The sequence below is a fragment of the Chrysemys picta genome, chromosome 3 (assembly GCF_011386835.1).
Source record: "Chrysemys picta bellii isolate R12L10 chromosome 3, ASM1138683v2, whole genome shotgun sequence".
Classification (NCBI taxonomy): domain Eukaryota; kingdom Metazoa; phylum Chordata; order Testudines; family Emydidae; genus Chrysemys; species Chrysemys picta.
Window position 1 is genome coordinate 162,249,206 of NC_088793.1, and position 120,513 is coordinate 162,369,718.

Consider the following 120,513-nt stretch of genomic DNA (forward strand, 5'->3'; position numbering starts at 1 on the left):
ACAAACAAACAAACAAACAAACAAAAACAGCCCACCACACCAACCCACAAACAAAATAAACCCACTTTTATGGCTTCTGTGAACAGACAAATTAGGACAGATTAGAGCACATGCAGGCCCTCCTGCCCAGGGCTCCTGTGCAGAAGGCAGCTATATCTTGGCTGTTTGCCCTTTTAGGGAGTTGGAGAAAAGAAGGGGGATCGCTTCTGAACACCCCAAAAGCATGTGTCTGGACAGGCTGGGAGCAGCTACCCCTGGAGTACAGCACTGGTGGAGGTGTGGTAATGGTTCTAGCCACTCTGGTTGTAGGTAGTATTCTAATGAAACCCCCAATCTAGCTAGCAAGCAAGCACACACACAAAAACAACTTACCCTCACTTGGGGTTTTGATCTCAAAAATTTCAATAAGCTCTAGAATTGACCTGAGCCTTCAAGCAAAATTTGAACTGAGCTTCAGTTGAGATTTGAAAATAAACATTTCTTTTACATCTAAACTAGTTAGAGTCCTTTTCATTTGCCTTTGCAATTCCTGGTTCCAGACTGGTCTGGAAACAGAGGCACCAAAATACTACAAGAAAGTTTGTTCTCATAGTATTTCCAGCACCGTTAGAAGGAGACAGACACTACAGACTGTATTAACCAAACCCTGGGTGAGCAATAGTCCTGGCTATCTGAAGATTGGTTACATTCACTGGGGATTACACTGGATCCTCTTCAGTGCAGCCAAGGTTTGCCAAAGTGCAGCCACAGCTGGCTGGACTGTAAGGAAGCCAGCTAGCAAGGTATCTGCTTCACTGTGCTCCAGGGTCTTCATACTCACAGTGGACCATCACCACCATGGCAAGCTGGAATAGAGGAGCACACCAGTGTCATTTAAGTTCATCTCCTGCAATGAATGACACAAGGAGCTCGGGTTATCTGCATTTTAACTTGTCTGAATTTTAGCAAGGTTTCAAATGTCCTGCACCAAGACCTTTGGATAATCAGAGTTGCATGGTGCCAGAAACACTACAAGAAATACCTTGTAAGGATGAGATCTCCAGGCCAGTTGTTAGAGCCAAAAGACTTGGATAGCAGACCTACAGTGGTCACCATCATAAAGTCACCATTTATCAACAGTTGGAACACAGTGGTATCTTATATGCAAACACTGATTCCCTGTACTTGGAATAGAAAACAGCTATGGTAACTGTATGGTACCTGTTGACTTTTGAAGGGTGACTACTGCAACATTAGTAAGTGACATTGCAACAGGGTGACCCCAGAGTCAGTCAAACCTGCATCATTCCTTCATGGAAGGATAAATGGGTCAAGATGGGATGGGGGAGGAGTCAATTACCTGAGCCCTGTGACTACCTGCTGAGGATTATAAAGGAGTTCTGTTAGCTCAGTCAAGGGGGAGCCTTGAATCGGGAGAGACCTGCAGGGTGGGACTCATGGGGCAGAACAAGGATAATGGTGAGCTGAGGCAGTCTGCCAGGATTGGAGCACAACCCCAAAAAACAGGGCTGTGGAGACCCTGCCCCAATGGAAGAAGGAATTTGAGCCCAGGGACCAGGCTAGGAAGAGACCAGGTCTCATCAGAGAGACTGGAGTGAGACCATCAGAGCTCCCCTACACAGAAGAAACTGGGGTAGCTGAGAGAGAAATGGAACCCAAAGCTCTGAAACAAGGATTAATTGGAAGCACTGAGGAAAGAAGGGTTTGATCCTGGAAAGGCCTGATGAACTGTATTTGTTTTGTGAGAACTTAATAAATTAGATCACAAGAGAGGAAATGTTATTTCAAAACTCCCATGAAGTATGAACAGATTTGGGAATGGAGTAGAAGTGTCTACAGTTCCATTCCATGGGGTGGCATGTTCTGGGACCCTACCCTGCAACAGGCATTGAACAAACACAGTTTGAACAAAATTATTTCGATAATAAGAAATTTCTAGTATTTCCACTAGCAAATAAAACAACTAACTAAAATTTCAGGGCAGTTCACAGGATTTGTCTGTCTTGCAGTCCACTTGCCTCAAACAAGAACTAATTTTTACAACCCACCACATATCCAAGTGCAGAATATCCTCTCACTGAATCACCTCAGTTGTGACTTTCACACTTGCTGTCTCCTTGACTGAAAACTTAATCCTTATGCCCTTGGGAAGTGTCTCATTTTATATCAGTACTTCTTGTGCTTGCAATTCCCTACCTTGGACTGTTTTTCACATTTCAGTCTATCATCTTTCTAGCCCTCTTTAGTGCCTGATATTTTATACCTCCTCCTCCAGTCACTTTTTTTAGTTCTGGTTTCATGAACATTTGAACTTATGAACATAAACAAATTTAAACACTTGTGTCTCTAGTCTATATGGTCCTTTTCCTTTTTTTTTTTTTTAATTTAGTTCAATTTCAACCAAAATTTGATGTAAAATTTTAGAAACTTAGTTTTCCATCTCGTTTTCCATCTCATTTCAGACCTGAGTGCTGATCCTTATTAATGAGGTGCCTTTTTATAGCGCAAATATTTTTTCAGTGCATCATTCAAAACAAAGTCAAGAATAACTTCCAGGGCTGGCCTGGTTGCGAAGGAACAGGACAGTATGTCAGTCATGTTAGGGATCCAAGCTCTGGATCAGAGGAGCTTCTTTACTCACCCCGGGCACAATCCTATAAGGCAGTTGTCTCAACCAGGGATATGTGAACTGTGGGTATGCAGAGGTCTTCCAGGGGGCACATCAGCTCATCTAGATATTTGCCTAGTTTTACAACAGGCTACATAAAAAGCACTAGTGAAGTCAGTACAAACTAAAATTTCATACGGACGATGACATGTTTATACTGCTCTATATACGATATAAGTACAATATTAAATTCCAATTGATTTATTTTATAATTACACAGTAAAAATGAGAAAGTTAGCAATAAGAAGAACAGGAGTACTTGTGGCACCTTAGAGACTAACAAATTTATTAGAGCATAAGCTTTCGTGGACTACAGCCCACTGACACTTTTGTATTTTTATGTCTGATTTTGTAAGAAAGTTTTTACGTGAGGTGAAACTTGGGGTCTGCAAGACAAATCAGATTCCTGAAAGAGGTACAGTAGTCTGGAAAGGTTGAGAGCCACTGCTATAAGGGACTAAACAGGAGCTGGGGGCACTCAGCAGCACATCTTAAGTTCAGGATCCAGGTTATTACAGGTCTATGAGTACTACAAAGGCAGCATACTCAGCCCCAATGATCTCTTACTGGTCTCAGTTCAGGTCACAGTAGACCAGTGTCCACATCAGAAAACTTTGCAACTATGGCAGTACAGCAGCTAAGCAATGAACAGGCCTTGAAGTGAACAATTCTCTGATCCCTGAGGTGTGGGCTCAGCTTTCAGCACATTGGTAGGTCAGTGTAAGGTAGTTTGCTGTGTGTGTTTGAAAGAAAAAAAGCGAGACAGCTGTAGAGCCAGTACCTTTTGGCAGCTCTAAGTTCACACACAAAATATTTTTCAAAATGCTATAAAGAGAAATACTTTTCATTGGTTTAAACATCTCACTTTTCTTTTTAACAGCCTCTTAGGGGATTTGTGAAAATGTTTACATGAAATATTGGGCGACAATTACTAGGTGGAGTAACCATCAAGTAGGAACAGGCAGCGGCTATTACAATGTCTCTCTGCAGCCCTAACTCATGTTGAATAATACTTACTCTCATGAGAGTTAGTCTCTTTGAAGCCAATGTGAATCCAAAGTACACTGAATATACTGAGGGCTGAGATGATGTGTCGTGTATAAGCATTGTGGAATCCGCACCCAGCACGTGCATTCAAGCGTACCTTCAATTTGAAGCCCAAAACAAATATAATTGGTTCACTTTAAACATCTTTTGTGAGCATCTAGTTTGCAGGCTTTGTTTGTCCGTCCTTTCTCAATGCACCAAAATTTTAAACATTTTCATAGCTTTCAGGGGTGCTAATTAAAGCATTTAGCAGCTTTCCAGTTTGGGCAGTGGGAATCTGATGTAAAAGAAAATTAGAGCATTCACACACACACATGCATGCTTGTTCATTGTAGCTATAAAATATAGCTGCAGGGACTGGCAAGAGTACCAGCCTCTTACTCTTCGATACAAGTTATTCAGCAAAAAAAATTAGACAATGAATTCTAGTTTGGAAGGGGTTTTAATTAGGTTCATTTGTTTTCTCCTTCCAATACCACATTTGGCTACCTTTTTCCTGGTTTGTGATGCTGGTCATTCAAAGGAGTTTCTGAAATGGATTAAAAGCTGATTTGAAACAAAATCTTTTTTTCAGTCTCCCTGGGTCACAGTCCACACACATGGTCTCCCCCCACCCCCCTATCAGCACCTGTTGTGTGGTGAGCCAGGGTCTCTCTGTTACAGAATGAATCCATTTAAATATCAGTGACAAGGCTGTGGCCAGAAAGGAGATGGCATGTGGGGGTATTTTATTTTCCAGCGTGGGCTGATGTTCCAGTCTGGGATTCTAAAGAATACATAGTGGCTTATTATTTTTACTCCAGAGAAAGGAGCTTTTTGATCACGGGAAGCTGAGTCACCCCTTGTTAGTTTTATTAGGTTTGCTGGAAGTGAATGTTGATGCTTGATCTTTTGCTGACCTCTTATTTTGATTTTCTATCAAGCCCCATCCCAATGTATTTCCTTTAATCACGGCTCTTTGATATGCAGGGGAACTGAATACTTCTTCATTTGGCTTTACATGATGTCATAGGCAAAAAGCAATACAAATCCCACGAGGTTCCCCTCCATTTGAAATGGTTCACTGAGAGGATGAGACTCAGCCCTAGAGCTGTTTCCAGGTTCTGAGTTATTTTCAGTTTTTTTTCCCACAGCCATCATAAGAAAAATAGACCATGGGTCAGGTAATGTAAGCAGCAGACGACAAAACTGTTGCCAAAAAAATGTAACCACCCAATAGGCTCGAAAGGAAAAAATTCATTAAAGTGACACATGTTAATAGTATTGAATTCAAAACACTTGTTTTGACATCCAGATGTTGGAAAGCACCATATCCTGATTAACAAAAATATTCTCTGGTCTTTCAGTTCTTCCTTCCTTATTTTGATTACACGTCAAGTTTTGGAGAAATTCTTTCCCACTACTGTCCACTGATCACATCCCCAAAGTATTTCAAAATTTTAACTTGGTTCCTATAAGGAAAAAATGGAAAGCATAAACCACAAATATTTATGTTAATGTCACTGTTTATTATTGGAAGCTTAGTTCAGTCTGCTACAGTGCTCCAGCAGCATACCAGCAGATATGCAATCCAACTCCTCAAGGCATTCAACAACACACACACACACACACACACACACACACACACACACACACACACACACACACACAACTGTTATAACATGGAAATAAAGTGACAGTGTGCCAAACATTAAAAACTTCAAAAACAATTTGTTTAAATGGAGAGTTTTGAAAAAGAATATCAATATTACAGACTGAAAGCAAGTCAGAAATGCATCCAGTTCAGCCTTGTAGATCAACCATTCATTGGGAATAAATGTTAAAAAATGAAACCTGCAAGTTCTTAACAGTGAAGCCTCAAAATGCCCCTATATACTAGAAACATATTCTTCTTATTCCTCTTTTACAACTGGGTAATTATTTGTAAGATGGGGGATAATAGCACTGATTTCCCTTGTAAAGCACTTTGAGATCTGCAGATGAAAGGTGCTACATGAGAACTAGCTATTAAAACAACAACGGTAATAAGTAAATATAGCCATTATATGCCTTACCCAAGGTCACACAGGGAATGTGGCAGTGTCAAGAATAGAACTCAAATCTCTTGCGTCCAGTTTTGTTCCTTAACCACTTCCCTATTTAATGGATGGTTACAGTATACATATCCTGTATCGCCAAAGCTGCTCAGTTTGCCAGCATCTGAATGTTTATTGCCTACTTCGGTGTCTTATTTTGTTCAATGGGAAACAGATCTAAGCAACCATATTACAAATATTGGGCAAGATTATGCCCTGACCTAACTTGACTGTGCAGTGTGAGAGGAGGAAGCAATGACTTTCCCCTGCCCTGCAAACCAATATAAAGGCAGAGAGAATCACGGTCTCTTTGCTTGAAGGAGCACAGGGGCAGCTCTTCAGAGGGGAGACAGCAGGAGCTGAGAGTAGGCAGGGCTCTGGCTCTACCCCATCCTGGGCTCCATGCAGCAGAGGAGAACACTACTTAAAAGGAAGTAGTAAATTCCTCCCCAATCTTTCTCCCAGCAGGCACTGTGCCTCTGAAGGGTGCCTCAGTGGCAGAATGCCTGCTGGTCCTCTTCCTGGGATGGAATGGATCTGCTATGCCCCCAACACAGAGCAGTGTATAAAATGCCTAGCCTAGCCTCGTCCATCTGGAAAAGGGAACCGTTTTCCTGCATGGGAAGGAAGACAGAGTTCGTCTACTAGGATGGAGTTTCAAAACATAACACAAATAAAATATAACATTATTCCAGAACTTCTAGATTCTCATTCTAAAGACTGGTTATAAAAATTCTTCCTGATCGGAACAAAATGTTAGCATTTCCCTCTGCTCTGGTTACAGCTCACATCCCTTTTAAGACCTCTTACACTGCCATGAACTCTTTGTATAAGAAAGCTTATGTTTGAACTGGAATTGGCACAACTACTCACCCATTGGATATTCCTTTTCTGCAGTAATCTGATCTCTTTCAGTGCTTCACAAATCACACTATCCACTGAGGACAGAAGCCTGTGTTTTCTTATTCTCCAAAGAGAATAAAAAATCGTCAATAACCCCGACAGCTTCCTGTAGTGCAGCTCTCACAGCTTATTCCAGATGAGCTGAGCAGTAAATTTGCCATAAAAATGTTATGATGTATGTATCGCCCACAGTATTCAGAGATTAGTTAGTGAGTTCTATACCTTCATCTGCAATTAGCTCACAGTCAGCTGGCCTACACCACTTTGAGACATGATAATGGTAAAGGTAAATTGAAGAAAAGACAGACCAATAGCAGCAAAGCCCATGAAAATTTCTGCGTGAATGGCTATTTTGTAGTATCTTTCCAAGGTAATCTTTAGGATCACATGACCTTGCACCTTTCTCCACCTAACTGAGCATAAGTCATGACTTATAATGGCACCTTATTACAAGGTTTCAGCCAGTTACACATTGAAAATGAATTTAGCTGGTGAGCTGGCAGAAAGGTGGGGTGGGGTGTCATCTAGTCATTATTACAAGAGGCTGGAAGCCTCAGTTCTATTCCTAGCTTGCTACTTTGTGACCTTAAGTACTCAATTAACCCCTCTACATCACCCCTGCTTCCTTATCTTGGAAAATAGACACTAGTCCTCTGCCCACGCCACCCCAATTACATTAATGGATGAAAAGTACTATTGAAATATACCGTTATTATTGACCAGTGGGCCGTTCCGTAACTGTTGTAAATAGTCCTAGCTCCATTGATTTGGGCAGTTGACACCAGCTGAAGTTCTTCTCACTGAGTAGCTGCTGCTGGGTTTTTTGTTTTGTTTTGTTTTGGGTTTTTTTTAAGTCTATTATGTCATTGCTAGTTTTTAGAACTAGGGACAAGAGAACTCTCAAGAGTTCTGGAATTTCTCAAAAAATGGATGTTTCTCAACCCTCCCTCTCCTTCCCCTTCTGAAAAGGTTTTAGAAATGTGGAATGTTGTGGGAAATTACTCAAAATGTCATAAAAATGTACATGGGAAAAAAACCTTCTCTAACTTACAGTTTCCTTGGCTAGAGTGATGTCCCAGGGTTGAATCCAGCCTTTCTCTAGCTTTCTCTTTCCAGGACCACGTCTCTCATTCATTCTTTGCTTCCAGGATCCTATCTCTCACCCACACACAGCACATAAATATACAGACACATTCAGTACACACACACACACCCTTTCGGTGCAGCAGGATGACCCCAAAGCCTCTCTTTTCCTTCTCTGTTTTAAAAGGCCCATGCTGTTCTTAATATCAGCATCTCCATTCTCCTATCTTTGTTCTCCAAACAAGTATTGATAGATCAACACACAGTTTATTTGCTGGATCTGTTGTTCTTTTCCCTGGCATCCCTATCCTATGAACAGCAAGAAGGACACTGCCTGAAAGGAACTGCTGTTACAGTTGTGTGGCATTTTACAAAGCTGCTTTGCAGTGAGTTCTCCCCACCTCCCACACTATTAGAGCTGATCACCATTTTTTAAAGAGAAACCTTTTCTTTGAAAAAATGGCCATTTTTGTCCAAAACTTGCCCTTTTTTTTTTGAAGGAAAACAAAACAAAACAAAACCTTGCCTTTTTCAAAGTATGTCATTTTTCATAAATTTGTTGGCAACTTTATTTATCAAAATGTTTATTGAAAACATCATCATCACCACTACTTCTCTTTTTTGTTTGTTTGTTTGATTACCAAAATCATTTTTCAGCAAAATATTTACTGGAAACCCACTTTTTCCACAAGTGAAAAATGTTGATAATCACTTTGCAAGTGGTCTTGATCGTGTTTTCCATAAACATTTCTACTAAATAAAATTGTGAATATATTGAAAGAAAAATAAAATAGGGATCGTTTAAAAATCCCTTTGAAAGGGAAACAACTGCCACATTTCAAACTCTAGCCACTATCTAGTCAAGGAGCCTCAAATGTACAGCACTAGATTTAGCTGTATCAGAGAGCAACTCTCTCTCCACTTTTCCCATCTCTCCCTTCCATTATCCCCTTTGACACTGAATTATTATTTTCTCTTGCCTTCTCCAGACAAGAGGACTCATTAAAAATTAAAAGGCAAACTGGAATGATTATTTCTAGTACACGCAAGTGTTCCACCCCTGATCCTGCTCTTATTAAAGTGAGTGGCATAACTCACCTTGAGTTCAATGTACAGGCCTTTCAAGAGTATGTACACAAGCATCAGTTCAGCAGAGCATTTAAGCATTTACTCAGCTTTAAGGATGTAAGTAGTCTCACTGAAGCTGATAGACTACTTGCATGCTTAAAGTTAGGCATGTGCATAAGTGCTTTGGTGGGCTGAGCCATAAATCAGGATACCTTAGATAGTTACCTTAAAAGAAAACACTGCATCCACCTAAAATAACTTTCCAAACTTTAGAAATATTTGTTTCAGTTGCTCCCAAGCCAAATGGTGCACCCCTCACTGGGTGAAAGTCACCCTGCGTATAAGAACTATGCACCACTGAAGACCCTGCTGAGCCCTAGTTTTGACAGTTTATGTGGGACTTAAGTAATGCACCAGTCCCATGCTGGCCTTTTGCACAGGAATGAATTTCACCCAGGGAGAGCTTCCGCTTTGCCAATACAGTGTTTCAAAGCGCAAATTCCACTCTGATGTTGTCTGAGTCCCAGGAAACAGAGCTCAATATCTGAGAAAGGCAACAGGCACTCGATGAATGATAAGATAGGGTACGTTCTATTGTTTATATTGATTAGCATTTCGGAAGATCGAAACACTGTGTCAATGAGCACAATCATTGCTAGACCCCCTCACAATGACTTTGAAAATCTCCAGCCTTCGTGAGAACAGAAAGGCAGCCCTAACCGCTCAGAACTAGAATAGTTTTTTCCAGGTTGACAGCCAGCACTGACCTATCCTGTTTTCCAGGATAGTTGTTCTTTAGATGAACGACAGTTCCCCAGTGACACTGGGGAGGATACGAGCAGCAGCAGCACGGAGAGCGGACTGTAGTATGTCTAGTCTCATCATCCATATCATGGCTCTGATGTATTTATAAAGGTATAACACTACAGCTTAAGAGCAAGACCAAAACACTACCAATCACACTGCTCGGCTGGAGCAAGCTGTCGCCAGACAAGCGGGAGCCAGTGAGAGCTTGGCTGAACACGGTGTGGGGAGAAAGCCCGGTTCTCAACACATGGGATCTGGCTAGAGTTCAGACAATTGGGTATAGCGTGCAGGCTTTGAGGGTCAAGGGTCACTTCCTCTGCTGCCTCCAATATTCTTTGCAATGTTTTTAAATGGATAAATCCATCATAAAGGGACATGTGAATGGGGAAAATCCATCCATCACCACATAGTGTACAGTCAACAGCTTCTACAAAGGGTTTATTTTTCACATGAAATGTGACAAAGCGACCAGAAAGAGACTGTATTCAGCGCTCATCAATATTGGCGGGTTTTTTTTGTTTTTCCCCCCTCCTCCTCTAAACCTATGTGAAAATGCCCCAATTGAAGTAAATGTTCAGTGGGACAGGGGTAGACTCCTAGATGGAGACTCACAGGAGGTATATTTTACACTCTGGGACTGGATTGTCAATATAAGGACCTGCCCCTAGGAGGAACTGAGTGCCCTCCATTCACACTAGACAAAAGTGTTCTCTAACTTACACTGGAGTAAACCAAGGGTAACTACATTGGGCAAGACCATTGGCAATGGCTGAGGAACATTTGGCATAGCTGAGGCATGAAGGTGCCCTTTGCACTCCCCAATCCCAGGGCCTCTCTGCATTAGCCTCATTCCTGGGCACAGGTTACAACAGTTGGCAATCAGTGCGGTGTGGGGGAAGCCCTTACTGTGGCAGCTTGGTATCCAACACTCTTCCTGTAAAAGGGAGATCCAGTCAGGGCCAGATTCACCTGGTTTAGGGCCACTGTGGCCTGGTGCCAAGGCACAAAGCAACTGGAGTGTAGTCCAGGAGCAGATGCATTGATTTCAGGGGAGTTAGTCCAGATTTACCTGTGTAATTGAGAGCAGAAGTTGGCCCATGGACTTCAGAAGGTGTGGTAGGCACTTGGGCCCTGGCGGTAAACAGCACCTTACAAGGTCAGACCCCAAAAGCCCTGTGTCTACCCTGTAACAGAATGAGACTGGGATTTTGAAATGAGCCTAAGGCATCCAAATCCTATCACCTTCCAATGGTTGCTGGAAGCCCTTAGGCACCTTTGAAATCCCAGCCTAGAAGAACATGTGCAGACATTGTGGGGCAGTTCAACAAGTTGTCCACAGAGTATGGAAATGAAATAAATGCTCAGACTGTTGCTTGGAGCCATGCTACCATTGCTAGGTTACACTGTTTCCTATGTGCTGTGGTGGTCACCTGTTGTGCAAACACCACTTCTCAGAAGTCCCTTTTTGGTAGCTCATGTGACTAAAATGCTTTTTAAAAAATCTTGTTGAGGTGAGGGTGCACCTATGAGATTTTTTTCTCCTTAGCTTTGCTACAGCTCAGTCTACACGACCAAGGGTTTGCTGGTTTACTATGACCCTGCCTGGGGTGTGATGACAGTTCATCAAAGCCAAGATATTCCCACAAAAATTTCAGGTTTGACAAATCTTTTCTGTCAAAACTCTCTTTCATTGGAAGATTCCCAACCAGCTCTAGTCAATAGGATATTTTCCTATGGGTCAAATTCCTGAAGCCCTAGAAAGGGCTGATGAATGTCCTGTATGCAGTTGTTCTAGCATGCATGCGGAGCAGCAGGATTTGGGAAGATCACACAGGGAGTGTGCAGCCCATCCATGTCACAAAGCACTGTTCTTTAAGGACTTCCTGCATCTCAGACTGCAGCAGGGAGGTTTGGGAGGCAATGGCTACGTGGAGCCACTGGACATTTCCCCTGTGGAAGGGGAAAAGAATGTATGCAGCAACCAAAGGGGTCACTACAGTTCTAAATGGGTAGCAGTGGCTGTGGGGTTGCTCCATGGCCTGGAGGAGGATTCCATTCCCTCCTTCCCCGGAGACCCATAGCCAGTTTCTCTGGACTTGACACTGGAGACGGCATTTGAGAATAGTTTGGTGGAGCTAAGCTGCTCATTGTTGACTGTTATTAGCAGCACAGCGGTAGCACACAGAGGCCCCAGTCAGGGATCGGGGCTCTACTGTGCTAGGTGCTGTATATACATGTAATAAACAAACAAACAATCCCTGTCCCAAAGACTTGGCAATCTAAGGATAGATTGGAAAGCATATTTACATTGACATGCTTTCAAGTTTGTGTAAACAGATGGCTGCCCAGGTGCCCAGGAAGGTGTGATGCTTGCGCAAAGCTCCAAACCTTTTGTCCATGGAAGGACTGATCACATCCAATAATCTAATCTCAGTTGAAATGCATGCAGGATCTTGTTAAGCCGAACATGATCGGACATTGTAGTGTGGGACAAGACACAAAAATATACTCAGAAATACTCCTGTACCCTGTACACAAGGGTGGCAACTCTCAAATGCTGGGCAAATCTAAAAAGATAGGTAAAACATATCTGATTATACAGCATATTTTGGAAAAAGCAACTAACAGAATTGCTAAAATAGTCTGAGTGCCAATATTTAAACTATACCCAGATTATTTTGCTTTCAACATTAATGACATCAGAGAAGCCAGCAACACCAATTATCATTCATACCATAGCCTAACCAATCAGTGAACACACTTGCCCTGCATGAAAAACAATGTTCTGTATGCAATAAAATGATCTCTAAAGTAAATGTAGGCAAAAATTACATTAGTCTATTTGCATGTTCGAGATACTTGCTCCACATGACACAACCTGCACTGTTAAGTTGGTTATTAGTACTCTGGCACTTGAATTTTACAGAGGTTAGCAGGCAATCCCATGAATAATTAAGCAAAGACCTATTCTTCCACTCAGCTTTAAATGGTGACTATATTCCAAAGCTGAAAGTGTGGAAATGCATTTAGATACGATTTGCAGAAAGAATTACAAGAAATCTCACTGCACACATAAGGAATATGTTGACAAGGAAGAATAGCTAACCATTAGTCTGAGTAAACTATTACATAACAGCTAAGCTATAATAAAACCCCGATTCCAAATCAAATAAGTCTCCCAGACTGCTTAAAAATGAGTCACCAACACCTTTATAAACATACAAAATACTTGACAAGGAAGTCTCTGATAATTTTTTAGTAATTATGTCTGTGAATTGTTCTCTGTTGACATCACTATTAGAAATAGTTTCCCATAAGTTTGTATTGCCTGTTAACATCTGCTCATTAATCACTAAATCTTTGAATATTTCCTTCATTACAAATTTATTAGAGAGTTTACATGATTTTGAAACTGGCTGTTCAGAGATTTTTAATTAGCACAAATAATGGTACAGGACAATAGTTAGTTTTTTCATGTTCTTTAGAGGGGGATGGGGTTTTTTGAGTAGATTCGACATGGTTTGAATAGCTTCATATCAGAACATGATTTCACAAAACAAAGACAACACAAACTTCTGTTTGTCTCAGATATATGTAGGGAACAAAAAGCTATTGGATTTTTACTTTTTTTTGTTGAAAGACATTTTAAAGCCATGTGTATAATTTATCTATGTCTTGGATGAGATTTTCAAAGTTTTGCCCTAGTGTATGATTCAGAAGGAAATCCAGAGCCAAACTTGAATGTCGAACAGTGGTTTCTTAATATGGTCTGGCCAAACTGATGCAACTGATAAAGAAGTAAAATGAGCCAGACGATGAGTGCAATAAAGAGAATAATCAGGACCTGAGAAAATCTCATCATGGGAGATGTGGATTTGAGGAACGTGTGGCCTGTTACAGCACAATGCCTGGGAAGCAGGAAGGTCCTGTGTTCAAATGAAGACAAGTATCACCTCAGGCAAGTCACTTGACTTTTTTGTGCCTCAATCAGTCCAGCTGTAAGACTGGATTCCATTGAAAACCAGATATTGCCTCTGAATTGAGCTATGCTGAATAAATAAGTCACAAGAAAAACGGTGTATTTGAAAAATGTTTTAGCCAGGGATTACCAAAGGCTGCTACTAGCGACAGACAGAGCGTTAGAGGCTGTGGTGGTTGTAGATATTTCAGCCACCGATGAAATATGTAAATTATTTTGCTTCCTATGTAAATATTAGGAGGGAAATAAAGAATGAATTGCATGGTAATTTGAAGTACAAAAAAAAAAGCTATGTTGAAAAGATGCAAAGTAACATGATGCAAGGTAGAAATAAAATACGCTTTTAAATTAAGAAATTATTACAGTAATACTAGTGAGTTGCATTGACTAAGAGCTCTTACGATACATAAGTAAATGAAATACCATACAGTCTGTCCACAATATGCAGGACTAGAGTGACTCATTAACACTATAAAGAAATTTTTTCAACAAACGCCCACTGAAGGCTCACACTGCACTGACCTGTCTGTGAAGAGGCAGATGCCAGCCTGTTCAGAAAGATCAAAAGGAATCACTGGAAAGAATCTGTGAGGAGCCATATGCAAAACAATACTAACCGTGCCAAGAGCTAGGACCACACCCTGGTGTGCCTTAGTGCAATTAGAGTACATTTAAATCTCTGTAAAAAAGACAGCTTGTGTTATATGCTGATATTCCACTTGGCTTTGCATTTCATTGTCCACTTTCAGAGTTCACCCTAAAAGCTATGGGATGACAGCCGCCATTTTATGAATTTTTCTGCAGAGAAATGCAATAGGAGGATTATTGCTTTCCTGCAGGTAGGACTTTGGGTCTTTACACTGCAATTTATGTTCTTTCTGTACAAACTACTCAATCTCCCTGTGTTCTAAACTCCACTGGTGGCATCATGGCGGAGTCACGGCCATCCTCCTTACCACAGTTCAGTTTGGCACTGAAATAGACACTCAAATGATGCAGCAGCTACAAGTCAGTAACAAACTCTTATAGAAAGATTTCAACCCATGACTTTATAGGCAAATTATTTAGATGAACAAATTGTACCATGCAGAGCTAGAGAGAATACCAAATATGTAACCATCCGGTTTTTAAAATAATGAGTGAAATCCTGGCCTTATAAAATCCAAGGGCAAAACTACCATTGGCTTCAATAGGGCTAGAATTTTACCCAATATGTTGTGTTGGCTACATAGTGCTCGGCTATAATGCACCCTAATGGTGGGGTGGGGGGAAGAAGGGAACAAGGACCTCCCTCCCTTTCCCCAACAAACTCCTTGGATAGACATGCTAGACCTGCCAGGAACACAGCACCAGGTTGGGGTAGGGGGGGAGGGAAGGGGAAGGGTCACCTGACTAGGTGATCCTTCTGGGGAGCAATTTTGCAGGAAGGGAGGGGAGTAGATGGTACTGGCTGGCTGCAAGGTAGAGGGGGCATGGTGTGCCCTTTAAATAGCTGTAGACGTTTATGCCCACCCTCTCCAGAGCAAGAGGGAATCTCCTGGAGAACTGAGCCTCAGAAGAGTGGCTGTGAGGCACAGGAACTGCCTGGGGCAGCGATGCTTATGCACCACCTTTTGCTGAGGGCTGTGCCTCAGGGCTCAATCTTGCCCTGTGATAGAACTCAGATATAACACTTACAGAAGGGACAAACTGCAGGGGGAAGAAAAAGCACTGAATGCTCCTGCTCCCCCTGAACTCAATGGGAGTTTTGTCACAAAGCAAATGGGAACAGAACTGGGCTCTTACAAATGTACTTTTCAAGCACCGGCATTTACTCAAGACCAGATTCTGCCTCCCTAGCTCATGCTGAATAATACCTTACTCTCAGAGTAGCACTTCTGACTAGCCTTTATTGTCAGTCAGCCACTGTTTAATGTGAATCTGGCTTATGCAGTTTTCACCTTTCTTCGCCCCCACCCCCACTTCACCTCTCCATACTTTCAAAGTAGTTTTGGCGCGGTAAGCAAAATAGCTGTGGCTCCATCCAGGATCGGTTGCTACACCTTGGCTTAGGACTGACTACTCTTTGCACCTCAGTTACACAAGCAGGTTTGGTTTGAAAGCCTTCTGTCAAAATGAAGAGGGAGGTTTGCCCTTTTTATTTCCTGCAAAATGCTAGGAATGTTTGAAAGCTACAGTAACCAACGAAACAGAATAGGAAATGAGAGAGACGTTTATCCTCTTAGAAACAGCTTTATTCCCCTCAGATTTCCAAAGGAGCATAGACATATTGTGTCTGTTTTGGCACCAAAAGATATTAAAACAACTTCTTCAAACATCAGTATTTTTTCTGCCTTTTATAAGGGTTGCACACACTGGACATCAGAGCAAGAACACAGAGTTCAGCTTTAAAGACATTTTACTGCAGCTATCAGCAGGAAGCTAACATGTTTAAAGTTCTCTCCGAATATACGGATTAATCAGGAAGAATATAAAGCCACATCACCCTCCAAAAACCTATTTTCTCTGAGTAAAAAAGTCCACACCTCATAATAGCCTGTCTTCTAATAGCCACCGTCAAAGCTGTTGAAAATTACTGAGTAGCTCTAAGATGAGCATAAAGGCCACTTGTGCTCCCTTTTGTCAGGGATAGTTACTTTTCAGCTTTGGAAAACAGAACTTTAGTTATGACAGTGGTTTAGCAGATTAATAAAACCAGTCACTAGAAGTCTGATTCAAAGCCTACTGAGGTCAGTGGGAGTCATACCACTGACTTCAATGGGCTTTGGATAGGGCCTAGCTCAGGGGTAGTCATTAGGCAGACCAGGGGTCAAAGCCAGACCACCAGATGCTTTTGAACAGATTGCAAAATCTAGGAGCTGTATCTGGGGATTAGCTCTCAACCAGTCTGATGCCCCCTCCTTCAGTTGTTTGCCCTGTCTCTCTCCCTTTGGGCTTGATTGCTCCCACTCCAAGGCTTAGTCCTCCAGCCAGGTCCCTATAGTTTCCCCCTTCTAGAGAATCAAAGTCCCACTGGATGAACTCTTTCAGGCAGCCTTCTGATCCACTTCCCAGACTGTGCTGTTTCCCCAGTGGAAGATAGGGGAACCCAGGCCCACCTTCTACTGCAGGTTCCAGCCCAGGGACCCTATACCTCAGCAACTAGTCTACCCTACCACTGTTCTCCTACATTCTTTCCTATCCTCCTTTCTCCATCTTCTGGCCCAGCCCTGGAACCTCCTCTATTCCCTGTAGGTACTTTACTCTTTCTCAGCTTCTTGTTATTCCTAGGTAGCATCCCAGAATTTACTTCCCCTCTCCCCACCACTTCTTTGCCCCGCCCCTCTAGGAAGTGACTGTAGAGTTCCTCCCTGTAGCCCTTTCTTCTCAACACTTTATGGTTTTATACCAGCTCAGCCTGCCCCTGCCCAGCTGGGCTTCATCATCAATTAGAGCTCATCAGCCCTCATTCTCCTCCAGGTGTAGCCTGTCATGGGGTTAATTGGCCCTTTCTACCTACTCAGGCTTTGTGTAGGGGTGGACACCTCATCACAGGGATGGATAACCTTGTGAGCAGCAGTAACAACTGTAATTACAATTTAGGCCCTGTAGCGAGACAGTGGGATACCCCACAGCCCCGCTGAGGGCCGAACCTCCCCTACTACAAACGTGGGCGGAGCCATCGGGTCCGGCGCCCGCCCCTCCGACGTCACGGCCCCGACCCAGAAGTATAAAAGCCCGCCTGCAGAGCTCAGTGGAACCTGGGCTGGCGGAGAGAGCAGACGTCCCTGGCCAAGCTCCCGCTTGGGAAACAGCCGCAGGCCGCGAGCAGCCCGCTCACTCACCGGGCCGGTCGAGCCTACCTCTCGCCAGGTACCCTGAGGAGGACTGGTCAAGCCTGCTCCGTGCCAGCTACCCCGAGAAGGAGCCGAGCCTGCCCTGTGCCAGGTACCCCGAGGAGGACTGGCCAAGCCTGCCCCGTGCCAGCTACCCCGAGAAGGAGCCGAGCCTGCCCTTCGCTACCTACCCAGAGGAGTCAATGCTGGTGGAGAGCACCGACGACACTAAGATGGCCCAGGTACTGTACCAGGGGGAGTGTGGAAGTAGCCCGGGGGCAGCCGACCCCAGTCTGGCTGCTGCACTGCCAGAGCCGATGTCAGTGTGTTGTGGCCAGAATCCCCACTGACAGCAGCGAACGTCCGTCGCTCCTAGGGCCCCGGGCTGGGATGCAGTGGAGTGGGAGGGCCTGCGTCCCCCCTGCCACCCACTCCTTGGGTGGCAGACTCCCCCTTTTGCCCCTGACCTAGGGCCTGGGCTGCCACAAACTGACCCAGCCCCTGCTTAAAGGCCTGGGTGCCTGCTTGACTATTGGTTTGCTGCCCCACCCTGATCTAGGGCCTGGGCTGCCACAACTGACCCAGACCCTGCTTAAAGGCCTGGGTACCTGATTGACAATTGGCTTGCTGCCCGGCCCTGACTTAGAGCCTGGGCTGCTACAAACCCTGCCCAAGGGCCTGGGTTTCTGATTGCCTATTTAATTGCTGCCCCACCGTGACCTAGGGCCTGGCCGGCTATAGACTTTGCCTCAGCCCTTGCTTAAGGGCCTGGGTTCCGACCTCTTGGCTCCGTCCCTGCTTACGGGCCTGGACTCGGACGGACGGCGACTGTAGCGAGGCGGTGGAATACCCCACAGCCCCGCTGAGGGCCCCGAACCTCGGCCAACTCTACCACACGTGGTACCAGAAGTGGGGACCTCTTGCCCAGAATGTGGGCACAAGCCCTAGACCCCTGTGAGAAGGGGTCCGGGGGGGGAGCGGTCCCCCACAGGAGACATGGATTTAACTAAGCTTTTCATGCTCCTGACGGAGAGCCAGGAGCGACAGCAGGCGGCCCAGCTTCAGCAGCAGGCTGCCCAGCTCCAACAGCACCAGCAGCTTGTCCAGCAGCGGGAGCCCAGCAGCAACAGTTGATACAGGACCTGATGGTGCAAAACCGGGAGTTCCAGCAACAGTGTTTACAGCAGTTGGCAACCACTCTGCCCCAGCCCGCAGGGCCCCAGCCAGGAGACCCGGACGGGGCTCCCCGTTTCACCCTGCCTGTAAGACTGACTAAGATGGGACCACAGGATGACCCTGAGGCCTTCCTAGTAACCTTCGAAAGAGTCACACACGTTGCCGGGTGGGCGCCAGACCAGTGGGCTACCCTCCTGGCACCATACCTGATGGGGACGGCGCAAACGGTCTACCGGGGGTTGTCCACGGGGGATGCACGAGACTATGTCCAGGTAAAGGCGGCCATTTTAGACGCCTTAGACATCAGCCCCCAAACCTTCCGGCAGCGGTTCCGGGCCCTGTCCTACACCCCAGGCACCTGACCCCGGCTGGTAGCCCAGGAGCTGAGAGACCTGTGTCAGCAATGGCTACAACCTGACAGGCGGAACCCCGAGGAGCTCACCGAGCAAATCCTGCTGGAACAGTTCGTCCACATCCTCCCGTCCCGGGGGAGGGCTTGGGTCCTCCGCCACTGGCCTCCCACTGTAGCGGCTGCCGTCGCCCTCATGGAGGACTTCCTGGCGGCGGAAACCCCGGTCCGGCTGGGTATGCGGGGCCACCCTCCAGGGCTCGATTGCCCTAACCCCGAGAGACGGGCGAGCCCCCAAGTGAAACCACGGAATCCCCCGCAGAGTCAGGAGCCCCGGTATAGACGTCCTGAGGGTCCCTCTCAGCCTGCCCCAATGGGGCCCGAGATTGGGACTGGCCGTGGCCCGCGAAGTCCCCCTAGGAACCAGGGGGAGGCTCAGCCCGACCCAGGTGACCCGAAATCGGACCCTGTTTCTCTGTGGAAAGCATGGGCATCTCCAACGCGACTGCACTGACATGGACTGCAGCTTTGGGCACGTTTGCGCCGGAGAGAACCGTGCCCGACCACCGCAGGCTGCCAAGGTCACCATGCCCGTCGTTGTCGGAGACTGCCAGACGCGGTCCCTGGTTGACTCTGGCTGTGGACAAACCCTAGTCCACCAAAGCCTGGGCTTCCCTGAAGACCCCCAGCTGGGGAACATCCTATTGCAGTGCATCCATGGGGACGTTCGACCGTACGCCAGTGCCCGAGTCCCACTGACCGTCGACGGAGTCATGCGGACCATGGTGGTTGGCCTGGCCCCGCGACTCGCCTACCCCGTGATCTTGGGGCGAGACTGGCTAGAGTTCCCGTGCATCCTGGGCTCCCATGTGCAGGAGAGCCCCGATATCACCCCAGCCTTGGAGGGGGACTGCCGCGAGGATCCCGCCGAGGAGGCTGAAGAAGCGGGACATCGGAGCCAGGGGGGCGTGCCTAAAGACCTCCCACTAACATCGACCGATGACCCTCAGATCGGTATGGACTTCTGCCGAGACCAGAGGGAGGATCCCACCCTGGGGCGGGCGTATGAACAGTTGGCAGCCGTAGACGATGCTCTGATTGATCCCGCCCGGGCCAAGGTATGGCCCCGGTTCGAGCTACGATGCAACCGCCTCTATCGGGTGGACCGAGATGCCCGTACTGGGGAGGTCCAGAGACAACTGATGGTGCCTCGCTGTCACCGACGAGCGGTGATGAAGCTCGCCCACGACGTCCCCGCGGCCGGGCACCTGGGTCAAGAAAAGAGCCTCGCCTGGATTCTGTCCTGGTTTTTCTGGTCTGGGGTGCACCAAGAGGTGCGAAATTATTGTAGCTCCTGTCCGGAGTGCCAGCTCGCTGCTCCCCCGCAGACGGCCCCGGCCCCACTAGTCCTCATGCCCATTATGGAGACCCCGTTCGAGCGGGTGGCCATGGACTTGGTGGGACCCCTCCCGAAGAGCTGGGCCGGGTTTCTTTACGTCCTGGTCATAGTGGACTACGTGACCTGCTTCCCCGAAGCTGTCCCGCTCCGGAGCATCACCGCAAGGACCATTGCCGAAGAACTCCTCAAGGTCTTTGCCCGCGTGGGCTTGCCCCAGGAGATCCTCACCGACCAGGGTACCAACTTTACCTCTCGGTTACAGCGGCAGGTCTGCAGACTCCTTGGGATTAAGCAGCTGCGCACCTCGGTATACCACCCGCAAACCGACGGCCTGGTCGAGCGGTTCAACCGCACCCTGAAAGACATGTTGCGCAAGTTTTCCCCTGAGGACCTGCGCCGATGGGACCAGTTGATCCCACCATTACTCTTGGCTGTCCACGAAGTACCCCAGGCCTCCACCAAATTCTCTCCCTTCGAGCTGTTGTATGGCTGTCGTCCAAGGGGACTGCTGGATCTCATGAAAGAGACCTGGGAACAAGCCCTGTCACCCACTCAGGGCCTGCTCCAGTATGTCCTCCAGCTGCAGGGATGCCTAGCACAAGCTGGAACTCTCGCTCGAGAGAATCTGAAGGCCACGCAGGAAGCTCAGGCCCAAACATATAACTGAGAGGCCCGACTCCGTGAGTTCCAACTTGGCGACCGGGTTCTACTTCTCTTACCCTCCAGTGAATCCAAACTACTGGCTCGGTGGCAGGGGCCATATGAGGTGATCCGGAAGATCGGGCCGGTCACCTACGAGATCAACCAGCCAGATCGCCGGAAAAAAGTCCAGCGGTACCATGTCAACCTCCTGAAACCCTGGCAGGAACGGGAAGGCCTCTTAATCAATCCCTGTCCCCCAGAGCCTGAGTTAGGGCCCCGGGTTACACCGACTGAAAACGTCACCACGCCTCAGCTTGGAGAGTCCTTAACTGTCGGACAACGGAAACAGACCGGGTACCTCCTGCAGGTGTTCCGTGGGACGTTCACCGCCCAGCCGGGCTACACGACCCTTGTGTATCATACTATTCAGACGGAGCCGGGGATGGTGATCCGAGAGTCAACTAGGCCCCTACCCTATCGTATGTGGCAGGTCGTCGAGGAGGAAGTCCAAGCGATGCTAGAGCTGGGGGTCATTGAACCATCCCAAAGCGAGTGGCGCAGCCCAGTAGTCCTGGTTCCGAAACCAGATGGCACACAGCGCTTTTGCATCGATTTCCATCGTGTGAATTCCATCTCGAAGTTTGACGCCTACCCAATGCCTCGGGTAGATGAGCTGCTGGACCGTTTAGACAAGGCCTGCTTCTTCACGACCCTTGACCTAAGCAAAGCGTACTGGCAGATTCCCCTCGACCCCACGTCACAGAAGAAAACTGCTTTCGCCATCGCCACGGGCCTCTACCAATTCACCTGGATGCCCTTCAGTCTCCATGGTGCCCCCGTGACGTTCCAGAGGCTCATGGACCGCCTCCTTCTTCCTCACCACGAGTACGCGGCCACATACCTGGATGATGTTGTCATCTATAGCGACCGGTGGGAGAACCACTTAGAGCGGATAGCGGCTGTCCTGAGGTCCTTACGAGCCGCAGGGTTAACCGCCAACCCAAAGAAATGTCGTATCGGGTGGCAGGAGACCACCTACCTGGGCTACACGATTGGAGGGGGACAAGTGAAACCCCTTGTGGGAAAGGTTCAAGCCCTAGCGGCATGCCCACCACCCACTACGAAGCGCCACGTACGCCAATTTCTGGGACTTGTGGGCTATTACCTGAGGTTCATCCCCGATTTTGCCTCCATTGCAGCCCCCTTAACAGAGCTCCTTGTCAAAACCAGTCCCAGACGAGTGGAATGGATCCCGGAGTGCGACAGCGCCTTCCGGACTCTCAAAGACTGTCTCTGCCGCGAATCCGTCCTGTACAGCCCCGACTTTGACCGAGGGTTTGTCCTACAGACCGACGTCTTGGAGGTAGGACTAGGGGCAGTCCTGTCTCAGGAGGTGGATGGGGAGGAGCACCCAGTTATATATCTCAGCTGGAAATTATTCCCGCGAGAGAGACACTATGCTGTAATAGAGAAGGAGGCCCTAGCAGTAAAATGGGCCTGTGACGCCCTTCATTATTACATCCTAGGGGCCCCCTTCATTCTAGTTACTGACCACACCATGCTTCGGTGGTTGGCCCGGATGAAGAACAATAATATGAGGTTAACGCGGTGGTACCTGGCGTTACAACCCTATGCTTATACCATCCACCATAGGGCTGGTAAGGACCACGCGAACGCGGACTTCTTGTCCCACCTGGGAAAGTTGGACGGGTCTGGCCCCGAGGGATGGGAGCCAGCCTTGGGGGGGGGGGGAGTGGGGGTTGGAGGCAGCGGGATACCCCACAGCCCCGCTGAGGGCCGAACCTCCCCTACTACCAATGTGGGCGGAGCCACCAGGTCCGGCGCCCGCCCCTCCGAGGTCACAGCCCCAACCCGGAAGTATAAAAGCCCGCCTGCAGAGCTCAGTGGAGCCCAGGCCGGCGGAGAGAGCGGACGTCCCTGGCCGAGCTCCCGCTTGGGAAACAGCCGCAGGCCGCAAGCAGCCTGCTGACTCACAGGGCCGGTCAAGCCTACCTCTCGCCAGCTACCCTGAGGAGGAGGACTGGCCAAGCCTGCCCCCGTGCCATGTACCCCGAGGAGGACTGGCCAAGCCTGCCCCATGCCATGTACCCCGAGGAGGACTGGCCAAGCCTGCCCCGTGCCAGCTACCCCGAGGAGGAGCCGAGCCTGCCCTTCGCTACCTACCCAGAGGAGTCAATGCTGGTGGAGAGCACCGACGACACTAAGACGGCCCAGGCACCATACGAGGGGGAGTGTGGAAGTAGCCCAGGGGCAGCCGACCCCAGTCTGGCTGCTACACTGCCAGAGCCGATGTCAGTGTGTTGCGGCCAGGATCCCCACTGACAACAGTGAACGTCCGTTGCTGCTAGGGCCCCGGGCTGGGATGCAGTGGAGTGGGAGGGCCTGCGTCCCCCCTGCCACCCACTCCTTGGGTGGCAGACTCCCCCTTTTACCCCTGACCTAGGGCCTGGGCTGCCACAAACTGACCCAGCCCCTGCTTAAAGGCCTGGGTGCCTGCTTGACTATTGGTTTGCTGCCCTGCCCTGACCTAGGGCCTGGGCTGCCACAAACTGACCCAGCTCCTGCCCAAGGGCCTGGGTTTCTGATTGCCTATTTAATTGCTGCCCCGCCCTGACCTACGGCCTGGCCTGCTATAGACTTTGCCTCAGCCCTTGCTTAAGGGCCTGGGTTCCAACCTCTTGGCTCAGCCCCTACTTACAGGCCTGAGCCCTAACTGTGTGTCTCTTGTCCCAGACTGCTACCAGACTCGGACGGACGGCGGACTGTAGCGAGGCGGTGGAATACCCCACAGCCGCGCTGAGGGCCTAACCTCGGCCAACTCTACTACACGCCCAAAACCTGTGTAAAATTAAGCCCAAGTTTTTGCAGCATCAGAGTTTTAGATTACAAATTCCTTGGGATAGGAACATGTATTTATAATTATCTGTAAAGCATCATGCACATGGTGCTAGAGAAATATAATAAAGATATTGTGTTAATGCTCTCAGCCAGGGGTTCTCAAACTTCATTGCACCCCAACCCCCTTTTGACAAAAAAAATTATTTCACCGTCAGGAGGGGAGACCGAAGCTTGAGCCCGCCCAAGCCCCGCTGCCCTGGGTGGGAGGGGCCAAAGCCAGAGCCCCATCGCTCTGGGCAGGGGGGCTAAAACAGAAGCTCACGGGCTTCAGCCCCAGGCAAGGGGCCTGCCACCTGAGCCCTGCCGCCCAGGGCGGAAGCCCTCAGGCTTTGGTTTGGGCAGTGGGGCTCGGGCTTCAGCCCTGGGCCCCAGAAAGTCTAAGCCAGCCCTGGCAACCCCATTCAAAGAGGATCATGATCCACTTTGGAGTCCTGACCCACAGTTTGAGAACTGCTGCTCTCAGCAAAAGTTAAAGACCCAAAAGAGAGTGGCAGTGGTCTGCCAACCTCAGGGTGAATCCCTCTCCTAGGGCATGGGGGGTTTCACTTAGTGAACAAAGATGCAATTTACCCCACCCTCTGGCACTTTTTCTGAATTTAGCCCAATGTGGAGAATCTAGAACCAGTTCTCAAGGTGAACAAAGCGCAATACTATCATCTGAAGTTGGGGGTTTAATGCAGATGCACTTCTTTATATGTCAAAAGGTGGGCAACCATTTTCTGTACCTTTTGAAATGTGGAGAGATGGGATGAGGGTTGCTGTACAGAAGTGTGATGCAATACAAACTGGGACCAGATCCATAGCCCACTGAAGCTGATGGAAAGACTCCCAATGAGTTTTGGATCTGGTCCTTGATGACTTGTAACTGAGCTCCCTGGAGAAGAAAGAACCCATCTTCAGCAGCCGAAAATGTAAAATAGCCTTGAGGTATGTGCTGGCCTAAACAATGCTGAGACTTTGTTATTATTATTATTTATTATTGAAAGGACCATTTTCACAGCAGCTAAGGCCAGCTACAAATGATGACTCACTTGCACCACTGATCTACACAAATAGCATGTGCTAAGATTACCATCTGGTATAACAATCTACATCACAAGGCTCCACATTTCCTGTTACCCAGGGTAAGTAAATTTCAAGCGTGAGGGAAAGTTTTAGCAAGTACCTTTGCAGAGAGAATAATGTGTCTTACACAGAGGGGGGAAAAGAAAGGGAAATTATGAGGTAAATGTTATTCCCCTCCTTCTGCCCCCTCACCGCATAAGAAGAAAAACATATTAAGTTTGCAGTTCTCATTTCTATCGTATTTAAAAAGTCAAATCTATGTAATGAATACCTGCCTGGAGGGATTCCAACAGGATGTGGACAGGCTTTCTGGACACTGTTTGAAATGGATGGTGAACATTTCATTCTCCCTTTTTTTAACGGTGGGATCATATCATATACAACAATGATATAAGGTGCTTTAGACCCTGAAAAAATGTGATTATGTCCTACTCTCTTTCACAAGGCTAGACTATGCCTCTACGGCACAGCCTGCCCCAAGGGGCTGAGGAGCCCCCCTGTAGCTGAGCCATCCTTTAAATGGGTGCAGCGTCTGCTCCTTGCAGCACCCCAACACCTTACACATCCTCAGTCTGTCTCTATGTGTACATGTTGGATGGCACCTCTAGATGTGGGTGATAGACAGAGTTATAAGTACATAGGTGTAGCTATAGATGATACAGATAGGGCCAGCTGGTGTAATTCAGCATACCTCCATTCACTTTAATAGCTCTGCACTGATTAATGGTAGCAGAGGACCTGGGCCTATCTAGATCTGCATCACCAATATTACACACATCTAAGTAAACCGGTGCAGCTATAGATATAAAAGGCATTGTTTATAATTAGAGCCAACATGCAGTGCACTTTTGGGGTCACCCTGAATTCTGGCAAAGCGTCTCAAAGTCCCACAAAACTGTCCTTTTGTTTCCTTCTGTGATGCATTCCCCACCACCTCCAGAGAGCAGGGTCCTTTTGGGGAACAGAATCCAGGGCCAATAGTGGTTGGAAAGCTTTGACTAGGCAGTTTTATGAGCTGCCTAGAAGTTACACCATTAAACTTCTCCTCACTCTCAGCAAGGAACACTTCTGCATGTTAGGCCCAGCACTTGCCACCTCTAGCAGGTGCACCCATGGTATCTGGCCAGTTGTCTGGCCAGCTTCTTTCAGCTAAAAGACAGGAACCAGCTCCTCACCTAATCAAACCAGTGTTTTCTACTGGAACAGTGCTTTGACATTTGGCAGGAGCTGGAGAGAAGACCTGGATTTGTGAAGAGAAGCAGAGAAAGTCTCCCAGACAAAAGAGGTAAATAATAAAAATAAAAAAGAACAAGTTACTGAATGCCAGACAAGGGACGCGTTGGTCTCAGGAAGTCAATGACATATTCCACTGTGTTGCAACAAGGGAGATAATATAGCTCAATATAGACAAGCCTCTGCAAAGACCATAGAGGCTTCTTCCTCCATTCACATCTTACCCAGAATCTGATGTTAAAAGAGAACTGTTGTTTGTTGGTCTAAGGGCTGCCATGGCTGCTTTGAAGTCTGGTGTGCCTGATGGAAACATCAGAATGAGGCCAGCAACTGTGAGAAAGCAGCATTTCATCACAATCAGAGGTCTCTCACCTTAATGCATTCTTCCGCACAGTCCTTGGTATCTGAAACTGCCCTTCATCCTAGAGTGCCAGTTGCCTAGATGCTCCTCCTTCAAATTCCTCCTCCTCCAAACTCATTTCTTCATGCAGTCCCAAACCATTAGCCCGCCTCAGCGAAAATGCTGGCACCCAACCATGTTGTGAAGAGAGAAAATGAATGTATATAGGCAGATCCGCAATTGGTGTAAATTGTCATAGCTCCATTGAAGTTTCAATACTCCAAGGCGATTTCATTCCTGAAGTCAGTGGACAGTTTGCACTAGTTGAGGATCTACCAAGTCCCAAGTTAGAACCTTGCTCTTGGTTTCCTCATGCAGTTTATTCTGTCCATCTATTTTGAAGTGAAAACTTCTTAAGGCGAGGTGCCTATCCTCCTCTGTGCTTTGTACAGTGCAAAGTACTTTGTCAATGCTTAGCAAATAATAAATAACTAATAGCCTCGGTGTGCCTCATGGGCTGATATTTAGAAGGTCATGGAGTTGAAATCCTGTCTAACCTACTTGCTGGCCACTTTAATCAACTCTATTGTAGATGTGCATCTAACAATGTTAGCATCAGTCTGAAAATGTTATATATACATACACAGAGACAAACACAGCTGCTCTGTAACACTGGGGAGAGATTTCTCTCACTACCCAATACCTCGCTACTCTCACTTCCAGGCTACTCAGGCCAGATGCTACGTGCAAGATGTGGGCCTTAAAGATAATAGTAAATCAGTGAGTGAATGTGGAAAAAGAATAGGCTAGTTCACTGGTGGGCAACCTGCAGCCCGCGGACCGCACACAGCCCATCAGGGTAATCCGCTGGCAGGCCGCAAGACAGTTTGTTTACATTGACTGTCTGCAGGCATGGCCGCCTACAGCTCCCAGTGGCTGCAGTTCACCGTTCCTGGCCAATGGGAGCCTGCAGATGGTCAATGTAAACAAACTGTCTCGCGGCCCGTCAGCGGATTACCTTGACGGGCACCAGGTTGCCCACCACTGGGCTAGATTGTAGAGGGACATACTATTTCCACCCTCTGAGTTAAGACAATCTTTAAGAAGATTTAAATGGGCTCTGGAGGCAGCAAGATATGCAGAACGTTACACTGTTTTCCTGTGATATTTATCAGCTACTAAATTTATGCTGAAATACAAGAACAAGATTATTGACCCAGAAGTTAATATGGGCTGAGGCTAAGCTAAGGTCATTCTTATTTCTTGTGCTGGCTCAGTAAGGCCTAAATCAGCATTCATTGTGGGGATGATGCAAATCAAGAGTTACTCCACTGACATTACTGGAGTTACACTGGTGTAACTGATGGAGAATCAGGCCCAAATCATAGTCCACAAAACATTTTGACATATTTTGTCCATTTTGAAAGTTCTTTACTTTTTGAGCTTTCGCTTTAAGTCACTGATACCCAAACTTTTATTTTTCAACTTTAAAGGATTAGGCATTGAATGCAACAGCTTCCAAGAAGTTCAATTATGTTTACCTATAGGGATGCTACCAATGTTAGGCCCAGATTTTGACCTTCTTTTGTCTTATATCTTTGTAACAGCCACATAATTCATTGGTATGACATAAAAAAACCCACATACAGTTTCACTGATGATTTTTTCCTAAACTCTCTTCAGAACACAAGAACCACCTGAACGCCAGGAGCCCAGCACGTCTTATCAGCCCTACAATAACAACACACTGTGCCCGAGCTCAACGCTCATGAGTCACTCTACAACAAACCCGCCATTGTGCAGAGCCTGAGAACCCATGAGCAACCCGATGACAAACCACCAGTGACAGAATGAAAAAAACACCACTGAGTTAAACAAAATTCCATTTCAAGCTTCTAAGCAAATATTTTATATTTAAAAACTAGGGGGTGGGGGGAGGGAATGCTCTGAAATTCTGTACATAAGTTCTGAAATATAATATTTCCCTGGCACATTTTTATTGTTTCTCAGCAAAATAAATAAATAAAATAAAATTTACAACCGCCCCCAACTGTCTCGCAATCTTCCAGGCTCTGGCAAGACAAAGTATGACCGGAATCACAGCACTGCTCCCACATTGTATATATCACCAGTACATCAAGCACTTCTTTATCTTATATGTCCATGTAATATTTCAGTCAAGAGCCTTTGGGATGGAGGGGCCAATTGATTGTGTTGTTTATTTTTGCTAAGCTATCTTTCTGACTTGATTCATCCAGGGTTAGGGCCATGAAATTATTACTTTAGGGCCTGATCCTGTACCATTGGAGTCAACAGGAGTCTTACCACCCACATTAGTAGGAGCATACCCAGGGACCTGTCTGTTACAGCTGTCCCCCTGCTGCATTCCTTTTCCCCCTCTCCTTTCTGTTTGTCCTGTGTGGCCGCCCCTCCCGGCCATTGTGCTAACTAAAATCACAGCCCTATTCCTAGGAATGGCTTGTACAGACTAACTGGAGCCATTGCTCTGCCTAGGGAGGGGGCTTCTTGCTTCTTTGTTTGGTTCCTTTGTTCAGACCCGGGCTCGGTGTGGGGGGCGCTGCCCAAAATTGCAAGACCTGAAGTGGCCAACTAATTAAGCATATGAGTCATACCTGTGGCCCAGAACATGCCCAGGCATGCCTATGCTTCCCTGCAGCCTTTCCGTGCCTTCTCTCCTCCCCTGTATCAAGAGGAGCCAATCAAAAGTACTGGTGGGAAACTGCCTGAGTTTGCCTTTAAAGCCGGACATTTTCTGATCAGCCCTCGGAGAAGGTCCTTGCTTTGCCACCTGGTCTGATCAGCTAGGGGTCTTTGGGGGGCCCTCTCCCCGCTCTCGTTTGTTTTTGAGCATACCCTCGTGTCATAACTATAAAGGGAAGGGTAACAGCTGTCCTGTGTACAGTACTATAAAATCCCTCCTGGCCAGAGACTCCAAAATCCTTTTCCCTATAAAGGGTTAAGAAGCTCAGGTAACCTGGCTGGCATCTGACCTAAAGGACCAATAAGGGGACAAGATACTTTCAAATCTTGGGGGGGGGAAGGTTTTTGTTTGTGTTCTTTGTTTGTGAGTGTGTTCGTTCTCGGGACTGAGAGGGACCAGACATCAATCCAAGTTCTCCACATCTTTCTAAACAAGTCTCTCCTATTTCAAACTTGTAAGTAAATAGCCAGGCAAGGCGTGTTAGTTTTCCTTTGTTTTCTCAACTTGTAAATGTACCTTTTACTAGAGTGTTTATCTTTGTTTGCTGTACTTTGAACCTAAGACTAGAGGGGAGTCCTCTGAGCTCTTTAAGTTTGATTACCCTGTAAGGTTAATTTCCATACTGATTTTACAGAGATGATTTTTACCTTTTTCTTTAATTAAAAACCTTCTTTTTAAGAACCTGATTGATTTTTCCTTGTTTAAGATCCAAGGGGTTTGGATCTTGATTCACCAGGAGTTGGTGGGAGGAAGGAGGGGAATGGTTAATTTCTCCTTGTTTTAGATCCAAGGGGATTGGATCTGTGTTCACCAGGAGTTGGTGGGAGGAAGGAGGGGGGATGGTTAATTTCTCCTTGTTTTAAGATCCAAGGGGTTTGGATCTTGATTCACCAGGAGTTGGTGGGAGGAAGGAGGGGAATGGTTAATTTCTCCTTGTTTTAGATCCAAGGGGATTGGATCTGTGTTCACCAGGAGTTGGTGGGAGGAAGGAGGGGGGATGGTTAATTTCTCCTTGTTTTAAGATCCAAGGGGTTTGGATCTGTATTCACCAGGGAATTGGTGAAGGTCTCTCAAGGCTATCCAGGGAAGGAAATTAGCCTTGGGATGGTGGCAGCGGACCAGAGCTAAGCTGGTAGTTAAGCTTAGAAGTTTTCATGCAGGCCCCTACATTTGTACCCTAAAGTTCAAAGTGGGGATACAGCCTTGACACCTCGTTTTTAAACTCCCCTCCCATGAACAACAAATTTGTGCCTGGAGATCTCCTGATTATTGTAAGCGAATCGAGTCCTCTCTCCATCCTCCGATGCTACTGCCGTTCCTGTCTCTGTGCTTGCTGCTGTCCTGGGGATTGGTAAGAACTCCCTCTTGCAAACTCCCCCTGTCCTAGCTGCTGGCCTTGTTACCCCAGCAGACAGACCCAAGCTAACTCCTTGGTCTGTATCTGTAATCTGTTTCTTGCTCAGCAGCGCCTTTGCTGCTGGAAATAAGTCTGTGCCGCTGCTAGGCTGTGCCTTCCTGGACTGTATCCTGGGCTGCCGGCTTGCAGCCACCCCACTGCTACAGTCACCACTAGTTAACCCCCCGGGGCTGTACCCTGGGCACACACCATTCTGCCCTCCGGAACTGCTCCCCCTCCCGATCAAAGAACGGCATAGTGTAAGGTGCACCTATTAGAATCAGGTTCTTAGTCTAGATAAGTTGTAATTTCATTTTGCAGAGCTGTGGTTAAGTTAGGTTTAAAGAATTGTTTGTATTGTGGCTCTGTAAATTAGGTTTAAAAAAATTGTTGCATTGTGTTCTGTTACTTGCTAATTTGTGTAGTCTTGGTTAAGTTAGATCATAGATAAGATTTTACTGTGTTCTGTATAATTGTGGTTAAGTCTGTCTTCCTGCTGCCCTAACCCCACCCCCAGAGCTTGCCCGTGTCTCCCCCCGAGCTCCCCAGTCACTCATTGCAGTCTCTCTGCTGTTTAAACTTGCAGCCTGTCTGCTCTCTGTGTCCCCCTGAGTTTAAATCTCCCTCCGCAGCGCCTCTGCCTTTGGTCTCTGCTCCACTACGTGCTCCTCTTCCCCCATCCCCCAACCTCACTCCTCTACCACTGCCTTTCTCTCTCTCTCTTTTTATCCCTTCCCCCATGTGTTCACCCCACTCCTACTGCTGCCAAACCTCAACTGTATTACTGAAGTCTAGCATAAAACCCCATTGGTTACCCTTTTTCTCTCTAACACACCTCACATTTTATATTTACACCACTGTGACATATTTTTACCTAGAGTTGTTGGTTATTTAACACATTTTACCCATAACTGTTAGTTGGTTATATGCTGCTGTGACACACCCTTTACATAGGAACTGTTAGCTACCTGTTACATTTATACTTCAGTGTTAAATGGTTACCAACTGTATTGGACCCCACTGTATTGTACCCCACTATTGAAACCCCCTATCCTATTTACTAAAAGAAACCCCTCCCCAATTGTCTACCTTAACAAACCCCGTACCCCTCACTATTGAATTTTCCCTGTTTTTGCATTTTCTTAATAAAGTTTATTTTGCACCCCACCAGTGCAGTAGTTGTCCCCCAAGATCCCCTACCTGCTGGCAGAGTCAGGACCAAGATTTTCAAAGGTGACCAGTGATTTCGGGTGCCTCAGTTTGGGGCATTAAGTTTCTGCGAAGTTTTTGAAAGGCACCTGATTTTCAAAAAATGTCAACCATTCTCTTTCTGAAAAATCAAGCTTTTTGAAAGTGTTTCAAGTTGGGTGCCCCAGAATCGTGAGTCAGTTTTGGAAATCTTAGCTTTAGGTCTTCAGGTATTGCTAGACACTCTGAAAGGTATGCTGGGAACCTCTAGATATTGAGTTAGTATAAAGCAGCATCACCAACTGAGCTTTAGCCTTTAAAATGCTTGTATAGACTGAATGAATGTGCTACTGCTATCGATGTCATTTTGAATGAGAAAGAGCAGGAAATTTTTTGCATACAAATATACATTCCTAGATGGGAAAAATGTTAAAGCTCTCAAGTTGGCTTGTGAATAATCAGAATTATCCACAAATGCACTCGACTAGAAAACAAACTAAGAAACAGAGTCCAACAATTCTGCCAGTTATCTTATTCCTTTATGGTCACCAGTCCTATCTGTGATTCCAGACCCCTCCGTTTTCTGAGGTTTTTTGCAAAAACACATCAGTCTCAATATGAAATCTTTGATTCCCACAAAGAATGACATTTCAGAATGATGCTCCATGCTAGTAATTTTTTCCCTGGCCTTCCACATATGGCAATATTTATCTTCAAAGTTTTCCTCTTTGGCTCGTAGGCTGGTTTGTAAACCAGATGATCTTGTGTGGCCTAATTGTAAGATGATTTGTTGTGTGATTCAGTAGCATTGTTTATTTGTACAGTGGTTTGATGGAATTTGTAAACTGCATAATATTGTTTTACTGTGTTTTCTGTTATGAAAGAGTCACATTTTGCTCTAGTATTTGCAGAGGCAATAATAATTAGATGTAGTTCTCAAGATACTTTGATCTCTGCTCTCTTGCTGTATAAGCTAGTGAGATTAAAGCAGAAAAGTTGTCTTTTAAGCGGGGCACTGACACTGAGTTTGAAGACGGAGTGACAATAATACACCAGGTTTTAAATTACAAAAATATTTATTATCAGACAAATAAGATGTAAAGCTGAATGGTGGAAATTTGATGGGTGTTCAGCATCCCTAACAGTCTCCATGTTTTACTATGTTTTGGAATAGCATTTTAGCTCTCCTTTCCACAAATATCTTTTGTATTATGACTTCAGAGATGTGTTATTTGCCATTCAGGACAATGGTAGCTTTGTTCTATTTGACCATTGCATATTGTTTAGTTATGACTATATAGAGGCTGCCAGGCCTATAAAATGTTCTAAGGGCTTTCTGACCTTCCCATTTAGTTTCCGTCGTTAAAGACGCCTTCAGGAGCCTATTTGGTGTTCTATGGGCAGATTTCTGAAGGGGTGTCATGAATGTAAATCCAGAAATTTTTTTGAAAAACTTGGATTCCAAAGCCCTGCTCAGGAAATTGGTAATGGGCCTTTCACTTCTAGGCCACTGATTTGAATCCAATCCACTCCACCTAAAGTCATTGTATCTCATGGCTATTAGTTGGTCTATGTGAAGAAGTGATGGTCTCAGTCCAATTCCTTGTGGACAAACATCCAAATCAAACACAAAATTCCCATTGTTACAACTGGTAAGCTTGTGGACAATCTCAGCATAGCGGCCATCGATTGACTAGACATAAGGATTGGTTACCCTCTTAGCCTCTGGAAGTGTTTCTCCGTGAAGAGGGTTCAACCGCATTGACAAAGTGTTGCATATGGGAGGTGGCTACGCTGCTGACCACATGGATAAAAGAGTGACATCTGTTTCAAAGACTGTTGGCTTTTTTCCTTTCACCCTCACTACATTTTTCACATGTAAAAAGTAAAGCACAGCTAGCCATTGGACCCCACCAGCAGTATGTGGGACCCAGGGAATTCTCCACTGAAGATTATTGTTGAGCACAGAGCACAGTGTCCCCTTTGAAATGTTATCCTTGTTGTGTATTCCTTTGCTGTGAAGTGTTTGTGGGGGAGAGAAGGGAAGTGATAAAGGGCCAGATTAATTCGTACAGATGGGGAATTGCCACTGTGTGTGATACATGAACCTCCAGTGTCTGATGAGTGTATTATAACATAATTGGGTACAAGCAGTAGAATCACTGTCTCCCAGATTCATTCACTAATGATTCCAGCAGGAAATACAGATGTGCTAGTGATTCATACAGAAAGGCTGCTAAAGAGGTTGGCTGACCTTTCGTTTTTATTTAGACATTAGCTGTTTTTCATCTCAGTGTACAAGCAGGTACTGTGAGAGATTATCTCTGGCAGAGTTTCAAAGGAATATATCAAGACGAAGGGACAGGAGTGCATTGTAACAGAGGAGAGTAACCCAAATTCATACTGCAGTTTTACCCGGACTATGCAATTAAACTATTTCTCCACAATTCACGGCCAGGTTATCCTAGCAGAAACAGGTCTTGTCATCCTTTACCGCCTTGACAAAAATATGTCTTGTTCTAGATTTCTCTACAAAGATGCTTTTTCTTAAAACATGGCATTTTTTCCCTTGGCAATCGTTATAATGAAACTCATTTCATTAATAACAATCTGGCCCCTGATTTGGGATTCAAGAGAGCTTGGTTCTATTCCTAGCTCTGCCACTCACCTACTGTGTGGAAGCGACTTTTCTCTGTCTCAGTTACCCCATCTGTAAAAGGGGGACAGTAATGACCTTCGTGAAGCCCTTTGAGAGCTAGAGTTAAAAAAAAGGCTCCATAAGAGCTACGTATTGTTATTAGGAGTGGTCAGAGAGATGGGCCCAAGCCACAAAGGTTGGGTCCAGATTTAGATCCAAACTTTCCTAAAATTCAAGATGTGTTTGATTCTGAGGTTTCGATCTGGTGCAGGAGTGTTGTAAAACACTGGGCCTTATTTCCTGGCCTCACTCACATGACATGGCTCAGAGTTAAAGCGCTTGCTCCTGTCACAGGCAGAAGCCGATGTTCACTGTTAATTTTTATTTTTTTTAAATCACATGCAGATAAAACATTAACACATCCCAATCCCCACAGACGAATACAGCCAGTGAATAAAACATGCCAATGGAGATGTCTAGGATGCAGGTCAGGGTAGATGTCCTGGATGCGCCTGATGGATGAGAGGATTATGCTTCCTGATGTGACTCAGCTAGCAGCAATTATTATCTCTGCGCCCCCAGAGCTTTCTGATCACACGGCAGCGTCTTGGAGCTAGGCACACAAATGAAATGCGCTAAGGAAATCTATGTCACTCTACTCCTGCAAAGCTTAACGACTAAAAAAGTAAAAGCTGATCATCTACACGCGAGAGCTGAGCCTGAGCCAGACCATTTCCCTAGAGTTCGGGGGTGCTCCCACCTGGAGTCTGAGTTTGCCCATCAAGGAGTTATGGATCAACTGCTAAATTCACTTCCCCAAAGTTTGAATCTGGGGTGCAGGCTGGTTGGGGGAGTCCCCACCCCACGTGGCAGCTGCAGTGCGGTAAAGAGGCTGGCCCTATCCCCTGAGCCCTGTTTGGTTTGTGGGGAAGATAGAAGGGAGGAGCTGGCTTCTGTGCATCCCAGAGCCCCAATCAGTTGCCAGCCCATCTGCTGTTGGGTGATGAGGATGCCACTGCGGAGGAGGAGCTCAGCCCTGCAAAAGAGAGCACAGGCCACTGGCCACCTGATCAGCTCTGGGCCTGATGCTGCCGAGAAGGGGCCTGCAGGGCAGGGCTGGGCGGAGACTGCACAGTATGGCTTGCAGGCAGTGGGATACGCGGCTGCTGTGACAGTCTGAGCTCATGGCAGAGTTAAGCCCAGAGAACAGCCTACAACAGGCCCACCCCAGTAGGTCTGGCTGCCTATAAACAAATGGAGCCCAAAGGTCAGGGTAATTAGGAGAAAGTACTATAATCTGGCCTGACACTGAAGGCGCCCGAGGGTGACCATATTTCCCAAAGGGGAACTAACTCAAGCCCTCCTCCTCCCCCCCCCCGCCCCACGCAGGGTTGGCCTAAGCCACTCACCCAAGCCCACGACCACAACCTCCCACGTGAGGCTGGCGTCACTATTCACCCGAGCCCTGCCTCCCGCGCTGCACGGGGCTGGCATCACTGCTCCCCCTCCACCACACATTCCACCACACCCGACTTTTTGACAAAAATGGACATTTGTCCCATTTGCTCTTCCCAACTGATCAAGTTGGCAAGAGCAAATGGGACAAGTGCCCACGGCCAAAAACATCGGGACGGCCAAGACAGGGCTTAAAAAAGGGACCGTCCCAGCCAAAACGGGACGTATGGTCACCCTAAGCCCAGACAGGATGAGCACAGTTAGCTGGCAGCTAGCACAGCTGCAGGGGTAATGCAGTGCAGCCAGCGGGGATGGGGTGACTGCAGGCAAGGGAAGCCTGTGTGTGAAGCTGGAGCCAAAGACAATGGCATCACAACTAGTTCAGCCAATCAGGCTGAGCTATCCAGCTTCCAGGAGAAAGCTCTGACCAGTATGTGGATTAAAAGGATAGGCCCCTGAAGATGGTGTGGAGACCAGGACCTGGCCACTGCATACTTGTGCCAAATGCAAGTGTAACCCACTCATGAGTGTGTGTTACAAATCCCCCTCTGTGCCCAGTCTGCAGAGGATATGAGACTGCTACAGCACCACTTAGAGAGCCCTGGCTGACCTGCTCAAGCTGTAGTAACTCATGCTTTTAGGTCTGAAGGTCCACAGGCTAATTCCCAGTGTGTTTGCTAAGCTGACAGCACCATATAACCATCATCTGCTACCCAAAAGAGAAGGAGGTCCTCCTAATCTGGGACTAAGAGACTGAGGCTGGAAGAGCAATTTAGTTGCTGGCGAAGCTTCTTTGTTACCTGTCTGGGATTTTGTGCACAGTATAATTGCTGTGGTTAATTAACCACATGTGAGTCTTGTTAATTGTTCCTTTTAATTGCCCTAGGATTCTGTCCATGCACTAAGTGGCTGATAAAGATGCTGGACTATATCTATGATTGCAGATATTGCTAGGTAAATTCCGACCTGCTAAAAGATTTCTCTATGCCAAGACAAAGGAGTAGGAATTTAGGAACAGTAGGAACCAGTTTCAAGTTTGATAAATACTATAACGAAGACCAAAGTAAAAACAAATACAATTTACTTGTGTCTCTGTTCAGCTTACAGTGCTTTATGTTCACACAATCCATCCTCTATCCACATACTCCTTGCACACATTCAGTGCTCCTGATTTATGTGCACCTGTCTCCTCATACGTGAATTGGCTTTAGTTCAGACCAGACATCTGCAATGATTAATCTCCTACATTGCACATATAGTAGTTTGGGTTTGCTAAAAAATGCTCATTTATTATATTTTGAAAACTTATTTAACTTTTCTCACCAAACCGATGGAAGCAACATATTTTATTACATCTCTGAACACAGATGCAGCTCCCAAATCTTCTTAAATTGATCCAGACCACCTCTAAGATAGCAGGTTACACACTGCAATGGAATGCATAACTTGACCGTGAACTGCTGCATATTTTGTACTTCATATTTACATTTTTCCAAATGGGGGTTGGGGGAGCCATTTTCTTCCAGATAAAGACACTTTCTGCTTTTGCTGGATGAGATAAATCTGTATATCCTTGGACTCTCTGCTGAGATTGCCAACAAGTTTACACTAGGAATTGGACTGAGGCCACCAATTCATTCACACAGGTTCCATCAGCTGGCAACGTCAGATCAGTACCATACTGCTGGAATTTCAGTCACTAGGTGACAGAGACTTCCCTGAGGGTCATCTTGATTTGTAGAGCTACAGTCCTGTAACTACTATTTTAGCAAATGGCAATTCAGATGATTAGATCCCTAGGTGAGATGTGGAGCTGGAGTGCTGGCAGTTATGCAAGCATAAGAGCTCATGGCACCATGGCCAAAGAGTCTAGAGGCTAAATTCACTCTAGTCACTCACTTTTGAGTACATAGGCCTTGGGTGAGCATGAGCCCTCTGCACAGGGGCAAATTTCACCCTGCTAGTGTAAGTGGGTTCAACTAAAGTAAATGGAGCTGCCTTTGCATACTCCAGCAGTGAATTTGGCCATAAAAACTCTCATTATAGATCAGCCTCAGAACCAAATCCCCCAAACTTTGGTAAAACTGTGGACCCAAATTTGAACATTATAGCTTGGCTCTAGGTCCCTGACCTCAGAATCTGAAAAAATGTGGACTTTTTTTGGCCTGCACCCACCACTAATTAGCTGCATGAAAATGATGTATAAGAACAATCTTCTGAATCCCACAGTGTGTTTCAAAGCATAAAAAGCACTTTAAGTCCTATTTGCCACTTGCATCTAGTTCCCTTTCTTATGAGTAAACAATCCATGCAACTCACACCTAAAAAGTTTTATTGGGCTCAGCCTATAGCATGTGCAAACATTACAGAAACCCAATGATCACTGACCCCTTCCCGACTCCTGCCAACATTTTGGTTTGGATTAAAACAACAAAAAAGGCAATGTTAGTTTCTTGGACCACCACAATATGTTTTAAGAAGGCTTTATGCCTATGGGGCTCAGTATTAGATTCCAACAGGTTACTTCATTAAACGAGCATATCAAATTTGATTGGGAGTTCTCATCAGCTCTCTGTTCCGTTTAATTTTATTTTTAAACAGATGAAGAAATTACTGTTACACCCATGCCTACTGACAAGCCAACTACATTACTTCACATCTACTTTATAACCACATATAATTACATAACCTCTTGGTTTATTTTCTCCCAGAACTCATGGCTCCTCATAGAATCTATTCCGTCTGATCTAAGAGGCAGATTTTGGCCTAAAAACTGGTTTTCAAGACAGTTACAGAGTTTGGGGTTTTATTCCTATATTGAATATTCTATATTTATTAACCACATTTTGATTCAAGCACTGTAGCACGAGTGTCTCTGTTCAAGTCTGGGTAAGCTGTATTAGTAAAGGGAAAAGACAAACCCAACACACAGAAATATTCTGCACAAATAGTCTACCTTTAATTATGCATAGCTGTTTGATTACATCTCTTTATGAAGAGGCAGTTCTCATTTTTCAGCCCCACATCATAAAAGCTTTTCTCGGGACATTCTGTTCTCTCTACTTTGTTTCTTTCTAATTATACGCACCATAATTATTTTTCTAACTAAAAATCCCCATCAACCCCCCATGAAACATTCTTCACTTGTAGAAATAGAGAAACCAGGACTTCAAAGTGTTTTGACAAACAGGTGCTCTGTAAGAATGTGTATGGATCACTTTTGGTAAGAATGTGATTGGAAAGTCCTATCATTGGCAATTTTACATCAAAAGCAGCATCTTTCAGCAGAACTTCATTTAAATGGAAATTAAAGGCCTAATAATTTTACGTTACTGCAGTTTTATGCCAGTGTAACACCACTGAAATTAATGAAGATCAACCAGTGTAAAACTAGACTAACCCTGGTGAACTGAGTCCTAAGATTATTTTAATGTTCATCCCAAACCTAATTGTTTAAGAAGATATTTACAGTCCTCGGGGTCTATTTGTTATTATTAGCAAAATATGCTAAATAACCAGGTACAAACAGATGGGTTTTTTCTTCAGCACCCAAGGTGTGCATAGTATTTCTTGGATAGTCCCTTAACTTCCACTGAAATCAACAGGAATTGCACTTGCTTTGCACTTCTTGCCATCAGCTTCTATGTTTGAAAACACTTTTTAATATACAGTATTCATAAATTCATCTTAAAACATTGTGGTCTAGTCCTGTGACTATCCCTCACTTGAGTTACGTTTACTCATGTGACTAAGGCTACTGATGATCCAGGGAGTAAAAGTTGTGGTATTGGGCCCTTTGATTCTTAATTGCTCAGGTGATGTGATTGTAAATTGCAGAATGGGGTGGGAAAGACTCTTCTCATAACAAACAGTAGAATCAAATTACTTGTCAAGAGAAATAGAACCATGTAACTATTTCTCTGCTATGAACAAACCACTATAAACACAGTGGTTTGCAAGTAGAGTATAACACACACACTTAACCAACACATGACAGAACTAAGGGGAGGCAGAATTGTGACCTCTTATGAGACTGTGTGGGAAACAGCACAAGACAAGAGCTCACAATGACTACCCCGGTATGTAGCTCATCAATCTGAATACTGTACAATTTCAATGAGTTCTATCTAGAGGTCTGAGCTGGCCAAGAGCCTTTGTCATGTGGATCAAGAACTGGACTCAGATCACCCACTCATTTCACCTAGCACAACTGAACAGACAGAAGTAGAAATTATTTTGTCACTGCCAGGTTGACCTGGTCTGGATTCAAACCCGTGACCTAGCAGGGAAATCCCCCCACACAATTGGTAAGAGACTGATGGCAGTCCCTGTAGAGAGGTTCTAGGCTGATTGTGTGTGGCGCAGATCAGGGTCTGGCCTCAGCGATGAGGAGGTGTAACAGAGGTTTGCAATCCCACTGCCTATGTTGTAACTATGAATACAGAAGACTTTACTCTCCAGGACTGTCAATCCAGAACACCTTTTGCTGGCACTACATTTACCTGGAACAATTTGCTGTCAATCAATATGCCTGTATTTATACTGCAATGAAAGGAAAAAAGCACTGCATGGATTATGTAATCTTTGCACTAAAACAGAGCAAAGAAGCGATCCATCCATACAGAGAACAGTTTTTGTTAGATTCAGGCCACAGAATACAATTTGAAGAGCAAGTATGCAAAAATTACTTCCCACATTAGGCTGAGACATATAGTACTGAACTGAGGGATTTCTTATGTCAGAAGAAGACTGCCATATGAATGCGACATAAGCATATAATTGAAATAATTTATTTACCACTAGAGCACCACAAAAACAGACATACACTGTGTTAAAATACAAGGTAATCGGTCATCAAAATACAACACAGCTGTTTTTATGTTCCTTTTTTTTTTTAAACCGTGCCGTCCATACAACTGTATTGCTGCTAAACACACAAAAAATGCTATCCTAACCCAACCAGCTGAGTGCTAAGATTTGTCCCTCAGCCCCACCCCTTCCCTTTGAGGCTGATCCTGTGAGGTACTGAGTATCTCTTGCCCAGTGCTGAGTATCCTTAATTCCCACTGTCTTCATTGCAAGCTGAGGAAATCAGCACCTCACTGAGGGGTGCCATAGTATGCCCCTCTGTGCCTCTTTATTTCCATTTACACCTCATTCTGAGGCTTTGCGCTGAACTTAAATAGCGCCAGGACCTCCCTCGCGCTGCCCCTCTCCACAGGGGTGAGTTTCACCCCAAAGGAGCTCTGGCTGCACTTTGTTGGATCAGGCCCAATGTCCTTTTTATTCACTAACAGGAAATATATGTCTAAAAATAAACCAAAAAATGAAAGATTTAGGAGCTGTAAAATAGAACATTTCAAATACTGTCAGTGCATTTCTGAGGAAAAAATAGAAAACAAAACTTCATCCAATTTGGGGAAAATGACCTAACGCAATTATAAGGCGTTATACACAGATTTTTTAAAAACATCCCCACCTCCCAGGCCCAAACTTCTGGCTGCGTCCAGCACATAGGGAGTGTAGTTGACACTACTGGCATCTCAGATCCTGCTATTAAAATCATCAAGCTTCAATACCAGGTTTTTGCCACATTTAAATTGATAATGGCAAGTTGGGGTTTTTTTTAATTTGCCCAACCCTTGTCTCCTCCTCCCCACATATAGAATTCTGATATTGAAGCTAATAAAACAGATTAAGGCTAAATGCTGCAAACGCCAGCAATCACAGTGCTCAAAGAGTTTCGTTTATTTCCATTGGTCTCTTCAGGATAGTAAACATGGCTCCTGCAAGTGTTTGGAGGATTGGACCCTTCATTTGTTAATTTCAATTTGCTAAATAATAATACTAGAAGAACCACATACACATACAAACCCTCATATACCTCCTCTGCACTGAGACAATGGGCAGGGTCAGATTATTCATTATTCGTTATGGGCAGGGCTACATTATGATCTCAGCAATGAGCATGGGCTCCCAATGAAGTTAATGGGAACTGTCTGTGCAAATCAAAGGGGTAGAATCCAGACCTTGAGCTTGATTCTCCACTATGTTACTTCAGTTTTACAGCAATGTTGCTCCACTAAAGTCAAGGGAGTTACACTATCCTAAATTCAAGTTAACACAGTGGAGGATTAGGCCACTAATGTTTTGCTTTAAAGCTTCAGGGGTGAAATCCTGGCCCCATTTCAGTCAATGGCAAAACTCCCATCAATTTAAATGGAGCCAGGATCTCACCCTAGGTCCTGTTCCTGTATTGTATTTGAGGGAATGTGCCCTTTACATCCAATTGTCATGTTTCCTTGCACAATCTTCAAGCTTTGCCATTCAGAACAATTTATAATGTGAAATCAATTGAACTGTTCCTTTTCATGGTTTTACACATCTTTGTCTAGCTTAGGGATCTGTTGCTATTCATTTATTTTTAAACACCGGGTACGACGTAGATCTCGTTTTACTCCCTCTGGAATACGATGAAGATTGTTAGGGCCCAAAGGAGTTTCCTAGATTTATGTTCCTTTTTTTTTTTTTTAGAAAGCGGGAAAAGAAAAGGTGTTATCTGAAGGAAAAAAAAAAAAGATTAAACAAAGACACAGAGCCCGATCCTCCAAATCCTTCCACATGCCAATACTCTCACTAGGCCTCATTTGATGCCACAGAAGTCAATGGCAAAACTTCTGCTGACCTTTGTGGGAGAAGGATCACTCCCATAGACTAACTGCAGGTGAAAAATCACTGCTGTGCAAAAGGCCAACGCAAGGCCTCTAAACTGATTCAGTCCCACTCAAGCCTTGTTTTTAGGGCTTCAGTGACGCACGTGCTTTGTCCTGGCTCTCTGCACAGTAGAGAATTTCCCTGTGTGTAAGGGTTTGTAGGGCGGGGCCCTAGCCTCGTAGCTCTTAGGCTGTGAAATCTTTTCTTAAAATCTTGCTCCTTTATCCATCTGTTTGACTGTCTTTAGCCGAGAAAAACAAAACAAAACAAAACTGGGTTTAAAACTCTCAGTCGCATTGCGATTCACTGCTACAAATGTAGATGAACTAGGATGTGGGGGAGGGGAAGAGGATACTATTTTAATCCATCCTTTTTGTAAAACAAAAAACAAATGGAGTCAGGTAGCTTATGTCATAATGATGAACAATATACAAAGCACATGTATAGCATTATTATAAAACATGTATTTGTAGTGCAAGTCAAAATATAGGGACTCTACTCATACTGGCCAGCTAGAGGGAAACACATGACTGAGTGATCAAAAAGAGCCCCAAATTCAAATTCAAACTCGTGAGAGTTGACAGTATTACAGAATACAAAAATATGGTGAAAATTTACACATTACACATAAAGTACTTAATTTTTTTAATAGTTTACAATAGAGATCTACAGATATGTTTCCAATTAAGCTGGCTTTTACTACCCACCTATTGTAATACTATAGGTATGGTTACATATACCAAAAGAACAAAACATCCCATAGCATAGCTATACAGCAACATATTAAGGTCTGAAGATTAGACCAGTACATGTTAAATATTTCACTGGTTTACTAAACTGACATTTTAATCATTTACAGTAAAAAAAAATCTTATAGACTTGTCTTTGAGACTGAAACAGAGTGTCCTTTATTAGTAAGTTTTTCAGTATTTAAAACAAGGGTTTGAGACCTTACAAGAAGCCTCCCTAGGCCGCTGGCATATAAAATAAGGCATTTTTAAGGCAGATTTTCTCAATAGTGTATTAACTGACTTCTGTTTTAATTGAACTAAACTAACCATTATTTTCAGGATCTTTTGAGCTTGAGTTCCCCTAAGCATTAAACATATTTCTGGCAGTTTATTTGGTCTCCACTTTGTCCACATTTGTTTCTTTTTTTCCAATGGTGAAGAAATGTTCATGTGATAGTTTTTACATACAAATAAATAATGCACTGTTAACACTAAAACTAAAAAAAATGGGTAGGATGTCTATCGCATAACAATACAGAGAGATCAAGTAAGGCATGGGACAGATACAGCAACTCCACTTAATGGGATTTTCCTGTTTTTTCCTTTCACATAGTAACACTAACACATTCTTCCAGTGTTTATTTTTTAAAAGGTGTGGTTCTTTTTGTTTTTGTTGTTGTTGTTTTTGGTTTTTGTTTGCTTCTTGTCTATCTCACTAACTGAGTAGGTGAAATGTAGGATAAAGGCCTTCAATGTTTTGTTTCAGATGCCAGTTTTAAAAAAACAAAACAAACAAACTTTCAAACAGTTCGGACTAGTACCGCTTTTCTTCTTCTTCTTTTTAGTTTTTTTTTTATTTTATTTTTTTAACACTGATGAACTTAGGTTTTCTTTTTTCTTTCTTAATCTCTTTTTCTTTCTTCCTTGGTTATTTTTATGCATTTGTTTATTGCTGTTTCAGGGACATCTTTTAGCTGCATTTGCAAGATTTTACGACCATGTTGGAAAGTTGTTCAATTTTGGGTGTTTTGCCAATGTAGTACAGGATGGTGAGGGGTTCTAAATCCTGGGACACGCAGCATGGAGAGGCAGACGCTTCTGGATTTATGGTGTTATACAAACTGAGTACCTAGAAGAAGAAAGAAAAAAACTGTGATGAAAACATTTATCATTGTGTCCACAAATCAATGCCTATTTCCGTCTCTGGCATCACTTGCTCCTATAGGGTTTGAGCTAAAGTCCAGTGAAGTCAGTGGAAAGGCTCTCATTGACTTCTATACTCTTTGGATCAGGCCTGTAGCCCTGGTCACACTTTACACTTTAACAATACATCTCATCCCATTTGTCTCCCTTGCCAAATACAACTTTGTGCCTTCTACCTCACTCACCCTGTGCCCATCATCAATAGATGCCAACATACACCAAGATATCCTTTCCTGCTTCAACAGACTTCTAAAAACCTGGTCCATACCACTTTCCATTTAGAAATATCATTCCAAACTCTGTTCGGTTTTGTATTGTGTTGTGCCAGCTTGTAAACCGTCAGGGGTACGGCCACTGGCACAGATAATTCACTGTACAACACTGTGTGTGACTGCAGGCTTCACAAATTATAACGAATAACACATTTGGTGCTGATGCTCAGCATTCTTTTGCTTTGGGGATCTCTTATACCCTTGAGGTGCTGTCCCCTTTATTTAGATTGTTAGCTTCTTGGGACACAGGCCTTGTCCTCTTACTTGGCTGCAAAACACCTTGAAATAAAATGATATAAGTAAATAAAAATGTGTGTGCAAAACTTCCATTAATGGTAAATAAGCATAGTCAGAGTTGAATGGAAAGGTTTTTTATCTGCCAAGAACTGAGTTAAGTTCACTTTCTACAATGCTTTAAAGTGTCAGTGATATACAGTAATCAATTGCTGGAGGAGAAGGCACAACACTAAACTCAGGTCTTGGCAGGTGAGTAAAAGAGGAAATTATTTTTAAACTCTTATTTTCACATACATCGATCTGATTTGTGCACAGATATGGGGGTTTGAGGGAACAATGGACTTAGGGGTATTTCTCTAGGGACATCCATGGAGACTACCTTGGAAATTCAGCCCTTTAAATCTACATGTAGTCGATGTACATTCTGTATGCAGGGCCGGCTCCAGGCACCAGCCCACCAAGCATGTGCTTGGGGTGGCGCCTGGAGGAGGGCGGCGCGGCGGGGCGCTCCAGCCCGAGAGCGGGGCCGCGACTGGGCTCGCCGCCCTCCCCGCGGCGCTCCGGCCGCCGGGGAGAGCGGGGCCCCAGCCGGGCTCACCGCCCTCCCCCCGGCACTCCGGCCGGTCAGGGAGAGCAGAGAGCCGCGGCGGGCTCGCCGCCCTCCCCCCGGTGCTCTGGTCGCCAGGGGCTCTCCGCCCTCCCCCCGGCACTCTGGCCGCCGGGGAGAGCTGAGAGTCCCGGCCGGGCTCTCCGCCCTGCTCCTGGCGCTCTGGCCGTCGGGGATTGCGGGCCCGCGGCCAGGCTCGGCGCCCTCCCCTGCCGCGCGGGGGTGGGGGGAAGGGGAGGGCGGCAAAAAAGCCAGAGCCGGCCCTGTCTGTATGTTACATTCTGTTAATGTGGTGGACACTGAAAGAGCCATATTTATGCTTTCAGCTTTTAGTTGACTGTTAACTGATGTTGTTTTTGCAAGTGCATCAAAGGGAGAAGCGAACCCTTCACTGAGTTAGGCATTGCTTTGTTTTTCTCCCATGCTGCTACGTCCATTATTGTTGCTATGGATTAATTGTGACTTTGATAGCAAAACTCTTGCCTGGAACCAACTACGGCCAAGTTAGCAGCTTTCATGCCACATTAGATTCACATGCAGAATGGTTTTCTCAAAGGGAAGTATGTAGGTTACCCACTGATGATACACAGGTATTTCCAAGGATGCCATTAATGTCTTAGTTAAACACTAAGTGACCTTTTCCCAGAGTTTCAGCACAGCGTTCGCAGCTGAGACAGAAGTCCTGTTCAGTGCAGCAACACTAACTACTTTATTAAACAACCTCTAACTTGTTGGGTAACTGTCCAAACCACATATTTGTGACCATGACAGTTATTCTTCCTTCTTCCTTAAAAAACAAGTGCTGCTCCAAACTTTGCATACTACTTCTGTGTATCAGAGGGAATTTATACTCTCTTGCATCTGAGCCTGTTGACACCGCTGAGCTACACTGATGCAGCCAGCCAGCCACCCACACATATGCAGTGCATATATACTGAATTGTTTATATTCAAGATCAACACAGGCCTGGACTATAAGATTTTCTCATACTAGAGAAAGCAAGATTACTGTTCAATGTGCTGTAATCCAATTGCTCGCTAATGCTAATCTGATATTTTAAAGAAGGCTTGAGGAATGGGAGCCATCATTCTTGGTTTGAATCCAGCTGCAGATTCCATGGCACAATCAGGAGACAAGTTTAACTTTTCACATTTACTGAATCTTAAAAGTAGAATGAAAAACAGGGAATAAATCACATCTATTCAGTTTTCATGAAATGTGTGAAAGGTGGCAGATCAACAGTGGAAACCAAATCCCTCCATTTATCCAAACAATAGGTAAGGTCCAGGCAGTGGCAGCGAAAGCTTCCCCACGCAGATACCAGGCTTTTGCAACTTTGTAGGTGGAAGAAAGAGAATCCTTAGCGGAAGCTCCATTTTCTTGGGTAGCCTAGCAAAACTAGAACACGTTAACCTCCAGAGGCAGCGAGGCAAGGCCCAGTTTGTCAAATGGGCCAGTGGTGAAGATAAGGCACTCTCTCCTTGATGTTTATGACATACGTGATGCATCCATATGTCACAGCGATGGGCTCACTATTAAGATGAAATTCACTCCCATGCAGAGGGCCAGCACAAGGTCACATAAATCCCACTTAATCTCTAAATGGAGGCCTTCACTGGTCCGCTCTACAAGGCTGAATTTCACCCTAAGAAAGTCATTAAAATAATACATGTTTTGCACTGTTAAAGTTTTTGGCATTTGGTGGCAATGATAATACAATTCCACCCAAGGTTTTAACATAGATATTCTAATACAAGTCACATGAATCGAAGTTCTCAAAAGGCAGGACTTACTCTGCTGTGCTGAGTATCTGAGCTCCATAAATATGGACAGGCTCCTGCACAAAAATTAGCATGATACCCTTTAGGTTCATGAATCCATTTCCAGCCAAGATCCCTCTTGAAGTCAATATAAAGTTGACGCAGGCAGCAATTATCCTGCACATTTCTGGAAATAAAAATACAGACAAATGCATTGGTCAGAACCACAATGTGTGTGTGTGTGTGCGGGGGACAGGGGGAAGGTAGAGTGGGAGGGAGAATCCATTTAATTGCTTCCTTCATAATGCTTTACAGGTGAGCTCAACCCTGAAACTGTAAGATTCCATACAGTGCCCAAGCAATGATTTCAATTCCAAGTACAAAGGACCAAATCCTGGTCTCACTGAAATTAGACCCATAGATGCCTCACTACTGATGGTAAACTACGATTTGACAGGTTATCCCATGTACAGGGGAAGCACTAATCAGTCACTAGTCTACCAGTGTTGAATCAGAGGCATATATTTGAGAAACTAATCTATAGTTGTCTCCTGTGTGGAAACAACAGTGCCTGGGAGACTTAAGATTTTGTGGCTCTGCAATGGGGAAATGTGCAGGGCAACTGACCAACCCCTATAGAATTATGTGACTCAGCTGTAATTCTTTAAACCATGAGCTACTGGCAGAATCTACACTCATGGGATTCAAGAAGAAAAAGAAACAATTTCTTGGAAACCAATAGTAGCTCAGAGTATACTGAAATCCAATGCTTAGCCACAATTATTTTTGCTTGTATATACAACTGTTTTCCAGACTTAACATTAGGAAGGTCATACAGGTACAGACTCTGCCAAGGTGAACTTCCTCTGAGGAGGTTAGCATCCTCACATGAACTATTTCCTGTGATTACATGACTGGTGTGACTGGGGACTAGTACTGGTGGATCTTGATTTCCTGTTTTCTAAAGGTCATGAGTGCTCTCAACTCTCATTAACTTCAATGGGAATTGAGGGTACTCATCTCCTATTAGGTTCAGATTCCACATGGACATGTCAGTTTTACTAGAGACTGACCTATCCTGTCTGAGAACACGGGGCAGAGTTTTGTGTTAACACCTAGTAAAAAGAAATTTATCAAATCATGTTAGAAACAACCCAAGTTACACTTTTAGGCATCTAGGAGTAAATATAAGTAAGTTGACTTTATACGTATATTTACCTAAAACAATAGGCAGCATCTAAAGCACGCTTCTTCCGCCGACTGGGCTGTTGCGACTCAAGTCTGTAGGAGGGTAATAACATTAGCAGAAGATGTGGGGTCTTCCCACTGTATTTTTTCCTATTGGACCTGAAAGCTTTCTCATCACTGGAGGAGCCATCAATACCTTCAAAAAATACATTTTGGTGATAAACATTGTGTTGCTTTTTCTTCACAAATTATATAAACCATCTCTTTAAAAAAATCTCTTTCTTAGAAAACTGGTGGTGAGGACATCTGGTGGTGTGTCATGGGGGCAGGGAATCACAACCTGAGATCTCTGCATTAAGGTATATATAGCGTCATGTACCCTCATGTTTGACATATTGGCCTTCCCCCAATTTTAGTCTATATAAATGGCTTTTTGAAAGCAATTAATGGATCTATCAAAATCAGTGATGGAAAAGACTTATTGGATCACCTACCCATGTGGGAAAATCCACTTTGTCTAAGCTAGTTTTAAATGACCTGCATGATGATGCTTTTGTCACTTTATGTGGGAGTCCAATCCAATGGAATCTCTCTCTTTTCAGATTCATAGCTTTTAAGGTCAGAAGGCACCATTAGGTCATCTCTTGACATTTCACCTACACTTTTCTTTGCTTAATTTCATTCCATTATTCCTATTTTACCCCACTGTGCCATCTGAGCAATTCCTCTTCGTTCTTCATTTTTACACCTTTCAAATGCTTGTACACTCTTCTCCTATCTTCCATAGTCTTCCATATTACTAACCAATACATATTATTTTGTTCTGCTAATCTTCCTTCATAAATCAATCCTTCCAGCCCCATAATCTGGTACATATCTGGCAATGGGGACTTTAAAATAATTTTACTGGAACTAGAGATCACTGATACTGGGATTAATTAATTTTTTTTGGAAGCCATTGACAATGGTCTTAGGTCACTACTAGTCTTATTCAGTAGGACAAAGGACTTCAATAGATACACCAGAACTTTGGCGAATACAACGTTGTAGATCATTTATACAACTTTGGCACATACTGTATAGTTTTTCCCCACATGATCTATGCTACAGTTAGAGTTAATGCATATTGAAACATTACATCAGAGATATAACCACGTGAAAAAACCTAGGAGCAAGAGGAGCTGTTAGAATCCCGCGAAGATTCGGGAGTCCATTTGCAGGTACTCACAAACAGCAAGGCCTGATATGGTTTTACGTCAGTGGCAAAATAATTATCCTTCCAAAAATGGTATCTTGTGATCAGCCAAACAGTGTTTGGCACCAGGACATTCTTCACATTATGTGAATGGCTCTTCTGTCCTCCAAATTCAAGATGACATTACTCATTTGTTTGGGGAAATGGAAACAAACACCTGACTACTGCCTTGCCTATACTAGAGAAATTTACCATGCTCAGAACTGCTTAGTCCCTCTTGCACACTTGTAAAACACACCATGTTCACAGACAAAAGTGCTGTAAACAGTTTTCATGTGCTCTAAACACTGTCTGGATTAGACCTGCCTACACCAGGGCTAATCAATGGTTTAGTCTGCACTATTGTAGCCTGCACCATTTTAGTGCTAGTGTGGACAGCAATAAAATAGTTCAGACTGAAATAGTTCAGTCAATACTGTCAGCTCAGTTATGTCCCATAGTGCACTGGTGATTTCAAGATCTCCCAAAATCCACTCTTTTGGGATCTGTGCGATAGATTGTGAGATAGATATCAATAGGGCATTGAAGGTAAAATGGTTTGGAACAGGCTAGCATGGATGCACTGAACCATTTGTGCTTATGGCAGTGCAATCTCCTTGATTCAGTTGTGGAACAGTTACATTTTATAGTGTTTACATGGCTTTACCCATGTGTCCTCAGTCATCCCATTCCCCCCAACAAAGAGTCAAAGCTCTCTAGTTCATCATCCTCAGGCTCCCAAATCAGTTGTATTTTATATTTTACAGAGACCATGAAAAGTTCCTTATTTCTATCTTTTAATCCACAAACATGACTGCCCTTTGTACACCCTCCCTCCCCTCCCCTGGTTTTTGTTGTTGTTTTGTTACCTGCAAATCTTGCTTCTAGCTCTTCACTTTTATTTGGGATGATAAAATTATTTGAAGGCACGAAGGTGCAGCATGGACAATGTAAACTTATCTTAAATCCAAAGTTCCTCTCTGCAAAACATGAAAGTGAGAGGGATCATTTTTACATCTGGAGTGACCCTGAAATAATTCAGGTAATGGAGGAAGAGTTGGGGTGGGAAGGCAAGAGAGAAGAGAATTTCTCATCACCTTTGTGATGGAGCCATTCGTGTACAGCTTCAGTGACATCAAAAGACAGCCATTCTCCTTCAGCTCTTGTTTTAACTACCTTGCTATCAATGTAGCGCTGTCCTGGCGAAGGTAGTTCTTTGGATTTAACAACCTGAAAGAAACAGTGAACATGTCAAGACTCTGTAGATTACAGTTTTGAAGACTTATCAAAATGGACACTCTATAAGAGCTTAACATAACACAGTGGTATACTAATAAATAACATAACAGCAATCTACACATACACAGGGTAGACAGACATTCAGGCATTTTGACACAAAAATGTATGCTAAGTATTGGTGCAGGAGAAGGCTCTATCAATGGGAGACTTGCTGTTGACTTCAGAGAACACAAGAGCAGGGACTAAGTCATCTGCACATTGTGGTAAAAGTGACATGAAAGATACTGGCAAATGAGGTCTTTTCATCTCGATTTCTATTATTCTGTTCCAGAACCAGTAGTGCATATGGTCCACCACCAGTTACTCTATAGTTCTGTTTAGTCATAGGGACATGGGAGTTGCCAAGCTGCAGTTCATATCTATCCCTAATGCAATATATCTTACCTCTAATATACTTGATGCTTCAAAAAAGGGTGAGGAATCCCCATATTTGCACCTAGACTTACAAAGTATTTTCCTGGGTAGACTTGGGGAAACCACTTAAGTAATTAGCTTATATCCAGAAACAAAAGCACTTCCACATAGTTCTCCAAGGGAAATCTAGAGAAATGACAGCAACAAAATGCTGCCCTGCACTACAATACTGCAGAAGTGGTGGAGCAATGGGAATAAACTCCAACATTCAAGTTAGCGAGGACAGTCCACCATTGGCCATAATACATCTGTTGGGTAAATTAACACATGCACACCTCAGGCTAAAAGAAAGCCTGTTGGTGCTTTGTACATTGATGATACTGTTATATTCTTACTGTGACGGGTTGGATCACAGAAACCCCCCTGGGAGCTGCCAACTGATGTGCCAAGATTACCCCTGCTCCTATTTTCCCTGCCAGCTCAGGACTCCAGCACCCTGTCTTGCTGAGCCAGACACTCCCGTCTGCTCCAACACAGACCCAGGGTCTGAATTACTTGCCCCAAAGCTGCAGGTTAATCTGAAAACAGCTCACAGAAGTGTGCTTGTCTTTAGCACTCTGATGCCCAACTCCCAATGGGGTCTAAACCCAAATAAATCCGTTTTACCCTATATAAAGCTTATACAGGGTAAACTCATAAATTGTTCGCCCTCTATAACACTGATAGGGAGATATGCACAGTTGTTTGCTCCCCCAGGTATTAATACATACTCTGAGTTAATTAATAAGGAAAAAAGTGATTTTATTAAATACAGAAAGTAGGATTTAAGTGGTTCCAAGTAGTAACAGACAGAACAAAGTAAGTCACCAAGCAAAATAAAATAAAATGTGCAAATCTATGTCTAATCAAACTGAATACAGATAATCTCACCCTCATAAATGCTTCAATAAGTTTTTTCTCAGACTGGAAACCTTCCAGGCCTGGGCACAATTCTTTCCCCTGGTACAGCTCTTGTTCCAGCTCAGGTGATAGCTAGGGGATTCTTCATGATGGCTTCTCTCCCCCTCTGTTCTCTTCCACCCCTTTATATATCTCTTGCATAAGGCGGGAACCCTTTGTCCCTCTGGGTTTCCACCCCCCCTCACTGGAAAAGCACCAGGTTAAAGATGGAGTCCAGGTCAGGTGACATGATCACATGTCACTGCAAGACTTCATTACCCATTTGCCAGCACACACATATACAGGAAGACTCACAGGTAAAGACAGCCATCTGCAGACAATGGGAAACATCAAGATTCCAAACCACCATTAATGGCCCACACTTTGCATAATTACAATAGGCCCTCAGAGTTATATTTTATATTTCTAGTTTCAGATACAAGAGTGGTACATTTATACAAATAGGATGATCACACTCAGTAGATTATAAGGTTTGTAATGATACCTTACAAGAGACCTTTTGCATGAAGCATATTCCAGTTGCATTATATTCACTTATTATCATTTTTTATAAAACTATTCCAGTTACATTATATTCACTTATTATCATATTTTTATAAAACCATATAGACTGCACAATGTCACAACATATGTTGGGTAAATTAACACATGCACACCTCAGGCTAAAAGAAAGCCTGTTGATGCTTTGTACATTGATAATACTGTTATATTCTTCAAGAGCAGTTCATCTGTACATAAAAATTACCTTGTTAGAGCTACTAATGTACTGACTCAGGGTTACTGGCCACAGGAATGCTCATTGTATTACAGACAACTGCAAGAAGATGTAGCTTATGCAGCTGTTTGTAGAGGATGCAGCAATATAAAGCAGTGTAAATCCTAGTTGAATATCACCTTTTATTGGTACTGTTTAGGATGCTTTTTTTAATCCAAACTTTCATTCCAGCTTAGTTTGTATTTTATGCCAACAGGTTTACCACAACCTGGTACTGAGCACACACCTCATTAGAAACCCCCTTTGTCCACCTATATACGATGTTGCAGCACATTTCCAGATTCTCAAGTGCAACAAATTCTTCCCCTTATTTCCAAACAACTGAGCAATCACCGCATTGCATACAATCACAGATTCCCTCTATATCTAGGAAGGAAAACTTGGGCTTATGGCTGTCTGTCAACCGGCATTACTACACTGACGATTTTTTTTATTCAGGGAGCTGGAATGTCATGCCATGTTAAGTACATTTTAATCAAGAACTAATGATAACATCAGTTTGCACCCATTGGTATGCCAGCTCCATGACTTCATGGATTTTTTTGCCACAGTCTGAGTCCATCTCTAAAATGAATGAGTGACAGACATACTCATTTTTCCATCCTGTGTTCTCAACCCCAAGTCAGCACTTTGTTGGTACATAATCAGCAAATGAGATGGTAAAATTCACCTGAAAAATTCATGGACAACAGGCACGAAAATAGGCCATGTGATTGAAGTAGGTTCTTCATCGTGAAACAATGGGAATTTGTCTACTCTCTAAGGGTCTGATACTGCCCCAGATACAGTATTTCTCCACTGACTTCATTGGAGCCTCTGTATGGATCAGAGAATTGTATTTGGATCTCTCCTCTCAGAGAGCAGCCCTTGCACTGAACTTGTCTCTTGACAAGAACAACAGTATGATAACTTCTTACTCCAAGGAAGGAGCATTTCTTCCTGCCCCAGACTTCTATTGAAGGACTGGGAGAGAAGGGATACACAAGATGCTATTGGTCCAATCCTACAAGCTGCTGAGCCCCTCTTTCAATGGGCACTGAGGGCATTTGGCACCTCTCAGAACTGGGGCCTATTTTTTCACAATGCATTCTTCAAACTAAGCATTCACAAAACTCTACAGCAAGAGAATGAAGGCAGCAAAGAGGTTCCCATTCCTCAGCTGTGCTCGAGGGCTGAGTGAATCAGTATTTACAGCTGTGAAAATCCAGTGGTGGCACAGATATAACTTTGGGTTCCCTTGGAATTTTACTGGGTCACTTCCAGTGTTCCTAAGAAGAAAACACAGCTGTCACGCTGCATGGATTGATGGATGCTTCTCAGAAGAGAGCTGAAGAGGACCCAGCACTTCTCCTCATCTCCGCCCTTCTGTGCAGTCACACCTCACAGCAGGTTTGACTCTTCATATCATCATATGTCTCTAAAGTACGAAACATGCAAAAAGCCATTTGCTAATGCAAGTAGATTTGATATGGTTGCCCTGAGACAAGTTAAGGATCTTCCGGTGGGCCCTCAGAGAGTAGAGGGGACTGGCCAAGGGAGAGAACCAGTCCCCAAAGAGCATGTTTTCCTACCCCTTTCCTTCCCTCTCCCCCATGACAACCTGCTGGCAAGAGGAACACTGTGAAAGGCATGTGTCAGAGACTATCAGTATTCACCAGGCATAAGAGACAGAGCGTATTTCACTCACCCTGCTTACACGGTGGTGCACTGAAAGCCAATCTTGCTCTCAGAACTGAAAGTGTTATGAGAAAAGTGTAGAAACACTAGAATGGGAATAATTCAGTGTGAAAGTTACATGACTATTATTACATTATTTGATCAGGAGACTTATCTCCTCATTCCATTCACAGCATCTGCAGGAAGAACAGAAAGCTATGGCACCTCAGGCCAGGTTATTAATTCGCAAGCTAAGCAGTGCTCAGCTAACCTATGTTATCAGTATCACTGGTTAATCAGTCAGGCTTGAGCAGTACTTGGATGGGAGCAGGGCCGGCGCAACCCATTAGGTGACCTAGGCAGTCACCTAGGGCGCTACAATTTGGGGGGCGGCGACCGCGGCGGTATATCGGGGGCAGGACCTTCCGCCGCCTCTGTGGGGGGCGGCATTTCGGGGCGGGGCCTTCTGCCGCCTAGGGCGGCAGAAAAGCTGGCGGCGCTCCTGGATGGGAGGCCTCCAAGCACTATAGGTGCTGCATTGAGTGATATTGGTGAATCAGCAGGAGTGTTCCTCTCTTCCCTCTAGGTTGAATCAGCACCCCCATATGGTGTTAGGAAGATACATAAAATCAGTGCCCTGACTGCTGGTGATCAAGAAAGACCCCATGACGTTTTCTTCCCCGAGAGGTAAGGGCATACTAGCCCCACTGTGCAGGCCAAATACCAGTATGGATCGTTACAATCTACTGATCAAAATTCCTCCTGCACTTTCAATTAGATAAAGTATTCTTCACTTCCTTTCCTACACTGCAGCACAGTATTGTTGTGCACTCTGACACAGCCACCCAGTAGGAGACAAAGTGACTCCTCTTTCTAGATAGTGCTTTGGAATCCTTACAGGAAAAAGGTGTTCTATAACTGAATAGAGATGATAACACTCCACATCCTCTCTCCTATCTTCCCCTGTTGTCCTTCTCTCATACTTTTTGCTGTGCACTTTATTTCTGGTCATACTCCGTACTGGCAACAACCTCTCCACTTCCCGTGCACTAGGACCTGCCATCTCTGTCACATACTCTTTAAAGCCCATTCCTTTTGGGAAGCTTTTCTTTCTATGCTGCTCTCCCCTCTGACAACGTCTCAGCACCTTCTCTGACCTGAAACATTGTCTTGTGACTTGCATTTGCATGAGTTAGATGATGAGTCTTTGGGGCAGGGACCCTGCTTGTTTAAATTATCTGCAAAGCACCATGTAGTTCCACATACTAGTGGAAAATAGAAGAAAATAAGTGGAGTGAGAAAGGGAAGACATAAATGACTCCAGGGGTGCAGAGAGGGGCATTGAGGTAAAATCCCCACTTCACAAAGCAATCACTTCAGATGTCCCTCTGGCATCTCCTCGAATCCCTCCCTTTGAACAGCTACAAAGAGTCTGATTTTCATTTGGATCCCAACCTTTTTTTGTGCATTATCACCTGCATGTGAAGGTGACAGATTCAATCATGTGCAGGCTTAGGAGACAGAATTTACATGTACAAAACCCCATCAGCCACATGTACCAGTGATACATTTGATCACATGCACACATGGGTAGGTGATAATGCTCAAAAGGATCCATGCACAGGTCTGTGCATACACAGCTTTATCGGTGTATGAGTGAAGGTCACCTTTGAAAATCAGGCCCAAGCTATGCAAAAGGAGAGTGAAAGTTCTGTGAAATACCTGCAGCTTATAAAGATATGTGTGTGAATGATCTTGTGTGTGTGTATAAAGTGCTTTTTTGGTCTAGCTTTCATGTGGGCTCGCACAATCGTAATTTTAAAAAGGGTTACTGCACAGTAGCATGGTATGCAAGTGCAAGTGGTCACATGATGGAAAGATTACCCAGGTAAGAGGACTGTATCCAGTAAAGTTCTGAACAATTACACACAGTATCACTTTTATTTGGTAGTATTGCTTTGACGTCTGAGAGCAATTTCTTGTTTTTTCCCTGCTCTGCTTTTGTGTACGGTACCCCTCTGTAAAGGCAATGGCTGGGAGAAATGTCTTTGTTAATCTCTTCAAGATCCCCATTACTGTTGTATCTGAGCGCCTTATAATCTTTAATGTATTTATCCTTAAGGGATGGGATTATTCTAGACCAGAGTTTCCCAAACTTGGGCCATGCCTTCAAGGGCTCGTTTTCGATAGCACTGCTAAAAAAAAAATATTCTGGACCAAGTTTCTTTTTACAAACTCATGAACTGAAGGCACCTTAACAAAACTCACAGGTGGTTTCTTGCCCCGTTGCCTATGCTTTACATCGGGTATGATCATGTACTATCAGAACCCTGTGAAAGAAACACACATATACTGTAGTTCATTTGGAGAGGCTGATGAAGCAGCGTAGACAGAAACATGCATAAGACCTCATCTACCTACACATGTTTAATGAACCCTAACTCATGCTGATGAGCACTCGCAGGACTAGTCGCAGGGATTTCAAAGGGGCTACTCACAGGAATAAATCCTCATGGATGAAGTAAGGGTTCCACAGTCTAGTCCTTTGCAGATTACATTAGGGCATCTTTGCAGAATACACCCAAGGCACTGTAAACAAACGGGGCATTCACATTTTTGCTGCTTATTGCCTACAAGACCCCAAAGTATTATATCTTATGCTGAAATTTTCTCCTGGTGGTAGCATAAGGACCAAAAAAAACCACCTCTCTCTGCCATTCCCCATTCTGTTCTCGTTCCCACCAAACATGTTGCTCTTTACTAATCCTTTAAAGGGACTCACTATAAAGTTTGAACAGTTATGAAGTAACCTTGAAACTCAAAGGGGTGCATTCACTGCTCAGCAAGGAGGGATATATGTATGCATCTCCCCATCCATTGTGAAGACAGTAGACTTTTCTGAGACTCTGGAATTACGAAGCGTAGGGTCACTATATTCAATGGTGAAGGAGGTTCAGATTCCATCACAGATAGAAGTTAGAGGAAACTACAAATGCATTTCTAGTATAGGCTGTATTCTCAATTTCTGTTGCCACTCGTTCCGCTTTATTTTTAATAGACACTACAGTGCATTAGCTTTTAAAAAGACTTTTTTAAAAAAAAACTAGAACAAGACAATTAGCTGAAATCATTAAAATCTTGGAAGATAAACCTGCTTAGTGTGTGTATGAGTACTCACTCCCAAGAAAGTACTGCATTTTTCAGTAAATAACTAGGCAAAACATATCAGCTGCCAATGTAAAAACTGAAGACAAGGATTGTTATTCTGTGTTTTGTAAAGCACTGGGTACATTTACACTGCTATTTATATGATGATAAACAATAATGGAGAGTTTCTGAAACTAGTAGAAACTCAGCTCTTTTTTCAAGATAGACCAGATCTTAAGGTGGTGTAAAGCAGTGTGGCTCTGTTTCACTTCAATGGCGTTATGCTGATTTCCACCAGCTGAGGATCTGAATGTGCAAATACAGAAATGCTCTGTTTTAACCTTTTCATTGGCCTTTTCACATAACAAGCGGCGAAAATAGGGGATGAATGAATGACTTCTAAAACAATAACCATCTAAAACAGCATATTCCCTTCCCCACACACAGAAAAAGGTAAGAATCCCACAGAGAGACAGACAGAATGTCTCTTCAAATAATTAGAAACTCTCTTCAAATAACTAGAACTCCAAAACCAACTTTCTTAGAGTAAATATAGTTAAGCTGCAAATTAGACCCTGATCCTGCAAACACTCACTCACCTGAATAACTGTTCATACATAGATAGTCCTATTAAATTCAGTTGGACTATTCAACTGCACAGTTATCCAGAGGCATAAGGGCTTCCAGGATCAGGACTATAGTGTAATCCAGGTACGGTGGGTTGGCCAACAGCTGCTGGTATTCAGCCACTACATTAAAAAAATGAAAGAACAGAAAAACTATAAACACGTGTGCCAGGAACCTTGTAATTTATTACTAGGTAATTTTGGCTAATAAATCCATCACCTCCTTAAAAAACAAACAAAATCCCAACTGCAGTTCAGCAATGACTATATACAAATGCAGGCTGATACTGCACTTTTTTACATCAATTAAAGCCTAGAAAACTCTGCTCACCCATCAAAGGCCAAGCTTTAACAATAATGGGGGTATTTGATATCTGAGGCTGAGTATTAGTGTCACTATAAGGCAATTTACCCTTCCTTTAAAAAAATTGCTGAATAATTTTCAAAACACAAAAATCAAATGGCAACCTTAAAATAACTATCTTGTCTGCTACGTTACCACCTTAAATAGGGTTGCAATTATAATCAATTAAGGTGGGTCTTAGCTCTTTTTTTTGAAATAGCAATGAGGGTATTCTCTTGTAAAAAGCTGTCAATAATCTGTTTTCCCCTCTCCTGATGTCCTCCTTCCAGATGCTGTTGGCTCACTTATAACTTCCTTCCTTCTGTCCTCTCCTCTGCTGTTTCGGACCTCTCAGACTGTTTTCTATTACAGCATCTCGGCAGACTCACTAATTCTTCCCTTACTCATCAATCAGTGTCCTTTACTTCATGGTCCTTTATCAATAATGCAAATAACCTTCTTTCAACTTTTTATCCCTTGTACTGAACTGCCCTAAACAATGACCAATTATGTACTGATATTGGTCAAGGGAAGAGCACGAGAGATAAGATCACTATGCACAACACCATGGCTGTAAATGGTCACTCAGGATAACAGCTTTTACAGTTCACATTGTGACCTCAGGTAAGATGCCAAGAGTCACCAGATGCTATCTCATCCTGTACAATATACGTGAAAAGGTTTCCAAGTTCTGGCATATGCAGCTTTTGGTTCCTCTGAAGTGTGTGCCACTTGCTCTAGTGAGTAAGAGACTCATTCCCTGTCAGATCCCAGATTTCACTGATATTCTCAGACAGTCCTCTGACTTCACCCCACCCTTTCTAAGGAGTAAGGGTGAGAAATCAACTTTCACGTTCGTCCTCAATTTCTCCTCACTCTACTGCCGAATTCAGGAACTGGGATCAAAATCTTGCACTCTAGCAAGAAACAAACCTATATGTTTGTTGTAAACCACTTTCATCTCTTAATTGCTCTTCTTCTCTTCTTTAATGATTCTGTGTGAAAGTTCATGTGGTAAATTAGCTGTGAAAAGCTTTTGCAGCATATTTCACAAGATACCGACTATCTGATAAAACTGATCTAAATGTATTTGCTTGTTTAGTGGTTCTCACCATCAGCGCAAGAGATCAACCATTTATTTGCTATAAGATTTGCTGCATCAATTTTCAAGATTTTTCTGGAATAGGTTTTGCAAAACATTCAGAATCAGAGTCTGCTCTGATCCATACAACCCTATGCAATATTATAGACCTACGAGGGTCTATGACCCTGATCCAAAACCTCACTTGAAGTCAATGAGGATCTTTCCACTGACTTAGTGGGCTTTGGATAGGCTCTAACTGAGGGCAGAATCTGGTCCTTAGAAACTAACACACGAGGTGCAGAGTTCTTGCCAAAATACAAAAGTACAAAGTACTTGCCAAAATGTTTTGAAAATCTATAGCGCTGTGATACATTTGCTTGAAACTTGCCAGACACGTTCTTCATGCAAGCTTCCAAATAAAGAGAACATATTGCACACAGACCCAAATCCACTTTATATCTAGGTGCAATGCAGCTGCGCTGAGCACAATAACTGCCTAGCACAGTGGTTCCCAAACTTGTTCCGCCGCTTGTACAAGGAAAGCCCCTGGCGGGCCGGGCCGGTTTGTTTACCTGCTGCATCCGCAGGTTTGGCCGATCGCGGCTCCCAGGGGCCACAGTTCACTGCTCCAGGCCAATGGGAGCTGCTGGAAGCAAAGTGGGCCGAGGGACGTACTGGCCGCCGCTTCCAGCAGCTCCCATTGGCCTGGAGCAGTGAACCACGGCCACTGGGAGCCGTGATTGGACGGACCTGCGGACGCGGCAGGTAAACAAACCAGCCCGGCCCACCAGGGGCTTTCCCTACACAAGCGGCGGAACAAGTTTGGGAACCACTGACCTAGCAGCATTGGCCTGCTAGTTGCTTTGAAGGTATGGAGGAGGGATGGGGGAGTGGTTAAAGCAGATCAAAAAGGAAGCTGACCAGCAGTTCAGGTGGTCATCGTAGACAGGTCTCTAAATGTGATGATACAGCACTGCATCATCTTGTGGTGATGGGATGAGCCATGCAGAAGGCATCCCTATCCTCCAAGGAAGGGCCTAGCCAGCCAAATGAAGGTTATGCCTGGGTGGGTACAATGTGTGGCGCTGGGGAGACATCCCTGGTTTTCCTCAGCCTCTTTTCTACAAATGCATGTTTTACACTTCACCAGGAGGGAAGACTCTGCATTGTGTAAGCAACAAACCGGAAAGGATGACCAGGAATCCTTCTCCCGGAAGATTTTGAAATACTCAATGCAATTTCCTGCAGTTTAGAAGATTTTAAGATAGCTCAGAAGCAAGATCAAAATGAATCAAAACAAAAAAAATCCTGTACATTTATCTAGCCATTTAACAGTAACTTGCCAGAGGCAAGTTATGTTTTATTAAAGTACCAACAACTAGGAGCCAAAGAGAGAATGGGGTTTCCACTCTCCTATCCCTACCCTCAGAGTCCTGTGCGATCATGAGCTCATCTCCCATCTAAAATTAGGTCTCTCCTGCTCCTCCTACAGTCATGTCCCCTGACATCTACAGCTCACATTCATGTGCATTTTATTGCAATACTTTAGCACCATACTTACTATCCATTTTAAAATGTTTTGACTTACTACATCTCCCAAGATCCTGTCCGGCTCCATAAGTCATTCCTCTTTGTTCCTTTCCATCTCTCAGTTTGCCTTGTTTTCCTTAAACTCCAGTTTTCCCTTATGATTAACTTCCCTCCCATCCAAATCTTTACTCTGTCCCACGCCAATTTTCTTTCAACCTTTTCTCTCCACTGTCCTCCACACTCAAATCTTTTCTACTCACTTATCTGCCCCCTTTACTGATTACTGCTTCCCTGTGCATACACAATGGAGTGCTAGCAGTAGTGTGGAACCTAAGGGGCAACAGAGCCATGTTGTTGCCCTGGAATCTTCTATTCCAAGATGGGAGGGGAAGCTCATTAACGGACCATCTCCTCTTCAATCCTTTTTATTTTATGAAGGGGAGGGAGGAGTCTTATATTCATGGGGTCATCTCTTCTTCTCTGTCAAGCACTGATGCTGCTCCATCTACAGGTAGGAAGACTAGAACTCCACCAAACTCTTCCTACTAGGCACCTGCTCTTTTCACTGCAACTTCTTCAGATTTCCCTGCCAAGGGAGTTCTTATTTCATGGGAGAAGGGGATCTGTGTTCCTGCACAACAGCGAAAGAAGGGGGTACCTTTCTCTCTTCTCTTAGCAGGGAAGGGGTCCCTGTGCTCTGCTTCATTCTTCCCTTATTTTTGCTCATGCCTGGGTCCCTTTTTACAAATTATTCTAGCTCCCAAGACGGAGCTGTGTGGCAGAAGCCCTTTCTCTTTAGAGTGGCAAAGGAGTCCTGTATGAATAATAATCAGAGCGAAGTATCAGCTCCTTTTGCCAAGGAACCCCCATGCTCTTGTCAGTGCTCAAAAGGCACTGTAATACCATGGTGGTCATTCTTCTGACCCAGGATTTATTAAACTCTCTTTCTAACTCGTCATCTCTCTTCTTTCATCAGCCAAAAGGATGACTTTCAACAGCTCAAGGTTCTTTATCGCTCCTGAAATTCTGCTCAAAATGGAGGCTAAAGCTTTTCCCTCCATAACACTCCCAACTCCTGCTTGTTTGGGGGTAGGAACCCAGCCCAACCCTCTATCCTACAGGGTATCAACTACTAGGCCCTAAGATGTACCCAAATACTATACTGCACCTCTGCATTCAGTTGCTCTGACACTCTTTTGCTGTAATAAGGTATACTTGCCACTAACTGTAAATAATCTCTGTCAATGGTCTATATTTCTATGTGCAGTGATGTATAGCTGTGAATATGTATTCACCTGTGTGAATTTCTAATAGGATATGGATTGGTTCCCAGACCCTGTCTCCAACAGTTGCTGCATTCCAGCCAGGAGATAGCTGCACTTCAGTAGGTGAGGTGAGTTTCCAAAAGCACAATATATAGTTATATATAAAGTTTTTAAAAAATGAGACTCTTTCTAATCAACTGATATGCATTATCAACTGATATGCCAGAGGTACTCTATATAAGGTCTGGTGTGTGCTAGACTTCGCAGGACAAGTAGTAGTTGGACAAAAGGGAATTATAGTACAAATAGAAAACGGTTAGGCAGAAATATACCCCACATACCCAGACATACACTTCATACTGACCCGCCACACCTCACCAATTCATTTTTTCCTTTTGCAAGGAAGAAAACTGTTATGCCCACATATCCTACAAAGTTTATAGTTTCACAGCATACAGTGCATTTGCCATAGTGAAGGCTAAATTTCAGATTGCAGGAGTATAATTTCTGGAAAATATCATATAAATTGTGATAACTATCAAAATAAGCTGCTTTATATGTAGTCCATCGCAAAACCAGCCAAGTGAAGTCAAATGTCTCAGGTGAGGTTTATAATACAGATAGATTGTCCTGGTTCAGATTCCCAAATCCAATTTCTCTGACCAGTATTTCCCATAGCATGAAAAAAGCATTATTTAGCAAGCCCATTGAATCAATTGGAATTCTCGTTCAAAAGAGAAATGAGGCCTCCCCGTTCTGTTCTCAATTACAGTAAGGTTAATCTGGGGTTGCTCCACTGAAGTCAATGTAATTACTTCAAATTTACACGAGTGTAACTTGGCCCAAGCTTTTAGTATCTCATTCTAACTGTACTCCCTAACTGAAAACAAGACAAAAGGCTGTCTGAATTGTAAGTGTGGTATTTGGAACACTGGCTGTGGCTTACATTTAAATCTGACTTATAATGGGGTGATATATTCCATGGCATCGTCATTCTACACCTCAAAAGGGGGCCCTTAACATTTTTGAGGTAACTTTGTCTGAAGTGTACTCTACTGTTCAGCTCTTAGGGGCTTATCCAATGCCACTGAAGTCTTGGATTGGGCCCTGAGACACAAAGGCTAAAATTCTGCTCCCAGTTTCTTCAAATTCTTCATTGTAATCTGATGTCCCCCTTGGGCTCTACCCTGGTGCTGCCTGCTTATTTCAGCTTGACTATTTCTTCCTCTAATGTTTCATGTGGTGCATTCCTCTCTTCTACCAGCCTATCAGGTACCCATATATATAGCAGCCTCAGATAGCAGCCACAGTAAGACCAGCGTTTCAACTGCATGCTTCACGATGCTTTATGATGTGTTACCAAAACATGGCGCCGGTTCCACGGGAAGTCATTTTAACATGTTATTGTTTGACAGTCTGTACCTAATAAAGCTACCTTAAAAACAATACTCTCAGAACTAGAGTGGATAGGAATCTGCCCTGCTGCGCTTTTCACTTCTCCAGCTTTGCTAAGGTGCCTATTTATTTTTGGAATGCTTATTCATAAAAGTCGGCCCTTTTCAGAAGAGTGCAGAGGCTTTATTCATAAATACAGAAGCACCTTAATAAAAGAAAGATGTGCTGAAGTCTTCAAAGCACTGATGAACAAAGATATTCCCATAACATCCGAGCTTTATCTGATCAACTTCTAATAAAGCCAGCATTTGGCATAAATCTTGAAAAACATAGCAAGGGCCACTGGAGGATGCTAGGACTTGTTTATTTAATCTTATTCCTCCTCCAAAAGTACTTTAGCCTCCTAATAGTCTCTAAAGTCTTCATGTACATTCAAAAGTGCATCACGTGAATGCTCTTGAGCCGATAGCTAGGGGGGAGCAGGAAAGATCATTCTCTGGTGTTTGTCGCTGTGCTGTTTTATTTCTTTCCAGCTTCCCACTCTCCAGAGTGCTGATGTTCAGCAGCCACCGTGAACTGATTAAAGGGAGGATTCTGGGAGGATAAGGGACAGAAATTATAGCTCTTTTGACAAGTTTAAATCTCTGTGGGTCCGTCCACCTGTTACAGTCTTGGAAAGATAGTAACATCTGTGTAATACAGAAGAAATTTGGTTCCTGCGCCTGAGAGCCTTCCTTTGATGATAAGGATGAAATAGTTAGCACCTATACAGCACTTCATATCTGCATAGGGCTTTTCACTGATCCTGAGAATGCCACCGTGAGGTAAGTAAGTGTTATTATACCTCTTTGACAGATGGGGAAACAAAGGCACACGGGGTCTTGTTCAGATCTGAGTTATGCTACTCAGGCATTGATTTCAGTGGAAATCCACCAAATTTACACTGATGTAAAAGACACCAGAATCTGGTACAAAGGACACCAAGTGACTTGCTCATGGTCACACAGCAAGTCAGTGGAAGAGCCAGAACGAGAACAAATCAGCTGGTACCTACAGTAGCCCCACAATGTGCAGAAGGGGGAATATCATTGACAGATAGCGAAGTGGCTTGAGCATTGGCCTGCTAAACCCAGGGTTGTGAGTTCAATCCTTGAGGAGGCCATTTAGGGATCTGGGGCAAAAATCTGTCTGGGGATTGGCCCTGCTTTGAGCAGGGGGTTGGACTAGATGACCTCCTGAGGTCCCTTCCAACCCTGATATTCTATGACAGAATAGAGCCAGATTAAGGCATAGGTACTATAAGTGCATGTCTGAGACCAGCTTGTGGAGTCATGTCATTACCTCAGAAATAAGCTTTCATTTTAAGTTTTTAGCCATCGTGGCTGTAAAGAAAATCTTGAATATATGCCCCTGATGTAACATGCAGTCATGTCTGCCTGAGTCCACAGGGAAACAGAAACAATAGCTCTGAGAAGTGTAAATTCCTTGTGCATCTCAATGGGGTGTTAACTCTGAGATCTATTATGTGACAGGCAGGGCCGGCGAGAGCGGGTTCGAGCCCCGGTGAAAAAAAATGTTCGGGCCCCCCAGCAAGGGCGGACCAGCTAAATAGGGCCAACGAGGCGGGGGGAGAAGCCAGGCCTGGAATTTTTTCAGGCCCCCCAGCAAGGGCAGACCAGCTAAACGGGGCCGACGAGGGGGGGGGGAAGCTGGGCCCCGGGCCTCCTTCTGGACTGCCAGGCCCCAGTAATTTGTACCAGCTTCCCCCACATCTCGTTGGCTCTGGTGACAGGAGGAGAGGAGTGTCGAAGGCCTGGGCCAACCTCTCAAACAGCTACACTGTGACTACTGGGGTAGATATAAGGAGGCCTCCTTGCTGCCAACCCTGCCTCTCTGGGAGTGGGGAGAGGGGACCCTTCTGCCACCCCTAAGGGGAGGAAGGCCCTTGTTACTGCTCCTGGAGTAAGAATGGGGCTGCATGCCACTACCCCACCTCTCTGGGAAAGAAGACATTGGCACCATCGCACCAAATGGGGGGCTGGAGACCTGGGTGATTTGTGTTCTGGTGCATCTAGGCCTTTGATTGTCTTAATAGAGTCTTGAAGTAAGTGCCTTTATTGGGCCTTAGCAAAAAGCAGTGCACCCATTTTCTGATGAGGCCTCAAAGGAATGGGTGAGTACTGTCAATAAAAGATCTTAGAGAAGCAAAGATGCTGCCTTCTATCTTTTTCAGCTTGAAGGGATGGTTCTGTAAGGTGAGGGACCCAGGTACCTGGAGAACTAGAAGGAGAATGCAAGGAATGTTTATCATTGTGATAGCCGTCACAGGCTAATTTCCTAGTTTTTCTCTTTCCCACCTTTATATTTTTGACTGCAATTGTTCCCAAGATAAGACTATGACACTAACTCCAAATACTAGGACCCAGTCCTTCCATGCATGCTCCATTCACTTCTATCTAACCAGGTTAGGAAGAACACCAACTGGTCCCAGCCCCGGGTGCACACACTCAAATCATAGCCTCTCTGACTATGAGGTGAAATCTGCTACAGGGCAAAAGTTAACCAGGTCTCTTTGTTTCCATGGAGCGCTCACCCCTCATATCATCCTTGCACATACCATATTGGGGAACACCTCCTTCCCCTTGAAGTGGCTCCTGCCCCTCCCAACCCCCTGAATTCAGCTCCAAAGAGGTAGGTAGAGGACTCACATGCACACTCATTCCTTGAAACTGGTGGATGTGGAAGTCCTTTTAAAACTAATGAATAGGATCTCATTAATGAAATGCAACTCTGACACATAATGCAAATACCCACCCCTGAACTCAGAGGGAGTGGGAAGCTAACAATCAAATTATATATTCCCTATGTGGGCTGCAAAACCACATTGTCCATTCCAGGCTCACTAGTACTAGCAAGCCTAGCACAAGCAGTCCCTCCACATCTCCCACAGAGAAGCAGGAAGTTAGGGTTGTATTTATGCATGGAAGGGGAATATGGAATGTGCAGGCCAACCCTACTAGCAGCCCTGCTGCTCTTGTGTGAGACTCGCTGTCCGTGCATGGGATTGTGTACTAGAAGCAGTGACGGGAGCTGGCTGTGAACGTCTCTGCAGATAGTAACTTTCTTTTATTATTCCTCTCTCCTTCCTGCCTTTACCAACCCAGTGGACTTAAGAACCTGCCTCAACACTCCTTGCTTTACCTCCCATATGCAGGTTCTCCTCTCCACTTCTGAAGCTGCTAGCTCTAGTTTCAATCTCATCCTAGCCCCATGCTTCTATTCAAGCTCTCCTCCATTCCCAAGACATCAGGTCTTTTTTAATCCCCTCTCTCCCACCCACCCTCCTTGATTTTCCCTTCCTCCCCAGCTCCAACTCTTCATGTTGAACAACAATTCATCTTTGAGCCGACTGAGGCACTTCAAAGAACTGGTCTTCTGAAGACCCCACCAAGTTCCCCTTCTTTTGCTGCCTCCTATTCGGCCTGCAGGTCTTGGGGTGGTCAGAAAGAGAATTTAGCAGTACTTAGAGATGGTGGTGCTCATGTAGGCAGAACCACTAGTGAAGGTACTTTATAGCACAGATTCACCATTACAGAGCTAGCTGAATGATTGAAGTCAACCCTTTTACTGAGAGCTGTATATAAGGATTTAAGATTGATAACGAGGCCTCAGTGAAAAGGAAAATAAAAACCACGAGAGGAGGGAACTAGCCATAAGAATGTCCCAGAGTTTCAGGAGCCTTTAAGAAATGAATCAGAGTGTCTCACTTCAGTACCCAGTGAACAGGTGGCCACACAAACCCATCACTCCAATAGGTGTGCTGCAGAGGAAATGTTGCAAACAAATTCAGTTTATCACACTGGGGACCTAAAACCGTATTATAGTCCCAGGCTTGGTGTCTTTAATCAGTAAGTAAGAGCAAAATAATAAGCACAACCCATTCTTCTTATACAAGAATACACCCAGCTAGCTGGCTTTAGCCTTCTGTTTCTTTGGGGAAGTCTGATTTGATTTCACTCTAGTCTAGATTCATTACTGATATAAAACCTTCCTTCATTACCCCCTGCCCAACACAAAAAAGTAGGCAGCTCTCACCAATAACTGTATATATAAGGTCAAGGTACCTGCCTTTTCCCAGGTGTCTATACTTTACCTAGGGCACAAGCTTGCTCAAGCGCATACCCTCAATAATGAGCTCCAGCTGGCCCTCATTACCAGTCAGGTACTCAGTTAAGAAAAGGCACTTTTTTTTTTTTAACCCTCATGTCCCTCACTGCCCAAATGAAGAAATTCAATGGGTTTAACTCAGGCTGCCCCAAATACACACCTTTCAGGATGCTGATTAGCTACCACAGAAGCATTGTGACCATAACTCCTGTTGATGGGAGCCAGGTGCCTAAATACCATTGAGGAGCTTAGAGGAAGTCTCTCAGTAGGGAGACCAAGTCAGTACACAGACTGAACTACCCTCAGGTAGGGAGACACACATTGGTGTGCTAGCATAGTGAGCTTGCAATGTCACTCCCCTATGATCTGCCTATCTTGTTTATAAATAGAGGGTTTCAGTCACCTTCATCAAAGACTCACTTTAATTATTTCTTTTAATGAATGTTACAGAAACTTCCAAATCATATCATATATATTTGAACTCATCTCCCACTCCATCATGGGTATCAAATAAAGCCAGGTTCCACTCCACAACCAGCTGCAGATCTGAACTCTAGCACTCCTGCTGCTGATTTCTAAGAGGATTCTGAGATCCTTTGTTTTGCAAGCTGGGCACCTGCAACAGAATTCCACATATCCCTGGCCTAAATGATGACTGCAGTGCATACTTCTCATGGCAGCTTCTCAGGGATGATAGCAGCAGAGCTCCAATTTCAAGAAAGCAGCACAAACTCTTAAAGCAAATGGTAATACCCTTATTCCACTGAGCTGTACTTTACTCCACAAGTAGTCTCACTGAAGTCAATGATACTGCCCAGAGTCTCCCCTGTGGACTTTACTGGGATTTAACAGGTGTGATCCAGGGCAGAATGCCTAGCAGAGAGGCAATGCTACACAAGTATCATGTGGTTCCTGTAATACCCATATGATAACCAACATACTTCTTTGGTGAGAACTGGTAGCTGAGCTCATAAGTCACCATATGTTATTAGCTGAAATGCCTAGTGAACTTTCAGAGTAACCAACAAAAATACATTTTATTAAAATATAAACAAGTCTCACCAGGACGGCCCTAAGGAAGAGAGGCAAGAGCATGTAACTCTTCGTCTCTCTGTTTCTGCTTCCTCCTTTCCCTTTGATCTATGTGGCTATCATACAGAAACAGTACCACAAATAAAGCCTCAAATTGTAATCTTACTTTGAAATGCTATAATGATAATTTTTGGTAAAGAAGAGTAAACAGGCTCTGATCCAGTTCAGCTGGGGATTAGGCCTGAGAACATCGGTCCCATTTCTCATATGTAAACTAGTGATTAGATCAAGAGATGGAGAGTTAGGATCCTGGATTCTGTTCCTTGCTCTTGCCACTGACTCAGTGTGTTATTTGGGGCAGGTCATGTAGGGTCAAGTTTCATAAGCACCCTCCAATGTTGCATGCCCAAATTTAGACATCTGAGGTCTAATTTTCAACGGTGCTGAGCACATTACAGCTCCCACTGACTTCAACTGAAGTTGCTGGCCACCCAAAATTAGAGGGTGCTTTTGAAAATTGGCTCTTAACCTCTTTCTGCCTCATTTTGTTCCATCTGTTTAATTGGGGATAATAATATTTTTTTACTTCAGAAAGGTGCTGTAAGACCTAATTAGTGAATTAATATTTGTAGAGCACTTTGAGATTTTGCAATGAAAGGAGATGTAGAAGTGCAAAGTATTATTATTATTATTATTATTATTATTAATTTACTAGCTTGAACTGTGAAGACACTTGAAATTAGTTTTTCAATTTAAGATTTTGAGCACATGAAGCCTGATTCTCTCCTCGCTTACATAAGTGTAATCTAGGAGTCACTCCACTGAAATCAATGGGGTCATTTGAGGGTAAACCAAAGTAAGACAGCAGAGAATCAGGCACAGGGAACGTTATCATAAGGACTTAGTACAATAATCCGCAGTAATAGTCAGAGCTTTACCTGATACAGTTCTATTCGTTGTTCAGATACCCGTGCCCTTGAATTCTGCATACGAAAAACTCTAAACTCTGCCTTCACCAAGTTGGAAGCATTTTTCTCCATCGCTGAGACGTCAAATCTTACGATTCTGTAGTAAAGGCTGTAATAGTTTGGTGGGATGGCATCTGCAAGAAGTTAGTGTAATCTTTTAAAATGATAAAATACATTGTTCTTTCAAAGACCGCAACATACGATAGCCTCAAGAAACAGTAAGGGAAATGTGTGCAGCATGATTCAGTTTCCAACGGCCAATTTAATATCATTAACAATTTAACCAGAAAAATAAACACATGTGTTTGACTAGAGGAATAGCAGATTAATAGAGATTAACAAACCATTTCAAACTCTATTTCAGGGCATGCATTTAACCCTGTTCTTTGAAAGTAACAGTGGAAAATCCTGGATGCTTATAAATTGGAGCATGTTCATGACAGTTGATATCTGGCGAATGACTTCAGACTTGCATAGGCTTAATTGTATTTTCCAAGAAAACAGAATTTAATGGCAAGCATTTTGCCCCATATAGGTTTCATTTTTTCAAAGCCTACAGTAAAAATATTCAGCCCTGTACAATGTGTTTTCTGTTTTAAATATTTTGATTGTATTAAACTGCAAAAAATAATTAGAAGGGAAAGGGAATAGACCAGCATGTACAAAAAGAGAACTACATATCCAGTGACCAACTATCAATGATAACTGATCATATATATTAAAATGAACTCTTGCTGTGCACTGAAGATGATCAGGCAAAAGCACAGGCACAATTTTAATATTTAGAAAAGCTGAATCAAAATCTTAAAAGACAGCATTACAAAAATCATCAGTTTAAATTCCAAAAGGCTTCCTCTCCTAAACCTTATCTGATGTTAACATGGCAAGCACTTACACCCAATTCCATGTAACTTAATGGGTTCAGTGATCATTGTAAGCTGTTCTACCTAATTTTGTCCATGAGCACAAGCAGCAAACCATGCATAATGCTACTCCTGGGGGAATACTGCACATGCGCAGAATTTATGTCCCCTGCAGATTTCTTTGCTTCCCTGCAGAAAAATGACAGGGAAGCCACAAGAGCAGTGAGCTACCCTCCCCAGCAGTATGTTTCGGGTGCCCAGAGCAGCCGCCAAAGAGGTAAATCACTGTGGGGCAAAGGACGGGACTAGGGAAGACCCGGCTAGTGGCTTTTATCCTGCACCAGGCTCAGCTGCTAGTCCCGGTTGGGCTGGGGAGGACGGGACTTCCTCTTCCCCTGCACAGCATCGGGAGCCAAGTCAGACCCACCCCCAGATTTCTCCCCCAGCTGCAGGAAGCTCTGCAAACTCCTCCTCCCCTCCTGTGCTTCCTGCACCAATTGCTCCTCAGGTGCAGGGGGAGGGATCCCTGTACAGGGAGCTGCCCACACACCCAGACCCCCCTGCTGAGTTCAGTCCCCCGTACACCCACACCCCTCCCCCTGCTGATCCCAAACTACCTTCACCAGGACTCCCCTGGACTTAGAACCCCCCAACAAAACCCTGTGCATCTAGATCCCCCGCATTCGGATCCCCTACTGAGCTGCCCGCACCCAGATTGCCCCACACAGAACCCTCTCAACCCACACTTGGATCCCCCATACTAAGCCCCTCCACACTTGGATCCTGACTTGCAAAGCCTGCCTGCCCACACCTGGCCTGGAGGGGCAGAGCCCTGGGGTGTTTCCGGGGCAGGCCCAGTCCTTGCGCTATGTCAGGGTTGGGTGTAGCCCCACTGCTAAGTCCATGTCTCAGGGGGGAGCTGCACAGAGGTGTGATCTCCCACCTCTGTGCAGCTAGTGGCCTGTGCTCCCCAATGCCATGCTGGAGCCTCCACATATATTTGATTAATAAAATTTGCAGAATTTTAAAATATTGTGTGCAGAATTTTTATTTTTTTGGTGCAGAATTTTTATTTTTTTGGTGCAAGAGTAATAGTGTTGCTGAAAACGCTCTACATATGTGACATTCTTCACACTGCTGTTTGGCAAGAGGTCCTCCAATTGCAGAGTGGGTACAGTGAGCCAAATTCAGAGATGAGTCTAAGTGAAGCTAGGGGCCTGATACAATTCCCACTAAAGCTAAGGGGAAGTCTGACTTTTCTTTTACATTTTTTTAAATTGAAAACTGTATAGAAGAGCAACAAAGATGAAAAACACATAATTGGGGGGGGAGCATTACAAATTGACAAAGTGGGCCAAATCTTCTATCCATGTAACTCTGCGGGCTTCATCAGGGTTATGCCAGCAGAAAATTTGGGCCACCATCTTTAAAACACAACATTCTCCCCACCCTTCACACATCTCAATACTTGTCATGCTGTGGAAGCAGTTGGCACCCAGCACATTATAGGATTGGGCCTATATTGTTAAAAACCCAAGTGTGACTCTTGAGCTTTCTTAAACATCCTGGAGGAGACTCTTGCTCAATCCCTTTTCCTGTAGTATACTGACTCTAGGGCATTAATACATTCTCCTACTGATGGAATAGAGTTCTTTCTTCTGAGGCATTATACAATTCCTAGCTATAGAAAAGACAACTCCAATAAGTTTGAGTCTATTTCTAAACCACTAGAGGATGATTGGGACAGATCATTAATAATGGAAACCCACAGACAAAGAACATGTTGCATGTCTACAATGTATTTAAGGTATTTTTCCTCTGCTATCTGAACTTTTGAACAACCCAGCAGTTCTAGATCATTTTCAAAAAGGCACCAGCCTCACTTTTACATTTAGTACACCTGTCACTGTTCATTGCATCTGTTTTATACATTCTGTCTGGATTTGAATACAGTAAAGAACAAATACAAGGCAAGTACCAATGCAGTAAAGAGAAGGGCCCCATCAGCAAAAAATGAAATCATATATTTCTACTGTCCTTATGCCCTTTACAAGGGCATCTCCTCTAGACATATGGCCCAAAATCTCATTAAAACCTGGAAAATGGATAATCTTGAAAAGTAATTCTTAATAAGAGGAAAATTTCAGAAGATAAAGATCTGATCTAGACCATAGTTTGGCTTCACTATACATAGTAGATAACCAATTCTCAGAATACGTACCAAAGCCCACATAAAAGAGGATTTCCAAAATAAAGTTCCACTCAACATGGTCAAATGCTTTCCTCACACCTAGTGCAGTTAGCACATTGACTTACCAGTCTTTCTTACTGGTCCCATCAATTAAAAAATCTTCTCAAATTAGCAAACATCATAAAACAACCCATCATAAAACAACCCCCAACTGATCACTATGTTGGGCAACATCCTTGCCACCCAGCTGGCTAAAATGTTTGCTATAATCTTAAATTCAGAATTTGGTCTATAAAGCCTTGGTAACAGGAAGTCCTTATCTTGAGTAATACAATGGCTGTGGGCCTCTCTCAAAGTTCTAGGGAATTGCCTTCTTCCCTTTACATACCAAACAAAATTTAGTCTCAATACTTTTGAGAAATTCGATCAGAAAGGTGTCTGAACCAGGGGGTATATCCCCATTTAGAGCAGAAATAACCTTCTTGATTTCTTTTTCTGTTATAGGGAACTCCAAGATTACTACCTGTGCCTGGTTCAAATCTTGTCCTACTAGGAAAAGAAATTTTTCAATAGAACCCTCAGATTTCACATCATGGGAGGAATATAATTTTGGCTAATAATGCATAAATATATGATTGATGTCTTTAGGATTAATTGTAAATTGTCCTTCCTTGTCAATTATTTAAGGTATCAGCCTACGATTTTATTCTCTGTGGATAAACCAGGTTAGGAAAGGGCTACTCCTCCCGTACACACAGGCAAATGCACACGCATGCACAAACACACACATCCTGTTCATATGCTTTTATTTGAGGTACATAAGATCCCATTCATCCCTCTGTGTCAGAATTAAATTAAGTTCTACTGTATGTCCACATATTTCTTCCTCTATTTCTACTGAATAAGATCTAGCAAGGGTCTCCTCTAGGTTGCTCAATGTTGTTTATAGAAATTATACTTCCTTGTCCCTTTTCTGTTTTTTGTTTTAGATACAGCCTATTATTAATCCATGAATGCATTTTTGAAGGATCTGCCAATAATTTCGTTGATGCACCTCTCCAATATATTTTTTCCGATCAAACAAAATCAATATTTTTATCTATTTATTTTACCATTTTTTCGTTGCCAAATAAAATAGAATTCAATCTCCATTACACAAAAGGTGTGGGGATATCAAAGATTTGAAAATAACTGAGGACGGGTTACTTAATTTACAAAATCTTTACAAATAACTGCAAAATTGGGGCTTCAGAAATCTATCCATCCTATTGTATCAACATTAAGTCTGTGTATTGTAGCCATCTTTAAGACAGTAGAAAGACTCCCACTGACTTTTTAAAAAGTTGGATTTGGCCCCAAGTGACTCTAAAATGCTGTAATTTGTATCTTCTTCTGACTCCTCCCTAGCATACAAATTGTATCAAATTAGGCACAGTTGGACTCCCTTCAACTCCCCTTTGACTCTGGCCCAAGAATTTCAATGCATTTACACCAGGGATGAGTCCGTCCCATTTAGTTTCCAAGCACAGTTTCATTGTTAGAGAGCAGAAGCCTTAAACATTCTTTGAAAGAGCATCACGAATGAGTGGAACTAATTCAATATGTTTCCTGTTGTTAGGAAATGTAAACAACTTTTCTTTTCTCATTGGTAGAAACCATAAGGACTGACTTCACACATCCACCCACACTGGAAAGGCTGAGAGCTTCAATCTAATCCTTCCATCAAGGGCTGGTAATAAATGCTTGAAAGATTTATTTTTATTCCCTTTTGTGTTTATTAAACTTTGGAGGGTTTTCTTTGCTTTTTATTTTCCCCTCCTTCTCCTCTTCTTTCTGGTGTTCTGCCCGTTCTTCATTATGACAGTTACAAAACATGGGGTCCCTTTTTTCCCCCTCTCTGTCTCTCCTTTTTATTCGTCCTAACTGAATTATATGAATGGCCATGTACTAGCCTTTGAAGAAGCATATGCAAATATTTATAAGAGTAGCTTGATTGTTATTAAATGCAGTTGTTATGCTTTTTCTGCTCTGGCAGAGGTCCCTAGCCCTCTGACTATTAGAACCATTTCGACTGTTTAGATTGCAACTCACTGATAGCAATAGCCTACTTTTTTTTTTAATAGGCAGCAGTCACTTTTGCATAACATGACATTGTTTCTTCCCACCTCCTGTTTAGATTTCATTCCTGGCCCTACATATGGATTCTTGTCCAGAGCAGCCCTCCTTTAACAACGGCATGTGACAACTGAAGCTGTATGTACTGGGAGGTGGAGGGAAAGGCAACTTGTAAGCTATCACTGAATATCTTTCCAGCAGGATCCTATCCTTGCTGTCAGGCACCCTCTTCCAGTGAAAACCTCTCCAAGGAATGAGACAGTTGTCTAACACATCTGGATTCCAAAAGCTCACGGCTAATTATTCTGCTCACCCCTTGTGACTCCAACGTGACTGCAAAATTCTGTGGGAAGCAGTCTCCAGAATGCAATCAGATGCCTATATACAGATGAGCCAAATCATGCCTATGGGCTTCATTCATGTTTTCAGGGGTCCATCATTCAAATATTCAGAGGCCCAAATGGACAGCTCAGATGTACACCCCCATGGTAAGCTTTTCCCTCTGTGATAAAGGCTTCTGAAGACATCCATCTGCTATTCCAATGCCTTGGACCTAGATGGATCATACTGTGGCTGCAGTGTGGAGCTTGATGCAGATATCTATTCAACTTCTGCAGTGATGCCACAAAGTCAGAAAGTCAGCTCTGCACTGGCTTCCTGTCTGGATCCGCTTTAACATCCCAGTTTTTAATCTTCAAAGTTGTCAATGGGTTATTACCTGACTCCTTGAGCAACCACTTCTCTATCCACAGTCCCCTGCTAACACTACTATCCAACAGGGACACTGTGGCTGATGGAGCTAAGGGTGACATTCTTGGGAGTGTACAGCAGGGAGTTTTCAGCTGAGGGCTCCCGGCAATGGCATTCCCTTCCACCACAGATCAGGATACATTTGTGTCTTGCCTCTTTCAGAGCATAATGCAAGACACATCTGTTTGTAGCTTCTGTTATTGAGGGAGGCTCAGATTTGTAAAGGCATTAAGTATTGCTGCACTCCACGCTGCAATCCATCACTTATTTAGGAATCTGAGTCTCATTTTCAAAAGGGATTTAGGCACCCAGGAGCCTAAATTCCATTGATTTTTCAATGGGATTTTGGTTTCTAAGTGCCTAAATCCCTTTTGAAAATGAGATAAGGCTCCTAACAAAGTCAGAAGTTGCAACACTCAGTGCAGCAATGCCTAAATATCTTTAAAAATCTGTTCTGGAGGGCCAAAGCAAAATGGTAGGTAACTTGATCTATTCCAAAGAATAATCCGTAGTAATAAATCCTAATCACAGTGGGCAGAGGGGAGGGAAGAGAAGTGGAGTACAAGGTTCACAATCTCATATCCCTGGTACTTCTTTGAATTTGTGTGTTTGGTATCTACATATCATGACAATGGACATAATATATCTGGATATACAGAGAGAGAGAGAGAGAAAGAAAGGAAGAGATATTTCCTTAACATAAAGGCAGTAAGAAAGAGAATAGGTTTGGGACCCAATTGCTGACTACTCTTCTGAAGCCGTGGGAAAACTGAGGATTGATGACAACTGAAATTAAATCAGTTGCTGTACCACTGATACTGGCTGCTAGAACAGTCAACCCAGCAGAATGGTAAAGGGCCAATATGCCACCATTAAGAACATGGATTGTCAAGTCCAAATCCTTGCTATGAAAAAACCCAAACCCAAAACCTTAGCCCTAGACAGGACTCCTACTCTAGTTACCCAAAATGCTGACTTTTCCCCCAATCAGTTATATTTCCACAAATCAATACTGATGAGGTGCCTTTATTTAATTAACTTCTTTCCATATTAGCTCATGAACTTTTAAGAGTCATTATGGTCAATGCATACCCAGAAGGGAATCTATCTGTGTAATTTTCTCTTTATATTTTCATGAACTGCCTATCAGGACTCAATGTACATCACAAGCCCTGTTCTGCTGATAACTAATAGATTATGATCTATGCTGAAATGGTACAAGTATTACAACAGGAGGAGGTGACTTCTAGCCACGCTGTGCCTGTGAAGCTCCATGTAGCCACGCAGTGCATAGCCAACTACAGCCATACAGTTCTAGGGGGTCATGGATTTACAAGATGGTAATTATCCAACTTTGTGCTTAATGTTCCACTGTTGAACTGCTGTTCCTCTGTAAAAATCTACAATACAATAAGAAAATTAATATGTTTATCTGCTTGGAAAGTTGGCCACAGTTAGAAAAAGATGTAATCTTCTAACAGAGATGACGCATAACTCTTGATAGTAGGAGGGCACAATTTAAAGGTTCGACTGCCCTCCTTCCCCCACTCCCCCAAACAGCTCAGGTCACACACCCGGGCAGGCCTCCCCCTTGCCCTCAGTCTCCCCTCCCGGAAAGCAGCAGCCCTTCCCTGCAGCACCCAGCTGTTGCTCCTGCCTCTCCCCGCAGGGTGCAGCTTGCAGCGCAGCTCGCCTGGCCTCCGCGGTCACTTGCCTGGGTTGGCTCCGCCAGCTGCCGTGCAGGGCTGGGGCCCAGCAGCACCACGTGACTGAGCAAGGCAGGCTCTGAGTCAACAGGAAATCCAAGTGCGGGAGTGGGGCAGCCCTGGCCATGCCCCAAGCCCCTGGAGGCTGGGTGGTTTCCTTCCAGCCATGGCTTCCAAGGTGCCCCCCCACCCCCTGGAGGGGGCTCCTGTGCATCAGCCACCCTATGGCCCTGGTTAAATCACCCACAGGTCCCGGTGCGAGACCCAAACAAATACTGGGACAGTTGCCCAGCGGTGACCCTGCAGCAGGCCTGGCAGAAATCTAGGGGGGGGTCACATGACTCTGTGTCCCTGCCCCGCCACGTGTTGCCTCTGACTGTGCATGTTTTCTTGGTCTCCCTTCAACTCCCATTCCCATGAAGCTACTAATCTTTGCAGTCTCAACTTAAAACATAATTCCATCTGGAAAACAAACAAACAAGGCAGTAAATGGCTATACACCCACTCCACCTACGCAGCCCTCTCACCTGCTGCTCTGCAGGCCCTGCAAGTTCTTTACCCAAATCTGAGCTAGCAGAGCATGACTCAACAGCTTACTGCTGCTATTCTGTGCAATGCCACCCCATACCACCAATACAGGCTACAAACCGGTTACCCTACTGAACATAGTCAGTTCTGGCTCTTCCTTCTCCCTCTCTCATTGACTCTGTGCCACCGGGTGGAGAAGGGCTGCTGTGCAAGACAGCAAGAGTGAATGCATGTCCATCTTCTGTGCTACATGCTAGCCACGCTGCCAAAACACATCCAGTCCCTGCAGCTGAGGAGGCCAGGAGAAAGGATAACAGCTACTTCACTCCCCCAAAATGTGGGGGAGGATGGTGAAACTTAACAAAGTTACAGGGACATGTGGGTGCACTGCTGGTTTATCTGAAAAGATGTGTCTGGTGATGGCCAAAGTAGCCATAGTCGACATTATCATTATCATCCCTTTATCGGGCACATACAGCCACTGCTTTCTGATAGACTGTAGCTGCAAGGAAACTGAGTTAATTCAGGCTTGGAACCCACCCTGGTGCAAAGAGACCCAGGGTCCACTTGCAAACTGGGAAACTAGTGCTAACGTATTTTTGACAGACACCTATTCCGGTGCTTTAAGCCAAGACAAGAAAGACCAGATTTTCTGGATGCTCAGCACCCATACTTCGGGATAGGTTTTCGAAGTTGCTCAGCTCCCACAGAGATACCTAAATAAGGGTCAGATTTTCCAAAGACCATAGCAACCAGTCGTTGCTACTGTGACACTTGTGGCCTGATTTTCAAAAGCACTCAGCAGATGCTATGCTCTTTTGAAAATCTGGCATGTATTCTGGTGCTGAAATGGGAACCGAGTGCTCCTGAATACCTGGCTCCAATTGTGGGTGGTGAGACCTACTGAAAATCTGACCTAAATCTTCGCCAATCCCTGGCTCCCTTCTCCAAAAGGCATAAAGCAAAAAACTTTCTCCCAGTCCCTGCTAGTTGCCTAGGATAATGGTGTCAAACGTGTGATAAACAGACCAACTACAAAAACACGCAAACAATTGTTGAACACAAGTGTCTGCGTGATTGCGTGATCAAAAAGCCACACAGTGGGCTATAAAGTAACACACTGGGCATGGCCTAAATGAAAAGGCAAAAATGTTATGAAAAAACATCTGTGTATCCTCTCTTTACCTCTCTCTTTTTCTTGATATTGCCTATTATTTGCCATTAACAAACCCAACATTAATATGTCACTGGATGCTGTACAGCATCATGGGCACCCATTCCTTCTTCCTTTCCTGCAGATGAATGAACTATGAAAAAAACAAGACCAAACGCTAAGTGCTGTCAAAGTAGAGACAGCAAGAGCTAAATAGTTTGGAGAAAGAGATACTACGCATGCCTGCTTCATTCCAGCCCACACACACTGCCACCCGCTGCAGGAGAATTTTACCAAAATAGAAAGCGATAGTGAAAGAGTCTGGATGGCTGGTGGGTGAGGTGAGAGGAAAAGGCTTTTATAGAGAAGGGTGACCATATTTAATGTCAGTGGATAACAAAAGCTGGTTTTTTTCAACAGCTACTATTCCCTTTCAAAAGAAGGCCTGCTGTAAAACAATTACCTGTATGTCAGTGTGCTCTTACTAACCCATTCTTCCTGCATTGCACAACACATACCAATGACATTATGTGGGATCTAAGAGGCTCCCATAAAGAGAAACAGGCCACAGAACAAATTACAACACACTTATTTTTGGAGACAGAGAGACCTTGTTGAATTTAGCCTAAACGAAGTATTGCAGGGTCACCCATTTGCAAAACAGAATGGGGGATCCGATTGCGACTCAGGGCTAGGAGGAAAGTGAAAGTAAAACCTTAAAATACATACACACCATCACAAAGTCTTTCCACGCACAAAACCCATTGATTGGAAAGGGAGTTGTATGTGTGCATCTAACATCTGCTTAGATTGAAAAGGAAATGACTATGGAAATCTAGTGGTAGAGACAGGAGAACGAAGACTAGATACTGTGCAGTTAGACTTACATGTTTAAATATATGTTAGAGTAAATTATCATATGGACTGTGAGGACCTTTTGTTATTAGTACTTCGTAGTCAGGCACTGCTATTCAGTCAAACACAAGACATGATCCTGGCCCTTTAAAATTCCTCCTGTCTTGAGAGTGCATTCCACTGAATAAATCTGAGTTCCTGTAAAAATGACACTTCTCCCCCCACAAGAGAAGTGGAATTGTAAAGGGCCAGGACTGTATAGAAGTGCAGTTCCACTATAGAAGAAACATTACTAGTATTGGGGGAAATATTTTAGTGTGGTAGGACTAAGCACAAAGCCCTGAATCAAAATCCTGATCCAAATATCTCTGAACTACAGAGGTGTTTGAAAGCTATATTCAAATGGTTGAAACCTCTGACTAGAGAAAGAAGGTCTGTAGCCTTCCCTAGAAAAACTTTCTTTCTCTTTTTTCCAATGTGCACTCAGAGCTCATCTTTCTTCACGGCTGTGCTATACTATTAGATTTGCTGCGTGAGTGCTGTGTAACATTACATCTCTAGGATTATAAAATGATAAATGAAGTTATATATTCCTGCCCAGAGCACGGAGAATCCAGATGGGACAAAGCAATCACTGCTGATGGCACAGTGACAGACCAAAGAAAGACTTAGTGTGACCAGTGTTGAATGCTTCACTTTCTTAGAAATGAATATGGAACCCTTCCCAGATTATGAATCTGCCCCTCTAAATTACACTTCTCAGGATGAAGCAGAACAAGCAGCACTGGAGTGGGAAAGACTAGTAATTATTCCCCCTCTCTTTCTCTCTCTGGAAGATCAGAAAGTCACCCCTTTGCAAAAAAAAAAAAAAAAAAAAATCAGGCCAGCCAGCAACCTGCATGTAAACACCTGCAAGTTTTTCACAGATGTGTTCTGCTTTACTATATGCATTCTGCTGCTGCCTCTAGGATTGCTCGGAAATGAATCAATTGAAAAGAAATTCCACGGCACACATTCACTCGTCTCGTTCCTTCCCTCTGCTTTATTTATATCTTTTGGTGCTGCTGTGTTGCTTTTCCTCTCCTGTGCTGAAACACAGGGACTGAGCACTGATGATAACACTTGGTGCACATCAAGAGAGCTATTTTCAGGTCATATTTTGGGCTGTTCAACAATTATCTTGGTCTACTTAAAAGGGGAACCAAGTTCCCCAAGAGTACTTTGGTGGTACCAGTTGGCTTTCCATCCTGGACCATCTTTAAGACATACACAAACTAAAATGATTAAAAGCTATGAAACTGAACCTCATTCACACTAAGGCCCCTTTACATCACTCTGCTAGTGTAAAGGGGCCTTTAAAAGAATGTAAATGTGAATCAGGCCCTTTAACTATTTTTTTAAATTAGTAATTGACACACACGGCTTAAGGCTTAATGGTGGCTGCACATCAGAATGTTCTACAATTATGACACAAAGGCAAAAAGACCAATATAATTCTATGGCTAAATGTACAGTGAAGCTTTGCTTGCTCTACCCTAGAATCTCATATCATTACTGCAGTCACATGGTCTCATGATTTTCTACTCCTGGTGAGATTTGGCAGAACCGAGCCAGAAAACCAACACTGCTATCTTTAGCATGCTGGCTCGACCCTTTCCACCAGCGCAAGTCTTTCCACCAGGGCCGGCAGCCTCGCTTTAACGCTCTGGGGTAAAATTCTGGCCCTACTGAAGTCAATCCCATTGACTTCAATAGGGCCAGGATTTCACCCTGCATGCACAGCAGTCTAGTGTAACAATGGAAGAGGGTTTTTTCGGCACAAGATGACAGTCTTCACGCTCTCTGCCTCATGTTTTCTCCTGATTAAGGTTGCCAACAAACGGTCCTTCAGCTTTCGCCAGCTATTTTCTGAACGTCTGAGGAAGGAGAACCCTTCCAAATCGCCATCGGTATCCTTTGAATGAAATCCCAGGTTATCATGTATCACCACTGAAATCAAATATGTAAATAGATGTGTGTTGTGTTTGGAAAATTCTCAGGTATGCACTTTGCTATTCTGCTTATACTGGAATGTAAGAAAAATACCCAAAGTGTCTTTCATCTCTTTCCATGGAGTGCCGCTCCTTTTTCAGCTAGGATTTATAAGCAAGAATCACAGGCGCTAGCTTCCATCTCCATTTAAGAAACTGATCAGGGAACACAAGCTGACCCTCTTAACTGGTAAAGTTGAGGCCCTCTGAATTTGTTGTATTGGGTAAGCTGAGCATGCTGATGCCTAAAACGTATCAGATTCAACTCCTTCAATGTTTGCAAGATTGACCACAGGCTACTTCATAACAAAGGCCTTTTCTTCCTTTCTTTCCCCCACCTCTTTTCTTGGTTGCAGACTACTTAAATGAAGTTTTCAGAAGGGATCTGTAACAAGAGACATCCCCATTGGCAGAGTGAACATGCAGATACAATGAAAAGCCTGGCTACATTACTTATAACTATACTGCTTTATACGCAGACTTCTTGAGGGTGGTAGTAAAAATAAAATAATAATTATAATAAAAAAAACCCAAGAATGTTTTTTTATGAAAGACAGTGTTTTTCATTCTCTTATCAACAGGAGATTAAGTATTGGGCTGGGTTTGCGTGTGCGTTTATTATTATTAAATCTGTCCTCTTTTTGGCACCTGCCTCATAAATTTCATTTATACTGACAGCAGAATTAAACCTGGCTTTGGGATGTTATCTCAGTGCCAATTTACTAATGAGCCATATTTTTTAAAAAAAATATTGTCCAGACATAGTTTTACTGAATCCATCAGACTTATTGCAAACGTTACTTCTGTTACAAATCTATTCTTCTCTTCAGCATATGAGACTCTTGGCATAGCTACGTCGCTGCACCTGCTGTGCATATCCCTCTTTTCACGGCTCTAAGATTTCTCAAGGTATTGGAACCGAGGCGTAAGGTCAGAGAGAGGCACATGGGAATTGTGGAATCTTAACAACTTCAAGGGGAACCTGCCGCAGATGGACAGGATGCACCTGCACTTGGAGACAGGGGTCTGATGCCAATATGGCTGCTCAGGCCAGCTCTGAGGCAGCAAGAATGCAGTTTTCAATACACTGCGCCAAGTGAAAAAAAATGTCATCATTGTTTGTTAATAAACTAAACATACTATACATATAAGTTAGAAAAAGAAAGTAACCTTATTTCAGCTATGTTTAAAGCCCTGAGTGGGCATACTGGACAGCTGGTGATATTTCTCAGTGACTCCAATGGACTCCTTAGTATTTGACACTTTCAGAAATGGCCTGAATATTTTTAGGGTCTATGGAGCCACTTTTCTAACCTCTTTCCCTACCCCTTACCAAATATAAATAACTCCTCTCCGCTGTGATCACAGCACCATTCTCAGGACCAGGCTGAGGAGTTTAGGGTGGGTTAAAATGGTGGTTCTGTGGGGAATCCCAAACTCAACAGGTTCATTTTATGTAAAAAGGTTCTGGAGCAAAATGTTATGCTCTCTTCCACTGCAGAAGTGGAGGCTAGGGTTGTAATATTTAGAAATGTTTAATTTCAAGGGGACATTCTCCAAATGAGACTGGAGTCTGGGGGTCTGGGCCTCAGTCCCTGTGAGGACGAGCGTGTGCAATCTGGAGAGTTCTAGCACACGCATAACAGTGCTCTACAAACATCAATTCACTATTTAATCCCAGACACTGGGACTGGGTGACAGGGGATGGATCACTTGATGATTACCTGTTCTGTTCATTCCCTCTGAGGCACCTGGCATTGGCCACTGTCAGAAGACAGGAGACTGGGCTAGATGGACCTTTGGTTTGACCCAGTATGGCCGTTCTTATCACCCTAGGGTTGCCAAATCTCCAGGATTGTTCTGAAGTCTCCAGGAATTAAAGATTAATCTTTAATTAAAGATTATGTCATGTGATGAAACCTCCAGGAATACGTCCAACCAAAACTGGCAACACTACATATGTTAAGTAGGTATGGAGATATGTATTATTGCCTCCATCTTACATATGGATACACAGAAACAAAGAGTGGCTAAGTGATTTGACTAGCCCCCAGAAAGAATTCACTGTCTGTCAGATTAGAATGTAGGAAGCCTCAGGTCTTAGTTCCAGGCTAAGTCCATTTAATAATAAATATAGCCTTCCATGCTGGGTACTCAGGGAGCCAGCCAGCAGGCTCAGAGGAGGCCTGTTGCTGCCTTGTCAGCAGCAGCAGCCCATGAGGCACTAGCCCCCTCAGACACAAATTGGTTTGCAGTCCCCTTGATTTGGAGGATTCATGGCTGTGTGTTTTTTGGGGTACCAGAGGCCAGTCCTGGGTGACTGTAAAACAGATTGTGATTAGCCCATTATCTTTGGAGTAAAGCACAGGCACAAACTTTCAACACCAAAAACTGGTTTAGTACACTTTCAAGACTATCCCCTGCACATATTTAGTCTTCTTTTAATGTAAACTAAACTGGCCTTGATATTTCTATGTCCCTAAAATCAGACCGGGCCCAAAACACCGGTTCTGTAAACCTTACAACTTCCACAATACACACAGCCATCACAAATTCTCTTAGCAGCTGAGTTAAGCTTTTCAATGCTAAATTACCAGGACAATGTTTTACTTCTCTGAACACACATCTACATTTTAATCGTCTGTGGGAAAAGACTTGTAACTGCAAGTGTTGTTGTACAACCCAGTACAATGGTTGGAACCCCCAAGGTTACCTCCCGGTTATACACTGACACCATGACTCAGTGCTAACAGACTATTCATACAATACATAAACATGCCACTGCTGAAGCAAGCTGTGCTGGAGGGGGGAGGGGGGAGAAACGGGGAGGGGGGGGATTGGAAACATTCTGAATTACTTAAAGAACTACTAAGTAAGATTTCCCTAAATCCAATTTTCTACAACAGTGTCACAACAACCACAAAGCCGTCATACATGACAAACTTAGTGGTGTTGAAATCAAGGAAATGGCAGTGAAAATACATTCTCAGGCTATTTCACAATTCAATTTGAGCTGTTCAGACTGTTGTGTTTATGTGTCTCTACCTTACAGCGGGGGAATCCAACTGTAATCATTTTGCTCTTGTTTCACAGCATTGTTGTTTTCATGTAAAACATTTTCTTTTCCTTTATTAATCTGCAGAGAGTTTCAACCAATTGGAAAAGAATATGTGTGGGAAAAATGATAAAATCAGTTTGAATCTTCTATAGTGCAGTGGTATAAAAGGTCTTTGGCTCTGATTAAGGAAAGCACTTAAGCCTGTGCTTAACTTTAAACTTATGTCCCACTCAAGTCAGTTTAAGAGCTTTCCTGAACGGGCATCGATTTAAGCATGTGCTTAAGAACTCTCCTGAGTTACAGTCTGTAACCGTAAGAGCAAATGGTGTGAATTTTGTGTTGGATGGATAGCCCTAATGATTGAATCCCTCTATTTATCTATGATGGTGGCAATGTGAGTTCCCCCTAGTGCCCTGCCAATGTACTTGACTCCTGTCTCGAAAAGACCATCTCTAAGAGTATAGTTCAATCTTCATGACCATTCCATTCTTGCCCTCCCATCTGAGGCTCCCAATCAGGGCTGACAATTAGTGTCAACCGTGGATGGGGAATCTGTGAAGCAGACATTTACATACTGGAGTGAGATTCACCTGGACTGGATGTCAGTCTAGACAGAGCCATCCAGTCCCACAAAAGCATCTAACTTTGAAATATGAAGTTTGGCTTTTAAAACTCAACAAGCAAGTGTTGTTTTAATTGTCAAGAGAACTAGCTTATATGGACAATTCTCTCCATAGAGATCCCATTAAAAGTGGGCACTGCACCCATTAGTGATTTAGTGTTGAATTGCTGCCATCTGAATGAATCATGATCCTTCGGTGTTGTCCCTTCCAAACTATCCCTCCATCTCTCAGTCTACTTGTATGGCTCCACCACGAGAGATGCTGAGTACCTCTCAAAGATGACTCTCCACAGTTGGTGGTGGCTCCATCACTCTTGCTGCCGCATCTCAGTTGGAACTCTCCCATAATTTTCTTCCTTCAAGCCACTGAGTCATTTCCCATCTTTAATTATTCCCTTAAAACTTTCCTTTCTCTTTAAGCTCATAAATTATTCTTTCAGTGAAGCATTTTGCAATGCCCTCCATGAAAGACAACATTGTTTTTTTTTAAAAGGCCTAATTGTACTGTCATGTTCTGTACAGTACAATTCTGTACATGTAAGAAGGAGAACAGATGCATATATTGATAATTAAGGTAAGATTGTCAAGTTTCAGCATCTTTTGGAATTGAAAGGCAGTCAAATTAAATGCATAATTGTAAGACATGTGAAGTTAAGTAGGCTTCTGCAATTGAAAGTTGCCGATGAAAGCAGTTCCCAGTGCTGTGGTTTTAATTACTACATAAAATGAATGGAAAATAGGATTAAGGATTTTGCACAATTGTAACACATTGTATTAGGAATTGGAGCATTTTTTTTCAATCTGGAGAGGCATGAAAAAAAACAATAGAATGAAGTTCAATTGGATCCAGCTTCTTTTTAATATTTCACTTTACTAGACAACATTTGAAATCATTCTTCACTGGCATGTAGAGGGGATTATTGGGACACAAATTATGTAGGTGATTTTGCAAATCAATCTTGTTTCTTCTCAGATTCTGGATTTTATTATTTGCTCAGCAGAAAAATGTTTATGGGACTCTGTCCCTGCAACCATTTAGCTTTATCTCATTGACTAGCTCTGTTTATAAACAAGAAGTTTTCCAGCATTGATTGAGAAATTGACCGAAATCCCCTCTGACTGAGTGGAGTCTCGTGGCTAGACAAATTCTGGCTTGGCACAAAAGTAAAGCTATGTGGGGATGAAAGTCTTAAAACTGCTATTGTGTCATCGTAATAACCAGTCCACATGTGCAAATGCAATAAAACTCAAAGCTTGCTAAGAGGTTAGCCACCTCCAACAAAGCCTAGAGAGCTTTACATCCACAGCTAGAGTGGTTCTTTCAATTTTTCCCTTCCCTTTCTTGCACAGTGATTTTAGCCTGAATAAACTGCCCAGTGAGTGACTCTGTTCTTTACAATGTCTTCACCTAAGTCAATTACCCAATAAGAATTTAGCAAGCTGTACCAATTCATTCAAGCTTTTCCTTCTCAAGCTCAAATTCTCCCTAGCTCCCCCTCCTCCACAGGCCTGCTCTTCATCTCCAGCTGAACTGAAATCTGGTAAATATTACACTTACAAGGTAACTGGTTTGGAATGTAAAGCATCTCAAGCACAGCAGAGTCTCTCCTTGGCACCTAAATGTATATGCTTTGTTGCCTAGTGCCAAACTGCATTCAACTGGCTTTATGCAATTCAAATAAAGGTATTAAAATCTTGGGATATATAAACAGTCAGACTGTTTACCAATCAAAGTGACAGTTAAAAGAAATGCCTTCCTAAGGGAAACAGACAAGTGCTACTTGTCTTTTTAGTTAGAAATCTTAAAGAGTGCCGGGTCTTGAATAAACCTTTCAACTTTGGATAGAGGAACAAAATGTTTACATTTTTTGGTATGATCTTCATAAATATAGAACAATGGAAGGAAGATCAGGGCCGATTTGTTATGCTCTTCACCTCCCATAGAATCTTTCCCCACATCATCACACATAGCCATGGTCATCAGCAAGTGCAGGAGTTCCTGGCATTTTACAACAAAGCTCAGGGGGCAGTATTTTAAACCAAGTAAAAGCTTTTCCTGCATGCAGGATTTTAAAATCATTTGACCACCATTCTGCTAGTATAGAATTAGTCATAGATGTTTGCAAAGTGTGGTACTTAATGACTTAGGAGAGCCAGGTTGGAGACATTTGCTTACAGTATCTCCCAGTAGCTGAAAATGCCTATTTGGATGCATTAAACAGGCCTCTGCCTGCTGCCTAGGAGACAATGTTGATGCTAAAGGGTAAAAATATAATCACAGTGCAGTAGGCAGATTCAAATGTCTTCTCTTTATAAGCAAGCATTACTGAGTGGCAAAAATAAATATCATGGCAACTACCTTCTGTATCACAAAGTATGCTGTCAAATGTGCTGTCAAAAAGCACATTTCTTATCTGCTAATTTAGGGGCAAGTCTTGAGAGGTACTAAGCAAATGCAGCTCCCATGGGCTTCAGCTGGAATTGCAGGTGCTTCAAAAGTGTTCAGAACAGCTCTGAAATTTGGCCTTTCAATTCTTAGCATTTTCACTTTCTAGTCCTCATGCTTGGGTTAAGATTCCTTACATCCAACACACAGAAATAGAAAACAGATAGGATTTCCAGCTCATAGCACACCCCGGAATGCTTTAGTTGGACGTATTCCGCATGCTCCTAAAATACTGAGAGGTTGAAGAAATATTTTAGATGGGGTGAGGAGAAATCTAGAATTGGACAGAACTCAAACAACAGGTAAGAAATATACCATCCTTTCTTAATCTGCCATATCAGTCAACAGTCTCAGGACTTTCTTACTGGTACGGTACACTAACCTAACTATAAGAGGATTATCCTTTTATTATGACTTATAGAACCTCCTCACTAAATACTCCTGAGGGAATTCTACGCCAAAAAAATTAAAATTTTGCGCCAAAAAAAAAAAATTATGCACACAATGTTTTAAAATTCTGCAAAACTCTGCAAATTTTATTTGTCAATAAATAAATGTAGCTCCAGCATGGTAGTGGGGAGCACAGGCCACTGGCTGCATTGAAGTGGGAGATCACCCTGAAGCCCCCATCTCCCCTGGTACAGGGACTTGGCAGTGAGGCTGCACTCGACCCAGACACAGGGCAAGGGTCGGGCCTGCCCCAGAAATACCCCGAGGCTTTGCCCTTCTGCGCCAGGCGCACCAGTGCGTGGGCAGGCTCAGCCCAGCAGGATCCAAGTGCGGAGGGGCTTAGGGTGGGGGTTCCAGGTGTGGAGTGAGAGATCTCTGTGTGGGCCAGTCTGGGTGCGGACAGCTGAGTGGGAGAGGTGGATTAACAGGGGCTCATTGGGGGGTTCCAGGTGCAGGGGCAATGGGACTCTGCAGAGGATCCAGGTGAAGATGGTTGGGGCTCAGCAGGAGGGCTGGGTGTGGTGAGATGGGGCTTGGCAGGGTTTCTGGTGTGGGAGGCTTAGTGGGGGGTCCTGGTGCTGGGGGAATGGGACTTGATGGGATGAGGTAGCAGGTGCAACTGGTTGAGGATCAGTGGGGTGTGGTCTTGGTGTGGGGGGCTCGTTAGTGGGGTCCAGGTGTAGGGGGTAGGACTTGTCAGGGTGAGGATTTAATGGGCCTGCTTAATGGGAGAGCCCCAGCTGCTGCTGAAGGGATGCCGCATGCCAGGCTCCCGCTTCCCCCTGCAATTCCCCTATCCCCTTTTCTTTCCCATCTCATCCCCCTCCCCCACTGCCCCATGTTCCAACCCCTCTCCCCTCACTCCCACATTCCCCCCCCCTGCCCTATTCCACCCTCTTCCTTCCTTCCCCACTGCCTCTTCCCCCAAACAGAAGGGGAACTCAACTGGCACTAGGACCCAGGAGGTGGTGTCCAGCGGCAGAGTCAGCAGAGCAGAGACAGCCTTCTTCAGCTGGGCAGCTCTGTGTTTGCAGAAATGGGGGCGGGGATGGGAGAGTGGCATGTAACCCCATGTGCCTCACCTCTATTGGGGGGGGGAAATCCCCCCCAAAACTGCACCTATGGTCTATCCCCTCCCCCACTAAATGGTTCACCTGGAGAAAACTGGAACACTGTATCCTGCTGGTAGCATTTGCTTGTGGAACAGAAGGAGACTCAAATAAGGGACTTACACTATTACCCGAGTTTAGAAGTCTCTGGTATTTCCACTCGAAAGGTAATGATGACAGAAATGGAATGTATCCCCACTGCTACACTCACTGAAGAAACTATCTTCATATAAGATTTTACACATCCAGCTATAGCGGGAATGGATTATATGGTAGCCACAAAAAATTCTAATCATATTAAAACTTTAGAGCTTTCTCAACATACCTTAAACCTAACCTTACCTCAAAAAAAGTATTATGAACGCACCTCTTCTTATCATCTGCTCACTTGGGACGGAAAAAGGGAAGGAGGTGTGTTTCTTTGTCAAGATTGAAGGAAGAAGAGACCACCCTGTAGAGGTGCATGTGTGAGAAGCAGACTTACTGTATGTATTGTTCTGTCTAATGGAATACGAAACAGGAATCTTTGCACCATTAGGCTTGAATGTCCAAAGAGGTCACGTGTAGCACGAGGTTCTCAAAGCAATTACAGATGGGCTGCCACGTATCCAAGAAGTCTGAGACAGAATCATGCTGTAGCCTGCTGTGACCATCAGTATGAAACAGTGCAAAAGGATTCCTGGGTACTCCTTGTACTATAGGGAAGAATTTTTTAAAACAGCTGAAGGGAGTATTGTACTATGTATTTCTAGCCTACACAACTAGAGTAGTCTGGCTATCTGGTAGGTTTTTCCATGGTATCTATCCTGAGCAGGCTTCTGTCAAAAGATGGATAAGCAAGTCTGCTTCCAGACCATCACTGCAAAACCCACCAGGATTTTGACAAAGGTATAAAACAAACACAAGGCCAGTCAGCCTGTACTAAGAGCTTCAATTCAGGGAAATATGGGAACACCTTTAGTTGATTGCTCTGCTTCATTCTACCCTCACCTGCAGCAGTAGATCCACAATAGTGTTGCCCAGGTATAAGTGAGCACAGAATTCAGCACTTAATATACAAAATAGAAACAAATGAAATCACTTGGAATCAAAAAAGGGAAAACTCCTACATTTATTTAATAGTTCCATGACTAAGGGCAGGATCTAACAATTGTTCCTCAGGCACTACTGTTTCAGATTTCTTGGTATTCCAAACTATCCTTGGAAATGCTGTAATCATTGGTATAAATAAAAGATTCATGGTTATTTTTTGGTTTCTACTAAAACAACATATCTTTTACATATTTTGAGCTAAGCCATTCCTCAGATTCAGAAGTAGATCTGGAAATGGCTGACTGTGTCCAGAAATCTAAGAAATGGATCGCTGACATGGTCAAAAGTTTTAATGTATTCTCGGATTGCAATGAACATGAGATTTATATTGAAACATAAGATCATTTGGTTGGCAACCGTCTAGCTGCTACCAGGAAGGTCTTTTGTGTACAACAGAGAGCTTCCCCAATACAATTTAAAATGGGAAGAAGTTAGTAAAAAAGGGCATATTGCCAAAATACTTGGATTATAAGTTTTCAAATTACACTACCGTTGTTATTTCTATTACAAAACTTGGCTAGTCACTATTTTTTATTTAAAAAAATAGATCATTTTTCTGAAAGATTTCAGCCTAGCATAATCTACTGTGCCCTAGACAGTCTTCTGAACCTTAAAACCGACTTATTTCTAATACTGGTTATTGTAGATCTAGACAGATGCCTTGCCTGGAGCAAAATCATAAACAGACTGAAAAGGGATTAATATTTGATACAGTTAAATGATATTTTAACTCTTCAGTGGCTGGAATGGAAGAAGTGCAAAACCTAACAAAATGACTGAGCAGCACAGATTACTATAGCACTACAGACCACGGGATGTGTCTCCAGAAGTCTTTGCAGCAAACACAAGGTAGTAGAGTGCCAGTGTGGAGGCAGGGCATAACAGCAGCGTAGCTGTTATTCTGCAGTATGGCTGCTCTCCCTGGTGATAAGGAAGTAACTCAAGGGTAATCACATGAGTTAACTCGGGAGTGAAGACATAAGTCTTGTGTGTATTGCATCTGATGTTTTCAAAATCGATTGAGCTTCCTATTTTACAAGGCAAGCTTTGGTTTTCCTGGATGCGACTGCAACAGCTAAATGGAGCTAGTTGGATCTAACTGAAGGATATGACACATGTCTTTGATTGAGACATACTCATTTTCCACCAGTCACAGAGATGGCAGCTACCTGCGTCATGTTCATCAGCAAAGTATTGGTTTCAAAGAGCACATTCTGCTAAATTGTCAAGGGGTTGGTTTCTTTTTTTCTTGGTGAGTTTCAGATTTTCTTTTAAGTCAGCTCTTCCCCATACCAAAAGAGGTGTCAAAAACTTTGAAAGCATGACAGAAAACCTGCACTTCAGAATGACCCTACAATGTTGAAAGCTATGGAGCTGTATCAGTAGCAATGGGTATGACTGCAAGCTACAAACTGCCTTAGTGGGTACTCAGAATTCCACAGATACTGAAATGATGTCCAAGCTCACCAACAGATCAAAGTAAAAGGCCCTGTTTCTGCAAGTTTTGATTGATGCTTTTAGTCCATTAATTGTCCCTGAAGTTTCACCCGTTTTGTTTTTGTTACTTAGTCTGTTCTTTTCCTAACAATAACACCAAAATAAATGATCCTTGAAGCAATACTTGTGTCATTTTTGTAGGAGCTCCCTTCCCGGTCTCCTGGACAAACATAAATGGTTGAGGTGAAGTGGGGAAACAGGAGACAGACAGACAGAAAGAATCCAAAACTAACCCAGACTGTGAACTGAGTTATATTCTACAGATTGCTTCATATAATAGGATGATTCAGAAAACACAGATGTACAGCACTCTGAGAAACAATACCTTTAAAGATCAAAACAGACTAGCAAAGCATCTGCTCTTGCTAAGAACAGACTATGGAGCTGATTACTTATGAACACATTAGTATAAAGCAACAGAGCAACCAAGAGGGCCTTTCAGAACAAGTTGTCGGCTTTGTGTCGTAGATACATTATAGATATATTTTATTGATTACAGTTGTTATCAGTAGGATAGTGCAGGTATTTAACTGATTAAAGCTAAAGAAGCATAACTGCAAGTAATCTTCCTGATTTAATTTAGTCATATGATTCTGTTTCAAGTTACACAGGATACTGAGGGCTATTAAGTACAGTATATAGTGTTTAAATTGGCAAGGGATTTACAGAAAATAGGGAACACCCTTCTGCAAACTAGGATGTGAAACATGGAACGGACCCAGAAATTAGAAAACCAAGTAGCTAAGCTCCATTTGGGCAAACCGTCCTGAATTTGTAAACTCTGAAATGGAGTTACATGGAATGTTTTTATTGCGAAGCATCATGCATATTTAGATGTGTTTCAGGGGTGCCCATACTTTGCCCAAGGGGAGGTTGCTCTGGTAAGCTGCAAACTCCCTACGTTGAGGGTGGTTGCAGAATTGTACCGCAGAATTCCAACACGTGCATTTGGTTGCGGAATGCACTTTACCCAGCTTGATACATATGACAGGAATCACGTAACACTGTAGAATGACACTTACATACAGGCCATTGAGACACCTCATCTAATGCCACTGGGATTCTTGAAATACAACACATGAAGAAGATTTTTTTCAGTATGCATAAACATTTCAAGAGGTTCTCCCATGTGCCCCTGCATATAAAAAGCTTTATGGAAACCTAGAGAAAGTAAAAACGGAGTAATTAACAATGAAGTTTAAACTGAAAGTTAATATGTCTGGGGAGAAATAACCCAAAATACCGGTGTTCTGCTGGAGGGAGAGACCTGGGAAGTAGTGAGAGAGAGAGTTGACGTAGCAGATTAGAGATGAATTCCCAATCTGACATGGCAGCCGAAAAAAATATGTGCTTTTGGACTGCGTGCCCAGAGGCATCCCATCACAGAGCAGGGAGGCTGTTTCTATGGGCAAGTCTACACTCAAGTGCTACATTGGCACAGCAGCACTGATGCAGCTGCGCCATGGTAGCGCGTCTGGCGAAGATGCACTATGCCAATGGCAGAGCGCTCTCCCATCGGCATGATTATTCCACCTCCACGAGAGGCTGAAGCTATGTCGGCGGGAGAGCGTCTCCCGCTGACACAGCTCCGGTGTGGACAATGCTTAGGTTGCTGTAACTTGTGTCGCTCGGGGCTTTTTCACACCCCTGAGCAACATAAGTTACATCGACTTAAGCGGTAGTGTAGACCAGCCCTACGTGAATCAAGTGTGGCCACATCAAGAATATTGCATTCAGTTCCGGGCATCTCTTACAAGAAAGATACCGGCTAATTGGAGAGACTTCAGAGAAAAGCAACAAAATGATTAGAGGGCAGGAGGATCTGACTCATGAGGAAAAATGACAAGAGCTAAATACTGGGTCACAATAACTGTTGACAAACCTCTGAAGCATCTAAACACCAAGAAAAGAGCTTATTTAGGACAGTATTAACATTACCCTGGAACATATCTTGTTTAGGGTGACCAGATGTCCCGATTTTATAGGGACAGTCCTGATTTTTGGGTCTTTTTCTTATATTGGCTCCTATTACCCCCCCCCCCCCCCGTCCTGATTTTTCACACTTGCTGTCTGGTCACCCTAATCTTGTTTGTTAGAATAATTTCTGGCACTGTCATGTGAATGCTAACAAGGTGCCAAAAACATTATCAGGTGTTTTTAAGCACTCAGATACAATGGTGGTAAGTACAGAATAGACAGATCAGTTAGGCAGAAGGAAGAGAAGCTAAAAGCACTGGGTTAAGGTTGGGTTAGGTTGAATATCAGGTGCATCTGAAGAAGTGAGGTTTTTACCCACGAAAGCTTATGCCCAAATAAATCTGTTAGTCTTTAAGATGCCACCAGACTCCTTGTTGTTTTTTTAGGAAAACCTAATATCTCCAGACAGTGAGATATTAGGAACAATTTTCAAAAGCACTTAAGTGACATAGAAGCCTAAGTCCCATTAACTTTCGATGAGCGCCTAAGTCACTTTTGAAAGTGGGACTTAAGTTCCTAAGTCACCAAGCTGATTTTGAAAATTTTAATCATAGTCCCTCAGGAAAAGTTAGCCTATCGGTTCAGACAGTTACCACCAGACTGGACTGAACTGAACACACATGAGCATTGGCAGGGAGATGGCCTACCTGTCCTATTAGATCTTTTCCATACCTAACTTCTCTGATCTATATGTTCTGTTACATATATATTTTGAACTCTGCTCTGCTTTAAAAAACAAGAGGGATATTCAGTACCTTCTAGAAGCAAAGTGATGAACAACTTGCACCTACATCACTCAACTCTCCTGCCCCCACAAAAGTTTAACATTTGTAGTTTCCCTGCCCCATCTTGGTCCTGATTAAGGATCTATTATGAACAGCAGGAAACAGAAGACAATCTGCAAATAATATCTTATAGCAGTCTCTCAGTTTGAGAAGTCAAACCAGATACAGAAGAAAGTGTACGACGGAACTTAGGAAAGTTGGTTCTTGTATTGATGTGTCTAGGATTATAAAAGGTGCTAAATTCTTTCCTAATAAGGCAATTTGCTGTTTATAAGCATTCCAAGAAAACTATACAAACCAGTCCAAAAAAACTTTAAATGGGCTCTTTTCATGATTTATCTATAAACATTGGTTGCCACCTACGTCTCAGACATTTCAAGTAAATCAATGCAAATTTTGTCAGAAGTGGCCAAATCATCTCCTGCTTGCATGTTACTCAATGCTAAAAGAATTATTGACAGGCATTCCTGATTTGCCAGGAGGAACTATATATCCTTTGTAAAGAAAGATATGATCTTAATAATAGAAACAGAAAAAGGAAACAAAACCGCCATTAAGGTGAAAAAGTGAAGGCAAACTATAGCAGGGCCCAAATCTGGCAGTAGTAACATGCTCAGAGAAGAGACGCAAAAGAACGCACATGCCCCTTCCTGTGGGTGATGCAATGTTAATATTTCACTTACGGGATCATGATTAGTTCAAGGCCGGTTCTGATATTCTGTTAGAGACTACTGAGTTAACAGCTGGCACTTTAAACAGCTGCTGAATTCAGCATGATCTCCTTGAAACAGTATCAAAGCAACACTGTTGCTGATTCCATAAGAGTAAATTGGGCCCTTGGATTCAAAGGAAAGTTACACACACTTATCTGAAGGATGAATTTGGCCCAAAGTTAGAGGTTAACACTTCCTTTATAAATCCCTGTCCTCCAGGTATTAGGACTATGTCACAAACATTTGGCTTCAGAATTAAATATGATGCCCCATGCCAATTTACACCAGCTAAGGATCTGCATGCAATTCATTTAAAAAACAAAATATAAATTTATAGTTAATATCAATTAACATGAACAGATCAGATACACAACAGATGCTTAGGAAAATGCCAGTTCTATATATGCTCCCTTGCCTAAACCATTCCAAATATATAGAACCATTCTCCCCTATCATCCACCTGAAGAGTCTGGGAGGCTAGATAATGCCTAGGTTCAGCAGTGACAGGTGCATTAGATGGAGACAAAGAGATGGAGGCTGAGATGAAGGGAAGCACAGAAGAGGTGAAGGAGGGAGGTTCATTAGCGAAGCAATATACTCATGGCACCACATGTAGAGCACTAGTGAGATGGTGTTTTGAAAATCATAATAAAATAATCATAATAATGATGGTGGTGCTTCCAGATCCGCACCCCATTGGGTGAGGCACTGTACAAACATAACTGAAATAGTCCCTATCCAAAGAACAAATCTGAGAAGATGGCATTTTCCGCTAAACCCTACTGATAGTATGGCAACCCTTGCCAGCACTGCACAGCACTGATTGAATAAGGTCAGGAAGATGATACGTTTGTGCCACAGCTCAGAGAGCCGAGAAGATGAATGAAAATTAATTACTTTAGAAACTCTTTTGCTCATTTTGAGGTCAGAGGCAGAAAAAAAAAGGAATTCTTTGAGTTTATGTTTTATCTTATTTACCAACCCTATCATTCCGAAATTGCTTCCGTTTTTTGAGAGAACATTTATTAGATCCTTAGCCCTTAACAAAGAGGAAACAATTATAAAATCACAAGGCTGGCAGTCAGAGCAGAGTTATACTGCTCCCACTGTCTCATAATTTCCCATGTGCATTTGTAAAGTGCTTTGAGATCCTTGGATGAAAGATACTAAAGAACTGCTAAGTGTTGTACTACAGACAGCCATTTAAAACAAAACAAAAGTGATGGTCAAGCTGTTCACGTTCGAAAATCAGATGCTATACATGCTTAGCAACATCTTCTTCCAAGTCACTGTTTGCTACATATTTCTATTAGGGGGAATCCGGATACCTGTCTTCCTCTTTCATGCAGACACAGATGGGCCAAGAGGTGTCAGAACCAATGGAGTTCACCTGTATGTAGGGACAGCAGGCCGAGAGCCCATGTACTGCAGCTGTTCTTTGAAAGAGAGGAGAGCAGGCACAGCCAGGGAATCTGCAGCTATGAATTACACCAACCAGACCTTCCTGTCTTGGAGCATATGCAGCCACTGTGGATGAGCCTGAAGCTATAGTTGTTAGACACACCTAACTCCCATTACAGTCACGGTGAATGACAGGGTTATACCAATGTGCTATTTAATAGTCACATAAGTAGGTAATAAATGAAAGATGGCAATATTTCTTTGAAGCATCCACAGTTTACTGGATAAATAACCCATTTAAAATAAAATTTGCTAGTACAGTACTAGAGCTAGCTCTCTAATCAACAATAACAGCTCCTCAGGTTAAAAACGATATGCTTTGGTAACAAAATATGCTCACTCTCTCTCTCTCTCTCACTCTCACTCCCAGGTAAATATATTTACCTGGGAAATGATATATAGTTTTGTTATTTGGATGAATAATGTGATATCTTTATATATAACTTCTATTAATACAGAGAAATAAAGAACTCCAGTATAAATAAAATAGAAAAACTATTTTGCAATAATGTAAATTTGTGATAAAAGCAAATCAATTCCAAATTCTTGCAGACATCCCATTCTCAAGCCCAGAATTTACCACCCTCCCCTTACTAGGTTGAGTACTACTTTATTCCATGAGTAATCCTATTGATTTCATTGGAATAACTCATAGAATAAGGTTATACTCAACACAAGTAGGGTGGCAGAGTTTTAGTGAGTTCATTATACTGTGTGTTTTTTGGAGTCATTGGAGGTATTTCATCCTTAATTTTGAACTTCCTGCTTTTGCTGGTCTGCAGTAAAAGCCTAAAGCGAAACAGTCTAACAGTTTGAGCCAGAAGTTTGACCTACATTGCAACTGCTATAGTCTGATGAGGAAATATACTCTAGATTCTAAATTCTCTTTGCAAACCTCACACTTGGCTGACAAGAAATAACAATCACTAGAAGCTATCTGGCCACTGTTAAAGAAATAGTAAAAAGCAGGCCCTGCAAAAAGCAGTAACATTGAATGATAAGTGACATTTCTAACACATAATTCCCTCTTTCTACTGTAGGATCGGTCTCTAGATAAGTACTAGTATATTGGACTAGTACAGCTGCAGGATGACGAATACTGCCAGCACGAAGAATTCTTTGAGCTGGTATGAAAGTCTCCAGTTTAGAGCAGGCTCGTTTCTTCTTCAGCATAACTAATTAAATCACGGAGCATCCACTGGCTCGTCAATTTAAACTGCTAGCCTGTCAGGGCAGGAACTGTTTCTTACTATGAATATGAGAGTGCCTAGCACAACAGAGGCCTGATCTCAGTTAGGGCTTCTGTACTGCATATATTAAGGTATCCATCACTTTGCCTCCTAAAGCCTCTCTCGGATAGTGTTGTTAGCAACAGATGGATGCAGCATATTTCTACCAAGGAGTTGGCTGCATTTAGGTTTGGAGTGAAATGATCCCTGTAAATACATGGCCAAATTCTGTCTGGCATGTGGTTCCACGCACCAGAAAATCTTCAGCCAGCAGCTGCAATACGGAGTGGAAAGTGGTTCCTCCCATTTTGGCCCCTCCACAGCATCAAAGAAGAGGGAATCTGCAGGGCCTCTGTGACAAGAACTATGGAGGAGGGGATGCATATTTAACACCAACAGACCCTCGTCGGTGGGTAGGATCAAACCTGGGACCTCTGGAGCTAAATGCACAAGCCTTTACTGCATGAGCTAAAAGCCACATGGCTCTTAACTTAGGCTGTAGCAGACTCATTAATCTCTAAGTGGTCTCAGTGACACTAGCGGGGACAGAGCACCACACCCAGGAGATGTGTGGGTTACACATACTCCCTGATCTGGCAATAGCTGATAGAAATAATCTGCAGAGGGAGGCTGTACCTATCTATATCACTGTTTGCTGTTTGTTTGTTTTTTGGAGGGGAGGTTATATAACCACTATTACTGGGGTATCTTTAAAAAGTTAAGAAGAATAAAAGTCCAGAATATAAATGGTTTTGTCTCCATTTTTCTGGAGCACAGTGTTACTGCTTGTGTAGAGGTTTGGATTATTTTCCCTGGGGCACTATTAGGAATAGCAATTCCTTATCAAAAAAGTGTACCTTGATCTAAACACTGTCTGGTTTGTACTTTGTCTGACCTCTTCTGCCCCAAAGTTTTACAGCCAAAGCCCTGCCACCAAGAATGCTTTCTTGCTAACTGGCTGACTGTTGGAATCTGGGCCTATCCAGTTACATGGTCCTGTAAAGTGAGGGTAGATGTCTTGGGATCTCCGGGAGGGTAAGGCAGTCTCTAAAACAAACAGATTTCAGCCTATTAAGTGCCTTCTAGATTAGAACCAGGCATTTGAGCTTTACACTGAAGCAAATGGGGGAAGCCAGTGAAATTGGCAAAGCATAGATGTGATGTGTTTGCATTGGGTATTTCTACCAGTCAGACATGCTCTACCAGCTTTGGCCTTTTTGAAGCAGTTGTGTCCAACCTAAGTAGAGTGAGTTGCAATATTCCAACCTGGGCAAGTTTAAAGCCTGGATCACTTTGGCTAGGTCCTCACTCGAAAGGAGTGAACACAGCTGACTGGTCAAGTGAAGGTCAAAGAAGGTGTTTCTTGGCACTGTGGCAAGCTGCATGTCGAGGGAGAGTAAGGCTTCCTGAGGCTTTGCGCCACCTTGATGATCTGTGATGTTCTGGATCACTGATGATTTTAATGACTCGTTAGTTCCTTAAAAGTATTTTCCACTCCCTACCAGCACTGGTTCTGTCTTTCCTAAATTGAGATTAAGCTAACGATTCTTCATCCTTTTGCTGATTTCATATAGACATTGGGGCACCTGTCCCTGGTGATGGCAGAGGCTGAGTCATTGGAGAAGACATTCAGATGAGTTGGGTGACAGCTGAGTCTATGGCATCTCAAGATCTCTCTGAGTGGTCTCAGGAAGAAGTTAAAGAGCAAGGGAGCAATTATTGAGACACAGAGATCTAGCAGACAGATAATAGGCCTGGAGAAGATTATCCATCAGGGCCATTTTTGTATTATGCCCTGATCTGAAACCTGATTATGATGAATCAAGGAGTCTAGCAGAAGACAGATGCTGCTGGATGCCCCCACCTTCTCAATACTTATGTTAGCAGCAGAATGGTCCTAGCTACAGTGCAGGTATATAGTAGTGGGTTTTTTTTGTTTTTTTTTTTTGCACTGTGTACCTGTTTAATGGGTGGGACACCACACCTGATACTGACCCTGTCCTGTGTCAGGGGGACTAACCCATGTAAACCTGACATAGGTCAGGTGAGTGACATTAGGAAACAAAGTTCTGTTGTCTCTTACCAGCAGTCCTGCAAGTCACACTTTTATTACTCTGTACCTGATTAATCAGTAGTCTGTAAATATATCATATTTGTAAAGTTGTTACTGATATAATATGCTTGCAATTTGCAAAGGACTATAAGAATCTTGAAGCATCATCACTATCCAATACACTATTTCCAGCAGAAGGGTTTGCTCTGAGCATTGATACTTTTACACTGCAAACCAGTGATGGGCCAAACCAAAACAACAGATCCAAATTTCCCCTGAATTTTGGAAAAAAGCTGATGTGAATCTGAGCTTTAGGGCTTGTCCCTGCCTCTAAATACAGCATGTTGAAATGGAGGGGAAAATACAGGCCCTATTCTCCCTAGAACAATTCTGAGCATGTGTGTATCTGAGAACAGAGGCAGTTCATGGAAGGTGACGGTGAGGATGGCTCCAGCTGCATAGGATGGCCCATTTTCCCTTACCAAGTGTTCAAAATCACAATCAGCATGCAGTAACTCACTCTTACACTAGATGCCTCCCTTCCACCACCACCCCAACCCCCGCACAGACTAATTACAGTATCTTTTTACTCAATTACTATCTATCAGAGTAGGTTGTTTTACTTTAAACAGAGGGCCCCAATGGCCCATCGATCCAGCCTGGAAGATTTAAAAGTAGTAGTCAGCAAATTTCTGCATTGGTCTGTAGAGAGGAGATGAAAGTGAGTCTCACGGTTTAGATCCTGTTCCTCTAGCCCCACCTCTGCCAGGAACAACTCCTGCTCCTTTGGCAAGCCCTGAAGCTGGCTGCTGACACTTAACCCGGGGCCCAGAGAACAGAATTTCTAAACTATTTCCTGGCTGTAGAAGGAAATGAAAGCAAGTCATTTTCAAGAAAAGCAGGTTGGGTAGTCCAACCTTTTGCTCTAGAGACAAAAAAAAAACCAAAAACAGGAAATATACAGAGAGAAAAAGTGCAATAAAGAAGGGAGGGGAAAGAAAGTAAAAAGAAAATTGGACATTTTGATTTGTATTGCAATCGAATGGAAATTCACAGATTCTAATCTCAGCCAATACAATTTAAAATAGTTAAGATAAAGATACTCCAGCTAATGGATAATAGATGAATGGCAGAGACAGAAAAAATAGCAAGTTTTTAACTGAATTGGAATTCTGATGTCTTTTCTGTCTCACATCAATCATTAAAGTGAAAGCAATGCTTGCAAATTAGGACTGGAAATGCACAGAATGATTTTGCATTGTCAACCAGGAAGAAACCTCAGAATAAACTACTGGGTAATACTAATAATATTAACTCCTAGAGTGGTGAGATTACTCTTAATAAAATTTCAGAGTGAGGTATCTGAATGAACTGGCCCTAAGCTGTGACTAACAGACCTTTCAAGTCTAATGCCTTCAAGTACAAATTTAGTAACCACAAAATTTCAAGTAGGCACTCGTCTATTATTTAATGCTAGTGTAATAAGCAGCGATTTGATCCATCAGTGAAAAAAATGTTTGTAGCGTTGTTGTAGCCATGTTGGTCCCCAGATACAAGAGAGACAAGGTAGGTGAGGCAATACGTTTTATTGGAAAGAGACAAGCTTTTGAGTCCATCAGAGCTCTTCTTCGGGTAAAATAATGAACAAATAATGATCAGATCAGACCAGTATGCAGCTAGGATTCATGAAGCACAGGTCTTATGGTTATTTGTGATGTCCAAGCAGCTGTGAGTGGGGAGAGTATTCTGGATGTGGGTTTCTTTCCACCCTGGTAGAATGGCTACTGGGAGATACAGAGCCAGCCTGCAAGCTGCTGAATCAGCACAGTACAGCCCGGGTGAGGTATAGGGATGCGACTTATGTGGTCACCTGCATTACTTGGCCTAAGGTCAAACCTGAGGAGGAACCAACACATAGTAACTAGAAACAAAACTAAATCCCAACTTTTAGCCAATGTTAAATATTTTTTACACTGTTAGTATGTGAGACTCAGGCCAAACCTGCCCTTCATTGGCAAGTTCTATAAATGTGAATGGGGTGAAACCAATCTGGCCTGTGATCTTAAAGGCATTCTTTTAGGCACCTTTGAAAATCCTAGCAATAAACAATACTCTGAAAACCTATAGATATTAAAAAGGAATAAGACCCTAACTACAGGATTTTGAAACCAACCTGTAGAATTCTAACCATGTAGCAATTGAGGCTGCAGTCATTATACAGACCAAAGTCCCACTGGAGGTAATGGAAGTTTTCCCTGCTCCCAGACTGCACCCTGAGCCTATAACCAAGAGTCAAATTTGATTCACCCTGCCACACTTATCTTTCATTCTGTACTGCAAATATACTGGAGGGCAGCATGTCTCTGATCACATCTATTCTTTAACAACAGTTTTGGATACCAACATTGGGTCCTTCCATATAGTATTACACTGGACACATCACTAGCAACTGTTCTGTAAGAAATAATGTTACATTGGCAGGCAGATGAGCAAGATGAGCTAATGAACCAAATTTTCAAAATTAGCCTCCATAATGATACCCACTAATAATAAGCCAAAAGAACTTAGGCTCTGAAGTGCCTATGTCGCTTTTGAAACCAGGATTTAGGCTCCTAAGTCATTTGGACACTTTTCAATATTTTACCCATGGAAAATAGTATAAGCCCAATAAATTCATAATTACTGTGATATATGCTAGGCTCTAAACCTAGGTCAATGCATTTAACCCTACTGGATCCTGGGTTAACACACAGCCACTCGCCAATTACCACACAGTCAAGTTATCAGTTAGTTATTAGTTAAAAGTGCAGCCAGATCTGGAAATGTATGCTCTGAGCAGAATCTCATGTCTCTGCTCCTCTCAGTGGCACCTGCACAAATCAGGAGGCATTATGGCTCCATTAGTAAGCAAGCCTTTGAAGTAGAAGATTGTGGGTCTGATTGTCATGTACACCAAAGCCCCTGCACACCACTCTGACAATGTAAAGGAGTAAATGAGAATCAGGCCCTTTGGCTTTAATTCCTACTCCAGGGTATTTGGGCACATACTCCAGGCTGACCCTGATCAGGCACGGGGAGTATTGCAGTAGTGGGGGCTTCCTTTGGACAAGCGGTTATACCAAGCCCCCTTCTTTTTTCCTCTGAAGGCTGCTGAGCTCTCACTGATTTTGTTTGTGTTTTTAAGAAAGCAGGATAAACTCTTAGTAAAGCAGGTTCCTGTGTCGATCTATCATCTGAACAGGGGACTGCTATTTACAAAGGGGGCCTAAGGGACCAAATCTCATTGCAATTTGATGGGAACTAGATAGCTAACTCCCTTAGGCTCCTTTGAAAATCCCATCCACCCTGACTGCTCCATTTGCCGAATCAGTCACTCAACAAACTCCGATCTCCACGACTCCAGTGAAAATCTGGATTAACTTCATTGGTTTCAATGGATTTACTCCAAGTTTTCATCTGTGTAACTGAGATCAGAATGTACCTCCAAATATTTAACTCATCACTTTGTGACACATCAAGCAAGAGGCACTATATAAAACCACATTAACTTCCATCCCATTAGCACAGTTTCTGTTCCCAAACTCCTTTGCTTTCCAGCTTGTAAATTCAGCATATATCATTGCAGCTAGTTGACTCAAAAACTTGTGCTTTTACCAGTCGCTCTGCTGGTTCCAGCTCTATTCATGACTGACTTTAAGATTTTGCAGATAACATAAAAGGACCTTGTTGGCTTAGCCCTGGCCTTTCTTTCTGGGTTGCTTGCTGAGTAACCAGATTCTTATTTGCAGCCTTTAGAATCTTTCTTGCTATGTGTATTAAGGTTTGATTTTTACAGTTGTCTGTAGAGAGACTTTTAGATATGGAATCCTTAGCTTCTAGACTAGAAGTGGCTTTAGAGAGGATGATAGTAAGGTATTACAGAATGTTTATTGGCAAGGTCTTCATGGTCAGATTGTCATTTCTTTTAGGGAGGGGCAGTGGAATATCTGAGAGGTACAGGACAGAAACTCATGCCTAGTATTCTGTATTCTATAATCATCTGCTCTTGCCATATTGCTGCCATATGCTGCTACCAGATGACATCTGCTATCAAATGCTGCTACCAATAAGCTACAATGTAGTTTATTTTTGAAGCTTTTTACAAAGCCTTATACAGAAGAACATCTTGGATGGCAATTCATCAAAGGCAAGGAGCCACATTACAAAAATGTCCAAAAATACCTTGAAAATACGGTCATTTTTTCAAACCAAGGGTAAAGCATCATAGACCTGATGCAAAGCCCTTTGTAGTCAATGGAAAGACTCCCACTGATTTCAGTGGGCTTTGGATCAGGCCCTAAACCATTAGTACAGACTCTCAACAGTCAGGTAGAAACAGAAAGTTCAGGGACTTAGCTGCATCACATGTGCAGCTGGTCTTGTGGTAAGTGTGGATTAGACAGCCCTACCATAACAAATACCCTACCACCAGGAGGAAGAGAACTTTCCGAATAAAGTGGATTAAGAATTTGGAAGGGAGTAATGTTCCTTAGACATGTGATACTTGTTGTGACTTGGCCATCTATTTAAAGATCTCTTTTTCTGCATTCTTTTAGGGTCTTCTGTTCACAAGAAAGGAGGGGTGTGTGAAAATTCCAACTGACACTCCCAGACATAAAGATGGATCCAACCTGCCATGTTTGGATCCAGATTCAACTTTTGAGAGAGCTCGGACCCAGGGTTTTGGTACAAGTCCATTGTAAAGACATCTAACTGCTAGTTTAGATATCCAGCCACCCAAAATGTAGATCCTGAATATAAGCCTCTTGGTTGGTAACACCACCAGATCAGTGGATTTCTTCAAGAAAGGTGGCACTTATTACCAGGCTGACATACCTAGTGCTCTACATGCTGTTTGTTGAAATATTCTGTCACTCTATATTACGTCAATATGCAACAGGAGGGACAAAGAAAACGTGCAAGCATCTTTCTGCATATCTTAATGCTGAGATGCGGCTACTCTGTATCTAAAGAGCACATCGCAAAGAACTTGAGCTCATGGAAGGGAAGCAATGGTGCAAGCCACCTATACCCCTACTCTGCTAGGAGTCTGGAGCCAGTACAGCAGCTCACAAACTGGGCAGAATCAGCTGATGAGGGCGTGGGACCAGAGCACCCAGGATATGCACTGATCCAACACATCTCCTAGGCAACAGCCACTGGCAGAGCTCCTATGCAGCCCCAGTTTAAAAGTGCCCATCCTGATGAAGGATGGCAGTGATATAGCTGCCTTTCTTTCCCCAAGGGTGAATACCTCCTGTTGAAGCTGCTCCGGCCGACATGTGGTCAAGGGGTGCAAATTGTCACCTTCACATGTGGGAATGGAACTAGCTCCTAGTCGCTAAAGATTTCATTGACTATATGTTCATTAAATATGAGGTTGCGCAAGGTTAGCTGGAGTTGACTCCAGTATGAAAAACCTCATAAACGTGGAAGTCTGCAATTAAGATCCAAGAGAAATAGCTGGTGCTATGTTCACTATGCTCACAGGAGTGTTTCTCAGCCTTGTTGGTCTGCCTCATTCTTATGAGCAAGTAGGGTTTGAAAATGGACAAGCAGCTTCCTATATTCTCTAATGACCAGCCGTGACTTAGATCCTTCTCTCACCATTCCAAGCTTGCCAGCCACTTCTAGCCAGTATTTCAACTCCTCTGTACCTAAAGAGGGGAAATTTGTGCCTTAATATTTACATGACACTCTGAAGACTTAAACTGCTATAAAATTGCTACGTATTACTCTTCGTATTAGAACTCTTGGCAATTTCAGCTAGTCCTTAGTGCCTGTTTTTCCAGAGCACAAAACCACCAATCCGTACAGCACACTGGGCAGCGTCTGCTCAGGAGCAGCCAAGCTTTGAAATAACAAGGGCTATTGTAGGTCAGGTTTGGGATGCATTAGCAGACATGTGCAGGCTGGAGAGCTTAAAACAGCATCTACTCACTGAATGTTGGGCTCATTATTATTGTTTAACACTCATATGGCAGGATCAGGGCCCACTGTGCCAGGAGCTGTACAAACAAACAACAAGACACGGGGCTATCAGTTTTTCACCTTCACAAAGTTCACTCCCAATTTTTTTAAAGGAAAAAACCCCATATTTGATTCCTCAATCATCTCTATGATTGAACCAACACTCTGCTTTAGCTGAGCTAGCTACTGAATTGCAAAGGCTGAATGTAAACAAAAACAAATAAGAAAAGGAAGCTTCAGCAGCACTTAGCTTGCCTTTTAAAATTCAAGGCAAGGGTTTGAATGAGATGCAGCCAGTGAAAACACAAGACACTGACACTGGCCAAATGAGGAAAAATAACAAATTTATACAAGTAAAGAACTAAAATGGAAAGAATGACAGATCTACTGCTGCATTTCGTGTGCATATAATAATCACTGATAGACTTTCCCCAGGAAGTGTTGAAATTACCATCACTGAAATGAGTCCAGCAGTTTAAAATTAAATTATCTTTCCCAGAACATTCCAATTTGGGCTTTGGCAACAATAGATGTTTTAATGCTCTTTATATATATATATATATATATATATATATATATATATATATATATATATATATATATATATATAAAGCGAAGTATCCTCTTTCAAGCAAGACCTCCCTCTTAGTTTTTGCGAAGTCAGACTGGACTTGTGGTCATTTTGCAGGGTCCTTTTTTCAAAGCCAATGTTCAAATTCAGTCGTCAGATTAAGCAACAAACAGGGATTCTTACAACAGCCCTGAGTTATGAATGGATGGTTATTTGTGAACTAGCCGGTCAAGACAGATGCAGTATTTGTCAGAGTAGTGTGGGTTAGATATGGTGGGAAGGAGCCAAACAAACAGAGCCAAGGTCAAAGTCACAACATTTTCTTTCTCTCTCCTTTTTTTTCCCCCCAGTTTTGTTTTGTTTGCTACAGTGTTTGCTGAAATATAATGCACTAGTCAATATTTTCACTCAGCCTGCCCTATATTTTTGTCTGAAAAGCAATATCTTCTCCATGCAAGGAAAGCAGATGAATTTATAAACAAATGAGTAATAGTTTTATAATACAAGGAAAATATAACATATTTGGCCTGATCCAAAGCTCACTGAAGTCAGTGGAACGATTCCTATTGATTTCAATGACTTTTGGGTCTTAGGGAATTTGGATATGTGGTGCAATCTTGTCCAGATTAAAACTATTATTGTTATTTATTTGTATTGCAGTACTGACTAGGAGGCCCAGTCATGGACCAGGACCCACTGTGCTAAGTGCTCTACAAACACAGAGCAAAGAGACAGGCCCTGCCCCAAAGAACTCAGCCTGGTGGCAAAACTTCCATTGACTTCAATAGGAGTAAGATGAGGTCTATAGTGAAAATCCAGAATAGTTTCAATGCCCCTCACTGTGCATCATGCAACCATAATCATAGGAAAGTTCTGTTTCTAGGGACATACCTTCCCCTCTTGCAGGAAAACGTGCATGATGGGAAAAGATATTTTGAAAATCCCACCAATTCAAACTCACAGGATTGCTACAGGGTTTTCTTCCCTAGGGTGGGAACATGGGATAGTATCCACAAGATGGCATTCAGGGTGCAAACTTCACACTGCATGGGAATCCACAGGGAAATCCAGGTGTGTCTCCCTGGGCCTTGGGGTATGAGAGAATCCATCTGCACTGCTTGCCAGATCCTTCTCCTCAGATACATTATATGGCTCACGCAACAGCCACAGGTTTCTTCCCCTGGGGGAAGTCAATACTGTACTTCAACAAGCAGTGAGAAAGCCCAAGCAGATTTCCACTTGGAACTCCACTGGGTTTGGAGGCCATCACACAGAGAACGTGCTTTCCATTTCAGAACCAACTTGCAGAGCTCCTGCTGTATGTAACAAAAAAACTCAACCATTACCTCCTAGAGGTATACACCTAGTCGTTCAGATCCAAAAGCCCAGCCCGCTGTCATATGAGCTAAAGCAGAACTCCTGTAGTAATTATAATAGTAGGGCCCTTCTCCTCTCTGCCAGCCACTAGAGGGCACCATCATTCACTCATTCATTCACACAGAGCCTGCAGCTTACATTGGGAGGAAGGGGGATATGACGCCAGGTGTTGAATGTGCTCCCTGACCCCTTATGCAGAGTTATGGCCTTTGAACCCTTTCCCCCTCTCCTTTACTCCCTTCTTCACCATTCAGCTGTATTTTTGCACTGCTGGGTTTCCCCTCAGTTATTATAGAACAGCAAGGACGGTGTAGATGGTTTTGGAGGAGTTGTTTCAAGAGGAAATGTAGCTGCTTTAGCCAGACCATTCCAGGAAGCAAATTGATAGTAATGTTGCAGTTAGGCACCTACTTGTGGATATCATAGATTTAAAAAGAAACACACAACAGTTTGTGGTTGTAGGCAGGATGCAAATGTACTCTGTACAAATGATTGAAGCAAACTTTTTAGTCTAAACAAATCTGTTCAGTATCCATAACATATTATTAAATTAAAATAATACCTGGAGAACATATAATTCCCAGGCTAAAAACTGCCTGTTTAAATGTATAGCATATGATTTCACAATGGGAATGGAAACATTTGTGCATCTTCACTAATGACTTGTTTTGTCAAGATGTGCTGGGAGTTTCCTCTTAATCTGTAATGTGGAAGCATTTCTAGCATAGAGACACTTGCATAAGCAAAGAAAACATGCTGTCCAACTGGAGAAGGGACTCTTCAGGATAACAAAGATAATGAACAGAGAACTTTTTTTTTTTCTGAAAAAGACTTTTCAAGTCTTGCCTCTGCTACTGGTCCTGATGTTTAGCAATACATTTTCTAAGCGCTGTGAGGGATTTCAGCTGCATGGCTCCAAAACTCTGTTCATACCTCTGCTAATGTCCCACAAAATCAGGTCCCAGTTCAGCAAGCTACTTAAGCTTTAATTGTTAATGGGACTATTCACATCCTTAAAGCTGTACATGTGTTTCTTGCTGAATAGGGACCTCACTGAAGAACAAATCCTAGCGTTCTTGTTTAGCTTTTGCTCAGTTCTTATACATGCAAGAGTCCTAAATTTAAAGTGATAACATCAGCCTATGATGTCGAGTATCAGAGGGGTAGCCGTGTTAGTCTGAATCTGTAAAAAGCAACAGAGGGTCCTGTGGCACCTTTGAGACTAACAGAAGTATTGGGAGCATAAGCTTTCGTGGGTAAGAACCTCACTTCTCACTTGCATCTGAAGAAGTGAGGTTCTTACCCACGAAAGCTTATGCTCCCAATACTTCTGTTAGTCTCAAAGGTGCCACAGGACCCTCTGTTGCTTTTTATCAGCCTATGAAAATATTTTATCGATTGTCCTTACAAGTAACACCTAAAATGACTAGGACTGACAGAGGTTAGTGAAAGCAAATAGTTTGTCTTCATTTTTTTCAGTTTATTTACACTGTGTGTTTGACAGCACTTTGAGAATAGTCAGTTCTGCTCTCTTCCCTCTGTAGCCATTTGTACCTTGATCCTATAACAGACTGAAGCCAAAGGAACTTCATGTGGGTATAGGGTTCCATCTACACAGTCATTTTCAGAGTTGGCACTTTAGTCAGTCAGTTTCCTCCTTTATTTATGTGGGTCTTTCACACAGAAGCAGAAGACAGAAAAACATCTAAAAATTGTCACCTGTGACTGTAAAACACCAAACTGGCAGAGGAGTAGGGGCTGCGTGGAGTACCAGAAAATTTACTTTTTTAAAAACTTGACTAGATTCCAAGATGATGGTATCTCTTTAAGAGAGATGTCAATGGGAGTTTTGTTTGAGTAGGCACTGAGACAGGGATTCAGGATTTTGGTCCTAGGGTTGTTTTTTTGTTGTGGTTGTTCTGAACCCCACTAAGAGCCTAAGGTGTTCCTTCCATATTTCTTTTCTTTAGTCTCCCTCTCCTCAAGTCACATAGTAACAGGATTTACCATGCCAGATCAGATTACTGAGCTCCCAAATCTGGTACTCTACTATTGGCTGTGGCCAATACCTGATGGTTCAGAAGAAAGGGAAAAACACCCAGAATGCACTTTGCCATTTGTATGATGAGGGTACATGTGGGAGGAGTGATTCCTTCCTGACTCCTATGGTGATCAGCTTATGCAGTGAAGCAAGACATTTGATTACCCCACTCAGTATGTATAATTACAAATGATACCATTGTTCATAATATTATTGTGCCCCTTTTAAAATTCATCAGCAACTTCTTGGCTCTAAAGAGCAGAGGAGGACTCAAGAATGCTACTCATGTGTAAGCCACATGGCATCATTCCCACCACCTTCCCTCTACCCTACTGGAAGCCTCCAGCAGTACTCCAAATTCCTTACAAGAGACTATGGGGAATCAAACTCTAAGGAGGTGCTAAGCACCACAGCCAGGCCACTGGGTCAACACAGTTGGGAGGTTTAAAATAATATACTCCTTTTGAGAATGCATCCATATTTTTAACGAAATAGAAAATCCTGAAAGATTAAGTTCTGGGCTCTGCTAAATGCGAAACACACGTGAGCTGCACATCGGTAGCTGTTAACATTTGGTAATGATGCAATCAGTGAAGGGGAGGCATACAGTGTAGCCACTGCTGTACTAGTAACTCAATTATTCTGAAGACAAGAAGTCCACATGCATATAATCACTGGTAAATCAACTCCTTGTTCATAAAACAGAAGCATGGCCTTGTATCCAGCCAGTTTATATAGTTTTTTTCTTTTTCATTAGGAAAATATTCAGCAGAATGACAGTCTATATAATGCAATATTCATGCTATAGAGTTCATTGAAAGATAAGTCATATCAATAACTCCCATAAAATTGATGTACAGGCAAGAGCTTGGCTTCATGGTGGGGAATGGGGTCTGTATAATATTAGTATAACATTAATGTGAAACAACTATCAAGAAAAGCAATCATAATTTTTCAGGGTTTTGTATATTTTTAGCCCCAAAGATGATAGAATACTCAAAGTGATCACTTACTTTCATAGGGCCCAATCCATCAGTTTTTACTGACTCACTGACTGTAATGGGAATTTTAGATGAATAAGGAATACCGAATTGGGCCTTTATATGTTTACCACAAATAAGCCTTCCAAGTCCCTGAAAACATGCCTTGTTAATTATATGTATGTATAATAAATGTCCCAGATATGTCAGATTATTATTTGCAATCTGTAACTGTACTGATATTACATATCTGCAGATTAACAATGCAATGTTTGCCATCACTAAGTTGAAATAAACATTCAATTTAAATATCAGAACCTTTCTAGTCAGCAATTTTATCACAGAGACAAAATTATCTTCTAATATGACCCCATTTTAATAAAACCAGGACTTTGGAACTCGAAAGATAATTGTTTCTAGACTTTTTTTCAAGCATTCTATCATCTGCTGTCTTTAGATTTCACATTCAATCTCTGTAAAACAACTCAATTACTGATAGTTTGGACTTTTATTACCTAACCCAAAACAAGATACATAGGGATTCCTGCACAAACCAAAGCTCAACTGCTTTTTGAGTTTCCAAAGCTTCTTGATATTATTTTCATGACACTAATTTTGCAATCTATTGTCTACATGGGTTTATTATTCTTTGACTCTCTGAATTTCCACATATATTCTGACTACAAGTGTCTTTAACCTCAAATGGACTGTCAAGCAGACGCCAGATGCCCCCTTATTCCCTCAGTGCAAACTATCAGTAAACCTTAGCATAACTTTACTTTGAGCCTTAAACTAACAGCATGTGAAAAGATTAATATGAATAAATTCAAAACTAATCAGATCCCTTCTTTAAATGTTGACACAGTATTATTTATATCCCATAAATACCTTCTTGACTAAAATTCATCCCAGGAGATTGGCATCTCGCCAGTTCTATTCATATTTACTGTATTTATATAGTACAGTTGGCCAAGGATAATATTTAAGACAAAATATGCCTTAGGGTATATACAATATCTCTTATAGTTTTCCTTTTACATCTCCTCATTGCTAAAAATATTTAGTCTGAACTGTATAAAATGCCTCACAAAGACCTATCAGCAATCTGCAGTGATATATAGCTGACTATGAGTATAATTAGAGCATATTTGTAATACTTGGGCTGTAGTCAGTTACTGAACGCTAACAACTTTGTGGTTAAAAACTCAACCACTGATCTTTCCCATGCCTTCATCTCAGCAGCTTTTGACCTTCAATGCATTCATATTGATCTCCTTCTCCTTCCTCATCACTGTCCCGCGGGATCAGGAACTGCAGAGTTATGAAAATTATTCAGTGAAGTCTAGGAGAAAGTGTTTATAGCAGCCAATCCTGCACTTTCAATTTGTTTGTTTAAAATATGGTGGAGCAATTCCTTCCCTTCTGTCTTTTTTGGAAAGGTTCACTCAATCCAGTATAACTAAAGAGCAGTGGAAAAACAGTTAACCTACTTACTATAATGTTAGCCACGGCACTTGCACAGTAGTATTGGATCTGTTGCTAAATGGCCTTCTGATCCCAAACTTCTGATGCACTCTGTTGGTAGATACCTGAAGTCTTCTTTACGCTGCCAAAACCCCTGCTGATACTTTAGCACCGCTCTGGCTTTTGACAATATTTTAAAAATAGACCCTCTTTTGTCAACTTTGATGTCACACACTTCAGATATGTTAATGTTCTGACAAGTATACGGCTGGATTTTATAGTAGTAGCTCTTTGTGTGATTTTCTTTGGGTGGAAAAGGAGGCAAATCTGTAGTCAGGATCAATGCCTTCAAAAACCCTCTATTACAAGTTCATACCCATATATCAAGTAGTTGCTACTATTTTCTATGGCCTTTGTTAATAAATACTTGCTACCAGGCTCAGGGCATGAGGTGTTGGGTCTCAAAACAAAATTCTGACCAAAATACCAGCAAGGGTGGCATGGCAATGAGGGTGTGGGTGTGTGTTTTGAAGGAAAATTGCCATGATTTCTATGTTCTGTCTGAATGTCATTGCTACAAATTACATTAAACCTTTTGCGTATACCCACTTGGCACCAATATACATAAAAAAAATCTTCCTTCACCGAGGGTAACAAGGGTGGAGTATATTTATCCTAGCTGTTATTGTAATTACAATAATAAAATGGCTTTGACTGCAAGGGTGTCCTGTACCTGATGGTGTCATTTAACAGTAAAAGAAGAAAAAGGCAGCTGCAAAGAGGGGTTCGGACACTTTGACTGGCATCATGGGACTATCACATGCAAGACACAGCAAGCCCTAAAGCTACAACTTGTTAAACTAAAAATAAATAAAAGAAAATGCAATTAGAAACTCTTGGATAAAGTTACCAAGATGGCTACATTATCTATTTAAGCAAGAGGTATGTACTTTTCAAAAACAGACAGCAAATATATAGGGCATCAAGTGGAGGGTGGGGGAACGGGGAGGGAAATGAAAAGATTAGGCACTGGAGTTTTGGATACCCTGATGGTGAAGGTTTTTTTTTTTCTCTCTCTCTGGTATTTAACCTTCCTTGGCATGAGCAGCTAGCTTTTACTTTTTTTTAAGGAGTTTTATGCTTTTCTGCACACCCACTGCTACCACCAAAACAAAGAGGCATGTTATGATGATTCGTATTCATTATAGTTGGGATCTGATGAGATATCAGCACAGAACATTTTTCCCTTTTATTGTTCAGAATGAGATGTGTATCATCAGTGTCATTCAAAAAAAAAAATAGCAAAGGGCAGAAAAATGAGAGGGGTTCCAGGAACCTGACACTAAACAGAAGGGAGAACTTCTTTGTACCTAAAATTAAAGGCACCATTCATTGGAACAGAGGCTATTAAACTGAAAACAGAAGGGAGAGGTCTCTCCAGTTGTCCTCTGTTAGGGTACCAATTTAAGTAGAGATCTTGAGAATGATGTTCTGCAGATCGGGGAGTTTGGGGGGGGGAGAAGCCTGTGATTCTTTTTTATACCTTTTTTTAGCAGGGATAGACTGAGGCAAGTCGAGGGAAAGAGCAGCTGTGGAAAGAGATAGGGTCGTTTGAGAGAGAGAGAGAGAGTGTGTGTGTGTCGCCCAGATCCCAGGGGGACACACGGTGACTTCTGTGATGAGTTTGAGGGAGAGGGTGAGAGGAGATCAAACACAGCAGATCTGCAAGCAACCACCCCTTTCCCCCTCCAACAAGTATGAAAAACGAACTAAGAAGGAGTTAAATTAACAGATGGGTGGGGGGGTTACGATATATGGGGCAGGTATTTCACGGCACTGGGCACTGCCAAGGCTTGGGGGGGGGGGTGAAATCACACACACACACAGGACTTACTTTCGGGGAAAACAGGCAGCATGTCTATTTTGTAAACCTCTTTGGCATAATACTCCTCATCGCTCCTCTCCCTTTCGCAAGTGGCGGCTCTGTGGTTGGCTTTCTCCTGCAGCAGATCCCTGGTGCTGTTGTAGATGGAGATGACCTCCGGGGGGACCTCCTCGGGCTCGGGGTACTCTTCGGGAGGGCTGGTGAGCTTCAGCTTGCTCAGGATCTGTCCTCGGATCGCCTCGATCCTCTTGCGCATAAACTGATCCATGTCTAGGGTGCTGCAGGTAGACAGGCTGAGCGCCACCGTGGCCAGATCCAGGGTGAGCACCACGCTCAGGAGATAGCAGTGCATTTTCGGGTTTAAACCCAGCGTCCCAAAAAGAGTGACTTGAAAAAGAAGGGGACGAGCGGGGTGCAAAGGAGGGGAAGCAGCTGCGGTTGGAAATGCAACCGGGTTGCCAGGAAAAGGCAACGGGGGTGCAAATGAAAACGCCCCCGGGTTATACAGGCGAGCTGCAAAGAAAGCAGGTCGCTACCTCTGCATCAGCCTCCAAACTGAACAAACTCAGGGGGTATTTCAACCAGCCCCCACCGCGGCGCGAGGCACTAGAGGAGTTTCCCTAGCGAGCCGGCGTGGCGGGGCTGGCCAGTGAGCAGCGCGCCTGAAGCCGGAGGGCGAGCGGGTGGCAGCCGGGCGCTCAGCTCCGGGCTTCTGCTCTGGGCTCCTCCAGCGCCACGCACGGGACGGGACGGGACCGGAGAGGGGCGATGTCAGGGGCGGGCTGGCTGGCGGCGCGCGCTGAGCTGCTGGCCCCGCGCTGCGGAGCTGCAACAACACACGCAACTGCGAGCGGAGCGAGCCGCCCCGCAGGCGAGAGGGCGCCCACGTGCGTGTGTGTGCGCGAGGGGAGAGCCCGGGGCGCCCCGGGGCTGGGTGCACAGGGGGTGCGCGGGTGAGCTCTGCTCTGCTCTTCGCTCCTTCCTCCGGTGCTGATCCTGCCGCCGGCACACCGGGCTGCATGCACCGACCAGCCCCCCTCTCTTGCGGTGCAGCTTCCCCGGCGCCCTCCTCTTCCTCCAAAAAAAAAAAAAAAAAAAAAAAAGCCAACCCAAGCCACAGTCAACAAGCCGGCGCTGTTGCTGCTGCTGCAGCCTCCTGTGGGTCGCGAGCCCCGGCGTTCAAAAGGTGCTTTGCCCCTTTCTCCCTTGGGGGCACCTCTCCCCTCTTGCTTGGTTTCAGTGCTTGCCACGCACGGCCAGATCCGCAGGGCTTCCCCCGGCCCGAAACGCGTAGCTCCTGCTTTACTTTATCTGCAGCCCCGTTAGTCTCTCTCTCTCTCTCTTTCTCCTCCTGCCTGCCTCCCTCCCTCGCTGAGCCCCGTTGCTTTCCTTGCGAAGAGGGAAACTTTGCCAGCAGATAACATCACGCTCTTGCAGGGAGAGGGAGATTTATAAGGTCTCCCTGCACCACGTGTTTGCCTCCCAACAAAATGACGTGGTGGGATTGCATGGAAGAGGATTCCTCCAGCTTTTCCCTCACCCCGGCTCCTTAGTCCCTCTGTGCAGCAGGCGGGGGCCCCGCGAGCCCGCATTAGCAGTGCATACGCTTCAAGGTGCCGCACGGTGCGGGGTGGGAGAGAAGCGGGAGAGGGGAAGACTGGGGAGGCTTGCTTAGGGTTTACTGTTTCTTGAGCCTGTTATTACCGTCATGGAGCCAAATCACATCGCTGCTTTCAACTCTATTGCAGGCAATTGACCGGCACCCGCGATAGGGTCACTGTCATGCCTGCCCCACCTTTTGTGGAGCTCTGTGAGATACACCTCTACCTCGATATAACGTTGTCCTCTGGAGCCAAAAAATCTTACCACCTTATAGGTGAAACCACCTTATAGCGAACTTGCTTTGATCCATGGGAGTGCACAGCCCTGCACTGCTTTACAGTGTTATATCCGGTCACGTTATATCGAGGTAGAGGTGTATTTCTGTTAGAAGAATATGTGCAAATAATTACGATTCATTATTATATTATGCAGCAAATTTGGCCCATTGTTTTAATAGTCAGCAGAAGGCAGTCTGGCTTTGCTCAGTCCACTCCCCTGTACTTAAGTTGGATTTCCATACACATTCTGTGGCCTTGTCATCTCCCTCTGAAGTGTTACCTGGTTATCATTATACTCATTAGGACTGTGATGATGATTCTTTCCTGCCTCCTCTTTGGTGTCCTTTGTGCACATTGTCATTTGTACTAGGCCACTCAATTGCTCACTCCAGGAGCTTTTTAATTTCTGTCTCTCTAATTTGCTCTCTCAGTTACTTCTTATATCCACCACAGTCTCCTAGATGTTATATATAGAAAAACCTATTGGGTTTACCTTGTCCATCTTGGTGCCAATGAATGATCATTCCCTTTTTATACATAGGGAATTGCTAGTGGTTTGACCTAAATGCATTGTGCCCATACTGCATTCTGGCTCTGCTCTTGAGAAATTATTCTACAGTCAAATAGATCTCATTCTTAACTTCATCCCCTATGTGTTTTCTTTCTCTGTCACAGTCCATTTATCACATCTGTACATCAGCATGAACTTCATGAAATGATCAAGTAGCCTTTGTTCCCTTAACACCCGCCATTCTATCCCTAAATTCCCTTAAGCATTAAGTTGTCATAATTTTTCACTGGATGTGTTAAGAGAGAGAATCATTTGGAGCCTCTATTAAGTCATCTAGCCCACTCTCTTCCATAGTGACAAGATTGTTTCTAAACCTCCTATTATGGTATAAGATGGGGTATAGGAGAATTCATTGCAGCATGATGACATAAGGGGCATAAAGGGTTAGGACCACAGCTATACCATTCCTAATTATATTACAAAAAATGTACAGAGGAAGCCAGATAGGATGGCTCAAATATCCCAAAAGATATAGGCCCAGATCCTTAGATGGTATAAATCAACACAGAACCATTGAAGTCAAAAGAGTTACATCAATTTACAACAGCTGATGATCTAGCCTTAAAAGTACAATCTACTGTTTCTAGGAAGTATTAAAAAGATTTCTAAGACTTGCTAGTCACTTGAAAGTGGTAGCCCCTAGATTAAAAGCAAGATTTTACTTCTCAGTATGTCTGCAAGGAAAACAGCTTCCTTAAAACAGTTATAGTGGGGGGACGGGGAGGGGAGATAAAGGGGCCTAGCAGTACTGAACTACTGCATGTTGTTCGCAATGGCAGGGCTCCACTGTAGGGAAAGCAGTGTTGCCAACGAATCCAGCACTGCTGCGGATACAAGCAAAGAAGAGCCTTCCTACTGGATAAAGGATATGAGAATTAAAATTTTTATTAAAGTTAATGTTTAAGATGAAATATACACGAGTTAAGAGGCAAGGTACTGTACATCTGGGGTAAGGCTTGGGTTATGGGGGGTTACAGGTATCGTTTGCAAGGATGAGAATATACATACATATCGCATAACCTGCATAGACTCAGATTGGGGTGCAAGGGTTTTTAAAGTGTCAGTGGATAAGTGGGCTCGGGTACGTCACCCATGGAATGAGTAAGGAGTCCAAGTCAGTATCGGTGTCGTGGATAAGTACATGGGTAGGGCGTGTCCCTTGGTCCTTCAGGGAAGGAAGTGGGTTATTTCCCTGGTCGGCGGGCTTGGTTACTCAACGCGGTATTGACGGTGTCCTGTGATGTGTTCCGTATAAATGTCTCTGGACCACCACTATATAGTTGAAAACAACAAGGAGTCTGGTGGCACCTTAAAGACTAACAGATTTATTTGGGCATAAGCTTTCATGGGTAAAAAACCTCACTTCCTCAGATGCATGGAGTGAAAGTTACAGATGCAGGCATTATATAATGACACATGAAGAGAAGGGAGTTACCTCACAAGTGGAGACCCAGTGTTTACAAGGCTAATTTGATCAGGGTGGATGTAGTCTACTCCCAATAATAGATGAGGAGGTGTCAATTCCAGGAGAGGCAAAGATGCTTTTGTAATGAGCCAGCCACTCCCAGTCCCTATTCAAGCCCAAATTAATGGTGTTAAATTTGCAAATGAATTTTAGTTCTGCTGTTTCTCTTCGAAGTCTGTTTCTGAAGTTTTTTTGTTCAAGAATAGTTACTTTTAAATCTGTTATAGAATGTCCAGGGAGACTGAAGTGTTCACCTACTGGCTTTTGTATGTTACCATGTCCAATTTGTGTCCATTTATTCTTTTATGTAGGGACTGTCCGATTTGGCCAATGTACATGGCAAAGGGGCATTGCTGGCACACAATGGCATATATAACATTAGTAGATGTGCAGGTGAATGAGCCCTTGATGGTGTGGCAGATGTGGTTGGGTCTTCTGATGGTGTCGCTAGATATGGGGACAGAGTAGGCAATGAGGTTTGCTACAGGGATTGGTTCCTGGGTTGGTGTTTCTGTGGTGTGGTGTGTAGTTGCTGGTGAGTATTTGCTTCAGGTTGGGGGGTTGTCTGTAAGCGAGGACTGGCCTGCCTCCCAAGGTCTGTGAGCATGAGGGATCATTTTCCAGGATAGGTTGTACAAGATTCCTGTTTAAAAACAAAACGCCATTTCCTCAGCTAGTATAAATTGGTATAACTCCATTGACTTCACTGACCAGCTAAAGATCTGGCCCTGCCACTGGTTGTACCTAAGATGTGAATGTTTCTGAACATAAGTTTGTGAAATTAATGTATTTCCTCCCAAAACTTTACCTGAAACCATGAAGAAATAATACATCCATGGCCATGTAAGAATTTACAATTGTTACTAGGCTGTACCTCATGCCGATCCGGAACTTCACAGCGACAACACGGCTAGAACTCAGATCCTCCTACTCAAGCACTAGCCCATACCATGTGAGCATTTAGAAACTCTTCACTAGCGGTCGGCAGTGATAGGTAGAGCTGGGCAGAGAAAGATAATTCTCCTTCAGGATTTTGATATTTTGAAACTTGCTTTTGTTGCAGTTAGGAATAA

General features: G+C 43.5%; 1 protein-coding gene across 1 annotated transcript; it reads right to left on the reverse strand.

The window, feature by feature from the left end:
* Window positions 1-43,309: 43,309 nt before the first annotated feature.
* Window positions 43,310-116,627, reverse strand: TGFB2 (transforming growth factor beta 2). The gene is made up of 7 exons (XM_005306948.5): window positions 115,534-116,627; window positions 70,485-70,648; window positions 51,011-51,143; window positions 50,783-50,893; window positions 48,710-48,875; window positions 47,525-47,678; window positions 43,310-44,541 (listed from the first exon to the last, which is right to left on the reverse strand). Exons 1-7 carry the CDS (start codon window positions 115,874-115,876, stop codon window positions 44,383-44,385), a joined length of 1,230 nt encoding a protein of 409 aa, XP_005307005.1. The 5' UTR covers window positions 115,877-116,627; the 3' UTR covers window positions 43,310-44,382.
* Window positions 116,628-120,513: the final 3,886 nt, after the last annotated feature.

Bases quoted from the DNA above. Each gene is read 5' to 3' on its own strand.
- TGFB2 (XM_005306948.5), bottom strand. From the start codon at position 115,876: ATGCACTGCTATCTCCTGAGCGTGGTGCTCACCCTGGATCTGGCCACG. The intron at 51,144-70,484 runs GTAAAGCTCTGA...TGTTTCTTTCAG, and splicing joins AACGAATAGAACTGTATCAG to GTTGTTAAATCCAAAGAACT. The intron at 50,894-51,010 runs GTGATGAGAAAT...CATGTTTTGCAG, and splicing joins CGAATGGCTCCATCACAAAG to AGAGGAACTTTGGATTTAAG.